General features: G+C 53.2%; 1 protein-coding gene across 2 annotated transcripts; it reads right to left on the minus strand.

Annotated features, from left to right (window-relative positions):
• Window positions 1–52,862: 52,862 nt before the first annotated feature.
• On the minus strand, window positions 52,863–115,795 carry AP2A2 (adaptor related protein complex 2 subunit alpha 2). Of its 2 annotated transcripts, none has more exons than XM_072637381.1 (22): window positions 115,512–115,795; window positions 98,050–98,118; window positions 92,813–92,955; window positions 91,341–91,534; window positions 86,965–87,094; window positions 84,094–84,195; window positions 75,699–75,807; window positions 74,780–74,927; window positions 73,713–73,881; window positions 73,465–73,602; window positions 68,538–68,720; window positions 67,944–68,041; window positions 67,551–67,782; window positions 67,241–67,414; window positions 60,125–60,288; window positions 58,375–58,457; window positions 58,168–58,257; window positions 56,243–56,366; window positions 55,263–55,379; window positions 55,105–55,174; window positions 54,511–54,645; window positions 52,863–54,386 (listed from the first exon to the last, which is right to left on the minus strand). In XM_072637381.1, the coding sequence occupies exons 1-22, from the start codon at window positions 115,576–115,578 to the stop codon at window positions 54,309–54,311; spliced, it is 2,817 nt and encodes a 938-aa protein (XP_072493482.1). In that variant the 5' UTR covers window positions 115,579–115,795; the 3' UTR covers window positions 52,863–54,308. The 2 variants fall into 2 exon arrangements, with proteins under 2 accessions (XP_072493482.1, XP_072493481.1); XM_072637380.1 differs by having other exon boundaries at window positions 74,780–74,930; window positions 115,512–115,727.
• Between the last annotated feature and the right edge of the window lie 7,966 nt (window positions 115,796–123,761).

Raw genomic sequence — 123,761 nt, forward strand, 5'->3', positions numbered from 1 at the left:
ACATTCACCTTACACACTGGGACCACCCCAACAGGGACACCCACCCAATCCTCCTACAGAACCACAACGTTACCCAGAACGGTCCCGTCTGGGTCCACGAGCACAGCATCCTCCACTGCTCCTGCTGCACCCTCAGGCACCACACCCACACAGGCAAGCACCACAGCCATTTCAGCCCTGGCCACCACTAGTGCCACTGCCCCTACTACAACCACCTCCCACACTGGCACTCTACCGGCAACGTCCACCGTGCCAACATCTCCCACTTCTCGGACAACTAGTACTGCTCCTGCCACCTTGAGCACCACTGAGACTCAGTTCCCAACTGCTACACAATCCACAACACACACACCACACAGTACGACTACACATCCATCTGCTCCACCATCCCCCACCATCCCTCACACAAGCAGGACCTCTCCAGCTGTCCCATCCAGCCTACACACCTCTTCCACCACACTCACCCAACCCACTGCCAAGAGCACCACCGAGTCTACACCAACAGGCACACCCACCCAGCCTCCCCACACTCCCACAACTTCGCCACGCACAGGTCCCTATCCCAGCACAACTCAAGTCTCATCGAAAGGTCCCACCACATCCTCAGTCACCACACCCAAACGCACAACCACTGCACCCACTTCCAGCTCGCTCATCACTACTGCCACCCCCTCTGCTACCCCCATCTCCCACACGGGGACCTTCCCTGCAACATCCACCCTCCATCCCGCTGTCACATCTCCTCTTACCTTGACCACTACTGCCATTACAACAACAGCTTCAACACAATCCACCACACACACAGAACAAATGACAGACCATCACCCCCCTTCATCAACAACCGCCACCACCCCTCAGACAACGCTGACCTTGCCAGCTGTCCCATCCAGCCTACACACCTCCTCCACCACACTCACCCAACCCACTGCCAAGAGCACCACCGAGTCTACGCCAACAGGCACACCCACCCAGCCTCCCCGTACTCCCACAACTTCGCCACACACACGTCCCTATCCCAGCACAACTCAAGTCTCTTCCAAAGGTCCCACCACATCCTCAGTCACCACACAGGAAACGAGCGTGGCCCCCACCACCACCGGCACAGCTCAGGTCACAATCCTCACTAACACAGCAACACAACACAGCACAACCAGCCATCCTTCTGTGACTGCCTCCACCAGCACACCACACACCACCTTTACTACCCCTGCTCCACTCACCAACACCCAAGGCTCTTCCACTGCACCCACCAAAACCATAGCCACAGGACCCACTGTGTCCACAGCAACAGGTACACACACTCAGCCTTCCCACACAACCACAACTGCACCAAGCACTGCCCCTACAGGCAGCCAAACTCATGCCTTCTCTACCAGTCCTTTCACATCCTCAGCCACAACAGCCACACGCGGGAGCACCACGCCCAGGTCTAGCCTGGTCACCACTGTGGCCACCACCTCCACAAAAACTGGCCCCCACTCTGTGGCCATCCTTTCAACGGCCACCGTCAAACCCACTCACACCTCTCCTCTAAGCTTGACGACTCTTGCGATTACGTCCACAGCTGAAACACAATCCACTACACGCACACAACACAGTACGGCCCCTCAGCCACCTTTATCAATAACCACCACTATCCCTCAGACGCCAGTGGTGTCATCAGCTGTCCCATCAAGCCTGCACACCACTTCCACCACATTCACCTTACACACTGGGACCACCCCAACAGGGACACCCACCCAATCCTCCTACAGAACCACAACGTTACCCAGAACGGTCCCGTCTGGGTCCACGAGCACAGCATCCTCCACTGCTCCTGCTGCACCCTCAGGCACCACACCCACACAGGCAAGCACCACAGCCATTTCAGCCCTGGCCACCACTAGTGCCACTGCCCCTACTACAACCACCTCCCACACTGGCACTCTACCGGCAACGTCCACCGTGCCAACATCTCCCACTTCTCGGACAACTAGTACTGCTCCTGCCACCTTGAGCACCACTGAGACTCAGTTCCCAACTGCTACACAATCCACAACACACACACCACACAGTACGACTACACATCCATCTGCTCCACCATCCCCCACCATCCCTCACACAAGCAGGACCTCTCCAGCTGTCCCATCCAGCCTACACACCTCTTCCACCACACTCACCCAACCCACTGCCAAGAGCACCACCGAGTCTACACCAACAGGCACACCCACCCAGCCTCCCCACACTCCCACAACTTCGCCACGCACAGGTCCCTATCCCAGCACAACTCAAGTCTCATCGAAAGGTCCCACCACATCCTCAGTCACCACACCCAAACGCACAACCACTGCACCCACTTCCAGCTCGCTCATCACTACTGCCACCCCCTCTGCTACCCCCATCTCCCACACGGGGACCTTCCCTGCAACATCCACCCTCCATCCCGCTGTCACATCTCCTCTTACCTTGACCACTACTGCCATTACAACAACAGCTTCAACACAATCCACCACACACACAGAACAAATGACAGACCATCACCCCCCTTCATCAACAACCGCCACCACCCCTCAGACAACGCTGACCTTGCCAGCTGTCCCATCCAGCCTACACACCTCCTCCACCACACTCACCCAACCCACTGCCAAGAGCACCACCGAGTCTACGCCAACAGGCACACCCACCCAGCCTCCCCGTACTCCCACAACTTCGCCACACACACGTCCCTATCCCAGCACAACTCAAGTCTCTTCCAAAGGTCCCACCACATCCTCAGTCACCACACAGGAAACGAGCGTGGCCCCCACCACCACCGGCACAGCTCAGGTCACAATCCTCACTAACACAGCAACACAACACAGCACAACCAGCCATCCTTCTGTGACTGCCTCCACCAGCACACCACACACCACCTTTACTACCCCTGCTCCACTCACCAACACCCAAGGCTCTTCCACTGCACCCACCAAAACCATAGCCACAGGACCCACTGTGTCCACAGCAACAGGTACACACACTCAGCCTTCCCACACAACCACAACTGCACCAAGCACTGCCCCTACAGGCAGCCAAACTCATGCCTTCTCTACCAGTCCTTTCACATCCTCAGCCACAACAGCCACACGCGGGAGCACCACGCCCAGGTCTAGCCTGGTCACCACTGTGGCCACCACCTCCACAAAAACTGGCCCCCACTCTGTGGCCATCCTTTCAACGGCCACCGTCAAACCCACTCACACCTCTCCTCTAAGCTTGACGACTCTTGCGATTACGTCCACAGCTGAAACACAATCCACTACACGCACACAACACAGTACGGCCCCTCAGCCACCTTTATCAATAACCACCACTATCCCTCAGACGCCAGTGGTGTCATCAGCTGTCCCATCAAGCCTGCACACCACTTCCACCACATTCACCTTACACACTGGGACCACCCCAACAGGGACACCCACCCAATCCTCCTACAGAACCACAACGTTACCCAGAACGGTCCCGTCTGGGTCCACGAGCACAGCATCCTCCACTGCTCCTGCTGCACCCTCAGGCACCACACCCACACAGGCAAGCACCACAGCCATTTCAGCCCTGGCCACCACTAGTGCCACTGCCCCTACTACAACCACCTCCCACACTGGCACTCTACCGGCAACGTCCACCGTGCCAACATCTCCCACTTCTCGGACAACTAGTACTGCTCCTGCCACCTTGAGCACCACTGAGACTCAGTTCCCAACTGCTACACAATCCACAACACACACACCACACAGTACGACTACACATCCATCTGCTCCACCATCCCCCACCATCCCTCACACAAGCAGGACCTCTCCAGCTGTCCCATCCAGCCTACACACCTCTTCCACCACACTCACCCAACCCACTGCCAAGAGCACCACCGAGTCTACACCAACAGGCACACCCACCCAGCCTCCCCACACTCCCACAACTTCGCCACGCACAGGTCCCTATCCCAGCACAACTCAAGTCTCATCGAAAGGTCCCACCACATCCTCAGTCACCACACCCAAACGCACAACCACTGCACCCACTTCCAGCTCGCTCATCACTACTGCCACCCCCTCTGCTACCCCCATCTCCCACACGGGGACCTTCCCTGCAACATCCACCCTCCATCCCGCTGTCACATCTCCTCTTACCTTGACCACTACTGCCATTACAACAACAGCTTCAACACAATCCACCACACACACAGAACAAATGACAGACCATCACCCCCCTTCATCAACAACCGCCACCACCCCTCAGACAACGCTGACCTTGCCAGCTGTCCCATCCAGCCTACACACCTCCTCCACCACACTCACCCAACCCACTGCCAAGAGCACCACCGAGTCTACGCCAACAGGCACACCCACCCAGCCTCCCCGTACTCCCACAACTTCGCCACACACACGTCCCTATCCCAGCACAACTCAAGTCTCTTCCAAAGGTCCCACCACATCCTCAGTCACCACACAGGAAACGAGCGTGGCCCCCACCACCACCGGCACAGCTCAGGTCACAATCCTCACTAACACAGCAACACAACACAGCACAACCAGCCATCCTTCTGTGACTGCCTCCACCAGCACACCACACACCACCTTTACTACCCCTGCTCCACTCACCAACACCCAAGGCTCTTCCACTGCACCCACCAAAACCATAGCCACAGGACCCACTGTGTCCACAGCAACAGGTACACACACTCAGCCTTCCCACACAACCACAACTGCACCAAGCACTGCCCCTACAGGCAGCCAAACTCATGCCTTCTCTACCAGTCCTTTCACATCCTCAGCCACAACAGCCACACGCGGGAGCACCACGCCCAGGTCTAGCCTGGTCACCACTGTGGCCACCACCTCCACAAAAACTGGCCCCCACTCTGTGGCCATCCTTTCAACGGCCACCGTCAAACCCACTCACACCTCTCCTCTAAGCTTGACGACTCTTGCGATTACGTCCACAGCTGAAACACAATCCACTACACGCACACAACACAGTACGGCCCCTCAGCCACCTTTATCAATAACCACCACTATCCCTCAGACGCCAGTGGTGTCATCAGCTGTCCCATCAAGCCTGCACACCACTTCCACCACATTCACCTTACACACTGGGACCACCCCAACAGGGACACCCACCCAATCCTCCTACAGAACCACAACGTTACCCAGAACGGTCCCGTCTGGGTCCACGAGCACAGCATCCTCCACTGCTCCTGCTGCACCCTCAGGCACCACACCCACACAGGCAAGCACCACAGCCATTTCAGCCCTGGCCACCACTAGTGCCACTGCCCCTACTACAACCACCTCCCACACTGGCACTCTACCGGCAACGTCCACCGTGCCAACATCTCCCACTTCTCGGACAACTAGTACTGCTCCTGCCACCTTGAGCACCACTGAGACTCAGTTCCCAACTGCTACACAATCCACAACACACACACCACACAGTACGACTACACATCCATCTGCTCCACCATCCCCCACCATCCCTCACACAAGCAGGACCTCTCCAGCTGTCCCATCCAGCCTACACACCTCTTCCACCACACTCACCCAACCCACTGCCAAGAGCACCACCGAGTCTACACCAACAGGCACACCCACCCAGCCTCCCCACACTCCCACAACTTCGCCACGCACAGGTCCCTATCCCAGCACAACTCAAGTCTCATCGAAAGGTCCCACCACATCCTCAGTCACCACACCCAAACGCACAACCACTGCACCCACTTCCAGCTCGCTCATCACTACTGCCACCCCCTCTGCTACCCCCATCTCCCACACGGGGACCTTCCCTGCAACATCCACCCTCCATCCCGCTGTCACATCTCCTCTTACCTTGACCACTACTGCCATTACAACAACAGCTTCAACACAATCCACCACACACACAGAACAAATGACAGACCATCACCCCCCTTCATCAACAACCGCCACCACCCCTCAGACAACGCTGACCTTGCCAGCTGTCCCATCCAGCCTACACACCTCCTCCACCACACTCACCCAACCCACTGCCAAGAGCACCACCGAGTCTACGCCAACAGGCACACCCACCCAGCCTCCCCGTACTCCCACAACTTCGCCACACACACGTCCCTATCCCAGCACAACTCAAGTCTCTTCCAAAGGTCCCACCACATCATCAGTCACCACACAGGAAACGAGCGTGGCCCCCACCACCACCGGCACAGCTCAGGTCACAATCCTCACTAACACAGCAACACAACACAGCACAACCAGCCATCCTTCTGTGACTGCCTCCACCAGCACACCACACACCACCTTTACTACCCCTGCTCCACTCACCAACACCCAAGGCTCTTCCACTGCACCCACCAAAACCATAGCCACAGGACCCACTGTGTCCACAGCAACAGGTACACACACTCAGCCTTCCCACACAACCACAACTGCACCAAGCACTGCCCCTACAGGCAGCCAAACTCATGCCTTCTCTACCAGTCCTTTCACATCCTCAGCCACAACAGCCACACGCGGGAGCACCACGCCCAGGTCTAGCCTGGTCACCACTGTGGCCACCACCTCCACAAAAACTGGCCCCCACTCTGTGGCCATCCTTTCAACGGCCACCGTCAAACCCACTCACACCTCTCCTCTAAGCTTGACGACTCTTGCGATTACGTCCACAGCTGAAACACAATCCACTACACGCACACAACACAGTACGGCCCCTCAGCCACCTTTATCAATAACCACCACTATCCCTCAGACGCCAGTGGTGTCATCAGCTGTCCCATCAAGCCTGCACACCACTTCCACCACATTCACCTTACACACTGGGACCACCCCAACAGGGACACCCACCCAATCCTCCTACAGAACCACAACGTTACCCAGAACGGTCCCGTCTGGGTCCACGAGCACAGCATCCTCCACTGCTCCTGCTGCACCCTCAGGCACCACACCCACACAGGCAAGCACCACAGCCATTTCAGCCCTGGCCACCACTAGTGCCACTGCCCCTACTACAACCACCTCCCACACTGGCACTCTACCGGCAACGTCCACCGTGCCAACATCTCCCACTTCTCGGACAACTAGTACTGCTCCTGCCACCTTGAGCACCACTGAGACTCAGTTCCCAACTGCTACACAATCCACAACACACACACCACACAGTACGACTACACATCCATCTGCTCCACCATCCCCCACCATCCCTCACACAAGCAGGACCTCTCCAGCTGTCCCATCCAGCCTACACACCTCTTCCACCACACTCACCCAACCCACTGCCAAGAGCACCACCGAGTCTACACCAACAGGCACACCCACCCAGCCTCCCCACACTCCCACAACTTCGCCACGCACAGGTCCCTATCCCAGCACAACTCAAGTCTCATCGAAAGGTCCCACCACATCCTCAGTCACCACACCCAAACGCACAACCACTGCACCCACTTCCAGCTCGCTCATCACTACTGCCACCCCCTCTGCTACCCCCATCTCCCACACGGGGACCTTCCCTGCAACATCCACCCTCCATCCCGCTGTCACATCTCCTCTTACCTTGACCACTACTGCCATTACAACAACAGCTTCAACACAATCCACCACACACACAGAACAAATGACAGACCATCACCCCCCTTCATCAACAACCGCCACCACCCCTCAGACAACGCTGACCTTGCCAGCTGTCCCATCCAGCCTACACACCTCCTCCACCACACTCACCCAACCCACTGCCAAGAGCACCACCGAGTCTACGCCAACAGGCACACCCACCCAGCCTCCCCATACTCCCACAACTTCGCCACACACACGTCCCTATCCCAGCACAACTCAAGTCTCTTCCAAAGGTCCCACCACATCCTCAGTCACCACACAGGAAACGAGCGTGGCCCCCACCACCACCGGCACAGCTCAGGTCACAATCCTCACTAACACAGCAACACAACACAGCACAACCAGCCATCCTTCTGTGACTGCCTCCACCAGCACACCACACACCACCTTTACTACCCCTGCTCCACTCACCAACACCCAAGGCTCTTCCACTGCACCCACCAAAACCATAGCCACAGGACCCACTGTGTCCACAGCAACAGGTACACACACTCAGCCTTCCCACACAACCACAACTGCACCAAGCACTGCCCCTACAGGCAGCCAAACTCATGCCTTCTCTACCAGTCCTTTCACATCCTCAGCCACAACAGCCACACGCGGGAGCACCACGCCCAGGTCTAGCCTGGTCACCACTGTGGCCACCACCTCCACAAAAACTGGCCCCCACTCTGTGGCCATCCTTTTTTCACACCACACACACGACCACCACAACCACACAACCCAACCACCTACCACACGCTCCAACCCACTCACACCTCCTCTAAGCTTGACGACTCTTGCGATTACGTCCACAGCTGAAACACAATCCACTACACGCACACAACACAGTACGGCCCCTCAGCCACCTTTATCAATAACCACCACTATCCCTCAGACGCCAGTGGTGTCATCAGCTGTCCCATCAAGCCTGCACACCACTTCCACCACATTCACCTTACACACTGGGACCACCCCAACAGGGACACCCACCCAATCCTCCTACAGAACCACAACGTTACCCAGAACGGTCCCGTCTGGGTCCACGAGCACAGCATCCTCCACTGCTCCTGCTGCACCCTCAGGCACCACACCCACACAGGCAAGCACCACAGCCATTTCAGCCCTGGCCACCACTAGTGCCACTGCCCCTACTACAACCACCTCCCACACTGGCACTCTACCGGCAACGTCCACCGTGCCAACATCTCCCACTTCTCGGACAACTAGTACTGCTCCTGCCACCTTGAGCACCACTGAGACTCAGTTCCCAACTGCTACACAATCCACAACACACACACCACACAGTACGACTACACATCCATCTGCTCCACCATCCCCCACCATCCCTCACACAAGCAGGACCTCTCCAGCTGTCCCATCCAGCCTACACACCTCTTCCACCACACTCACCCAACCCACTGCCAAGAGCACCACCGAGTCTACACCAACAGGCACACCCACCCAGCCTCCCCACACTCCCACAACTTCGCCACGCACAGGTCCCTATCCCAGCACAACTCAAGTCTCATCGAAAGGTCCCACCACATCCTCAGTCACCACACCCAAACGCACAACCACTGCACCCACTTCCAGCTCGCTCATCACTACTGCCACCCCCTCTGCTACCCCCATCTCCCACACGGGGACCTTCCCTGCAACATCCACCCTCCATCCCGCTGTCACATCTCCTCTTACCTTGACCACTACTGCCATTACAACAACAGCTTCAACACAATCCACCACACACACAGAACAAATGACAGACCATCACCCCCCTTCATCAACAACCGCCACCACCCCTCAGACAACGCTGACCTTGCCAGCTGTCCCATCCAGCCTACACACCTCCTCCACCACACTCACCCAACCCACTGCCAAGAGCACCACCGAGTCTACGCCAACAGGCACACCCACCCAGCCTCCCCGTACTCCCACAACTTCGCCACACACACGTCCCTATCCCAGCACAACTCAAGTCTCTTCCAAAGGTCCCACCACATCCTCAGTCACCACACAGGAAACGAGCGTGGCCCCCACCACCACCGGCACAGCTCAGGTCACAATCCTCACTAACACAGCAACACAACACAGCACAACCAGCCATCCTTCTGTGACTGCCTCCACCAGCACACCACACACCACCTTTACTACCCCTGCTCCACTCACCAACACCCAAGGCTCTTCCACTGCACCCACCAAAACCATAGCCACAGGACCCACTGTGTCCACAGCAACAGGTACACACACTCAGCCTTCCCACACAACCACAACTGCACCAAGCACTGCCCCTACAGGCAGCCAAACTCATGCCTTCTCTACCAGTCCTTTCACATCCTCAGCCACAACAGCCACACGCGGGAGCACCACGCCCAGGTCTAGCCTGGTCACCACTGTGGCCACCACCTCCACAAAAACTGGCCCCCACTCTGTGGCCATCCTTTCAACGGCCACCGTCAAACCCACTCACACCTCTCCTCTAAGCTTGACGACTCTTGCGATTACGTCCACAGCTGAAACACAATCCACTACACGCACACAACACAGTACGGCCCCTCAGCCACCTTTATCAATAACCACCACTATCCCTCAGACGCCAGTGGTGTCATCAGCTGTCCCATCAAGCCTGCACACCACTTCCACCACATTCACCTTACACACTGGGACCACCCCAACAGGGACACCCACCCAATCCTCCTACAGAACCACAACGTTACCCAGAACGGTCCCGTCTGGGTCCACGAGCACAGCATCCTCCACTGCTCCTGCTGCACCCTCAGGCACCACACCCACACAGGCAAGCACCACAGCCATTTCAGCCCTGGCCACCACTAGTGCCACTGCCCCTACTACAACCACCTCCCACACTGGCACTCTACCGGCAACGTCCACCGTGCCAACATCTCCCACTTCTCGGACAACTAGTACTGCTCCTGCCACCTTGAGCACCACTGAGACTCAGTTCCCAACTGCTACACAATCCACAACACACACACCACACAGTACGACTACACATCCATCTGCTCCACCATCCCCCACCATCCCTCACACAAGCAGGACCTCTCCAGCTGTCCCATCCAGCCTACACACCTCTTCCACCGCACTCACCCAACCCACTGCCAAGAGCACCACCGAGTCTACACCAACAGGCACACCCACCCAGCCTCCCCACACTCCCACAACTTCGCCACGCACAGGTCCCTATCCCAGCACAACTCAAGTCTCATCGAAAGGTCCCACCACATCCTCAGTCACCACACCCAAACGCACAACCACTGCACCCACTTCCAGCTCGCTCATCACTACTGCCACCCCCTCTGCTACCCCCATCTCCCACACGGGGACCTTCCCTGCAACATCCACCCTCCATCCCGCTGTCACATCTCCTCTTACCTTGACCACTACTGCCATTACAACAACAGCTTCAACACAATCCACCACACACACAGAACAAATGACAGACCATCACCCCCCTTCATCAACAACCGCCACCACCCCTCAGACAACGCTGACCTTGCCAGCTGTCCCATCCAGCCTACACACCTCCTCCACCACACTCACCCAACCCACTGCCAAGAGCACCACCGAGTCTACGCCAACAGGCACACCCACCCAGCCTCCCCGTACTCCCACAACTTCGCCACACACACGTCCCTATCCCAGCACAACTCAAGTCTCTTCCAAAGGTCCCACCACATCCTCAGTCACCACACAGGAAACGAGCGTGGCCCCCACCACCACCGGCACAGCTCAGGTCACAATCCTCACTAACACAGCAACACAACACAGCACAACCAGCCATCCTTCTGTGACTGCCTCCACCAGCACACCACACACCACCTTTACTACCCCTGCTCCACTCACCAACACCCAAGGCTCTTCCACTGCACCCACCAAAACCATAGCCACAGGACCCACTGTGTCCACAGCAACAGGTACACACACTCAGCCTTCCCACACAACCACAACTGCACCAAGCACTGCCCCTACAGGCAGCCAAACTCATGCCTTCTCTACCAGTCCTTTCACATCCTCAGCCACAACAGCCACACGCGGGAGCACCACGCCCAGGTCTAGCCTGGTCACCACTGTGGCCACCACCTCCACAAAAACTGGCCCCCACTCTGTGGCCATCCTTTCAACGGCCACCGTCAAACCCACTCACACCTCTCCTCTAAGCTTGACGACTCTTGCGATTACGTCCACAGCTGAAACACAATCCACTACACGCACACAACACAGTACGGCCCCTCAGCCACCTTTATCAATAACCACCACTATCCCTCAGACGCCAGTGGTGTCATCAGCTGTCCCATCAAGCCTGCACACCACTTCCACCACATTCACCTTACACACTGGGACCACCCCAACAGGGACACCCACCCAATCCTCCTACAGAACCACAACGTTACCCAGAACGGTCCCGTCTGGGTCCACGAGCACAGCATCCTCCACTGCTCCTGCTGCACCCTCAGGCACCACACCCACACAGGCAAGCACCACAGCCATTTCAGCCCTGGCCACCACTAGTGCCACTGCCCCTACTACAACCACCTCCCACACTGGCACTCTACCGGCAACGTCCACCGTGCCAACATCTCCCACTTCTCGGACAACTAGTACTGCTCCTGCCACCTTGAGCACCACTGAGACTCAGTTCCCAACTGCTACACAATCCACAACACACACACCACACAGTACGACTACACATCCATCTGCTCCACCATCCCCCACCATCCCTCACACAAGCAGGACCTCTCCAGCTGTCCCATCCAGCCTACACACCTCTTCCACCGCACTCACCCAACCCACTGCCAAGAGCACCACCGAGTCTACACCAACAGGCACACCCACCCAGCCTCCCCACACTCCCACAACTTCGCCACACACAGGTCCCTATCCCAGCACAACTCAAGTCTCATCGAAAGGTCCCACCACATCCTCAGTCACCACACCCAAACGCACAACCACTGCACCCACTTCCAGCTCGCTCATCACTACTGCCACCCCCTCTGCTACCCCCATCTCCCACACGGGGACCTTCCCTGCAACATCCACCCTCCATCCCGCTGTCACATCTCCTCTTACCTTGACCACTACTGCCATTACAACAACAGCTTCAACACAATCCACCACACACACAGAACAAATGACAGACCATCACCCCCCTTCATCAACAACCGCCACCACCCCTCAGACAACGCTGACCTTGCCAGCTGTCCCATCCAGCCTACACACCTCCTCCACCACACTCACCCAACCCACTGCCAAGAGCACCACCGAGTCTACGCCAACAGGCACACCCACCCAGCCTCCCCGTACTCCCACAACTTCGCCACACACACGTCCCTATCCCAGCACAACTCAAGTCTCTTCCAAAGGTCCCACCACATCCTCAGTCACCACACAGGAAACGAGCGTGGCCCCCACCACCACCGGCACAGCTCAGGTCACAATCCTCACTAACACAGCAACACAACACAGCACAACCAGCCATCCTTCTGTGACTGCCTCCACCAGCACACCACACACCACCTTTACTACCCCTGCTCCACTCACCAACACCCAAGGCTCTTCCACTGCACCCACCAAAACCATAGCCACAGGACCCACTGTGTCCACAGCAACAGGTACACACACTCAGCCTTCCCACACAACCACAACTGCACCAAGCACTGCCCCTACAGGCAGCCAAACTCATGCCTTCTCTACCAGTCCTTTCACATCCTCAGCCACAACAGCCACACGCGGGAGCACCACGCCCAGGTCTAGCCTGGTCACCACTGTGGCCACCACCTCCACAAAAACTGGCCCCCACTCTGTGGCCATCCTTTCAACGGCCACCGTCAAACCCACTCACACCTCTCCTCTAAGCTTGACGACTCTTGCGATTACGTCCACAGCTGAAACACAATCCACTACACGCACACAACACAGTACGGCCCCTCAGCCACCTTTATCAATAACCACCACTATCCCTCAGACGCCAGTGGTGTCATCAGCTGTCCCATCAAGCCTGCACACCACTTCCACCACATTCACCTTACACACTGGGACCACCCCAACAGGGACACCCACCCAATCCTCCTACAGAACCACAACGTTACCCAGAACGGTCCCGTCTGGGTCCACGAGCACAGCATCCTCCACTGCTCCTGCTGCACCCTCAGGCACCACACCCACACAGGCAAGCACCACAGCCATTTCAGCCCTGGCCACCACTAGTGCCACTGCCCCTACTACAACCACCTCCCACACTGGCACTCTACCGGCAACGTCCACCGTGCCAACATCTCCCACTTCTCGGACAACTAGTACTGCTCCTGCCACCTTGAGCACCACTGAGACTCAGTTCCCAACTGCTACACAATCCACAACACACACACCACACAGTACGACTACACATCCATCTGCTCCACCATCCCCCACCATCCCTCACACAAGCAGGACCTCTCCAGCTGTCCCATCCAGCCTACACACCTCTTCCACCGCACTCACCCAACCCACTGCCAAGAGCACCACCGAGTCTACACCAACAGGCACACCCACCCAGCCTCCCCACACTCCCACAACTTCGCCACACACAGGTCCCTATCCCAGCACAACTCAAGTCTCATCGAAAGGTCCCACCACATCCTCAGTCACCACACCCAAACGCACAACCACTGCACCCACTTCCAGCTCGCTCATCACTACTGCCACCCCCTCTGCTACCCCCATCTCCCACACGGGGACCTTCCCTGCAACATCCACCCTCCATCCCGCTGTCACATCTCCTCTTACCTTGACCACTACTGCCATTACAACAACAGCTTCAACACAATCCACCACACACACAGAACAAATGACAGACCATCACCCCCCTTCATCAACAACCGCCACCACCCCTCAGACAACGCTGACCTTGCCAGCTGTCCCATCCAGCCTACACACCTCCTCCACCACACTCACCCAACCCACTGCCAAGAGCACCACCGAGTCTACGCCAACAGGCACACCCACCCAGCCTCCCCGTACTCCCACAACTTCGCCACACACACGTCCCTATCCCAGCACAACTCAAGTCTCTTCCAAAGGTCCCACCACATCCTCAGTCACCACACAGGAAACGAGCGTGGCCCCCACCACCACCGGCACAGCTCAGGTCACAATCCTCACTAACACAGCAACACAACACAGCACAACCAGCCATCCTTCTGTGACTGCCTCCACCAGCACACCACACACCACCTTTACTACCCCTGCTCCACTCACCAACACCCAAGGCTCTTCCACTGCACCCACCAAAACCATAGCCACAGGACCCACTGTGTCCACAGCAACAGGTACACACACTCAGCCTTCCCACACAACCACAACTGCACCAAGCACTGCCCCTACAGGCAGCCAAACTCATGCCTTCTCTACCAGTCCTTTCACATCCTCAGCCACAACAGCCACACGCGGGAGCACCACGCCCAGGTCTAGCCTGGTCACCACTGTGGCCACCACCTCCACAAAAACTGGCCCCCACTCTGTGGCCATCCTTTCAACGGCCACCGTCAAACCCACTCACACCTCTCCTCTAAGCTTGACGACTCTTGCGATTACGTCCACAGCTGAAACACAATCCACTACACGCACACAACACAGTACGGCCCCTCAGCCACCTTTATCAATAACCACCACTATCCCTCAGACGCCAGTGGTGTCATCAGCTGTCCCATCAAGCCTGCACACCACTTCCACCACATTCACCTTACACACTGGGACCACCCCAACAGGGACACCCACCCAATCCTCCTACAGAACCACAACGTTACCCAGAACGGTCCCGTCTGGGTCCACGAGCACAGCATCCTCCACTGCTCCTGCTGCACCCTCAGGCACCACACCCACACAGGCAAGCACCACAGCCATTTCAGCCCTGGCCACCACTAGTGCCACTGCCCCTACTACAACCACCTCCCACACTGGCACTCTACCGGCAACGTCCACCGTGCCAACATCTCCCACTTCTCGGACAACTAGTACTGCTCCTGCCACCTTGAGCACCACTGAGACTCAGTTCCCAACTGCTACACAATCCACAACACACACACCACACAGTACGACTACACATCCATCTGCTCCACCATCCCCCACCATCCCTCACACAAGCAGGACCTCTCCAGCTGTCCCATCCAGCCTACACACCTCTTCCACCACACTCACCCAACCCACTGCCAAGAGCACCACCGAGTCTACACCAACAGGCACACCCACCCAGCCTCCCCACACTCCCACAACTTCGCCACGCACAGGTCCCTATCCCAGCACAACTCAAGTCTCATCGAAAGGTCCCACCACATCCTCAGTCACCACACCCAAACGCACAACCACTGCACCCACTTCCAGCTCGCTCATCACTACTGCCACCCCCTCTGCTACCCCCATCTCCCACACGGGGACCTTCCCTGCAACATCCACCCTCCATCCCGCTGTCACATCTCCTCTTACCTTGACCACTACTGCCATTACAACAACAGCTTCAACACAATCCACCACACACACAGAACAAATGACAGACCATCACCCCCCTTCATCAACAACCGCCACCACCCCTCAGACAACGCTGACCTTGCCAGCTGTCCCATCCAGCCTACACACCTCCTCCACCACACTCACCCAACCCACTGCCAAGAGCACCACCGAGTCTACGCCAACAGGCACACCCACCCAGCCTCCCCGTACTCCCACAACTTCGCCACACACACGTCCCTATCCCAGCACAACTCAAGTCTCTTCCAAAGGTCCCACCACATCCTCAGTCACCACACAGGAAACGAGCGTGGCCCCCACCACCACCGGCACAGCTCAGGTCACAATCCTCACTAACACAGCAACACAACACAGCACAACCAGCCATCCTTCTGTGACTGCCTCCACCAGCACACCACACACCACCTTTACTACCCCTGCTCCACTCACCAACACCCAAGGCTCTTCCACTGCACCCACCAAAACCATAGCCACAGGACCCACTGTGTCCACAGCAACAGGTACACACACTCAGCCTTCCCACACAACCACAACTGCACCAAGCACTGCCCCTACAGGCAGCCAAACTCATGCCTTCTCTACCAGTCCTTTCACATCCTCAGCCACAACAGCCACACGCGGGAGCACCACGCCCAGGTCTAGCCTGGTCACCACTGTGGCCACCACCTCCACAAAAACTGGCCCCCACTCTGTGGCCATCCTTTCAACGGCCACCGTCAAACCCACTCACACCTCTCCTCTAAGCTTGACGACTCTTGCGATTACGTCCACAGCTGAAACACAATCCACTACACGCACACAACACAGTACGGCCCCTCAGCCACCTTTATCAATAACCACCACTATCCCTCAGACGCCAGTGGTGTCATCAGCTGTCCCATCAAGCCTGCACACCACTTCCACCACATTCACCTTACACACTGGGACCACCCCAACAGGGACACCCACCCAATCCTCCTACAGAACCACAACGTTACCCAGAACGGTCCCGTCTGGGTCCACGAGCACAGCATCCTCCACTGCTCCTGCTGCACCCTCAGGCACCACACCCACACAGGCAAGCACCACAGCCATTTCAGCCCTGGCCACCACTAGTGCCACTGCCCCTACTACAACCACCTCCCACACTGGCACTCTACCGGCAACGTCCACCGTGCCAACATCTCCCACTTCTCGGACAACTAGTACTGCTCCTGCCACCTTGAGCACCACTGAGACTCAGTTCCCAACTGCTACACAATCCACAACACACACACCACACAGTACGACTACACATCCATCTGCTCCACCATCCCCCACCATCCCTCACACAAGCAGGACCTCTCCAGCTGTCCCATCCAGCCTACACACCTCTTCCACCACACTCACCCAACCCACTGCCAAGAGCACCACCGAGTCTACACCAACAGGCACACCCACCCAGCCTCCCCACACTCCCACAACTTCGCCACGCACAGGTCCCTATCCCAGCACAACTCAAGTCTCATCGAAAGGTCCCACCACATCCTCAGTCACCACACCCAAACGCACAACCACTGCACCCACTTCCAGCTCGCTCATCACTACTGCCACCCCCTCTGCTACCCCCATCTCCCACACGGGGACCTTCCCTGCAACATCCACCCTCCATCCCGCTGTCACATCTCCTCTTACCTTGACCACTACTGCCATTACAACAACAGCTTCAACACAATCCACCACACACACAGAACAAATGACAGACCATCACCCCCCTTCATCAACAACCGCCACCACCCCTCAGACAACGCTGACCTTGCCAGCTGTCCCATCCAGCCTACACACCTCCTCCACCACACTCACCCAACCCACTGCCAAGAGCACCACCGAGTCTACGCCAACAGGCACACCCACCCAGCCTCCCCGTACTCCCACAACTTCGCCACACACACGTCCCTATCCCAGCACAACTCAAGTCTCTTCCAAAGGTCCCACCACATCCTCAGTCACCACACAGGAAACGAGCGTGGCCCCCACCACCACCGGCACAGCTCAGGTCACAATCCTCACTAACACAGCAACACAACACAGCACAACCAGCCATCCTTCTGTGACTGCCTCCACCAACACACCACACACCACCTTTACTACCCCTGCTCCACTCACCAACACCCAAGGCTCTTCCACTGCACCCACCAAAACCATAGCCACAGGACCCACTGTGTCCACAGCAACAGGTACACACACTCAGCCTTCCCACACAACCACAACTGCACCAAGCACTGCCCCTACAGGCAGCCAAACTCATGCCTTCTCTACCAGTCCTTTCACATCCTCAGCCACAACAGCCACACGCGGGAGCACCACGCCCAGGTCTAGCCTGGTCACCACTGTGGCCACCACCTCCACAAAAACTGGCCCCCACTCTGTGGCCATCCTTTCAACGGCCACCGTCAAACCCACTCACACCTCTCCTCTAAGCTTGACGACTCTTGCGATTACGTCCACAGCTGAAACACAATCCACTACACGCACACAACACAGTACGGCCCCTCAGCCACCTTTATCAATAACCACCACTATCCCTCAGACGCCAGTGGTGTCATCAGCTGTCCCATCAAGCCTGCACACCACTTCCACCACATTCACCTTACACACTGGGACCACCCCAACAGGGACACCCACCCAATCCTCCTACAGAACCACAACGTTACCCAGAACGGTCCCGTCTGGGTCCACGAGCACAGCATCCTCCACTGCTCCTGCTGCACCCTCAGGCACCACACCCACACAGGCAAGCACCACAGCCATTTCAGCCCTGGCCACCACTAGTGCCACTGCCCCTACTACAACCACCTCCCACACTGGCACTCTACCGGCAACGTCCACCGTGCCAACATCTCCCACTTCTCGGACAACTAGTACTGCTCCTGCCACCTTGAGCACCACTGAGACTCAGTTCCCAACTGCTACACAATCCACAACACACACACCACACAGTACGACTACACATCCATCTGCTCCACCATCCCCCACCATCCCTCACACAAGCAGGACCTCTCCAGCTGTCCCATCCAGCCTACACACCTCTTCCACCACACTCACCCAACCCACTGCCAAGAGCACCACCGAGTCTACACCAACAGGCACACCCACCCAGCCTCCCCACACTCCCACAACTTCGCCACGCACAGGTCCCTATCCCAGCACAACTCAAGTCTCATCGAAAGGTCCCACCACATCCTCAGTCACCACACCCAAACGCACAACCACTGCACCCACTTCCAGCTCGCTCATCACTACTGCCACCCCCTCTGCTACCCCCATCTCCCACACGGGGACCTTCCCTGCAACATCCACCCTCCATCCCGCTGTCACATCTCCTCTTACCTTGACCACTACTGCCATTACAACAACAGCTTCAACACAATCCACCACACACACAGAACAAATGACAGACCATCACCCCCCTTCATCAACAACCGCCACCACCCCTCAGACAACGCTGACCTTGCCAGCTGTCCCATCCAGCCTACACACCTCCTCCACCACACTCACCCAACCCACTGCCAAGAGCACCACCGAGTCTACGCCAACAGGCACACCCACCCAGCCTCCCCGTACTCCCACAACTTCGCCACACACACGTCCCTATCCCAGCACAACTCAAGTCTCTTCCAAAGGTCCCACCACATCCTCAGTCACCACACAGGAAACGAGCGTGGCCCCCACCACCACCGGCACAGCTCAGGTCACAATCCTCACTAACACAGCAACACAACACAGCACAACCAGCCATCCTTCTGTGACTGCCTCCACCAGCACACCACACACCACCTTTACTACCCCTGCTCCACTCACCAACACCCAAGGCTCTTCCACTGCACCCACCAAAACCATAGCCACAGGACCCACTGTGTCCACAGCAACAGGTACACACACTCAGCCTTCCCACACAACCACAACTGCACCAAGCACTGCCCCTACAGGCAGCCAAACTCATGCCTTCTCTACCAGTCCTTTCACATCCTCAGCCACAACAGCCACACGCGGGAGCACCACGCCCAGGTCTAGCCTGGTCACCACTGTGGCCACCACCTCCACAAAAACTGGCCCCCACTCTGTGGCCATCCTTTCAACGGCCACCGTCAAACCCACTCACACCTCTCCTCTAAGCTTGACGACTCTTGCGATTACGTCCACAGCTGAAACACAATCCACTACACGCACACAACACAGTACGGCCCCTCAGCCACCTTTATCAATAACCACCACTATCCCTCAGACGCCAGTGGTGTCATCAGCTGTCCCATCAAGCCTGCACACCACTTCCACCACATTCACCTTACACACTGGGACCACCCCAACAGGGACACCCACCCAATCCTCCTACAGAACCACAACGTTACCCAGAACGGTCCCGTCTGGGTCCACGAGCACAGCATCCTCCACTGCTCCTGCTGCACCCTCAGGCACCACACCCACACAGGCAAGCACCACAGCCATTTCAGCCCTGGCCACCACTAGTGCCACTGCCCCTACTACAACCACCTCCCACACTGGCACTCTACCGGCAACGTCCACCGTGCCAACATCTCCCACTTCTCGGACAACTAGTACTGCTCCTGCCACCTTGAGCACCACTGAGACTCAGTTCCCAACTGCTACACAATCCACAACACACACACCACACAGTACGACTACACATCCATCTGCTCCACCATCCCCCACCATCCCTCACACAAGCAGGACCTCTCCAGCTGTCCCATCCAGCCTACACACCTCTTCCACCACACTCACCCAACCCACTGCCAAGAGCACCACCGAGTCTACACCAACAGGCACACCCACCCAGCCTCCCCACACTCCCACAACTTCGCCACGCACAGGTCCCTATCCCAGCACAACTCAAGTCTCATCGAAAGGTCCCACCACATCCTCAGTCACCACACCCAAACGCACAACCACTGCACCCACTTCCAGCTCGCTCATCACTACTGCCACCCCCTCTGCTACCCCCATCTCCCACACGGGGACCTTCCCTGCAACATCCACCCTCCATCCCGCTGTCACATCTCCTCTTACCTTGACCACTACTGCCATTACAACAACAGCTTCAACACAATCCACCACACACACAGAACAAATGACAGACCATCACCCCCCTTCATCAACAACCGCCACCACCCCTCAGACAACGCTGACCTTGCCAGCTGTCCCATCCAGCCTACACACCTCCTCCACCACACTCACCCAACCCACTGCCAAGAGCACCACCGAGTCTACGCCAACAGGCACACCCACCCAGCCTCCCCGTACTCCCACAACTTCGCCACACACACGTCCCTATCCCAGCACAACTCAAGTCTCTTCCAAAGGTCCCACCACATCCTCAGTCACCACACAGGAAACGAGCGTGGCCCCCACCACCACCGGCACAGCTCAGGTCACAATCCTCACTAACACAGCAACACAACACAGCACAACCAGCCATCCTTCTGTGACTGCCTCCACCAGCACACCACACACCACCTTTACTACCCCTGCTCCACTCACCAACACCCAAGGCTCTTCCACTGCACCCACCAAAACCATAGCCACAGGACCCACTGTGTCCACAGCAACAGGTACACACACTCAGCCTTCCCACACAACCACAACTGCACCAAGCACTGCCCCTACAGGCAGCCAAACTCATGCCTTCTCTACCAGTCCTTTCACATCCTCAGCCACAACAGCCACACGCGGGAGCACCACGCCCAGGTCTAGCCTGGTCACCACTGTGGCCACCACCTCCACAAAAACTGGCCCCCACTCTGTGGCCATCCTTTCAACGGCCACCGTCAAACCCACTCACACCTCTCCTCTAAGCTTGACGACTCTTGCGATTACGTCCACAGCTGAAACACAATCCACTACACGCACACAACACAGTACGGCCCCTCAGCCACCTTTATCAATAACCACCACTATCCCTCAGACGCCAGTGGTGTCATCAGCTGTCCCATCAAGCCTGCACACCACTTCCACCACATTCACCTTACACACTGGGACCACCCCAACAGGGACACCCACCCAATCCTCCTACAGAACCACAACGTTACCCAGAACGGTCCCGTCTGGGTCCACGAGCACAGCATCCTCCACTGCTCCTGCTGCACCCTCAGGCACCACACCCACACAGGCAAGCACCACAGCCATTTCAGCCCTGGCCACCACTAGTGCCACTGCCCCTACTACAACCACCTCCCACACTGGCACTCTACCGGCAACGTCCACCGTGCCAACATCTCCCACTTCTCGGACAACTAGTACTGCTCCTGCCACCTTGAGCACCACTGAGACTCAGTTCCCAACTGCTACACAATCCACAACACACACACCACACAGTACGACTACACATCCATCTGCTCCACCATCCCCCACCATCCCTCACACAAGCAGGACCTCTCCAGCTGTCCCATCCAGCCTACACACCTCTTCCACCGCACTCACCCAACCCACTGCCAAGAGCACCACCGAGTCTACACCAACAGGCACACCCACCCAGCCTCCCCACACTCCCACAACTTCGCCACGCACAGGTCCCTATCCCAGCACAACTCAAGTCTCATCGAAAGGTCCCACCACATCCTCAGTCACCACACCCAAACGCACAACCACTGCACCCACTTCCAGCTCGCTCATCACTACTGCCACCCCCTCTGCTACCCCCATCTCCCACACGGGGACCTTCCCTGCAACATCCACCCTCCATCCCGCTGTCACATCTCCTCTTACCTTGACCACTACTGCCATTACAACAACAGCTTCAACACAATCCACCACACACACAGAACAAATGACAGACCATCACCCCCCTTCATCAACAACCGCCACCACCCCTCAGACAACGCTGACCTTGCCAGCTGTCCCATCCAGCCTACACACCTCCTCCACCACACTCACCCAACCCACTGCCAAGAGCACCACCGAGTCTACGCCAACAGGCACACCCACCCAGCCTCCCCATACTCCCACAACTTCGCCACACACACGTCCCTATCCCAGCACAACTCAAGTCTCTTCCAAAGGTCCCACCACATCCTCAGTCACCACACAGGAAACGAGCGTGGCCCCCACCACCACCGGCACAGCTCAGGTCACAATCCTCACTAACACAGCAACACAACACAGCACAACCAGCCATCCTTCTGTGACTGCCTCCACCAGCACACCACACACCACCTTTACTACCCCTGCTCCACTCACCAACACCCAAGGCTCTTCCACTGCACCCACCAAAACCATAGCCACAGGACCCACTGTGTCCACAGCAACAGGTACACACACTCAGCCTTCCCACACAACCACAACTGCACCAAGCACTGCCCCTACAGGCAGCCAAACTCATGCCTTCTCTACCAGTCCTTTCACATCCTCAGCCACAACAGCCACACGCGGGAGCACCACGCCCAGGTCTAGCCTGGTCACCACTGTGGCCACCACCTCCACAAAAACTGGCCCCCACTCTGTGGCCATCCTTTCAACGGCCACCGTCAAACCCACTCACACCTCTCCTCTAAGCTTGACGACTCTTGCGATTACGTCCACAGCTGAAACACAATCCACTACACGCACACAACACAGTACGGCCCCTCAGCCACCTTTATCAATAACCACCACTATCCCTCAGACGCCAGTGGTGTCATCAGCTGTCCCATCAAGCCTGCACACCACTTCCACCACATTCACCTTACACACTGGGACCACCCCAACAGGGACACCCACCCAATCCTCCTACAGAACCACAACGTTACCCAGAACGGTCCCGTCTGGGTCCACGAGCACAGCATCCTCCACTGCTCCTGCTGCACCCTCAGGCACCACACCCACACAGGCAAGCACCACAGCCATTTCAGCCCTGGCCACCACTAGTGCCACTGCCCCTACTACAACCACCTCCCACACTGGCACTCTACCGGCAACGTCCACCGTGCCAACATCTCCCACTTCTCGGACAACTAGTACTGCTCCTGCCACCTTGAGCACCACTGAGACTCAGTTCCCAACTGCTACACAATCCACAACACACACACCACACAGTACGACTACACATCCATCTGCTCCACCATCCCCCACCATCCCTCACACAAGCAGGACCTCTCCAGCTGTCCCATCCAGCCTACACACCTCTTCCACCACACTCACCCAACCCACTGCCAAGAGCACCACCGAGTCTACACCAACAGGCACACCCACCCAGCCTCCCCACACTCCCACAACTTCGCCACGCACAGGTCCCTATCCCAGCACAACTCAAGTCTCATCGAAAGGTCCCACCACATCCTCAGTCACCACACCCAAACGCACAACCACTGCACCCACTTCCAGCTCGCTCATCACTACTGCCACCCCCTCTGCTACCCCCATCTCCCACACGGGGACCTTCCCTGCAACATCCACCCTCCATCCCTCTGTCACATCTCCTCTTACCTTGACCACTACTGCCATTACAACAACAGCTTCAACACAATCCACCACACACACAGAACAAATGACAGACCATCACCCCCCTTCATCAACAACCGCCACCACCCCTCAGACAACGCTGACCTTGCCAGCTGTCCCATCCAGCCTACACACCTCCTCCACCACACTCACCCAACCCACTGCCAAGAGCACCACCGAGTCTACGCCAACAGGCACACCCACCCAGCCTCCCCGTACTCCCACAACTTCGCCACACACACGTCCCTATCCCAGCACAACTCAAGTCTCTTCCAAAGGTCCCACCACATCCTCAGTCACCACACAGGAAACGAGCGTGGCCCCCACCACCACCGGCACAGCTCAGGTCACAATCCTCACTAACACAGCAACACAACACAGCACAACCAGCCATCCTTCTGTGACTGCCTCCACCAGCACACCACACACCACCTTTACTACCCCTGCTCCACTCACCAACACCCAAGGCTCTTCCACTGCACCCACCAAAACCATAGCCACAGGACCCACTGTGTCCACAGCAACAGGTACACACACTCAGCCTTCCCACACAACCACAACTGCACCAAGCACTGCCCCTACAGGCAGCCAAACTCATGCCTTCTCTACCAGTCCTTTCACATCCTCAGCCACAACAGCCACACGCGGGAGCACCACGCCCAGGTCTAGCCTGGTCACCACTGTGGCCACCACCTCCACAAAAACTGGCCCCCACTCTGTGGCCATCCTTTCAACGGCCACCGTCAAACCCACTCACACCTCTCCTCTAAGCTTGACGACTCTTGCGATTACGTCCACAGCTGAAACACAATCCACTACACGCACACAACACAGTACGGCCCCTCAGCCACCTTTATCAATAACCACCACTATCCCTCAGACGCCAGTGGTGTCATCAGCTGTCCCATCAAGCCTGCACACCACTTCCACCACATTCACCTTACACACTGGGACCACCCCAACAGGGACACCCACCCAATCCTCCTACAGAACCACAACGTTACCCAGAACGGTCCCGTCTGGGTCCACGAGCACAGCATCCTCCACTGCTCCTGCTGCACCCTCAGGCACCACACCCACACAGGCAAGCACCACAGCCATTTCAGCCCTGGCCACCACTAGTGCCACTGCCCCTACTACAACCACCTCCCACACTGGCACTCTACCGGCAACGTCCACCGTGCCAACATCTCCCACTTCTCGGACAACTAGTACTGCTCCTGCCACCTTGAGCACCACTGAGACTCAGTTCCCAACTGCTACACAATCCACAACACACACACCACACAGTACGACTACACATCCATCTGCTCCACCATCCCCCACCATCCCTCACACAAGCAGGACCTCTCCAGCTGTCCCATCCAGCCTACACACCTCTTCCACCACACTCACCCAACCCACTGCCAAGAGCACCACCGAGTCTACACCAACAGGCACACCCACCCAGCCTCCCCACACTCCCACAACTTCGCCACGCACAGGTCCCTATCCCAGCACAACTCAAGTCTCATCGAAAGGTCCCACCACATCCTCAGTCACCACACCCAAACGCACAACCACTGCACCCACTTCCAGCTCGCTCATCACTACTGCCACCCCCTCTGCTACCCCCATCTCCCACACGGGGACCTTCCCTGCAACATCCACCCTCCATCCCGCTGTCACATCTCCTCTTACCTTGACCACTACTGCCATTACAACAACAGCTTCAACACAATCCACCACACACACAGAACAAATGACAGACCATCACCCCCCTTCATCAACAACCGCCACCACCCCTCAGACAACGCTGACCTTGCCAGCTGTCCCATCCAGCCTACACACCTCCTCCACCACACTCACCCAACCCACTGCCAAGAGCACCACCGAGTCTACGCCAACAGGCACACCCACCCAGCCTCCCCATACTCCCACAACTTCGCCACACACACGTCCCTATCCCAGCACAACTCAAGTCTCTTCCAAAGGTCCCACCACATCCTCAGTCACCACACAGGAAACGAGCGTGGCCCCCACCACCACCGGCACAGCTCAGGTCACAATCCTCACTAACACAGCAACACAACACAGCACAACCAGCCATCCTTCTGTGACTGCCTCCACCAGCACACCACACACCACCTTTACTACCCCTGCTCCACTCACCAACACCCAAGGCTCTTCCACTGCACCCACCAAAACCATAGCCACAGGACCCACTGTGTCCACAGCAACAGGTACACACACTCAGCCTTCCCACACAACCACAACTGCACCAAGCACTGCCCCTACAGGCAGCCAAACTCATGCCTTCTCTACCAGTCCTTTCACATCCTCAGCCACAACAGCCACACGCGGGAGCACCACGCCCAGGTCTAGCCTGGTCACCACTGTGGCCACCACCTCCACAAAAACTGGCCCCCACTCTGTGGCCATCCTTTCAACGGCCACCGTCAAACCCACTCACACCTCTCCTCTAAGCTTGACGACTCTTGCGATTACGTCCACAGCTGAAACACAATCCACTACACGCACACAACACAGTACGGCCCCTCAGCCACCTTTATCAATAACCACCACTATCCCTCAGACGCCAGTGGTGTCATCAGCTGTCCCATCAAGCCTGCACACCACTTCCACCACATTCACCTTACACACTGGGACCACCCCAACAGGGACACCCACCCAATCCTCCTACAGAACCACAACGTTACCCAGAACGGTCCCGTCTGGGTCCACGAGCACAGCATCCTCCACTGCTCCTGCTGCACCCTCAGGCACCACACCCACACAGGCAAGCACCACAGCCATTTCAGCCCTGGCCACCACTAGTGCCACTGCCCCTACTACAACCACCTCCCACACTGGCACTCTACCGGCAACGTCCACCGTGCCAACATCTCCCACTTCTCGGACAACTAGTACTGCTCCTGCCACCTTGAGCACCACTGAGACTCAGTTCCCAACTGCTACACAATCCACAACACACACACCACACAGTACGACTACACATCCATCTGCTCCACCATCCCCCACCATCCCTCACACAAGCAGGACCTCTCCAGCTGTCCCATCCAGCCTACACACCTCTTCCACCACACTCACCCAACCCACTGCCAAGAGCACCACCGAGTCTACACCAACAGGCACACCCACCCAGCCTCCCCACACTCCCACAACTTCGCCACGCACAGGTCCCTATCCCAGCACAACTCAAGTCTCATCGAAAGGTCCCACCACATCCTCAGTCACCACACCCAAACGCACAACCACTGCACCCACTTCCAGCTCGCTCATCACTACTGCCACCCCCTCTGCTACCCCCATCTCCCACACGGGGACCTTCCCTGCAACATCCACCCTCCATCCCGCTGTCACATCTCCTCTTACCTTGACCACTACTGCCATTACAACAACAGCTTCAACACAATCCACCACACACACAGAACAAATGACAGACCATCACCCCCCTTCATCAACAACCGCCACCACCCCTCAGACAACGCTGACCTTGCCAGCTGTCCCATCCAGCCTACACACCTCCTCCACCACACTCACCCAACCCACTGCCAAGAGCACCACCGAGTCTACGCCAACAGGCACACCCACCCAGCCTCCCCATACTCCCACAACTTCGCCACACACACGTCCCTATCCCAGCACAACTCAAGTCTCTTCCAAAGGTCCCACCACATCCTCAGTCACCACACAGGAAACGAGCGTGGCCCCCACCACCACCGGCACAGCTCAGGTCACAATCCTCACTAACACAGCAACACAACACAGCACAACCAGCCATCCTTCTGTGACTGCCTCCACCAGCACACCACACACCACCTTTACTACCCCTGCTCCACTCACCAACACCCAAGGCTCTTCCACTGCACCCACCAAAACCATAGCCACAGGACCCACTGTGTCCACAGCAACAGGTACACACACTCAGCCTTCCCACACAACCACAACTGCACCAAGCACTGCCCCTACAGGCAGCCAAACTCATGCCTTCTCTACCAGTCCTTTCACATCCTCAGCCACAACAGCCACACGCGGGAGCACCACGCCCAGGTCTAGCCTGGTCACCACTGTGGCCACCACCTCCACAAAAACTGGCCCCCACTCTGTGGCCATCCTTTCAACGGCCACCGTCAAACCCACTCACACCTCTCCTCTAAGCTTGACGACTCTTGCGATTACGTCCACAGCTGAAACACAATCCACTACACGCACACAACACAGTACGGCCCCTCAGCCACCTTTATCAATAACCACCACTATCCCTCAGACGCCAGTGGTGTCATCAGCTGTCCCATCAAGCCTGCACACCACTTCCACCACATTCACCTTACACACTGGGACCACCCCAACAGGGACACCCACCCAATCCTCCTACAGAACCACAACGTTACCCAGAACGGTCCCGTCTGGGTCCACGAGCACAGCATCCTCCACTGCTCCTGCTGCACCCTCAGGCACCACACCCACACAGGCAAGCACCACAGCCATTTCAGCCCTGGCCACCACTAGTGCCACTGCCCCTACTACAACCACCTCCCACACTGGCACTCTACCGGCAACGTCCACCGTGCCAACATCTCCCACTTCTCGGACAACTAGTACTGCTCCTGCCACCTTGAGCACCACTGAGACTCAGTTCCCAACTGCTACACAATCCACAACACACACACCACACAGTACGACTACACATCCATCTGCTCCACCATCCCCCACCATCCCTCACACAAGCAGGACCTCTCCAGCTGTCCCATCCAGCCTACACACCTCTTCCACCACACTCACCCAACCCACTGCCAAGAGCACCACCGAGTCTACACCAACAGGCACACCCACCCAGCCTCCCCACACTCCCACAACTTCGCCACGCACAGGTCCCTATCCCAGCACAACTCAAGTCTCATCGAAAGGTCCCACCACATCCTCAGTCACCACACCCAAACGCACAACCACTGCACCCACTTCCAGCTCGCTCATCACTACTGCCACCCCCTCTGCTACCCCCATCTCCCACACGGGGACCTTCCCTGCAACATCCACCCTCCATCCCTCTGTCACATCTCCTCTTACCTTGACCACTACTGCCATTACAACAACAGCTTCAACACAATCCACCACACACACAGAACAAATGACAGACCATCACCCCCCTTCATCAACAACCGCCACCACCCCTCAGACAACGCTGACCTTGCCAGCTGTCCCATCCAGCCTACACACCTCCTCCACCACACTCACCCAACCCACTGCCAAGAGCACCACCGAGTCTACGCCAACAGGCACACCCACCCAGCCTCCCCGTACTCCCACAACTTCGCCACACACACGTCCCTATCCCAGCACAACTCAAGTCTCTTCCAAAGGTCCCACCACATCCTCAGTCACCACACAGGAAACGAGCGTGGCCCCCACCACCACCGGCACAGCTCAGGTCACAATCCTCACTAACACAGCAACACAACACAGCACAACCAGCCATCCTTCTGTGACTGCCTCCACCAGCACACCACACACCACCTTTACTACCCCTGCTCCACTCACCAACACCCAAGGCTCTTCCACTGCACCCACCAAAACCATAGCCACAGGACCCACTGTGTCCACAGCAACAGGTACACACACTCAGCCTTCCCACACAACCACAACTGCACCAAGCACTGCCCCTACAGGCAGCCAAACTCATGCCTTCTCTACCAGTCCTTTCACATCCTCAGCCACAACAGCCACACGCGGGAGCACCACGCCCAGGTCTAGCCTGGTCACCACTGTGGCCACCACCTCCACAAAAACTGGCCCCCACTCTGTGGCCATCCTTTCAACGGCCACCGTCAAACCCACTCACACCTCTCCTCTAAGCTTGACGACTCTTGCGATTACGTCCACAGCTGAAACACAATCCACTACACGCACACAACACAGTACGGCCCCTCAGCCACCTTTATCAATAACCACCACTATCCCTCAGACGCCAGTGGTGTCATCAGCTGTCCCATCAAGCCTGCACACCACTTCCACCACATTCACCTTACACACTGGGACCACCCCAACAGGGACACCCACCCAATCCTCCTACAGAACCACAACGTTACCCAGAACGGTCCCGTCTGGGTCCACGAGCACAGCATCCTCCACTGCTCCTGCTGCACCCTCAGGCACCACACCCACACAGGCAAGCACCACAGCCATTTCAGCCCTGGCCACCACTAGTGCCACTGCCCCTACTACAACCACCTCCCACACTGGCACTCTACCGGCAACGTCCACCGTGCCAACATCTCCCACTTCTCGGACAACTAGTACTGCTCCTGCCACCTTGAGCACCACTGAGACTCAGTTCCCAACTGCTACACAATCCACAACACACACACCACACAGTACGACTACACATCCATCTGCTCCACCATCCCCCACCATCCCTCACACAAGCAGGACCTCTCCAGCTGTCCCATCCAGCCTACACACCTCTTCCACCACACTCACCCAACCCACTGCCAAGAGCACCACCGAGTCTACACCAACAGGCACACCCACCCAGCCTCCCCACACTCCCACAACTTCGCCATGCACAGGTCCCTATCCCAGCACAACTCAAGTCTCATCGAAAGGTCCCACCACATCCTCAGTCACCACACCCAAACGCACAACCACTGCACCCACTTCCAGCTCGCTCATCACTACTGCCACCCCCTCTGCTACCCCCATCTCCCACACGGGGACCTTCCCTGCAACATCCACCCTCCATCCCGCTGTCACATCTCCTCTTACCTTGACCACTACTGCCATTACAACAACAGCTTCAACACAATCCACCACACACACAGAACAAATGACAGACCATCACCCCCCTTCATCAACAACCGCCACCACCCCTCAGACAACGCTGACCTTGCCAGCTGTCCCATCCAGCCTACACACCTCCTCCACCACACTCACCCAACCCACTGCCAAGAGCACCACCGAGTCTACGCCAACAGGCACACCCACCCAGCCTCCCCGTACTCCCACAACTTCGCCACACACACGTCCCTATCCCAGCACAACTCAAGTCTCTTCCAAAGGTCCCACCACATCCTCAGTCACCACACAGGAAACGAGCGTGGCCCCCACCACCACCGGCACAGCTCAGGTCACAATCCTCACTAACACAGCAACACAACACAGCACAACCAGCCATCCTTCTGTGACTGCCTCCACCAGCACACCACACACCACCTTTACTACCCCTGCTCCACTCACCAACACCCAAGGCTCTTCCACTGCACCCACCAAAACCATAGCCACAGGACCCACTGTGTCCACAGCAACAGGTACACACACTCAGCCTTCCCACACAACCACAACTGCACCAAGCACTGCCCCTACAGGCAGCCAAACTCATGCCTTCTCTACCAGTCCTTTCACATCCTCAGCCACAACAGCCACACGCGGGAGCACCACGCCCAGGTCTAGCCTGGTCACCACTGTGGCCACCACCTCCACAAAAACTGGCCCCCACTCTGTGGCCATCCTTTCAACGGCCACCGTCAAACCCACTCACACCTCTCCTCTAAGCTTGACGACTCTTGCGATTACGTCCACAGCTGAAACACAATCCACTACACGCACACAACACAGTACGGCCCCTCAGCCACCTTTATCAATAACCACCACTATCCCTCAGACGCCAGTGGTGTCATCAGCTGTCCCATCAAGCCTGCACACCACTTCCACCACATTCACCTTACACACTGGGACCACCCCAACAGGGACACCCACCCAATCCTCCTACAGAACCACAACGTTACCCAGAACGGTCCCGTCTGGGTCCACGAGCACAGCATCCTCCACTGCTCCTGCTGCACCCTCAGGCACCACACCCACACAGGCAAGCACCACAGCCATTTCAGCCCTGGCCACCACTAGTGCCACTGCCCCTACTACAACCACCTCCCACACTGGCACTCTACCGGCAACGTCCACCGTGCCAACATCTCCCACTTCTCGGACAACTAGTACTGCTCCTGCCACCTTGAGCACCACTGAGACTCAGTTCCCAACTGCTACACAATCCACAACACACACACCACACAGTACGACTACACATCCATCTGCTCCACCATCCCCCACCATCCCTCACACAAGCAGGACCTCTCCAGCTGTCCCATCCAGCCTACACACCTCTTCCACCACACTCACCCAACCCACTGCCAAGAGCACCACCGAGTCTACACCAACAGGCACACCCACCCAGCCTCCCCACACTCCCACAACTTCGCCACGCACAGGTCCCTATCCCAGCACAACTCAAGTCTCATCGAAAGGTCCCACCACATCCTCAGTCACCACACCCAAACGCACAACCACTGCACCCACTTCCAGCTCGCTCATCACTACTGCCACCCCCTCTGCTACCCCCATCTCCCACACGGGGACCTTCCCTGCAACATCCACCCTCCATCCCGCTGTCACATCTCCTCTTACCTTGACCACTACTGCCATTACAACAACAGCTTCAACACAATCCACCACACACACAGAACAAATGACAGACCATCACCCCCCTTCATCAACAACCGCCACCACCCCTCAGACAACGCTGACCTTGCCAGCTGTCCCATCCAGCCTACACACCTCCTCCACCACACTCACCCAACCCACTGCCAAGAGCACCACCGAGTCTACGCCAACAGGCACACCCACCCAGCCTCCCCGTACTCCCACAACTTCGCCACACACACGTCCCTATCCCAGCACAACTCAAGTCTCTTCCAAAGGTCCCACCACATCCTCAGTCACCACACAGGAAACGAGCGTGGCCCCCACCACCACCGGCACAGCTCAGGTCACAATCCTCACTAACACAGCAACACAACACAGCACAACCAGCCATCCTTCTGTGACTGCCTCCACCAGCACACCACACACCACCTTTACTACCCCTGCTCCACTCACCAACACCCAAGGCTCTTCCACTGCACCCACCAAAACCATAGCCACAGGACCCACTGTGTCCACAGCAACAGGTACACACACTCAGCCTTCCCACACAACCACAACTGCACCAAGCACTGCCCCTACAGGCAGCCAAACTCATGCCTTCTCTACCAGTCCTTTCACATCCTCAGCCACAACAGCCACACGCGGGAGCACCACGCCCAGGTCTAGCCTGGTCACCACTGTGGCCACCACCTCCACAAAAACTGGCCCCCACTCTGTGGCCATCCTTTCAACGGCCACCGTCAAACCCACTCACACCTCTCCTCTAAGCTTGACGACTCTTGCGATTACGTCCACAGCTGAAACACAATCCACTACACGCACACAACACAGTACGGCCCCTCAGCCACCTTTATCAATAACCACCACTATCCCTCAGACGCCAGTGGTGTCATCAGCTGTCCCATCAAGCCTGCACACCACTTCCACCACATTCACCTTACACACTGGGACCACCCCAACAGGGACACCCACCCAATCCTCCTACAGAACCACAACGTTACCCAGAACGGTCCCGTCTGGGTCCACGAGCACAGCATCCTCCACTGCTCCTGCTGCACCCTCAGGCACCACACCCACACAGGCAAGCACCACAGCCATTTCAGCCCTGGCCACCACTAGTGCCACTGCCCCTACTACAACCACCTCCCACACTGGCACTCTACCGGCAACGTCCACCGTGCCAACATCTCCCACTTCTCGGACAACTAGTACTGCTCCTGCCACCTTGAGCACCACTGAGACTCAGTTCCCAACTGCTACACAATCCACAACACACACACCACACAGTACGACTACACATCCATCTGCTCCACCATCCCCCACCATCCCTCACACAAGCAGGACCTCTCCAGCTGTCCCATCCAGCCTACACACCTCTTCCACCACACTCACCCAACCCACTGCCAAGAGCACCACCGAGTCTACACCAACAGGCACACCCACCCAGCCTCCCCACACTCCCACAACTTCGCCACGCACAGGTCCCTATCCCAGCACAACTCAAGTCTCATCGAAAGGTCCCACCACATCCTCAGTCACCACACCCAAACGCACAACCACTGCACCCACTTCCAGCTCGCTCATCACTACTGCCACCCCCTCTGCTACCCCCATCTCCCACACGGGGACCTTCCCTGCAACATCCACCCTCCATCCCGCTGTCACATCTCCTCTTACCTTGACCACTACTGCCATTACAACAACAGCTTCAACACAATCCACCACACACACAGAACAAATGACAGACCATCACCCCCCTTCATCAACAACCGCCACCACCCCTCAGACAACGCTGACCTTGCCAGCTGTCCCATCCAGCCTACACACCTCCTCCACCACACTCACCCAACCCACTGCCAAGAGCACCACCGAGTCTACGCCAACAGGCACACCCACCCAGCCTCCCCATACTCCCACAACTTCGCCACACACACGTCCCTATCCCAGCACAACTCAAGTCTCTTCCAAAGGTCCCACCACATCCTCAGTCACCACACAGGAAACGAGCGTGGCCCCCACCACCACCGGCACAGCTCAGGTCACAATCCTCACTAACACAGCAACACAACACAGCACAACCAGCCATCCTTCTGTGACTGCCTCCACCAGCACACCACACACCACCTTTACTACCCCTGCTCCACTCACCAACACCCAAGGCTCTTCCACTGCACCCACCAAAACCATAGCCACAGGACCCACTGTGTCCACAGCAACAGGTACACACACTCAGCCTTCCCACACAACCACAACTGCACCAAGCACTGCCCCTACAGGCAGCCAAACTCATGCCTTCTCTACCAGTCCTTTCACATCCTCAGCCACAACAGCCACACGCGGGAGCACCACGCCCAGGTCTAGCCTGGTCACCACTGTGGCCACCACCTCCACAAAAACTGGCCCCCACTCTGTGGCCATCCTTTCAACGGCCACCGTCAAACCCACTCACACCTCTCCTCTAAGCTTGACGACTCTTGCGATTACGTCCACAGCTGAAACACAATCCACTACACGCACACAACACAGTACGGCCCCTCAGCCACCTTTATCAATAACCACCACTATCCCTCAGACGCCAGTGGTGTCATCAGCTGTCCCATCAAGCCTGCACACCACTTCCACCACATTCACCTTACACACTGGGACCACCCCAACAGGGACACCCACCCAATCCTCCTACAGAACCACAACGTTACCCAGAACGGTCCCGTCTGGGTCCACGAGCACAGCATCCTCCACTGCTCCTGCTGCACCCTCAGGCACCACACCCACACAGGCAAGCACCACAGCCATTTCAGCCCTGGCCACCACTAGTGCCACTGCCCCTACTACAACCACCTCCCACACTGGCACTCTACCGGCAACGTCCACCGTGCCAACATCTCCCACTTCTCGGACAACTAGTACTGCTCCTGCCACCTTGAGCACCACTGAGACTCAGTTCCCAACTGCTACACAATCCACAACACACACACCACACAGTACGACTACACATCCATCTGCTCCACCATCCCCCACCATCCCTCACACAAGCAGGACCTCTCCAGCTGTCCCATCCAGCCTACACACCTCTTCCACCACACTCACCCAACCCACTGCCAAGAGCACCACCGAGTCTACACCAACAGGCACACCCACCCAGCCTCCCCACACTCCCACAACTTCGCCACGCACAGGTCCCTATCCCAGCACAACTCAAGTCTCATCGAAAGGTCCCACCACATCCTCAGTCACCACACCCAAACGCACAACCACTGCACCCACTTCCAGCTCGCTCATCACTACTGCCACCCCCTCTGCTACCCCCATCTCCCACACGGGGACCTTCCCTGCAACATCCACCCTCCATCCCGCTGTCACATCTCCTCTTACCTTGACCACTACTGCCATTACAACAACAGCTTCAACACAATCCACCACACACACAGAACAAATGACAGACCATCACCCCCCTTCATCAACAACCGCCACCACCCCTCAGACAACGCTGACCTTGCCAGCTGTCCCATCCAGCCTACACACCTCCTCCACCACACTCACCCAACCCACTGCCAAGAGCACCACCGAGTCTACGCCAACAGGCACACCCACCCAGCCTCCCCGTACTCCCACAACTTCGCCACACACACGTCCCTATCCCAGCACAACTCAAGTCTCTTCCAAAGGTCCCACCACATCCTCAGTCACCACACAGGAAACGAGCGTGGCCCCCACCACCACCGGCACAGCTCAGGTCACAATCCTCACTAACACAGCAACACAACACAGCACAACCAGCCATCCTTCTGTGACTGCCTCCACCAGCACACCACACACCACCTTTACTACCCCTGCTCCACTCACCAACACCCAAGGCTCTTCCACTGCACCCACCAAAACCATAGCCACAGGACCCACTGTGTCCACAGCAACAGGTACACACACTCAGCCTTCCCACACAACCACAACTGCACCAAGCACTGCCCCTACAGGCAGCCAAACTCATGCCTTCTCTACCAGTCCTTTCACATCCTCAGCCACAACAGCCACACGCGGGAGCACCACGCCCAGGTCTAGCCTGGTCACCACTGTGGCCACCACCTCCACAAAAACTGGCCCCCACTCTGTGGCCATCCTTTCAACGGCCACCGTCAAACCCACTCACACCTCTCCTCTAAGCTTGACGACTCTTGCGATTACGTCCACAGCTGAAACACAATCCACTACACGCACACAACACAGTACGGCCCCTCAGCCACCTTTATCAATAACCACCACTATCCCTCAGACGCCAGTGGTGTCATCAGCTGTCCCATCAAGCCTGCACACCACTTCCACCACATTCACCTTACACACTGGGACCACCCCAACAGGGACACCCACCCAATCCTCCTACAGAACCACAACGTTACCCAGAACGGTCCCGTCTGGGTCCACGAGCACAGCATCCTCCACTGCTCCTGCTGCACCCTCAGGCACCACACCCACACAGGCAAGCACCACAGCCATTTCAGCCCTGGCCACCACTAGTGCCACTGCCCCTACTACAACCACCTCCCACACTGGCACTCTACCGGCAACGTCCACCGTGCCAACATCTCCCACTTCTCGGACAACTAGTACTGCTCCTGCCACCTTGAGCACCACTGAGACTCAGTTCCCAACTGCTACACAATCCACAACACACACACCACACAGTACGACTACACATCCATCTGCTCCACCATCCCCCACCATCCCTCACACAAGCAGGACCTCTCCAGCTGTCCCATCCAGCCTACACACCTCTTCCACCGCACTCACCCAACCCACTGCCAAGAGCACCACCGAGTCTACACCAACAGGCACACCCACCCAGCCTCCCCACACTCCCACAACTTCGCCACGCACAGGTCCCTATCCCAGCACAACTCAAGTCTCATCGAAAGGTCCCACCACATCCTCAGTCACCACACCCAAACGCACAACCACTGCACCCACTTCCAGCTCGCTCATCACTACTGCCACCCCCTCTGCTACCCCCATCTCCCACACGGGGACCTTCCCTGCAACATCCACCCTCCATCCCGCTGTCACATCTCCTCTTACCTTGACCACTACTGCCATTACAACAACAGCTTCAACACAATCCACCACACACACAGAACAAATGACAGACCATCACCCCCCTTCATCAACAACCGCCACCACCCCTCAGACAACGCTGACCTTGCCAGCTGTCCCATCCAGCCTACACACCTCCTCCACCACACTCACCCAACCCACTGCCAAGAGCACCACCGAGTCTACGCCAACAGGCACACCCACCCAGCCTCCCCGTACTCCCACAACTTCGCCACACACACGTCCCTATCCCAGCACAACTCAAGTCTCTTCCAAAGGTCCCACCACATCCTCAGTCACCACACAGGAAACGAGCGTGGCCCCCACCACCACCGGCACAGCTCAGGTCACAATCCTCACTAACACAGCAACACAACACAGCACAACCAGCCATCCTTCTGTGACTGCCTCCACCAGCACACCACACACCACCTTTACTACCCCTGCTCCACTCACCAACACCCAAGGCTCTTCCACTGCACCCACCAAAACCATAGCCACAGGACCCACTGTGTCCACAGCAACAGGTACACACACTCAGCCTTCCCACACAACCACAACTGCACCAAGCACTGCCCCTACAGGCAGCCAAACTCATGCCTTCTCTACCAGTCCTTTCACATCCTCAGCCACAACAGCCACACGCGGGAGCACCACGCCCAGGTCTAGCCTGGTCACCACTGTGGCCACCACCTCCACAAAAACTGGCCCCCACTCTGTGGCCATCCTTTCAACGGCCACCGTCAAACCCACTCACACCTCTCCTCTAAGCTTGACGACTCTTGCGATTACGTCCACAGCTGAAACACAATCCACTACACGCACACAACACAGTACGGCCCCTCAGCCACCTTTATCAATAACCACCACTATCCCTCAGACGCCAGTGGTGTCATCAGCTGTCCCATCAAGCCTGCACACCACTTCCACCACATTCACCTTACACACTGGGACCACCCCAACAGGGACACCCACCCAATCCTCCTACAGAACCACAACGTTACCCAGAACGGTCCCGTCTGGGTCCACGAGCACAGCATCCTCCACTGCTCCTGCTGCACCCTCAGGCACCACACCCACACAGGCAAGCACCACAGCCATTTCAGCCCTGGCCACCACTAGTGCCACTGCCCCTACTACAACCACCTCCCACACTGGCACTCTACCGGCAACGTCCACCGTGCCAACATCTCCCACTTCTCGGACAACTAGTACTGCTCCTGCCACCTTGAGCACCACTGAGACTCAGTTCCCAACTGCTACACAATCCACAACACACACACCACACAGTACGACTACACATCCATCTGCTCCACCATCCCCCACCATCCCTCACACAAGCAGGACCTCTCCAGCTGTCCCATCCAGCCTACACACCTCTTCCACCACACTCACCCAACCCACTGCCAAGAGCACCACCGAGTCTACACCAACAGGCACACCCACCCAGCCTCCCCACACTCCCACAACTTCGCCACGCACAGGTCCCTATCCCAGCACAACTCAAGTCTCATCGAAAGGTCCCACCACATCCTCAGTCACCACACCCAAACGCACAACCACTGCACCCACTTCCAGCTCGCTCATCACTACTGCCACCCCCTCTGCTACCCCCATCTCCCACACGGGGACCTTCCCTGCAACATCCACCCTCCATCCCGCTGTCACATCTCCTCTTACCTTGACCACTACTGCCATTACAACAACAGCTTCAACACAATCCACCACACACACAGAACAAATGACAGACCATCACCCCCCTTCATCAACAACCGCCACCACCCCTCAGACAACGCTGACCTTGCCAGCTGTCCCATCCAGCCTACACACCTCCTCCACCACACTCACCCAACCCACTGCCAAGAGCACCACCGAGTCTACGCCAACAGGCACACCCACCCAGCCTCCCCGTACTCCCACAACTTCGCCACACACACGTCCCTATCCCAGCACAACTCAAGTCTCTTCCAAAGGTCCCACCACATCCTCAGTCACCACACAGGAAACGAGCGTGGCCCCCACCACCACCGGCACAGCTCAGGTCACAATCCTCACTAACACAGCAACACAACACAGCACAACCAGCCATCCTTCTGTGACTGCCTCCACCAGCACACCACACACCACCTTTACTACCCCTGCTCCACTCACCAACACCCAAGGCTCTTCCACTGCACCCACCAAAACCATAGCCACAGGACCCACTGTGTCCACAGCAACAGGTACACACACTCAGCCTTCCCACACAACCACAACTGCACCAAGCACTGCCCCTACAGGCAGCCAAACTCATGCCTTCTCTACCAGTCCTTTCACATCCTCAGCCACAACAGCCACACGCGGGAGCACCACGCCCAGGTCTAGCCTGGTCACCACTGTGGCCACCACCTCCACAAAAACTGGCCCCCACTCTGTGGCCATCCTTTCAACGGCCACCGTCAAACCCACTCACACCTCTCCTCTAAGCTTGACGACTCTTGCGATTACGTCCACAGCTGAAACACAATCCACTACACGCACACAACACAGTACGGCCCCTCAGCCACCTTTATCAATAACCACCACTATCCCTCAGACGCCAGTGGTGTCATCAGCTGTCCCATCAAGCCTGCACACCACTTCCACCACATTCACCTTACACACTGGGACCACCCCAACAGGGACACCCACCCAATCCTCCTACAGAACCACAACGTTACCCAGAACGGTCCCGTCTGGGTCCACGAGCACAGCATCCTCCACTGCTCCTGCTGCACCCTCAGGCACCACACCCACACAGGCAAGCACCACAGCCATTTCAGCCCTGGCCACCACTAGTGCCACTGCCCCTACTACAACCACCTCCCACACTGGCACTCTACCGGCAACGTCCACCGTGCCAACATCTCCCACTTCTCGGACAACTAGTACTGCTCCTGCCACCTTGAGCACCACTGAGACTCAGTTCCCAACTGCTACACAATCCACAACACACACACCACACAGTACGACTACACATCCATCTGCTCCACCATCCCCCACCATCCCTCACACAAGCAGGACCTCTCCAGCTGTCCCATCCAGCCTACACACCTCTTCCACCACACTCACCCAACCCACTGCCAAGAGCACCACCGAGTCTACACCAACAGGCACACCCACCCAGCCTCCCCACACTCCCACAACTTCGCCACGCACAGGTCCCTATCCCAGCACAACTCAAGTCTCATCGAAAGGTCCCACCACATCCTCAGTCACCACACCCAAACGCACAACCACTGCACCCACTTCCAGCTCGCTCATCACTACTGCCACCCCCTCTGCTACCCCCATCTCCCACACGGGGACCTTCCCTGCAACATCCACCCTCCATCCCGCTGTCACATCTCCTCTTACCTTGACCACTACTGCCATTACAACAACAGCTTCAACACAATCCACCACACACACAGAACAAATGACAGACCATCACCCCCCTTCATCAACAACCGCCACCACCCCTCAGACAACGCTGACCTTGCCAGCTGTCCCATCCAGCCTACACACCTCCTCCACCACACTCACCCAACCCACTGCCAAGAGCACCACCGAGTCTACGCCAACAGGCACACCCACCCAGCCTCCCCGTACTCCCACAACTTCGCCACACACACGTCCCTATCCCAGCACAACTCAAGTCTCTTCCAAAGGTCCCACCACATCCTCAGTCACCACACAGGAAACGAGCGTGGCCCCCACCACCACCGGCACAGCTCAGGTCACAATCCTCACTAACACAGCAACACAACACAGCACAACCAGCCATCCTTCTGTGACTGCCTCCACCAGCACACCACACACCACCTTTACTACCCCTGCTCCACTCACCAACACCCAAGGCTCTTCCACTGCACCCACCAAAACCATAGCCACAGGACCCACTGTGTCCACAGCAACAGGTACACACACTCAGCCTTCCCACACAACCACAACTGCACCAAGCACTGCCCCTACAGGCAGCCAAACTCATGCCTTCTCTACCAGTCCTTTCACATCCTCAGCCACAACAGCCACACGCGGGAGCACCACGCCCAGGTCTAGCCTGGTCACCACTGTGGCCACCACCTCCACAAAAACTGGCCCCCACTCTGTGGCCATCCTTTCAACGGCCACCGTCAAACCCACTCACACCTCTCCTCTAAGCTTGACGACTCTTGCGATTACGTCCACAGCTGAAACACAATCCACTACACGCACACAACACAGTACGGCCCCTCAGCCACCTTTATCAATAACCACCACTATCCCTCAGACGCCAGTGGTGTCATCAGCTGTCCCATCAAGCCTGCACACCACTTCCACCACATTCACCTTACACACTGGGACCACCCCAACAGGGACACCCACCCAATCCTCCTACAGAACCACAACGTTACCCAGAACGGTCCCGTCTGGGTCCACGAGCACAGCATCCTCCACTGCTCCTGCTGCACCCTCAGGCACCACACCCACACAGGCAAGCACCACAGCCATTTCAGCCCTGGCCACCACTAGTGCCACTGCCCCTACTACAACCACCTCCCACACTGGCACTCTACCGGCAACGTCCACCGTGCCAACATCTCCCACTTCTCGGACAACTAGTACTGCTCCTGCCACCTTGAGCACCACTGAGACTCAGTTCCCAACTGCTACACAATCCACAACACACACACCACACAGTACGACTACACATCCATCTGCTCCACCATCCCCCACCATCCCTCACACAAGCAGGACCTCTCCAGCTGTCCCATCCAGCCTACACACCTCTTCCACCACACTCACCCAACCCACTGCCAAGAGCACCACCGAGTCTACACCAACAGGCACACCCACCCAGCCTCCCCACACTCCCACAACTTCGCCACGCACAGGTCCCTATCCCAGCACAACTCAAGTCTCATCGAAAGGTCCCACCACATCCTCAGTCACCACACCCAAACGCACAACCACTGCACCCACTTCCAGCTCGCTCATCACTACTGCCACCCCCTCTGCTACCCCCATCTCCCACACGGGGACCTTCCCTGCAACATCCACCCTCCATCCCGCTGTCACATCTCCTCTTACCTTGACCACTACTGCCATTACAACAACAGCTTCAACACAATCCACCACACACACAGAACAAATGACAGACCATCACCCCCCTTCATCAACAACCGCCACCACCCCTCAGACAACGCTGACCTTGCCAGCTGTCCCATCCAGCCTACACACCTCCTCCACCACACTCACCCAACCCACTGCCAAGAGCACCACCGAGTCTACGCCAACAGGCACACCCACCCAGCCTCCCCGTACTCCCACAACTTCGCCACACACACGTCCCTATCCCAGCACAACTCAAGTCTCTTCCAAAGGTCCCACCACATCCTCAGTCACCACACAGGAAACGAGCGTGGCCCCCACCACCACCGGCACAGCTCAGGTCACAATCCTCACTAACACAGCAACACAACACAGCACAACCAGCCATCCTTCTGTGACTGCCTCCACCAGCACACCACACACCACCTTTACTACCCCTGCTCCACTCACCAACACCCAAGGCTCTTCCACTGCACCCACCAAAACCATAGCCACAGGACCCACTGTGTCCACAGCAACAGGTACACACACTCAGCCTTCCCACACAACCACAACTGCACCAAGCACTGCCCCTACAGGCAGCCAAACTCATGCCTTCTCTACCAGTCCTTTCACATCCTCAGCCACAACAGCCACACGCGGGAGCACCACGCCCAGGTCTAGCCTGGTCACCACTGTGGCCACCACCTCCACAAAAACTGGCCCCCACTCTGTGGCCATCCTTTCAACGGCCACCGTCAAACCCACTCACACCTCTCCTCTAAGCTTGACGACTCTTGCGATTACGTCCACAGCTGAAACACAATCCACTACACGCACACAACACAGTACGGCCCCTCAGCCACCTTTATCAATAACCACCACTATCCCTCAGACGCCAGTGGTGTCATCAGCTGTCCCATCAAGCCTGCACACCACTTCCACCACATTCACCTTACACACTGGGACCACCCCAACAGGGACACCCACCCAATCCTCCTACAGAACCACAACGTTACCCAGAACGGTCCCGTCTGGGTCCACGAGCACAGCATCCTCCACTGCTCCTGCTGCACCCTCAGGCACCACACCCACACAGGCAAGCACCACAGCCATTTCAGCCCTGGCCACCACTAGTGCCACTGCCCCTACTACAACCACCTCCCACACTGGCACTCTACCGGCAACGTCCACCGTGCCAACATCTCCCACTTCTCGGACAACTAGTACTGCTCCTGCCACCTTGAGCACCACTGAGACTCAGTTCCCAACTGCTACACAATCCACAACACACACACCACACAGTACGACTACACATCCATCTGCTCCACCATCCCCCACCATCCCTCACACAAGCAGGACCTCTCCAGCTGTCCCATCCAGCCTACACACCTCTTCCACCACACTCACCCAACCCACTGCCAAGAGCACCACCGAGTCTACACCAACAGGCACACCCACCCAGCCTCCCCACACTCCCACAACTTCGCCACGCACAGGTCCCTATCCCAGCACAACTCAAGTCTCATCGAAAGGTCCCACCACATCCTCAGTCACCACACCCAAACGCACAACCACTGCACCCACTTCCAGCTCGCTCATCACTACTGCCACCCCCTCTGCTACCCCCATCTCCCACACGGGGACCTTCCCTGCAACATCCACCCTCCATCCCGCTGTCACATCTCCTCTTACCTTGACCACTACTGCCATTACAACAACAGCTTCAACACAATCCACCACACACACAGAACAAATGACAGACCATCACCCCCCTTCATCAACAACCGCCACCACCCCTCAGACAACGCTGACCTTGCCAGCTGTCCCATCCAGCCTACACACCTCTTCCACCACTCTATCAACACTCAGTGCCTCAGGTCCCACCTCTTCCACCCTTGTGGGATTCTCATCCTCAGTACCTTCTTCCCACACCCCTTCAGTGTTCCCTGGGACCCATTCCTTTTCCTCCCCTCTTAATTCCATCACTTCTCCCTTATCATCCCCTCATGGAAGCACCTCATATCTCACCTCTTCCAGTGTGGTCATCCAATCTTCCACCTCTGGGCTGTCCATTTCTCCTGATGTTTCTCCATCCTCTGCCTTCTCACCATCTTCCCCTGTCTCCAGCGGTCCAACAAGCTCACAGCCCAGCCTCCCTCCTACTGCCTCCACTTTTGAACCCCCATCCAGGACTACTCTGACTCCTCATGTGCCTTCACCCAGTCTTCATCCCCCATCCAACACTGTTTCTGAAACCACTTCCACCATAGTTCCCAATGTCTTCAAGACTACTGGGTTTTCTTCAATCTCTCCCCCTGCCATGGGCTCCTTGAGTTCCACCCTATCCTCTTCCTCCTCTCATAGGTCCACTTCTGCCTCAGGTTCTCCGTCTTATAGTGTTCCCGGCCCCCTCACTCTGCTTTCCACCATGCTCACTACACCCATGTCCTCCTTCCCACAGTCCACCCTCACTCCCTCAGGGATCGTTTCCTCACCTCCCTCTCATCCAGCCACCACCTCTCTCTTCACCAGGACCATACCCTACCCATCTACACCCTCTATCTCCAGCACTGTTTCCTCTCCTCCTGCTTCCATGACTCCTGTGGCTGTATCTACCCTGCGAACTTCCTTCAGCACACCTGCTCTACCCACTGTTGCCACCCAGTTTACCACCTCCCAGTCAACTATGCACACCACTCGAGTCTCCGCAGCAATCATGGCATCCAGCACCCTTGGATTGATCCCCTCTTCTTCCCCCACCACAAACCTGACCTCAGCCTCTCCAGCCCCATCCACAATTTTGACCACCATGCACCCAACTAGCTCCACCGAGGGACCATCCAGCTCTATCTCCTCCCCAGCCAGTACCTCGCTCTCAAGTTCAACTGGTAAGTTATTGCTCCCTCATAACAACCTCAGGTTCTTCATCCCTATCAGATCTCAGCTGCCTTGGGGTGGTGGATGGGAGTGTAGGATGGGTGGGAGAGAAGCCCTCTTCTCAGTGAATCCCCCGGCCATCTATCTAGTGTTTTCCCCTCTTCGTGTTAACTTTGGACTTTCAGGCTGCATTGGAATTCTGGCAGGAAACACATTGCCCTCCTATCTGGAGTCACCCACTGCCAGGACAGCCTGGTTTTCCTCAGACTTAACTTACTCCCTTGTAATTTCACTGGCTGACTACCCACCTTGTGGCCATTTCATTCCATAATCCAAGCATGGGGGCAGGAAAGGGTGGTCTCTGACTACTTCCTGGTTCTCACTATAAACTTCTGAACTACCTTTCCTCAACAAGGTGTGTTCTGTTCAGATGCTCATACCATCAGTGACCTTTTATTTATCTTTTTTTTTTTTTTTTGCAAAATTCAGTTCCACAAGCTTTTGAGTTTTAAATTTTCTCCCCCTTCCTCCCCTCTCCCCTCCCTAAGATGGGTGTGCAATCTGATATAGGCTCTATCAATACATTCATATTAAACCTAGTTTCACATAAGTTACGTTGTAAAGAAGAATTAGAACCAATGGAATGAACTAAGAGAAAGAAGAAACAAAAGAGAGAGAGCAAATGGTCTGCTTCGATCTGCATTCAGACTCCCTCATTTTTTCTCTGGTTGTTGATGGCGTTCTCCACCATGAGTCTTTTGGAGTTGTCTTAGATCCTTGATTTCTGAGAAGGGCTAAGTCTATCAAAGTCAGTCATCGCACAATGCGGCTGTTCCTGTGTACAGTGTTCTCCTGGTTGTGCTTATTTCATTCAGCATCAGTTCACCTAAGTCTTTCCAGATTTCTCTGAAATCTACCTGCTCATCATTTCTCATAGCAGCACAACTTGTTCAGCCATTCCCCAATGGACGGGCATCCCCTCAGTTTTCAGTTCTTGGCCACCACAAAAAAAAGCTGCTATATTTTTGTACATGTGGGTCCTTTTCCTGTTTTTATGATCTCTTTGGGACACAGATAGTGGTATTGTTGGATCAAAGGGTGTGCCCATTTTTATAGCCCTTTGGGTATAGTTCCAAATTGCTCTCTAAAGTGGCAGGATCAGTTCACAACTCTACCAACAATGCAGTAGTGTTCCAATTTTCCCATATCTTCTCCAGCATTTGTAACTTTCCTGTTTTGTCATGTTAGCCAATCTGACAGGTGTGCCCATCAGTGATCTTGGCAAGGCTGCAGAGAACAAGAGAGCTCCCACAGGGCCAGAGAAGGACAAATGGGCCAGGTCTCAAAAAAAAGAGAAGGTGGTCAGCAAACACTAGGTCAGGAGCTTAGACTGTGGTTCTCGAAATTCTGGAAGTATTAGAGGGATGAGTCATGAATGGCTAGAAAAGGAAGTAGTGACCACCGAGAGCCACCCGGCTTCATCCAGAACCAGTTGCTTATGACACCTGCTGATCTGGCAGGTTACTCAATGAGGGGAGTGTTGGAGACACAGAGGCATAAGCCTAGACATAGCCTGAGAGACTGCCTCACGCCAAGATGGAGTTCAGAGGCCAAAGGACAGGTCATTGAAGGGACTTTGGAACTGGCTACGTAGTTGGACTCAAAGAGTCTTAATGAGTGGCTAGTTGGAGGTCTCCAAAGGCAGGCCCCAAGCATTTGAGCTCAGCCCTGCACATGCAGAGACCTGCCTCACGGACCCGAATAAGCTCAGAGATGGTAGCCTGAGTAAAATTTTCAGGTGAAAAAAAAGAAATATAGAAGAAATAACAGCTAAGGCCCCAGATGTCCAATAGATCTGGACAAGCAAGTTGGACTGAATCTAATTCAACGATATTTAAGAGGAATAAAACTCTATAGTATGTCATACATAGATTTAAACAATTCTCCCCAGTACAGGATGGGGATGATGTGGCACAACAGCAGTCTGTCCGAAAACCATCTGAGGGTCTCAGTGGACTTCAAGCTTAAGATGAGCTCAGAGGCTTCTTTGATCTTAGGCCATATTAAGGAGGGGGCTGATTAAGGTGGATCGAGGCTGCCTGTGGACTGGTCATCAGTCCTGGCGACCACAGGCTAAGAATGACACTGACCAGCTAGAGAGTGTCCAGAGCAGCATGGTGAAGAACCTTCAGTTCATGCCAAATGGTAATCAGCTAAAGAACTGGGATATTCAGACCCAGGGACCCTGCCCCTGTGCTTAGGTCTGCAGGACTGTCATGTAAGCAGAGCCATCAGGGTATCCAGTGAAAAAGGGACATCCCTTGGATCCGACCTTTGTCCTCACCTTTCATGGAGAGAGGGGGAGCCTGTGTCATGAGCTCCACATTGTGGGGGGAACTTCACTGCATTGCACACTGTGCCTAGTCTGTGCTGGGGATGTGTCTGGGTGTGTTTGGGGTTGGGGGATAGTAGAGGAAGAGAAGGGGCTCAGTGGGCTTCGGTTTGGATGCTGCTTCTAACACTTCCTATCTATGACCTTGGGCAAGTTCGAGGCCTGTTTCTCAATCTACGAAATGGGGACAAATCTACTTTGACCAAACTTCACAGTGTGGTTGAGAGAGACTTAAAGAGGCATAGAGATGAGGTGACAGAACCAGGAAGAAGCCCACCTGCCCCCTCGTGCTCAGGGGACTGGTCCCAGCTGTTGTAGCAGGATCGCCAAGGAGGGTGGAGGGCAGAGGGTGGTGGGCAGAGGTCAGGGTTCCCTGGACTCAGGGATGGGAGGATGAGAGATGAGCCGGCCCCAGTCAGGCCCCAGTGACCCCAGATTCCTTCTGAGCTGCTTCCAGCTTAGAGTTGATGGGTATGGGAAAGAACATGGTGCAGGGACAGCTCGGAAACCAGAGGCTCTGTGTTGGGAAGAGATGAGCCACCATCAGTGCTGAAGAAAGAGAGTGAGGGCAGCTCCCCAGCCAGGAGTCTGAGGTCCCTGGGCAGGTCCTGGCCCATCCTGGGTGCATGCTATTTGTCCTGCCAAGGCTGCCTGTGTGTGAATGCAGGTACACTCACACACACACACAAGTCCACACATATATGCATGCACACATGAGTAAACATGCATGTGCATGCACGCTGGCTATCAGGCAGGTCTCACAGGGTTTCCTGGCCACATTGTTCTCCAGCTACTTCTGGGCTCTCTTGAATCCCCTCTTCCCTTCAGCAGGTGCATGCAGTGTGAAGGAGTACATTGCAGAGATCACCTTCCAAGGGTGCACAGTCAACACCACCCTGACCCGCTGTGAAGGATACTGCCCCTCCTCTGTTGGGTGAGTTGCAGAGCACCTCCACTCCTACCCAGGGCTCCCAAATCTACTTCCCTTCTCTTTGTGGGGGCAGGGGTGGAGAGTGTTGGTCACTCTTGCTAAGGTCAAGAACTCACAGGTGCCATGCATTCCCTCCCAGTGTGGATGGGTGGGCAGCCATCCCACAGTGGGCAGAACCTCACTACCCCAATCCCAGCAGAACATGGGGAGTTTCCTTCATGTGGCCTCAACCTGCTCCTAATATTAACCTGGGTAGATTTGGGGGTAGGGGTCATTGGATAAGGGAAAAATAAGTGTTTCCCTTAACCTCTAACTGAAAACTAGCCTTTCTTCGATGATTTAAAAACCTTCCTCTGAAAGGGGACCCATAGACTTGGCCAGACTATCAAAGGGTCCATGACACACCAAGGGTTAAGAATTCCTGCTATGGAGTGAAAATGGGGAGGGGACAGGCAGGAACCTCCAGGCCCCTTGTGTGAAGCTTCTGGGAGGACTCCCTTGGAAGCTACTCCCATTCCAGGAATGCCAAGGGGCAAACACCCTCTCCACTGTCCTGAGTCCAGGACAGGCCCTGTCAACCTTCCGCCAGGGAGCAGCTCTGGCCTGACCTCTGCTCATTACTCTGTCCAGGATCAACCCAGACACCTTGAAGATGGAGACTCGCTGTAGCTGCTGCTACCCACTCACCACCTCTAACAAGGATCTCCTGCTGCCTTGCCCAGACCCAAGGCAGCCAGGAAAGAGGCTCGTGCTCCAAGTGCAAGTGTTCGGAAGTTGTACGTGTGCCCACCAGTCCTGTGAATCATAAGGGCAAGGTCTGCAAGCTGCCTTGGATGCCCAGGGTTTGAGACCAGGAGCTGTGGTCTCTTGTATCCTTAGTTCTCCTGGTACCAAGGCCTGGCCTCACCCAGTCAGGGGGGCCAGAGTGGATGCAGCTGCCCAGAGACAGAAGCATTTGGTGGGCCAACCACATATGAGATTTGACAGCTCACTCTGCCCACCTGCTGTGAACTGGTTAAAGGGTGACCTCAACATTTCTTGTAAATTGTTCTTACAATCTCCTAACCCTCAGTATGTAGCCACACCCTGGCAGGCTCTGGGGCAGGGAGAGGGGAAGACACTGGCACCAAGACCAAAGGGCCAAGACGGTGCAGGGGGCAGCCCCCAGGCCTGGACCTCCACTTTCTGTCTTCTAAGCGTTAGGTGTAAATTTTTTCAATAAAAAAAATCTTTGCTAGACTAATAACTAAGTGGAATCTATCAAGTCCGGGCAGGGGCTGTTGTCTTAGCCCCACTGGACTAAGCCTGTTTCACTATGACTGGCCTCCCAGAAACCCAAGGTTGCTGCTGCTGCAGAAACACCTCTAGGGGACCCAATGCTTTGGGCGAAAAATAGTGATTATTAATCCAGATAGCAGTAACACCCACATGCCATGCACTGCACTAACCATGGGCTCATGGGAGCCTCACAAGCACTGCGGGAGGGATGGGCGATCACTATCTCCAGTCATCGTGGTCAATGGCAGTTCAGTCACTTGCCAGGGGCACACAACTAGTGAGTGTCTGAGGGAGGATTTGAATTCAGGTCTTCCTGACCCCCACCCAGTGAAGTCCACACATCGGGCTGCCCAGTTGGCCAATCTTCCAAGACATTTGTGGTTAAGCTACCACAGAGCCAGCCACTCGGTGTCCAGACAGAGCAGCCAGATTTGGGCAAGATCTTAGAGGCCTTCGAGCCGGCTCAGGGCGCAGCCATGAGAGTACCAGGCCTCGTACATTTATTTACTGGCTTACTCACTTTACCTCTGCCTCAGTTTCCTTGTGTGTAAAATGGGGATCACAGCTGCGCCTCCCTCCCAGAGTTATGAGGACCCCATGAGATGCTCACTGAACCCTAATGCACACCCTGCATAGCCTGTCATTCACTTGTTTCAGCCATGTCTGACTCGTAACCCCTTTGGGGTTTTCTTGGCAGAGATACCAGAAGGTTTGCCATTTCCTTCTCCAGCTCATTTTGCAGATAAGGGAACTGAGGCAAACAGGGTGAAGCGACTTACTCAGGGCCACCCAGCTAGGAAGTGTCAGAGTGGATTTGAACTCAGGAAGACGAGTCCTCCTGACTCCAAGTCCAAAACTGTATGCGCTCTGGTGTCCCCTCGCTGCCACCTAGCACACAGTAGGCACTAAAATGCTTATTTGGTTTCTGCATAAGTGAATGCCTCTAACTTTACAGGGGAGGGGCAGAGAAGTGAATTGACTAGCACCAAGTAAGACTCAGAACCAGAATTTGATCCCAGGCCCTGGTGCCTACACCTGGATTAGCCAGCATGTATGAGGCTGGGCCTCTGGGCCTCCCTAGGTTCTGAGCTGACCTCTCCTTTTAATGGTCCCAGAAGACTCACTCATACCCCACCTCCCACAGCCTCGCCCCTTCCCCCTGACACTCCTAGCCTTGACCAATGGACCCAAGAGGGTCTGGAACCTTCAAAACACTGACCCCAGCATCTCAAAGAATGGCACTCCCTCACTAACATTCCACCTTCCCTGCTTCTCCCACACACACTGCTCCCTCCTGCCCAGGGAGCCTCCAGCACTCCCCTATGGCTGCCACTTCAGGAAGGAGCTGCATCCACTCCCTGCCCAACCATCCCTCAGTCTAACCCTTACCCACAACTCCAGCGTCATGCTCCCTCCCAGTCGCTGATGCACCCTCAGCCTTCTCGCCCTCTCTGCAGCCTTTGACCCCAATGACCCCCGTCTCCAGCTCACTGCCACCATCCGTGCGTGGGCGCCTACCAGGACTCTGTCCTGGGCCTGCTCCTCTCCTCTCCCCCAATATCTCAACAACCAATCCCACGCAGCCGACTCCTCTCCCAACAGGATGGCCTGTAGGCACAGCCCATACCCCCATCCTGGGTTTTGTGGAGAAGTGCACCATCCCGGCACTGAGGTGGGCTGCCCACCTCAGCATCCCCTTCCACCAGTGGCCACACCCTTCCTCCATCCCCTCCAGCCCATACACAGTCAGCCCATGTCTGACCAGGCCACTTTCCCTCTTAGCAAGCCCCCGAGGCTCCTTCAGGCCTCTAGAATCCCATCCCAAGGAGGCCTCTCACTGTGTGATTCCAGACACCCTCCCCAACATGGCTCAGGTTGGCCTAAGCCTAAACTCCCTCTGCCTCCTCCAGTCCAGATGCCTGAGCCCTCATCCTCCTGGATTGTTTCTAGCCAGACTTCTTTTCCCTCCTGTACATGGTCGGACTCAAGCCCCCAGTTTTGTCTTGGCATTCCCTGGGGCCAGCCCAGCATAACACCAGGAGGGCAAGCTGGGGCTTTCTGGAGTCCAACCCGCCATCCCTAGCCAAGAGGCCCTGAAGTTCCACCTCCACCTCTGCTGCCCCCGTGGCCCTTCGTGCCCTTCCCCCAGAGACAGAGGGTCTTCAGAGAATACTCTACAAGGAATCCCCTCAGCAAGGACAGCAAACACAAAGGGGCCGATTCTAGTCATTTATTTCTCTTTGAAAAGATAACACACTTTTCTGACAAATTCACGGGTTTTCAAAATGTCATGAGAGAGGCCTGAGGGTAAAGGAGGCACTGGGGGAAGGGTGGGGGCAGACACGTAAGCTGAGCTGGTCACCACCCATGCCAGGTGGGTCCACAGCAGGTGAGTCCACAGGGCAGGAGCCACCTGGGCAGCCAGGACAAGGCGGGTCCTGGGGGGTGTTCAGTGCCTTTCACACGGTGATGCTGGAATACTGCACTCTGAACAATAATACTGTTTCCACAAGCTCAAGGACAAGCTGAGGCATCACACCACAACACAAACATGGTGCTACGGGTTCAGAGCCTGCGGCCAAGGTGAGGGGCAGGGGGGCCACAGGAAGGAAGTGGGATCAGGCTTTGCAACACTCAGCTCCATCTTCCCTTTGACACCTAGGCCCTACCATATGAACCAAAGCAAGGCGAGCCTGAGAAGATGCCCAGGGTGTGTGCCAGGGCTCAGCCGATGCTCAAGCTGCAAAGTGGGTGCATGAGTGGGGAAGGGCCCGCTGGTCCCAACCAGCCCCAGGACTTGGCCCTCTGTCCATGGCTTACAGTAACCCCCAAGTCTGGGTGCTATGTCCCCATCCCAGCACCCCAAAGCACAGCCAGGGCCACACTGGCTAAATGCTTCAATTTCCCTTGACAGCTCCCAAAAGTGGCATGTTTTGAAGTTAAGAGGGAGCATCTGTTCATCCGCCAGGTGCCCCATACACTGGGACTCCTCTGGCCTCGAACCATGGCTTCTCTCCTCCAAGGAAGTCAGAGAACCCATGAGCTAATGACCAGACAAGAAAACCTGTGGGATCCTGAAGGCTGACCCCCGTTCAGCTCATGCCCACACGTGTGACCTGAGGGGGTCACTGCAGATGCCCCAGGACTTCCCCCTGGGCTTCCTGGGGCCCTGGCAGCAGGCAGAAAGACAAGACAAAGAATGTGGTCAGAGGAGTTGCCCCATCAAGTGACGTGTGACAAGGATGGTGACTGCTCCCCTCCCCCATGCTCAGACCCTGACCCTACGCCCTGGTTGCCCTGCGGCTGACAGATGGTGCCATGAGGCCACCCACAGTAGAAGCACTACCCTGAAAATGCTGAATGTTCTCAATCCCAGCCAAGATTCTCCTCCTCCTCCTGCTTGGCCTCCTCTCCCAACAGATGCAAGTGAAGAATCGTTTTAATTCCTGCAAAAGTGGGTGCCATTTGTCCCAACAACGCAGGGGCCAGGGTCCCTTCTGAGGCTGCCCATGCTAGACACAGCACAGGTGGGGGAGAGTCCTCAGGCACACGGCAACATTCAGACACTGGGGTACAAGGTGTGTTTATTTGCAGGGGGTAGTAATGGAGACAATGAGAAGGAACACACGCACAAATTGCACTGATTCTGCATTCCTGTTCATTAAAACTGCTCCGAGAGCAGGTCACACAATCTCTGGGACACCGTCTCTTTGCTTGTCCGAAGAGTGAGCCGATACATCTGCAGACAGAGTGGAAGCTGCTGGTTCAGGGAAGAAGCAGAGCCCTTCCATGACCTCCCCGCGCCCTCCTGTGCCTTCTCGTACCCTCCCGGTACCCTCTTGCACCCTGCCACATCTCCTCACCTGGGCCTGCAGGTTGGGCTCCAGGCGCAGCAAGCACCCAATCTGGGCTGTCCTAGTATGGATGATGCCAGCCCCCACAAAGTTGGCTGGGTTAGGGTCCACCTCCTCCAGGAGAGCAGAGCCGAAGCCAATAATCTGTCCAAGAGAAATGGGGTTGATGAAGCGGTATGTGGCAGAACATTGGGGCCTCCCATGGAGAGGCCAGTAGGAGCCCTTTAACACCCTCCTCACAGGAGAGAAGGCCCAGCACACAGTCTGTGAGCCACACACTCCATCCCCATCCCAGAGCTCTCCCTCTGTTCCCAATGCAGAATTCAGAGATGGAACTGAGGAAACCTCAGAGGTGCCTGCCTGCTACAGGATTGGCTTCCCCATTTCACAGAAGAGGGAACTGAGGTTCAGAGAAGGCACAAAGGCAAGATTGGAGCCTGGGCCTCTCCAGGCCAGACACACTGGGTCCAGCCCACAGGCGCTTACTGTCTCTAGCCTGGTTCAGTGGGGAATTCGGAAAACAACACTGGCTCTGGAGTCCAAGGTCCCCCGTTGGCCCTGCACATTGAAGGGGCCCACCCCAGGCCTCAGGGCCCACATCACCTTGGCCTTAGTGATCTCTGGGTCCATCGGGTGCTTGGCCTTGAAGATGTTCTGCACCTCCTGCTGGGGACTGTGGGGGGCCACAAGTCAGAAAGAGGCATGAAGCTGCCTGGTACTGCCATCCCCACCCCCACTCTGGCTCTACCCAAAGTCCTCACTTGCTCAGCTGCTTCCAGCGCTGGAAGAAATCCTGGGACGCCATTTCTGTGGGCTGGAAAAACTTGTTGAGGGTGATGGGCAGTTTGACTGACACATTCTGAAAGGTTCCCCCATACCTACAGACACAGGAGAGAAGGTGGGTCAGGCCTGCACCGGCCGCAGAGCTGCGGGTGCAATCTCCATTGGGGCCATTTCAAGCTCAGAAAGCATCCCAGGAACCTCTCGGCCTGATGACCCAGTTTGGAAGGGGCAGTGCCCCCAAACACAATAGACATGAGAGAGAGCATGGCCATGGGGCTCTACACTCCCACTTCTGAGAAGACAAGAGGGAGTTGCTTTCGGAGGTGTCCAGGAAGCGAAGCATCTCCACAGACCCCATTCTAGTGCCATTCTTTCTCATCTAAAGATGAGAAAGAGCCAGGCTCATCTCCAGGCCCACCAGGCCCCAGGCCAGCAGCCGCGAGCTGCTGCCATCTCCCCTTCCCCCTCTTCACAGCCTTTTAGTCATCTTGGTAACTCTTCAAACCTGGTCTGGGAATGTCCAAGACAGAACAGAGCAGGGGGTTATTTATCATTGGGAACGCTGGCACTGTCATCTCCGAAGGCCTCAAAGGGTTCTGTTATTTTAACATCTGAGGACCAACATCAAGAAGGCGAACAAAGCAAGGCGAGAGAAAGCGAGGCATGGTGTAATGAGGCATGGTGTGATGTGGCAAGATGTGGCAAGGCAAAGCATGGCGTGGTGTAGCACAGCAAGGCAAGGAGAGAAAAAATAAGGTGTGGTGTGGCGTGGTGTGGCAAAGCATGGCCTGGCATAGCACGGCAAGGCACAAGACAAAGCAAGAAAAAGCATGGCGTGGTGTAGCATGGCACAGCATGGCAGGGCAGGGCATGGCAAGGCAAAGGGAGAATGCCCTGGCTCTCCAGACGCGACTTCGCTGCCCCTGCCCAAGCCCCAGAGCCAGGCACCAACACTCACCTAAATTGAATGTTGAGGACAGGGGCCTCGGTGAAGTCAGAGATGCACTCGATGTTCACCACCTGCTGCACCTGGGCACCCCCATCCACAGTCGGGTCCACCGGCTTAGTCTGCAGGTTCAGATGTGCGAGCAGGTTAAGGAGCCCAGCTCATGTGCAAAGGCAGGAGTTGGACCACCACCCAATGTACCATGTCACAAAAGGTGACTCACCAACCGGTTACACTGGTGACCGACTGCAGCCTGCACCCTCACCCACGACGTCCGCCAGGAGGGTGGAGTCCTAGCCCTTGGGGAGCCCACCAACAGACAACCCCAGTGCTCACACCAGGAGGGAGGGCTCAAGATCTGGGCCTCTGGCCACCTAGGGCCAGCCAAGCTTGTTGTCAAGACCATAGAGGGCAAGTTAAGTCAAAGGGAAGACTGCCCTTTAGAGACTCCCAAGAAAGAGGGCAAAGGGGACATCGGACCTCAAGAGATGAATGCGGGCAAACAAGTTCAGCAAGATTTCTGAAGAACAAGATGAGAAAGTGGAAGCATGAACATTGGTGGAGTCCCATGGACCAGCCCCTTGGACCTAAGCTCCTTCTGGCAGTCCTTGTAACCTTGTAAGCATTATATAACAATTTAAGAAGCATTAGTAATAATTGGTTGAATTGAACTGAGCCTAAGCCAAGGTTCAGCATGAAAAGTGCATCCATGGCTTAGACTGCATGAGGTCTATCCCAGAAGCACTCAAGGAAGGCCACTGCCTGTGGGGTGGGCAGGACAGCGATGGCAGAGGCTCCAGCTTTGCTTCTGTTGTCTCCTCTGTGAGACTGTGAGTTTCTGGGGGACAGGAACTGCCTTCTTTTGTATCCCTGCACAGAGTAGGCACTTACTAAATGCTGACTGATTGGTCTGAGACCACCAAAGACAGACCACCAGGGGAAGATGAAGCGGTGAGCTGCCCTGGGTGGGCCAGGCACAGATGCCCTCCCCTCCAGGTCATGGGCTTCTCCCAACTTTCAGATTGTAGCCTGTCAGCTGCACATGGCATGGACCCTGGGAGAAACAGACACAGGCACAGTCTGCCACAAAGTGCTTCAGTCTCCACATTACTACATAAGAGATGAGGACAGGAGAGGATCTCCTAGAGCTGGCACCACACGGTGGCCTAAAACGCCAGGTGGAGAGCCATGGGGCCCCGAGCCTCCTGTCCACCTCCTCCATTCTCAATGCCGTCCATCCTCCTGTGTCTCCTACTCCTTAGCTCTCCCCCAAGGGATCCGATTCCTTAGCAAGGGGAGCTCAGGACATTCTCCTTAATGTGACAAGGAAGGTCTCTCCTAGAAGTGACAGAGCATACCTGGGGGTCTTGGGGATGCCCCTGACCCAAACAGGACTAACTCCCGCAAGGAAAACACAAACTAATGAGGTAAGTGACAATCAAAGGAAGAGACCCAAAGGAACTCAATGAAAATGGCTGAGGGCCACAGAGCAGGACAGGTGGAAGGAGAGAAGGACCACCAGCAGGCAAGGGTGCGCATCGCAAGCCCGTGTGCTGCCAGACACGCCGGCACTATCACAAAAGAGTAGGGCCTGAAGGTGACCCAAAGGACCCTGAGCAGACCTTGATGAGCCAGGACAAGAGCAGAGCAAGCTTCTGTGGAGCTGCACCAGCTCCAGAGGAAAGACTTCAGCCTCACAGGAAGGCACAGAGCAGACCACAGTCCTCCGGGTGGCAGCTCATGGTCAGGGCTTCCTTCCCACGCCCTGGCCAGACACAAGGTGCCCCCATCTTCACCACACCTCTTCTCATCCCCACCTTACAGAGTGGTCATCAGAGGTCAGTGGGGGCATCGGCCTTGGGCCTTCCCTTAGCCACAAACCTCCCGGGAGCCCAACACTAGGCAATGGTGACTGGTGAGGCAGGAGGCAAGGATATTGGACTGAAGTTCATCAGAACAGATTAGTGTTGGGGTAAAGGTTAAGAATTGCGTGGAAGTCTTGTTACCGTAAAAGATAAACATGCGACCTAGGAGAGAAGACAAGAGACATGTTTTTATTCCTCTGTGCTCCAGAGCCTCTGAGGGCCCCCCCAGGGAGATGACCCCCTGAGCCCAGGATATCAGAAGTGGGGCCAGAAACTCACCCAGGTTCTGACGGAATTCAGACTTCAGGCCAATCTGCAGCAGCTGGTTCTCAAACAGCACCCCATTATTCTTACAGACGAACCTGGGGAGAAAGGGATACCCACAGGCTGGGGGGCCACTCCCAGCAGAGGCCAAGTAGGAACAGGCCTCCCCAGCACCACCCAGAGTGAGTGGGGACTGGGTCTCCAACCTCACAAGGAAGGCCCACGGCCTATGCATTGGATGCCCTCTCTGACCCTAAGGGTCATTGAGGCTAGGGATGCCCCCGCACTACAGAGGCTGGGCCTTAACCAAACTGGGCCTTCTCTGAGACAAGGCCGGGGGCCTCCTAAAGTCAAGGTCAAAACCTGGGGAGAAAAGCCCACTAAGGATGGTGCCTGGAGCCACTGGGTATGTCTGATTCCTCCAGTGACAAGCTGGCCTCTCAGAGGCTGAGAAGCAGGATCCTGGGGAGGAGGAGGAGAGGATGGAGAAGAGAGAGAGGGGGAGGAGGAAAAGGAGGAGCACCTACCGCTGGAGGACCCTGCTGTGTCCCTCAGGCTCCCCGCACAGCACCAGGGCACCGCTGGGGGAGCCAGGCCAGGCCAAGGGAGCCCTGCCCTGAGAGGGGGGAGGTGCGCTTACTTGTGCGTCAGCTCATCGGCACCACGTGCTGTCTCAGCGGGTTCCTCAGAAACTAGCTCAGATGAAGCCAGGTCAGGACTAAGTGAAGCAGCATGAAAAGGAGACAGAGAAGGAAGCGGGCACAGAGACGTGAGAGTCAAGGTTAGTACAGACAGAGATAAGCAAGGAAGTGCAGGGCCAGTGGGGGGAGTGGCCCAAGGTAGGACAAAGCCACAGGGCCTTGGGGGGGGGGGGGGACCAAGCCAAGGAGAGGGCAGTGCCCCAGGCCGGAGAACAGCTGCCAGGAACACTGTGACATATGTGTGGGCACCAAGAAAGCAGTCCTCCCCCACCCCAGCTCAGCTTCGGCACCTCCAATGGTCCCATCTGCCAAGGACAAATAAGGTCACATGTGGAAGGGGTCAAAGGCCAGCATGACCTGGAAGTCTGGGCTGTCCTCCCAGAAGTCCCTGAGACAGAGACAAATGCAGAAAAGGTCTGAGTGAACTCTACCCTGAGTCTTCCAGCAGAGTCCACTTAAAGGTTCAGGGTAACCCATAGCTCAGCATGCTGGTCGGGGGAGGAGGAGGTGCCCTCATGCTGCCATAGAAAAGAGGAAAAGCGAGGCAGATGCAGGAGGTAGTATGGGGGGGAGCAAGGAGGCCCAGGAAGGAAGGTAGGACACAGGCGAGATCAGAAGCAAGAGGCAAGGAAGCAGTGCTCAAACCAAGGGTTAAAAACGGAGATGGGTGGTCTGCACCTCCTGCCAGGCTGCAGAGGTGGAGAGGCGAATGGCATCTCCCTGATGCCAGGCCCCACCCCAAAGGAGCAGGAGGGTCATCCATGAGGACCGCTGCTCAGGCAAGGGCCAAACCTGGGAGTAGGGAATGTTGCCAAGAGAGGAAGGCCATGGCCACAGACTCACTCCTATGGCATCAGCATCAGAAGCCTGGGCTGGCATTTATACACGGCACAATGCAGGGGAGATCCTAGGCAAGAGATTGCCCAAGGAGGGGGAATGCATACTACATTAAGTCCCCAGGTGAGGGAGGTTGGGGTACATGGCTGGACAGCACCCAAGTCAGCCCAGGAGGTGGGCAGCCATCTCTGGGGTTCTGTTCCAGATGCCACAAACATTTCAACTACCTTGCAAAGTTCTCTTGTGAGCCAGGCGCGAGCTGAGCCACTGCCGAGGCAGGCTCTGAAAACACGTCCACCAGCAAACTGCCACTGGAGGTCGGAGCGGGTGCTGTGCTGGTCGGGGGGCCAGTGCCCAGACCCAGGAGGTCTGCGGATGGAGAAGGAGTAGACTACAAGAGAAACACTGGGGTCAGAGAAGGGAGCCATCTCCCCCATCCCTCCACCCAGCCTGACATGGGCTCTCCCAAAGCAGTCAGATGCTCCACCCATGGCAAACTGTGTTAATGTTATCGCTCTTCCAGGCACATCCTGCTCAGCCAGGCATCTCATCTACGGCACGGAGCATGTCAACAGCACCCGCGCTTTTTATCAGACAGCATTCTCTCCCCTCACCCGAGGCAGTAACGGGACAGGCGGTCAGAGAGAACCAGGCAAGGGACAGGGCAAGGAACTGCCCTCTGGGCAGAGAGCAGCCCCCCCCCACACACACACAACACCCAGTAGGTATCTGTTCTTGAAAAATGAAGGGCCTTTGTTAAGCAAATACAAGGAAAATTCCCTAAAAAATACCCAACACTGTTGGCGGATAACTGATTCCTAGAACACTCGGCTTTGCTTTGTCTGTTTTCATCCAGCATTTACTTATTTTTGGCATTCTTTCCTTTTTAAATTTTGAGTTCCAGACTCCTATCTCCCAGCTGCCATGAAGATAACCAAAATGATGCTAATCACACACGTGAGTGTGCACAGAGCATGTTCATATAAAAAAGAAAAACAAAGAGAGAAAACTCTATTTCAATGCACACTCGCTGGAGGTGGCGGGTACTTCTGTTACAGTCACTGCACCAACCAGGGCAGCTCAGTCTGCTCCTCTGGACAACGCTGCTGCTACCACGCCCAACGACCTCCCGGTTCTTCTCACTTCACTTTGCATCCATCTATGCAGGTCTTCTGAAACTTGCCCCCTCATCATTTCTGATAGCACAGTAGAATTCCATCACAACCACATTTCCCTAATGGGTGGGCATCTTCTTTGCCACCACAAACACAGCTATCAATGTTTTTGTACATATGGATCCTTTTCCTTTTTCTTTGATCCCTCTGGGATACAGATCTAGTAATGGCATTGCCGGTCAGAGCGCACGCACAGTTTTACAATCCTTTGGGCCTAGTTCCAAATTGTTCTCCCAAGTGGTTGGATCAGTTCACAACTCCACCAACAATTACTGTACCTATTTTTCTCTTTGTCCCCTCCAGCACCTGTCATTTCTGATAGGTGTGAGGTGGTACCTGACCTGCTTTAACTTGCATTTCTCTAATCAATAGTGATTTGGAGCAATCTTGATTATTTAGATAGCTTTGATTTCTTCATCTGAAAATTGCCTGTAGTGCACTGTCCCTGATTATCCATTTTTAATTAGATCTGTTTCTGTTCTTGCTTTGCCTGAGATCATGACTGCTGCCCCTGCCTTTTTGACTTCAGCTGATGCACATTAGGTTCTTCTCCAGTCCTTTACTTTAACTCTGTATCTGGTTCAAAAGTCTCTTGCATACAAGACTGTTGGATTCTGGCTGTAAATTCATTCTGGTCTCCGCTCCTCTCCTCCCATTCGCAGTTATGATCCCTCCATCCTATTTTCTCATGTCTATCCTTTTCTCCCTCTTATATTTATCCTGTCCCTCCTCAAAAGTCTACTTTGCTTCTAACCACTGCCCCCCCCTTAATCTACACCCTCTTTTTTTTTCTCCACCTCTCCTGCTGTTTCCTATTGGGTAAATATACACTTGCTTAAAAGACTATTTTTCAGAGAACACACTGCCTTGCAGGCACTCATGATGGTCAGAAAAGGTGTTCAAGGACACTCTCGGAGTCTCTCTTAAGAACTCTGGCACTGACTGTGTGACAAGGGAGAGACTGGCACAGGACCACTCAGCACGGCATGCCCTCATCAGAGAAGGTGCAAGATGCACAGATGTAAAGGATCCACCCCAAATGTTCATACAGACTATTTGTGCCTGACCTATGGTAGAACATTTCGAGCTCATCCTGGTCTGATCAGCCAGCCAGACTCACTGGACCTTGGCTCTAACATGATGATGTCATTTTGGTCCTTCAGAACAAAGGACAGCCACCACCACTACCACACACAACTGTATATGTATATACAACCTTCCCTCTTTGAACCAGCTCCAATGAGTGAAGCCCAAACACTGCCAGCCACCAACACCTCCTCTCCTCCCCTCCACTGTAAAACCTCTTCCTTCTCTTTTATGTGAGAAAATTTTCCCCCTTCTACCAGAACACGCCTCTTTTATAGCCCTTCATTTCGGCTGGGGTTGGGGGTGGGTAGGGAGATCATGCCCAACATAATCGACCCATACCCATGCCTGCTGTCTAACTTAGACCCTAATAATGAGAAAGTCCTGAGGACCAAGTATCACCTTCCCCCGCAGGAATGGAAACCGCTCGACTTCACTGAATCCCTTAGGATTTCTCCTTCATATTTACCTTTTCATGCTTCTCTTGAATCTTGTATCTGAAAGTCAAATTTTCTTTTCAGTTCCATGTGTACTCATCCTTTGCTGCTGATGAAGACCATGCCATCAGAGAAATAACGACATGACTCACACTTGACTTTGTTTTGAGTGAGGGAGGGCTGTGCAGGTCACCAGCCTCACTTCTCCTCCAGAGCCATCTGAATCCAGTGACCAGATATTCATCAGGATGACTGAGGCAGTTGGGGTTAAGTGACTTGCTCAAGGTCACATAGCTAGTGAGTGTCAAGTGTCTGAGGTGAGATTTGAACTCAGGTCCTCCTGACTCCTGCACTGGTGCTCTATCCACTGCACCACCTAGCTGCCCCTTTTCAGCTCCAGTCTTTTCATCAAGGATGCTTGAAAGTTCTCTACTTCACTGAACGTCCATGTTTCCCCCTGAAAGATTGCATTCAATTTTGCTGGGCAGGTGATTCTTGGTTTTAATGCTAGCTCCTTTGTCCTCTGGAAAATCATATTCTAAGCCCTCCACTCTTTTAATGTGGAAACTGCTAAATCCTGTGGCTCCACGATATTTGAAATATTTTTTTCTGGCTGCTTTGTAACATTTTTTCCTTGACGTGGAAGCTCTGGAATTTGGCAGTTTGCATTTTGTGACCTTTTTCAGGAGGTCTCAATGTCAATTTTATCCTCTGGATCTCCTGCATCAGGGTAACTTTCCAGTATAATTTCTTGAAATATGATGTCTGGGCTCTTTTTTTGATCATGGCTTTCAGTCAGTCCAAAAATTCTTAAAATATCTCTCCTCAATCCATTTTCTAGGTCAGTTGCTTTTCCAGTTTCATATTTTCTTTTATTTTCTTCATTCTTCTGACGATGTTTTATTGCTTCTTAACGTCTCATGGAGTCATTAGCTTCCACTTTCCCAATTCTAATTTTAAGAACCTATTTTCTTCAGTGAGATTTCGCGCCTCCTTTTCCATCTGGCCAGTTCTACTCTTTTCAATAATTCTTTTCAGCAAATTTTTAGCCTTTTTTTTAAACCATTTGGCCAGTTCTGGCTTTTAAGGCGTGATTTTCTTCAGGATTTTTTGGTGCCTCTTTTACCAAGCTATTAATTTTCTTTTCATAATTTTCTCGTATCACTCTCATTTCTTTTTCCAGTTTTTCCTCTCACTCCTATTTCTTTAACTCTGTCCAATTCTTGTTGGATTTGGGACCAATGAGCACTTTTCTTTGAGGCTTTTTGGTAGCTCTTTTCACATTGCTATCTTCTGAATTTATGTCTCAGCCTTCCCTGCCATGACAGCAGCATTTTAGGGTCAGACTGTGGCTGTTAACTGCTCATCTTTCCTGCCTATTTCTCAATTTTAAGCTTTATGTTAAAGTCAGCCTGTGTTCACTGGGGGTGAAGAGGCCTGTCCCAAGCTTCAGGCTTTTTCAGCAGACCAACCAGCCTCTCAGGGCTCAGAATCTCAGCTCTCACATGCATCTTTCCCAGGAAGAGGCAGCCAACCAGGAGGAAAAAGATTGACCCAAACAGCTTCAGAAGGAACCATGGAAAAGAAGAGATTTAAAAGAAAAAGGCTCCGGGAATTGAAGTGACCAAATTCTGCATCTGAGAACTTTTTAGAACACACAGTATCAAAGAAATGATGTCTCCTACATAGTGGTGCTCACCCAGGGCCTCCATGGGCAATGAGTGTGCTTCCTCTCCAGATATATCACCTCATGTCACATGTCTGCTGACCACTAGGGGTGAGGTAGCACAAGGGAGGTTGGGGGCAGTTCACCTAGTTTCAGAATCCTCTTCTAAGTTAACTGAAACCCTCAAACCACAAGGTTTGTGTCCAAGAAAAACCAGGATATTGGGCAACCCAATTCTAAAGTGCCAAAGTAGTTTTCATTTCCTTCTCGGGCACATTTTTCTTTCTACCCAAAAAGGCAAGGGAGTGAGAGGCTGGTAAGGCAGTGGCAGAGTCCTCTGCTGCCCAATTCCATGACTCAGCAATGGACCATTTATCAAGCCCTCCTGCACCAGGCTGAGGGATGGTGCACACCTTGACCAAGCTCAAGTCAAACACTATGTGGCTGGAGCTCTTCTCCCCATCCCTACTACACGGCTTCAGCTGTCTTTTCAAAGTGGGTTATTTGGGACATTTTTTAAAAGCTCATGGAACATGCTCAAGGGCACTGGAGCGCGTTTGCTTTCTCCAATGGCTACACTTCGCTCAAGTTTCATCTTCTATAGTAAAACCTCTTCTTACCAATTCTAAGAGACACATTTTAAAAATGTCAGCTTTGCATAACCAGCTACCTAGGGCCCACCATGACCACAGGCACCAGACAGGCACCAGGCTCCTCTCACCTAAGGCCGCAGGGGATCAACCCTCATCTCTCAATCCAAGTTTGTGACAGAAGTCAAGACTCTTCCCCTCCCCCTGTGTCCCTCCCCCCAGCACTTCCAATCAGCTCTTCCAGCCCTGGGTTTGGGGCTCACATGCCCCTGCCTAGAACCCCACAACCCTTGGGAGGGATGCAAGGGGCCTGCCCTTTCTGGCTCACTATGAAGCCAGCTGATGGCAAGAGGGTCAACCCCACCCCGCACAATGCCCATTGGGTAGAGAAGTTCCTTCTGGCAGCACCAGCCCCTATCTCTGGCTCCCACTGGACACCCTGGACCCCAGGACTCCTCCTACACTGGCAGCTGGTCTAGCGGAAGAAATGTGCGAGGTGCAGCCACCTCCTTGGAGAATCAGAGAGAAAGAAAGAAAAGCTGGGGCTCTACAGACAGGAACAACGCTAACCTCCAGTCACCCATCTGGGAAAGGGTGACCAGAATGCTCCGTCCAGTGTCAGATGGCAGCCCTCACCATGCACCACAAACTATACACAAACTTGTTAGTTATTGCCAGAAGCTGCCACAGGCATGCCCCAGCCACACTCCAACCCCCTGAGCCAAGACCCAAGGAAACCTCCAGGGCTTGTCCGGGGGGCAGCAAAGATATTCCTGGCTGTGAGCAGAGGACGCCCACGTGGGAAGAAGGAAGAGAGAGCAGATGAGCAGAGGGGCGAGGTCTGGACACCGGAGCCAGGTGGGTCCACATGTCCTGAGCCTGAGTGACAGGAGACTCCTTCAAAGGGTGCACAGACACAGAACAGAGTCAAGGTGATCCATCATCCAGCTCACAGAGAGAATGACCAACACAATTCTGCCCCACTGCCTCCTTCCAGGCTACTGCCTGGGCAGATGGGCGCACACGTCCACAATAGCCCAGTAGCTCCCGAAGTAGGACGTGAAGCTGGCCACACTCATCAGGAGGACAAACCGTGCTGACAGTGTCCAAGAGAAGGCATCAGTGACCCAGGCTCTGCCCACCCCACCAGGGATGACTCTGGACAGCTCGGAGCTCACTGGCTTCAGATAGAGAAGCAACCCTCAAGAGTACCCCTCCCCCACTCCAAGAACTTCAGCACAGGCCCTCTGACCCGCTCTGCACAGACAAGGATGCCCCAGTGTCTCTGTCTCTTATTGAGGTCATCGCTACAAACCCAAGGGCCTGGGCTTGGACTCATGTTCTCTAGAGGTTGGAATTCTGGGGCCCTGCTGGGTGGGTGTTGAGATAGAAGGCTGCCAGGGCCATGTGTGGAAGAAGCCCAAAGCTCAGGTCTTGGGCTCAGCCTCCAAAGTCTAGTCTACCCCAAAACAAGGGTAATACTATTCGCGCTTACCTCAACCATTCTTCAAGATTTGCCTCAACTAGTGAACACAGGACTGGATTCAGATGCAAATGCAGCCTCAGATATTCACTTAACTGTTTAATCAAGTGACCAAAGTCACCCCATCTGTAAAATGCGGATAATGCCGCAACACTTGCCTGCTAGGACAGAGCTCTGTCAACTGCACTCCCGGGCGCAGAGTTGCCCTCACAGGCTCCATGCGAGGAGCAGGGCTAATTTTTCCAGCTCATTCCTTCCCCCAACCCCAACAAAAGCACAAGGAGGCACATCTAAATCAGGTCCTGGGGACAAGGTGAGAAAACACACTCCCCTCCCTTCTTGCAGAAGTGGGGGGCTATGGGAGCAGAACCTCAAATACACTGTTTACGTTCCCCTAAAGATCAAACCTGTGAGTTTTACTGGAGTCTCTGTTTTCCTCATTTTTTTCTTTGTTACATAGGATGGCTCATTGAAATATATTTGAAATTAAAAGAAAAAAAACCAACATAACTACAAAATTGATAAAATACCTGGGAGTTAATCTGCCAAAGCACATGAAAAAATCCTCTTAAATGAAGAATGACAGCACTTTAAAACCACACTTTTAGAGAAACCAGAGGCATGAACCAGAATCCTACACCTGCCCTAGAAGTGCAGAGCTACTGCACTGGGTCACACTGGGGGCGGGTGAGCACCTTGTCCATCACACAACTCCCAAGGAAGCTACCCACGCACGATTCACACCTAAGCCTTCCCGTTTCCAGTGGGCATCTCAATCCAAGCATCATTGAGATGTCAGGCCCAGGCATAAAGCAGGAGAGCCTGCCCTTGGGCTCAAGAATGGACTCCCTGGGGAAGGGGGAGGGCATTCCTTCTTGTCCCAAATCTGCCCTGAGGCACACATACCACAGTGCTGGCATTGACGGGCGCTGGCTCGGTGCCCCCATTCATGTCCGTGCTCCTCTCTTTCTTGGTTTCTTCCAGGTCTGTGACCGTGCTGGGACCTTTCTTCTTCTTCAGCTTGGCGAGGATGGATGACTCCCGCTCCGGGAACGGAGGCATCTCCTCTAGCACCGTGGCCTTGCCGGGAAACAAGCCGCGAGACCCTTCAGCTTCCTCCATGCTCCCCACTAGCCTCCCCAACCCCACCAGCCCCCCAGCCCTTGCCTTCTGGGTCTCTCCTCCCCTACCGGGCGCCCCCATGGCAGAGCCTCACCAGGATGTCCGTGCTGGCAATGGTGCTCAGCCTCAGGTACTCCACAGCCCTCTGCTGCAGCTCCACATCAGCATTCTTGAGCTGGCTGTCACTGCGCAGAACATCCTGAATTGTCGTCTTGATCTCAGGAAAGAGGTTCACAAACTTGATGTAGGTAGACAGAAGCAGGGCCCGAGTGGGCACGCTGCACAGATGGAACTTGGAGTGCAGCAGGTTGAACTGGATGAGGGGACTGGGCAGGAAGAAGGGAGAAGCGTGGGAGAGAGTGAGGGTCGGAGAGAGGTCCCTGGGACTGTCAGCAGCAGCAGAAGGAGGCCCAGCCCCTCCTCTTCACTCTTCCTCCCCAAGAGACCAGGCCCAGGCAGGGCAGAGTGCAGGGGCAGGGGCTCTCACCTGGATCTTGGGTCACCAGCAATCAAGTTTCCAAACTCCCCCAAGATGTAACCACCAACTTTGACCAAATTCTCATGGCAAGCTGGTGCCTGAAGAGCCTAGGGGAATGTGTCCAAAGCCAAGTCAACAAGTGGATTGATAGGCATCCCACGCCCTATTTGACCTCTCAGAAGGTGTTCCTGCTGGCTCACTACAGCCTTCCTGTCTTTTCTACCCAAACCCCACGTAAGAGAAGGCTCTGGACCCTGAAGACAGACAGACAGACAGAGAGCCACAAGCAGTACGTGCCACATTTCAGTGACACCAACATCAGGGCTGCTCTCACTCCCCATGGCCACCTCCCACTCTCCTTCACTCCTGAACAACTTTGTCTACTTAGAGATACAGGGAGGAGGCTTAGAAAAATCATGTCATTTCCCACATGGAAAACTATCACTGGCACCCCAGAGGGACTTTCTTCTCCCCATTCTTGACACGGATGAGGTCAAGAGCAAAGGGTACCAAGGGTACCATCTGAAACCTTCCATCCCTCAGAGGAAAAAAGGAAAAAGCAGTACGAAATTTGAAGGTCACTGACACAGCTCACACACTCACCTCAAAAACAGTCTTGGCTGCATAGCCCTGAACATCATCCCGGTTGATCACAATCTGAATGACACGGTACCACACCTCCTCACTGACATAGTCCCCGGCAATCCGAATCAGGTTCAAGATGGTGTCCACATACCAGGTGTAGTCCACTGCGTACTTCTCAGCCAATATGGCCACCTTTAGGACCTTCGCAAGGGAAGAGCCAGGTTCAATCTGATCCAATGGTCCTTGGTTTAAGGGCCCACTTCTAATCCCATACAAAGCATTCAAACAGAGGAGGAGGCCAACCAGAACTTGAGGACAGGTCAGGGTCTGACTACTCACGAAGACAAAAGAAGCTTTGAGGCATGAAAAATCAGACTGAAATCCCCAATGAAAAACAAGAACAGAAGGAACTAATTAGCACGTGTTCATGAAGCATCTACTCCATGCCTACCAGGTTCTGTGCTTGGGGCTCAGGATGCAAGCACAAAGAACGAAGCAGGGAGATGACACCACAGTGTTGTGGGCAGGTCTGTGTCCACGTAGATGGAGAAAACAAAGGGAATCAATACCAAGTCATCGGCATCGGCAGTAAGGTGCCCAGCTAGACTGGTCATAGAGTAAAAGACAGAGTTATGGCCAGTGAGGCTGGAAAGAGAAGCTGGGGTTGCATTGTGAAGGGCTCCTACAGGCAGCAGGGAACCCCTGGAACCACTGAGTAAGGAATGCCATGATCAGACCTGAACTTAAGGAACATCATTTTGGCGGCACCAGTCTGTAGGATGTAGGAGAAGGGTAGGAGATGTAGCCAGGCAGGGAAACCAGTAAGAACCTGGCTGTTTCCATAATGTAAGAAAGATGTGATGAAAACCTGAACAAGGTTGGTAGCTATGGGAAGAAGGGCTGGAATTCCAGGATTGATCAATCAATCAAACCACAAACACTAATTAAGCAATTACTGTGTGCAAAAGGAGACAAGACAGTCCCTGCCCTTGAGCAGCTCACAGTCAAAGAGGGGGGACAAGCAAACAAATATATACGAAGTAAGTTACGCACAGATAAATACACAGTGATTAATAGAGGAAAAGCACTGGAAACAAGAAGGTTTGGGGAAAGCTTCCAGTAGAAGATGGAATTTTAGCTGAACCTTAAAAGGAAGCCAGGGAGGTTATTAGTTGGAGCAGAGGAGGAAAAGCATTCCAGGCCTGGGGGACAGAGAAAATGCCCACAACCAAGAGACAGGGAATGATCTTGTTCAAAGAAAAGACAAAAAGTCAGTGTCATGGTCATAATTTTAGGAAAATCATTTTAATTGCAGAATGGACGCAAGACATGAGGCAGCAATGGTCCAGCTGTGAGGTAATGAGGGGCTGCACTGTGGTGGGAGCAACGTCAAAAAAGCAGGGGGTGTATTTGAGAGATGCGGGCAGAGGTGAAATTGACCAGACATGCAACAGAGGTGAAATCAACCAGAGATGAGGCAGAGGTGAAATTGACCAGACATGCAACAGAGGTGAAATCAACCAGAGATGAGGCAGAGGTGAAATTGACCAGACATGCAACAGAGGTGAAATCAACCAGAGATGAGGCAGAGGTGAAATTCACAAGAGATATTACAGAAGTGAAACTGACCAGAAATTTTATAGAGATAAAGTCAACCAGATGTTATAGAGGTGAAAGTGATCAGAGAAGTTGCAGAGGTGAAAATGACAGGCTGTATGCAATGATGGGGAAAGGCTAAGAGTGAAGAGGAGTCCAGGATGACCCCCAGGTTGGGAGCCTAAGGAGACTGGCTTCCCTCTACAGTAACTCGGTTGGGCAGAGGACTGCACAACGGTTTAGAGGGAAAGATAAGTTTCATTTTGGACATGATGAGTTTAAGATGTCTACTGACCATCCAAATTGAGATGTACAACATTGGAAATTCCAACCTAGGAGACAACAGACAGGTGCAGGATAGGTAGATACAAGAATCATCAGATGGTAATTAAATCTACAGGAGCTGATGAGCTCACCAGGTTAGCAAAGAGAGGAGAGAGCACAGGACAGAACATGAGGGACACGCATGGTTACAGGATGTGATATGGAAGAAGATCCAGCAAAGGAGATAGAGGAGTGGGCAGAGAGGGAAAAGAAGCAGGGGGAGGGAGGTTGTCCAAAAATCTAGAGAAGAAAGTGATCAACACAGTGTCAAAGGCTACAGAGGGGTCAAGGACAATGAGGATTGAGAAAAGGTCATTGGACTTGGAAATAAGAGGTCATCAGTCACTTTGGAAGGAGCATTTTCTTACACAGGACTGAGAGGAGAGGAAGTGGAGGCACTCAATATATGAAGACTTTTCCAGCTATTTAGCTACAAAGGGCAGGAGACATAGAATGGTGGTTAGCAAGGATGGAAGGAACAAGTGAGGGTTTTTCCAAGATGGGGGAGATATGGGCATGTTTGCAGGCAGAAGGGAGGCAACCAGTAGACAAGGAGAGATTGAAAATGAGTGAGAGAGGAAAGACAACAAAATGGGGCAATCTGTTAGAGAAGACAGGACGGAACAGGATCCACTTATCAAGTGAAACAGGTTTAGGAAGAGATTGTGACCAAAGGCACCTGAGTGATGGGATTTGAGGAAGAGGGAGCTCAGGTGAATGGCCTCAATTTTTTCAGTAAAATATGAGGCAAAGTTCTTAGCTAAGAGAGCAGGGAGGAGGGATGAAGTTGGGAAGAAATGCTGAGAAGAAAGAGTGGGAGAAGGAACCGAGGAGGGTGTCTAGCAGGATTGCCTGGCAGCAGTGAGGACCTGGGGAATGTCATGGGCCCTCTCTGGAGTGATTTTCTCCGTCTCCATTCAGCAGCAGGTGTGTACAGGAGAGTTGACAAAAGATTGGAGGGATTCCAGACTGGGGGGAGATGGTCTGGGTACTTGGCTCTACGGGAAGGAAGGAGTCAAGTGTCACACTAAGAGCCCCAGGGGACCATCAGATCACCTGACACGAGCAGCCCCGAGTCCAAGCAGAAGGTGAAATCAGGCTGGCTCCTGCAGCATTTGCTGCATTTCCAAAGCCCAGCTTTGTAACCTGGACATTTTCCAAGCCAGAGCTCATAAGAAGAGTCACCGGAAGGATACCAGGGGTGGCCCCAATGAACCATCAAGTGGGACACCACCAAGGTAAGGCAAGTCAGCGGGGCCTGTGCAATGGAGCAGACACAAAGGGGCACCCCCAACATGCCCCAGCAGAGACAACACATCTAGACTACACACAGAATGACAGTAAGACTCAGGAAAGGGTCACTGAGAGGGAGCAGAGTGTGTCTAAGACCCATATTCAGGTTTCTTTCAAGGGTGTAGAAGATGGCAATGAGCATTATGGGTGAGGAAGCTATATTCAGCTTTGATGGCATCTTCAGTCTCACCCCCAATGGAATAGAATGAAGATTAATCCAGGGCCAGAGTCAGATGGGAAAGCAGGGAGACAAGAATCACTCAAGCGTCCACCAATGCTTGTATGGGGCAATAGACTTCACTGAAAACATGCAAAAAGGCAGAAGAGCTTTGTCTCAGCCACTTCCCCTTCTGTGCAGGACCGTAGCAGGGCAGGGCTCTCTTGCACATTCTCTCTGCTGCCCTTCTATGAGTGTGAATGTAACCCAAAATGACCACTAACACAGGCACTGATGCCCTGCTGGCAGAGCTATGAACAGACCCGGCCACCGCAGAGCAATTTGGAACTGTGCCCTACACCAAGACAAGTACCATCTCGGACCCCGTGAGACTGACCCACGGGCCCTGGAGTATAGACAGCAGATGCCTGTCACTTAGGGGAATGACTGAACAAGTCATGGCACATGGGGGGAACAAGGCTGGGCTGTACTCTGAGGAAGGATGCGAACAAGCGGGGAAGGCTCATAGGAGCTGGTGTCAAATGAGGAGAGCAGAGCCCAGGGACACTCCATGCAGTGACCACAAACATCTGTGGAGAGCTCTGGACAGCCCTGGGGCTGTCACCCTGGGGCACTGAGGCCTGGGTTTTCTCATGCCCAGGAGATGGAGGGGGATGGGAGAGAATGCATTTTGCCCAGTCCTGCCCCTCCTGATTCCTATCCCTCATGGCCTCACTCACTCCTCAGCCAGCCAGGACATGAACACAGCCACAGGTGCAGGTGTCATATCTGCCACTTCCTGCCAGACAACTGTCTGTGTCTTCTAGCACGGCTTGAACCCCTTGTGAATGGGTGCAAAGTGAACTGAGCAGAGTTAGCCATGGACATGGGGCAGGAGGCCCAGGATGACCACAAAACTCAGCCACATAAAGTGACCAGTCCATGCTCTTTCTGCGTGCTGTAGTTCTTTGGACACTCAAACACTCTTGCTTATTGATAACTAAAATTCACAAGAGTGGCTCTTAAAGAGAGAAAGAGAATTCTGAGTCTAGAGTCTGAGGCCCTGGGTTCAAATCCCAGCTCTATCACTCAGTTGCTATGTAGCAATGGGCAAGTGGCTAAGGCCTAAAATGAGTCTGGAAGGGACACTGACCCTGTGATCCCACCTCTCCCTCCCAGACACACAAGTCCAAACCCTCCACACACAGTACAATAAAAAGACAGCTGGGCCTGAAGTCAGGACCCACACTCGGGTCCCAGATCTGACACTCAGCTGATCCTCACTCCCAGGGCAGGCAGGGCGCTATCTTGGGAGCCTGGTAGGGCCTAGACTGGGGCTGTACGAAGGAGAGACTGCTGCTGGCCATCACAGGAGAGGGGTCCTGCAGCCCGGGCTGGGGTTCAGAGAAGAGAGAAGGTCCTGGGCACAATCTTCCATGACAATGTTGGGAGTAAGATCATAAGTGCCTGAAGGGCCGGGGAGCATCCACAGCACAGGGGCCAATATTGGAACCTCTGGCTGAAGCTGGTGACCCCCACACAGATACACCCATCACTGCTGCGCAGAGAACTCACAATTTCTTCCCTGATGGAGTAGTCGGCCGTCTCCAGGTAATTCAGCATCTCGGCAACAATCTGCTGCGCGTTGCTGCGGTCACACATGGCATAGAGGAGGTCCACTGCTCTCTGCCGCACACTCACGTCCCTCTCCGTCTAGGGCAGAGGAGGGGCCACATGGTGAGGCCTAGGAGCACAAGCTTTCTCCCAGTGGCACCAACCCACATGCACACATGCTGCCAGGAAGACGGGCCTGGGGACCTCACCTTCAACGCATTGATGACCGTCTCTATGTGGGTTTTCACAGCCTCATGGGAGAACTCTGAGCTGGCCAGGGTGCACATGCTCTCTAGGGCCAGGTACCGGAGATTAGTCTCTCTGTGCTGTAAGAACTGACCCAGCTGGTTACAGGCACGGACAAGCAAATTAGGCTCACTGTGGTGACAAGAGAAGAGAGAAGCCAAAATGGGAGGGGGGGGGTCAAAGTGAGCTCAGGGCACAATGGTCTGGGCAGCCAAAGCAACACCCCCATCCCTCCCCAAAGCCCAGGGAGGAGGGAGGCAACTGTGTGGGCTCCAGGAAGCCAGGGCCTCCCAGCTCTACAGACCAACTCAGGTTAGCACCTATGGGCTCCTGGACAAGCTCGGGGGGGGGGGGGGGGGGGGCAGGCTCAGTGTGTCCCTTCCAGATCTCAGCCCTTCAGTGGCAGCCTCTCAAAGACACCAAACCAAACTGTGCCAGGCCAAGATCAGGATCAGGCAGCAGCCCCAGCAAAGGAAAGGGAGAAGGCATTTACCAGGCACCTGCTCTGACCCAAACACTTTACAAAGATGAACTCCTCTGAACAACAAGAATCCCAGAGTCCAACAGCCATTTTTGGGTGGGCCCAATTAGGACCTCAAAAAGTATCAAATCTATTGAGGGAAAGAACACTTCCCCAGAAAGTAAATCCTACAAAAGACCTAAACAGCCACCGATAATTTATGGAACACTAGTGACTGAGAGGCCACCAGGGGGCGTAGAACAGCGGGCTGGGAGTCAGGTTCTCACACTCAGTAGCCAAGACCCTGGCAACGATGTTTAGTCATCTATCTGTCTCACTTCCCTCATCTGTAAAATGGGAATGAGAGCAGCACCTGCCTCCCAGTGTTGCTGTGGGGATGTAAACTTAAGCAGAGGAGTCATTATTACTATGATTAACAATTGGGGGGGATCAGAAGGGACTTCTGGAAGGGGAGGGGGTTGGGAGAGAACCACTCTGGCAAAGGGAGGCAAGGACAAGAGGCCTCTGGGGCTGATGGTGTTACTGCCTGCCACCAGCCTGGGCACGAACCTGTCATGGTGGATGATGAGGCTGATGGCCTCAAAGAGCACGGCATTCTTGGCATTGGAATGTTGCACCTTCTTGGACTTAGGCGGCTCCTGGGCTTTGTTCAGGATCGTCTCGAGACATTCAGTGAGGCGGCCCCGCACCGCAGGGTCTTCTAGGCAACACCAAACACCATTAGAGGAGGTTCAACCTAGCTCCCCTGCACTGGGTGCTGCCCATACCACCCCCCACCCATTTCAGCCCCCAGGGTGGACCCCATTGCCACAACACCACTGAAGGCTCCCCCTAAGGACAGCATTCAGCCCCACAGATGTTGCAAAAGAACAACTGAGTTCCCTTGATCCAGCATCTACAGACCACATGGGCCTGTCTGAATGACCAGCATGTGTGGTAAGCTCAGTCCATTTCTGTTGGCCATCCCACGACCATCTCACCCTAAGTGACCCCGGCTCCAGCACCCTAGGAAGGCCCTGAGTCACAGGGGTCCAGTCTCCTCTTGGAAGCATCTACAGCTCCCCGAGCTCATCCCTGATCCTCCTCCCCAGCTCCTACTTCTGTGGCTGCCAGAATCACCTCCCAGTCCCCCAGACTCAAGGGAGGCCTGGGCCACCTTTGGTTCTCAACTCCACCTTAGGAGCTCCATTAAATGCACTCTGCATACTAGTCTCCTCCCTGAGGGAAGGACACACACCAATAAGCAAATGGAGAAGGGGAGAAGTCTAGGAAGCTTTCTCTAAGGAATCAGATAGAGAGAGGAAGCCAAGTGCTGCCCCTGGAGTTACCATCATGGCACCAGGGAAGTGCCTCCCCACTCTGGGAGGGCCTGAATGTTAGTCACCCATCTCATCAGAACACTTGCTAAGACTGCCACAAGCCGAGCCTCACAACCCATAAGGGGCAGGCTGGCACTTGGTTACATTACCTGGGGGTGGGTAGCACTGTAACAGCCGCAGAAGCTTCACTGACAGCCATGGCGCCGGCACAAAATAATAAGTGTAGTCCTGGAGATCTGTCGATGCAGACGTCACAATCTGGAGAAGCAGACGGGCATCAGGGAGTGACTGCCAGCCCGGCCAAGCCAGATCCAAGCCCTACCTTCATCAGCTCCCACAGGGACCCTGAGCAGAGGGCGCCCCGAGAAGACCAACAACTGAGGAAGAGAATGTGATCAACAAGCAAAGGCTTCCAGGAGGGCAGTCCTGCACTGAGCCCCAGAGGGACCTAGGAGGTGCACTCAGGTGAGGAGAGAAAGCCTTCCACGAACAGTGGACAGACAACCTCGGTCAAGGAACAGAGGCGGGACAGCCAGGCCACACACAACACTTCACTGGAAAAATGGGCTGGATTTCATTGTAGAGGGTTTTAAGTGATCCCTGCCCACTCTGCAGTCTAGACCAACTGGCCTTCCCTCTGCTCCTCACACGGGACACCCTATCTCCCCTCACTGGGCCTTTGCATTGGCCATCCCCCACGCTCAGCATCCCTTCTGACCTTCACCCTGGAGTCCCTCTTTTCCTTGGAAGATTCTGATAAAACAGCAGCTCCCCACAACATACATGCTTTTCTCTCACCTACCTGCTTGAATTACCTATCATACAATGGCATTTCTCCACCTCCTGTTTCTGCTGTATGTATCTGTAAACATTCTTGGTATCTTCCCCATGAGAACAGACACTCCAAATGAAGAACTGTCTCACTCTTTGCCCTTGTCACCCCAGTGCCTGGGGCAAGCATCAGTGGTGTGTGTCTGTGCTCTTTGAGGACCCACTGAAGCCCCTGGACAGCACAGGGCAGCAGGACGTGGGACAGGGTGACGTGCTCACTTCTGGGCTCAAAGAGCTTCCATGTGACTCACAGGTGATACCTCCTCCCCCCTCAACCCATCCATCACTCAAGGACCTGGTACCTATGAGGGCGAGGCCTCCTCGGGGCCTCTTTGGGGGGGCTGTCCAGCAGCAATTCCCTTTCTTTTTCTTAAAGCCATTTTACTTCCAGTTCCAGATTCTCCTCTCCCCCTCCTTCCACATCCATTGAGAAGGCAAGGAAAACAACACATACCCCATTGCAAATGTGCACAGTCATGCAAAACCAATGAGGGAGAAACAGAGAGAGAAGACAGACACCAAGAAGAGACATAGACACAGTAAGGGAGGGAGGGAGGGAGACAGAGACAGAGAGACAGCGAGACGATAAAGACAGACACTAGAGCGAGACAGCAAGACGATAAAGACAGACACTAGAGCAAGACAGCGAGATGATAAAGACAGACACTAGAGCGAGACAGCGAGATGATAAAGACAGACACTAGAGAAACAGAGAAAAGAGAGAAACAGAAACAAGAAAGACAGAGGGGGAGAGAGAGAGAAACATGGGGGGGGGCACAGAGAGAAAAAACACACTTCAGTTTGGGCTCCTAATCCACCACTTCTCTCTCTGGAGGTGAGCAGCATTTTTCATCACGGGTCCTTGGGAATTGTCTTGGATCACTGCATGACTGAGAAGAGCTAAGTCTTCCACAGCTGATCATTGTTACAATGTTGCTGTTACTATATACAATGTTCTCCTGATTCTGCTCATTTCACTCTGCATCAGCTCATATAAATCTTCCAGGCTTTTCTGAAACCATCCCCCCGTGTAATTTCTTATGGCACAATTGTATTTTATCACAATCACATACCACAACTTGTTCAACCATTCCCCAACTGATGGGCATCCCTTCAATTTCCAATTCTTTGTCACCACAAAAAAGCTATCAATATTTATGTACATATGGGTCCTTTCTCTTTGATTTCTCTAGGGTACAGACTTAGTAGAGGAACTGCTGGGCCAAAGGTTGGACATGATTTTGGGGGACACAATTCCAAACTGCTCCTAGTCTTATTTCAATTTTTAACTTTCAATTGTGTTCATTCCTCCTTTAATTTTCAGGATTTGTATTTTAGTGTTTAATTAAGGATTTTAATTTGCTGAATTTCTAGGGTTTGTTTTGCACAACAGCTGAACTAGTTAACAGCCCCTTCAACAGTGTATTAAATAGTATCCCTTTTCCCATAATCCGATCAGTATTTATCATTTTCCTTACCAACTTTACCATTCTGATGGGTGTGACAGGGTACCTTAGAGTTGTTTTAATTTGTCTTTCTCTAACTATTAGTGATTTAGAGCATTTTTTTTTTTTACAAATGGCAATTGATACTTGGTTTTATTCCTCCCTGAAAAACTACTTATTCATATCCACTTTCTGTGCATCAATTGGGATGTGGCTTCTTTTCTTGTAAATTTGACTCAGTTCCCTGTAACTTTGAGAAATAAGACCTCAATTACTGGATGCAAAGATTCCTCCCCCCTCCCCCCACTTTTCTGCTCTTCTTCTAATTTTGGCTGCATTGGTTTTGTCAGTGTAAAAACTTAAATTTTATGTAATGCAAATTATCCACTTTACTTTCCATCAACAATTTCCACCCTCATTTGGTCACCAACTCTTTCCCCTATCCATAGTTCTTCCCTGGATCACTTGCTGTTTATGACATCACTGCAGCTAAACCGTGTATCCATAGATGTCTGATATTGGTCTACGCTATTTTTCTTCCAGACTGATTTCCAGTTTTCCCAAAAGTCTTTATCAAATAGTGAATTCTTGCCCCAAGAGCTGGGATCTTTGGGTTCATCAAACACTAGATTACTGTGTTCATTTACTTCCGTGTATTGTGTACCTAACCTGTTCCACTGATGAACTCTGCTTCTTATTCAGTACTAAAGTGTTTAGATCGTTACAACTTTGCAGGACAGTTTGACAGATACTGTTGCTACTCACACACCCTTCCCTTCTCATTGTTTTCACCAATTATCTTGATATTCTTGAATTTTGTTCCTCCAAATGAATTGTTACCTTACTTTTTTCTCGTTCTATATAGTAATTCTTTGGTGTTTTGATACAGAACTAAAAAAGCAAACTAATTAGGAGGTTTTGTCAGTTTTAGTGTATTGGCTCAAACTATTCAGGAGCAAATAATGTTTCTCCAATTATTTAGATCTTTAACTGCATGAAAGTGCTTTGTAATTGTGTTTACATAGATCCTGCGTACGCCTTGACAAATAAACTCTCTAGTTACTTTATACTGTCCATAATTATTTTAAATGGAATTTATCTCTTCCTGCTGGGTTCTGTTGGTAGTATATAGAATTTCTGATGATTTGTTTTATTTTACATCCCACTCCTCTGCTGAAGCTATAAATTGTTTTAATTAGATTTTCGGTTGATTCCCCTGGGTTCTCTAAGTAAACTATTGCATCATGATTGTTTTGTTTCCTAACTGCCTATGCTTATTCCTTCAATTTCTTTCTTGACTAATACTAGTACAATACTGAATAACAAAGGTGATCATGGACCTTAGGACTTCACCCTTGATCTTACTGAGAAAGCTTCTAACTTGTGCCCATTACGGACAATACTTGTTCTTGGTTTTAGATACTATTTAACATTTTAAGGAAAGCTCCATTTATTCCTGTGCTTTCTAGTGTTGTTTTTCACAAGAATGTATACTGCATTTTGTTAAAGGCTCTTTCTGCTTCTGTGGAAATAACTGTGTGATTTTTACTGTTTTCATCACTGATGTGGTCAATTATACTTATAGCTTTGGAAATATTGAATCAGTTCTGCACTTCCGGCATAAATGTATGATCTTTGTGATACAGTGCAATAATCTCTGCTAGTATTTTATTTATTTCATATCCATTTTTGCATCAATACTCATAAAAAAAATCGGGCTATACTTATCTGTCTCTATTTTGACCCTCCCTGGTTTAGGTATCAAAACTATATTGATACCATAGATATCTATTTTGTTTTTCAAGCAGCTTATATATTATTGGAATTAATTGTCCTTTAAATATCTGGTAAAAGTCACTTGTAAACCCATCTGATCCTGGATTTCTTTTCTTAGAGAGGTCATTTATGGGCTTGCTTAATTTCGTTTTTCTAAGATAGTTATTTCTATTTCTTGTTCTGTTAAATGGGCAACTTATATTTTTGTAAATAGTCATCCATTTCATTCAGATTGTCAGCTTTATTGGAATGCATTATATAGCTCTTAATAAATGTTTTTTCTTTCCTCTTCCTTGGTTGTAATTTCACCTTTTTCATTTGTGATACTGGTAATTTGGTTTTCTTCTTTCTCTTTTTACATCAAATTAGCCAATGGTTTATCTATTTTATAGTTTTTATTTTCTTTTTAAAAAAGTCAGCTGCTAGTCTTATTTCAATTTTCAAAAACTTTCAATTTTGTTCACCTCTCATTTAATTTTCAGAATTTCTATCTTGGTGTTTAATTAAGGATTTTAATTTTTTGGATTTCTAGGTGTTTGGGGTTTTTTTTAACATGCATACCTAATTTGTTGATCTGCTCTTTGTCTTTAACGTAAACATTTAGGTATTGCTTTGGCTGTACCCTACACATTTTTGGCATGTTGTTTCAACGTTGTCATTATATTTGATGAAATTACTGACCGTTTCCCATGACCTGTTCTTTGTCCCATTTAATCTTTAGAATTATGTTAGTGTCCAATTAATTTTTAATCTATCCTTCAATGGCCCTTTATTGAATATAATTTTATTGAATTATGGTAAGAAAAAAGATGCATTTAATATTTTTGCATTTCTGCAATTGCTTGTAAGCTTTTTACACCCTAATATAGTCAGTTTTTTGAAGGTGCCACGAACAGCTGAGAACCATTCGATGTTCTCCAAAGGTCTATTATATTTAACTTTTCTAAAATTCTATTAACTTCCTTAACTTCATTCTTATTTTATGACTATCTAGGTCTGAGAAAAATAGAGGTTTCCCAATTCTATAGTTTTACTGTTTATTTCCTTCTGCAACTTTTAACTTTTCCTTTAAGAATGCTAGGACATTTGGTACATATATGTTCAGGATATTAATTCACTGTCTATGGTATCTTTCAGCAAACAGTAGTTTCCTTGATTATCTCCCTTAATTAGGTCTATTTTTGCTTTTGCTTTTTCTGAGATCACGGTTGCCACCACCAGTTCTAATTCAGCTGAAGCATAATGGATTTTGCTTCAGCCCCTTATTTTAACAGTGTATGTGTCTTTCTGCTTTGAATGTGTTTCTTGTAAATAACAATGCTGGATTCTGATTTCTAATCCATTTCATTTTATGGTTGAGTTTATCCCATTCACAGTTATTCTCTTCTATATATCTATTTTTTTAATCCTGTTACCTCCTTTAAGAGTCTCTTTTGCTTATGACCATTGCCTCCCTTAATCTACCCTCCATCATATTCTATACATACACACATACTCACTCATTCACTCACTCACCTTTCTCTTTAACCCTTCATCCTACTCCTTTGTTGGGTAAGATGAATTTTTGTGCCCAACTGTGAACCAGTTCGGATGACAGCATGGTTGCAATGTTGCCTGCTCCCCCTTCTCCTCACTCTATCATATAAACTCTTCCTTGTACATGCATCATTTATAGGAGGTAAATTTCTCCATTCTTCCTCTCCCCTCAACATTCCCCAGAGCATTCCTCTTCCCCAACTTTCTGTCCTTTTGGAATTATCCAAACATAAGAGAATCACACTCAGGTTCCCTTGTCTAGTTAGATTCCCTGGGACCCCTAGTAAAGATAAAGTTCTGAGGTATTACATGGACCAACTTCTCATTTAAGAATGTAATCAATTTAATTTTATTGAGTCCCTTACGGTTTCTCAGTCATGTTTGTCTTTTTAAGGTTTGAGTCCTGTGTTTCAATGTCAAATTTCCATTCCATCTTTTCGTCAGGAATGCCCTGAAGTCCTCTATCTAATTAAAGGTCTGTTTTTGCCTCATAGGATTATACTCATTTTTTTTCAGGAGGTTATTCGTGGTTGTAAGTTTAGATCCTTTGCCTCCTGTAATATATATTACAAGTCCTCTATTCCTACAAAATGCTAGCTGCTAGATCTTGTGTGATCTGACCACGGCTACACAATACTTGAATTTCTTCCTTCCAGCTATCTGTAAATATCTTCTCCTTCACCCAGAAGCTCTGGATTTTGGCTATGATGTTCCTGGAAGTTTTTATCCTGGGGTTTCTATCAAGAGGTAAATTCTTCCAATTTCTACTCTGCCCTCTGCTTCTAAGATAGCTGGGCAATTTTCTTTTATTATTTCTTGAAACAGGATGTCCTAATTTGTTTTTGGTTCATGGCTTTAAAGTAATCCAATGACTCTGAAATTTTCTTTCCTTCATCTTTCCTGCTCAGTTGTTTTACCTATATTTCACATTTTCTTCTATTTCAATTTTTTGACTTTTATTATTTCTTGATATCTCATGAAGCTATTAGTTTCTATTTGGCCAATCCTAATTTTCAAGGAGTTATTTTCTTCAGTAGTTTTGTACCTCTTTTACCAAGCTGATAATTCTCTTAATAACTTCTCTTATAATAGCTCTCACTTCTGTTCCCATTTTTCCCCCTCTATCACTCTTAATTCAGTTTTAATCTCTTTCTTTAGATGTTTTGGGATTTCTTGTTCAGTTTATGCACTTTTGTTTGAGGATTTCCTTGACAAAGTTTTCAAGACATTATCTTCTTCTGAGTCTTGAGCTTCCCCATCACTGCAGTATCTTTATGGTCAAGCTCTCTCTTTGTCTGCTCATTCTTCCAGCCTCCTTCCTGATGTTGGACTTGCTATTACTGTTGGGCTCTGCTCACCTTGGGGAGGATGTCTAGCCTGAGCTTCTGTTCTTTGTGTTTTTCTGCTGCTTTCACAGCACTGTCTTGGATCTCTTCCTGCCTTAGTGTTCAGACTCAGTTGCCTTAGAGCTAGAATGCTCCTTGCTGCTGCCCCTGCCCCCCATGGTCAGCCTCAGGCCCAGCATCTACAGACCTCTCCTCCTAAGCTGCTCTGGGATGGAAAAATGACTCACCATAACTAATTTTTTTTTTTTTGGCTTCCCCAATCAGGATTTAGTCTGGTGCATTTTCTAGGTTGCTGTGAGGGTAGCGTACCAGGCAAACTAGACAAACATGCTTCTTCAGTGAAGCCCTACCCCCCTTCCCTACCCCCATCAGCAATTTCTTTTTAATCAAAGCTTGTCATCTCCAAATACTTTACTGGCATCATGTGAGTATCCTCTTTCATCCTGCCATGCTCTACCACAAAACTCATGAGAGAAGCAGCCTACAGTCCTATGGGGCCTGCCTCCAGATTCCCTGAGCTGCAGCAGGCCATTCCACTCACAGCCCTAGCTCTTGTCCCCAGGAGACATTCCCCCCCACTGCCCCACCCTCCATGATCAGGACTCCCTCAGAAGAAACAGGGTAGTCAACTGAGGGGTCCAAAGGCACCTCCACATGAAGAACCCCTCCCACTCCTAGAACCCAAAGTTCTAGGAAGTGAAACAAAGTCAATCTCAGGGACAGGCCTATCGATCCTTTCTTTGGCATTAGAGGGTGGGGGCAGAGAAAGGAGAGAGAGAGAGATAAAGGGACCAGGACCAACAGACACAATTCCTGCAGAAAAATGAAAGCTGATTCTCTTCCAAGTGCACATGGCTAAGAAAACAGATGGTCTGGGGAACTGAGATTCCATCAACATGGGGTATGCCTGGGTAGGGAAACTCCCTTTACTAATGCAGACTACATGTCTTCCAGTCATCAAGTGGTCTGTAGAAGTGGGAGGGGAGATGACCTTAAACTGCCCTGGGTCACCCAAGCAGACCCCAAAGCTGGTCTTTTCTTTTTTTTGGTCTATTGCACCAGGCAGCTTCTCATGAATAAAAAGAGAAACAGCCATATTCCAGCTCGAGGCTGTACAGGACTCTGGAAGACTCTGCAAGCCTCTTCAGCCAGGGTCAGTGCCCTAAGGGACTGAGGACCCTGATCCCTGGAAGCAAATTCATAACGGACTTACATACACTGGGCTAAAGAATCACAGGTATGATAATGAACTTCAAAGGTCACACCTCCAGCACAACACACATCATCCATCCCTAGACCTCCAGTGCCCATGCTGGTGACCCCATCTCCTGCTCCTGGGGATTTCTGCATCCAAATAAACCTGACCTTTCCAAAAAAGGTCACTGGTCAGTCAACCACTCTCTGACTCCTCACGATCCTCTGACAAAAACGGCCACAACCTCCATCTGTTGCCTTTCCTTACTCTTATACATCCCTCATGGTCAGGGATGGCTCCACTGCAGCACGTGTATCCTCAGGATTTAGCCCATGACACGTTTAATAAATGCTTCTTCATTCATGGGGGTTTGGGCAGGGGTAAGAGCAGAGAGAAAAAAAAAAGAGAGCCTTACTCTGCTTAATCTGGAAACTGCTAAGGAAACAGAGGTCTTGAACTCCTCTGGATTCTTCTGTGCTAGTGTGGTGATCAGGCTGGTAGCAGCAGTTACTACACCCTGGAAAAAGAGAGTGAGACAGGTACTAAGTTTTCAGTGATTATAACCAAACATTTTAAACCACCAACTGGCTTTAAATTCCACTTTCCAAATGAAATTTTCACCTCAGTGCTGAAACTGACAATCCTCATTTTGGTCTTTTGAGCACAAGGGTTTGGCACAGTGCTTGCAAACAGCAGGTGCTCAATAAGAGCCTAGAGAATTAAATGAAATATTGCTTTTATGTTCTCATCTGAATGTTCTTGACCCCCAGTAAGCACGAACCCAGGGTATGAACTGGAACAGTCATGAGCAAGGGACCATTCTCTCTCACTGATGGCAAAGCGGGTTCCTTCAGGTTCCTGCCACCATTCCCACGTCCCCATGGTGCCACTGAGCTATTCAGTCCCTTCCCCCACCAGCCTAGAGCTCTTGGTGACACAGAGGACAGGCACCTGAAGTAACACTCATTGTCACTGGGGAGAGGGACCCCTATGGAGCTAAAAGGTGAGGTGGCCCTATACCAAATCCAGGAAGCACAAAGCTGCCCACCACGAGGCCAGGGCTTAAGGGAGAAGACCCATCCCATAGTCGTTCCCACAAGACAAGAGGGCATTAATTCTGCTTTTCCAAAGGAGCAACGAGTCTTCCCTCTCAGATAGCAAGGTGGAGCCACAGTGGATGGAGCATCCAGCCTGGAATCAAGAGGACTCATCCTGAGTTCAATTCCAGCCTCAGATACTTACTAGTTGTATGACCCTGGGCAAGTCACTTCACCCTGTTTGCCTCAGTTTCCCTATCTGTAAAATGAGTGAAGGAAATGGCAAACCCCTCCAGCATCTCTGCCAAGAAAACCCCAAATGGAATCACAAAAAGTTGGATGTGACTGAAAGATGACTGAACTACAACGCAAAACCTATTAACTCTCCAATTTCAGAAAGGAGAGCGGCAGCATCCCTTATCAAGACAAGTCCTGAGAAAGCTTCCAAGGAACTCAACCAGTGCCAGCCAAAAGGCAAGAGGAAGGTAAAGGCGGGGGCCCCACCAGAGTCAGACAGACAGAGAATACCAGAGGGGCCCAGGCAGCTGGTGTGCCAGGGAAGCCTTGGGAAGCCCAGGGTCACAATGAGGGCTCCAAGGCATCAAAGACAACTCTAAATCTCAATTGGGGGGAGGAAAAATAAAGACCCGTTGAAACACAACCTTGCCTTTCGCATCCAGGGCCTCTAAAACTCCAAGTGCAGCTGCTTCATTTTAAAGATGGAGAAGTCAAGGGATTCACTGGAGGTTAGCAGGGTAGGGGCCAACCCTGCAGGACTGCACCTAAGTCACCATCAGATACACATGACAGAGGAAAAGGGGCTGAGTGTCCTTCCCTCCACAGAATATTCACTGTAATTGTAACTGTACTCCAGATAAGCTTTATCTACTGGGTCAAGTGTCCTGAGCTGCACAGTTCACCGGATGATTATGGTCTTCAAAGTGAATGAAGACACTGAAATTTTTCCTTTTTTTTTTTGGCTTTGAAAAAAATTCAATTTAATTTTATTTTCAGTTCTGAATTATCTTATTGTCCTCCCACCCATGAAGAAGGCAAGAGAAACAAAGCCCATGTGCAAAATAAATTCCAGAATCAGTATGTCCAAAAAAAAGGAAAAGAAAAAATACTCTTCCATCTGCCACCTTAGTCCATCAGGACTCTCTCAGGAGATGGAGATGGGCAGCATGTTTCCTCACAAGTCCTCTGGAATCAGGGCTAGCCATTGCATTGTTCAGCATTATTAAGTCTATCAAGGTTAATTATCTCTACAATACTGTGCCCTTCTTCTACTCACTGCACTTTGTATCAGTCCATACAAGTCATCCCAGGTTTTTCCAAAACTATCCTCCCCAGCATCTCTTAGGGCACAACAGTATTCCATCACAATCAAGGACCATAACTCAGTCAGCCATTCCTCAATTGTTGAGTATCCCCTTATTTTCCAATTCTTTGTCACTACAAAAAGAGCTGCTACAATAGTTAGGTACAAAGAAGGTCCTTTCCTTCTTTGATTTCTTTGGGATATAGACCTAGTAGATCTTTGGGCATAGTTCCAAACTGCTTTTCACAACAGTTGAACTAGCGCACAACTCCACCAACATCACATTAGTGTAGCTAGTAACATTTAAAAAGTTCAAGAGACATAATTTCTGGGTAGTCATTTTATTAATAATGCCAGCATTTGGGGGGCAGAGGCAAGATGGCAGAGTAGAGGCAGAGACTTGCTAGAGCTCTTCCCCCATGCCCAGCCAAATACCTGTAAAAAATTACTCTAAATAAATTCTGGAGCTGCAGAACCTACAGAACGACGGAGTGTCCTCCAGGAACTGAACTTTTGAAATAAGGACTTTAGAAAAAAGGGGAACTCTGCATGTCCCAAAATCATTGATTATTCATTCCCCCATTTGATTCTACTGAAAGACTCCTCAAGAATTCCCTAAAATGGCATTGCAAACACTTCATCGAGGCTTTCTAACTACAGGAGGGGAAAAACATGGTTCCTTTCAATGCAACGAACACTGATCCATTATTGCTCCATCCCTGACCCCCTCCTTAGATGTGGGGCTCCTGGAAGACACTATTCTGACTTTTGTTTATCACTTTTTATGCCTGGGTTACTGTCCCACATCCTCTCACAGGACCAAACAAGGAGCACAAATCGGAACACCGCAATAGTTCTGATAAAGCCTGCAAGCACTCATCTGTCAAAGAGACTTGGCTTCAATCTACAGCCAGCCCAAGATGCTCACCAAGTGCTGGTCATTGAGGAGATGCACCACGCGAGAGGTCCAATCGCCCATTGGCACCAGGTCCGGGGATGTCCTATACAAGCGCAGCAGACACAAGGCTGCACTCTGCTTGACGCTGTCCATGGTATCTCTGAAAGAGATAGGCCTATCCATTAGGAAAAAGAACTCACCCAGTAACTACCAAGGGACCAGGGCCCCAGGCAGGAGCATGCCCAGACTTGGCCAGGGCCCCCTCTAGCTTGAATGAGAAGAAAGGACTTTAAGCACAACTGCTTTGAAGGAGGAAGGCATGAGCCAGGAAAAGGAAGTTATCATCTTCAAAGGTGCCCACAACAGAAGGAGGAAGACTAAAGTCCTGTGCTTGGAGGGAGGAGCAGGGGTGCCCTGAGCCCCTTGACAAGAAACACTAACAACCTCAATCTGATCTGCCAGCACCATTTGATGTTCTCCATCACTGGGAATGCACAACCTGGGCACCAGAACCCAGCAGCTCCCTCTGTTTAAATTCAGAAGTGTTTATAAGCTAGGAAGTGTTTATAAGTTAGGAAGCTCCCCAGTGCCTACTTCCAGAACCTGAGGACAAGACTGCTGAGGCATGGTGAGGTGGGGCTTATGTCCCTTTCTAGGCTCAGAAGTTCAGAGCCCTCCCTCTCCCTGGAGGAGGAGTATGGAGGCTGTCCCTTGGTGTCCTTCCCCAGATGTCCCCCCACCAGTGCTGTTCAGGGCTAGCGCACCCCACCCCTCACTGCCTGCACTCCACCTAGATCCTGAAACTACAGTGCCAGGCACATAGCAGGAGCCTGTCAGATTGAAGTGAGGCAATTGCCATAAATACTCTCATGAAAGTATTACCCTGTAGGCCTGAAGCTGAGACCAAGGAGATCGTAAGTCTTTGCCAGTGCTCTCATGCTCTTCCCGTCTACTCTGTTGGAATTATCCCACCATTTACTATTGTATGCAGGACATCACCCTTCACAAACACCAGGTGCTTAACCAACATTCAAGAACATCTGTCAGAACCAGACCATGGAGAACAGCTATGATTACTCCACAGCTTGTCACTAAATAAAATCTGTCCAAAAGATAGATGATGGCGCTGAGAGTCAAGGTCGTGCAGCACTACAGAAAGTTGGCAAGACCCAGGAGAACGTGAAGGATGGTGCCAGGAAGGCCTCCTCCCTTCAGTCCAAGACCGTGGCCTCTCCAGGGACAGCATGAGCTTCCCTAACTCCTTCCCTCTGTGGATGTCTTTCAACGAGCAAAGCTTCACCTTCCCTCCCTCCTGCCACACCTTAGGAATGAAACAAAACTCTTGCTACAAACATGTGTAGCCAAGTAAAACAGATGTTCCCGTTAAACTGTGAGTGCTAGAGCACATCTCTCTATCAGAAGGTGGATGGCAGGCTCTGTCACTGGCCCTCTGGGGTTATAGTCACTACACAGATCAGTTGTTATCTTTACCCTACTGCTGTCAATGCATAGATTGTTTTCCTTCTTCTGTTTGCTTTCCTCTGCATCAGGTCATACAAAGTCTTCCTGGGCTTCTCTAAAACCCTCTTCCATATTTCCTACAGCACAAAAACAGGATTCCATCACCCTCTTACACCAAAACTGGTTCAGCCAATCCCCATTTGACAGACATCCCTCAGATTTCCATTTTTCTACTTGCTCAAAAAGAGTCTTGGTTTTTTCCTTAGAACCAATTCCCTCCCGCAAACTAATTCTTCCTTCTTTCCTTTCCTTCCTGTTTCTCCACTGAGTGAAATGGAGTTACACATTTAATCTGCGTGCAGTGCACATGTGCACAGTCTTCTCTACTTCCACCAGTTCAGGTGAGAGGTTCAAGGGTTGGTCCTTCCCACTGCCTCTCCCTCTTTCTCTGTGCAGACTTTTTACTTGAGCAATCTGACAACATGAGATGATTTTCCCTGATCTTCCTTTCCCTTCCCTTTCAGGGTATTCCCTTTCTCACCCCTTTCCATTCTTCTCCTAAGATCAAGACACCACAGAAAAACTCTCAGGCCTTCAGGCTAATTAGATTCCCTTTATGACCATAAATAATGACAGAATGCAGAGCAGGTGTACATTTCCCCTCCCAAAATTAGAGTGAAAGGGGTTTATCTTTGTTTAGTCTTTTATCACTACTCATTCATGATTCTATTTTCATGTTTCTTGTATCTCCTGTGTTTGAACTTCAAAGTTTCTCCAAAGCTCTAGTCTTTTCATCAGGATTGCTTGGAAGTCCTCTACTTCATTAAAAATCCACTTTTTCCCCTGTAAGATTATACTGTTTTGCTGGGTAAGTTATTCTTGGCTATAAGCTCATGTTCTTGGGAATATGTATTCCAAGCTTTCCATTCCTTGGAAGAAGTAGCTGCTGAATCATATGTGACTCTGACTAAGGCTCCTTGGTATTCATGCCCTGTGTTTTTTCTTTAACATGAAAGCTCTGGGTTTTGGTGAGTGTGCTGGCAGGTTTCATTCTGGGGGTTTCATTCAGGAGGTGACCAGGGGATGCTTCCCACTTCATCCCCTTGGTTCTAAGAGATCTGAGGAGTTTCTTTAAAGAGTTCTTGAAATCTGATGTCCAAGTTCTTTTTTACTTTTGATCATGGCTTTCAAGCAGTGCAACAATTTGTAAATTTTTTTCTCCTCAATTTGTTTTTAAGGTTAGTAGTTTGAGGTTTGTTTGTTTGGTTTTTTTTTATGAGACACCTTGGATTTTCTTCTTTTTTCAGTCTTTTGACTTTGTTTTAATTTATTTTTTGTCTCATGGAGTCACTGACTTCTCTTTGGTCTTTTTTTTATTTTCAGGGAGTTTGTTGCTTGGGCAAAACTTTATTCCCCTGGTGCCAACCTGTTAATTTGCTTTCCAGTTCTTTCTTCCTTGGCTCCCATTTCTTTTCCCATTTTTTCCTCTCCTGCTCTCATTCCATTTAGAAACAGTTTTCACTTTTTTTTTAAGTCTTGCTTCTTTTCCTGGAATTCTAGTTGAGTTTGTGCCCAGGCTGTGTTGTCTTTCAGGCTTTGCTTGTGGACATTTTGGAGCCGTGAGCATCCCTGTCACCATGCTAGCTAGGTCAGGCATCTTGGTTCTCTCCTCTTCCAGCCTTCTTTCTGATGCAGGACAACTTTATGTGAGGGCTGAGCTCGGCACACTTCGGAAGGGAAGGTCAGGGCTGTTTCTGCTGTTACTTTCTTGGAGTGGTGAGCACTGTGTTATTCCAGGGTCTCAGAGACAGCCCATACTGGGGACCTGTGGTGCTCCCAGAGTGGTCTGATCTGAGACAGAAGTCAATCCCTGCCCCCTGGTCTGAGCTCAGCAGGTTCGTGAGCATCAGCAGATGTTGCTGAACTGGAAGGTGCTGCTGGTTCTGAGGGGGAGAACTGCAGACTCCCCTTTGATCTGGGGCTCTTGCCCTGGTTCTTGCCCTATTCTTGGGTCTGAGGCCCCCAGATGCTGCTGCTTCTGAACATGCTCCTCTTTCTGGACACCATCTAAAGATTGTGACTGCTCCTTAACCTACAAGAGAATGCTGCCCATGGGCACAGTCTCCTCCTCAGTCTGCTCTGGGGACCAGAGGTGCCAGTTGGCACTTGCTCCTATATCCTACCCTAGAATCAAGACCCCTCCTTACCCTGGCACCTCTCCCAAGTACAGGACTGTTATTTGGCCCCCAAGTATCCAGTCATACTCCTTCGCCAGTACCTAGAGACTTCTCTGTGTCCCTAACAGAACCTGGGCTGAAAAAGTGACTCATGGCTTTTTCTTGGATTTCCTGATCTGATTCAGTCTGGACCATTTTCTAGATCTGCCCAAAGGAATTTTGGGAGGGAGCTCACTAGACCTGCTGATGCTGCATCATCATCTTGAATCTGTGCCCTGTCCTGGGTCAGCCAAACTGGGAAGGGAGAAGGTGGGTACATTCTAAGGAATCAGGCTACAAAGTAACCATGACATTCTTCCACAGAGAAAGGTGACCCCTTAAGACTCCACTACCTCTGCTGGATGAGGAGGCAGGCAGGCAGCCAGCTCTCTGGCACACCCTGGGGCCCTGCCTTCTCCCTCAGGACAGGGCAGGAGCCTTCCCCCTCACAGCAGGCCCTGGCAGAGCTGGGGGAGTCTAGGTTCCCCATACACTCTGACCTCTGGGACATGTGATGGCTCTCACTGTCCAGTAGAGATGGGGAAACTCTCGTTAGAGAGAAAACCTTCTCAGGTTTTTCTCCTTCTCCCAACTACCAACCCCCACTTAGGTGATCCATTCAATAAAGTAATACAGTGGGGGACCCAGGTGAAGGCCCCTAGCTTCCTACATGCATTAAGTGAAGGGTTCACTTCTTCTTTGGCCACCTGCTCCAGGACGGATACCTACCCAGCCACCAAGATCTTGGGGATTTCTCCAGCAAAGGCTTCAGCCATCTCCCGGCTGCCCACATTGGCGATGCAGTGCAGAGCCAGCCCCATGAAGGTAGGGTTCCGGCTTGCCAGATCATTCTTGATGGCATTATTGATCAAGCGGATCAGCTCACTGTTGGAGTTCACCAGGACAGAGATGAACAGGTAGCCCTGTGTCCCAAGGAAAAGAGAGTGAGACAGCAGCAGCAGACGGCCAGAGATCCCTGCAAAAGGACCACGTGCGCAGACCTACGCCCACAACAGGACATTCTCAGAGGACACACCCACTGCCCTGAACAGGCCAGGGCACAAGCACAGCCAACACCATCCCACCCCTGCCGCAGAGCAGCCAAGATGCTCAGAGTGCGAGAGCTGCCACCCCTCAGGACAGAAGCTTCACACGCGATCCCCAGACCACAGGGGAGCACAGCAGGGACCCTGTGTGACCCTGGGTCCTCTGTCTGCCTCAGCTTCTTCACCTGTAAAACAGGGATAAATACAGTACCTCCTTCCCAGAGTGGTCGTGACAATCGAATGAGACAATATTTGTAAAGTGCTTAGTGCAGTGCCTCACAAACAGGAGGGGTTTAATAAATGATCCTCACTAGGATCACATTCTCCTCTATCCCAGGTCTGAGGCCTCCCCTCCCCCTTGGCACTCTGGGTCCCAGATACGTGCCTTTCTCACTAAGGATCTGCAGATCACTCTATCAACAAGTCTCCTCTGCTCATCACAATGACCTAGGGAGGGGGGGAAACCGAGGCAGAGGGCACATGCCTTGCGTCAGTGTCTGAGGATGGATTTGAAGCCAGGTCTCCCTGACTCCAGGCCCCATGGCACCCCCAGGTGTCTCTAATCTCAAACTTGATGTTCTTGACATGTCCCAGAGAATGTACAGTGCCTTCCTCCCACCCTCACCCATCCCTCTTGTACACTTCCCTACTTCCATCCAAGGCATGTACCTCCCTTCCATCTTGTGGTCTGGAGCCTCGCTTTCCCTATTTCCATCTGTCCCCAGCAGCTTCCAGGTCATCCTCCAGAGAAACTCTTCTGTCTGGCTCCTAAAGCCCTCACCAACCTGGCCCTAGCCCCTCTCCAGACTCAGTGAACACCTTTCCTCCAGCCACAATAGCACCTCTCCTCTCCTGCCTCCATGCCTTTGCTTTAAGTCATCTCCCACACATGAGACGCCTTTTCTCCTCCACTTCATTCCAGACTCAGCCTGAGTCTTCCCTTTTGCAAGAAGCCTTCCCTGACCTCCCAAACAGCATTCCATGCAGGGACCACTTCCTGTGCAACTCCCTAGATGGAGGCTCAGCCGTCACGTTCCTCACTCCTATCCCTTTCCCCAGGTAACCCTTCTGAGCAGCAGGCAGACATGGTGGTGGCACAAAGAACCCCACAGCACACCAGCACCTTCTCTTGGGGCCAAGGCCAGAAACACTCACAATCTGCTTTTCTGTGTAGCGGTTGGAGCTCAGCAGGTTCACGGCCTCCATGTGGCCAAAGTCGATGTCGTGGCCCAGGAGGAAGATGAAGAGCAGTTTGCACACGTACTTCTTCTTGCTGTAGCCGTCGAGGGCCTTGTCACCTGTGGGGGGAGACCAGCGAGGAGCTGCACGGCCCAGCCCCTGCCCCAGGCACCACATGCCCCCCGTGATGCAGACGCGTGCAGGCAGGGGCAGCGGGGTGCTGGACTGTGTGTGCATGTGCACGTATGCATACATGTGCGAGGGGCTGCATGGGTGTAAGCGTACATGGCACACATCATCTGTGTGTAAGTGGGAGCACCATGTCTCTGAACCATCTGCAGATCACACACTGTCTGGACCACACACCAGACAGAGAGCAAACACCTGGCCACCATGCCCAGGAGGGAAGCCCAGGACCAAACCCTCACTAAGCTCCAGCCCCTGCCTATCAGTCAGCCAAGGGTTGACCTTCAGTCAAGGTGGAAAACAGGAGGGATGAGAGGTGGGGTGGGGCCCCTCAGGATGCATGTGTTTTCTCCCTCCCTCCCTTTCCTTCCCTCTTTTTCTCCCCTCTCCTTTTTTCTCTGTCTCCTTCCATCTTTCTCCTCCCCTCTCCCCCTTCAGCTTCCCCCTCTATCACTCTTCCTCTCCCTCTCTCTCTCCTTCTCTTCTCTCTCTCCCTCCCTCCCTTTCTCCTCTCCTCCCCTCCTCCTTCCCTCTCCTTTCTTTCTCCGTCTTCCCTCCCTCACTCTCAAGAGGCCATTCCATAAGAAGTCCCAAGACTCAGCCATGAAAAAAGCAGCTGCCACCCTCCAGGTCAGGGGAGCAACAAGAAACAGGTGGGGGACAGCTAAGTGGCATGGTGGATAGAACACCAGCCCTGAAGTCAGCAGGACCTGAGTTCAAATGCAACCTTGGACACTTCACTAGCTGTGCGACCTAGAGCAAGCCACACAGGGGTCTGGTAAGGAGCCTAATGTGCTAGAGCCAGAGGTCCCTGGGATGCACAGCATGAATTAAATAGAATTAAGTACTGTGAAGTTTCCTCTTCTCACTGGGCCTCAAAGCAGAGAAGGGAAAACAAAGTGCTGTGAAGATGGGGCCCTTCAGGCCATCTTTCTATGCTAAGCAATGGGGTTGGGGCTGGGGCCAGACACAGAGCCCAGGCCAGGGTCAGGGCCAGAGCTGGACGCCTGGGTTCTCTCCTGCCCCAGCTCTCATCAAGGTCGGTGTTGTGTCCAATTCTCCATGACCCTATTTGGCCTTTTCTTGCCAAAGGCCCTGGAGAGTTTCTTGCCATTACCTTCTCCAGTTCATTTTCCAGATGAAGATACTGAGGCAAACAAGTCAGGCCAGACTGGAGATGAGTCAGGCCTATGCCTGACTATGCTCCATGGCACCCCCTAGCTGCCCTAGGTTTATTTGGGGCCACTGAAAAGCTCAGTCTTGGAGTCTCTGAAGGTCCTTGTTTGGGCCCTTAACTGCACCATGGGGCTTTTCTGTCCAGACCTGGGGTTGTCAGTGGGTAGGGAAACTCCTTCCCCACAACCTCGATCTCAATCACCAGGGGCCCTGAGAGGTTAAAGGACTTGCCCAGATTCCTACCGCTGATGTGTGCCTAAGGCAAGGCTGACACCAGGTCTTCCTGACTGAGAAAGTCACTCTCAGCACATCCTGCCATGGCATTTCTCAGGGAGGGTGACCACAGACCAAGCTCAGCTCCTCCTCCAAGTCAAATCCACAAGGGTTGGGTGATGACAAACAGCCCCTCCAATGGGTCTTGAGAATCTTCCTCATGGAGATGATGAGGGCTCAACCAGAGAGGACAATGGTAGCCTTCCCTTCTGTGTGAGGGCATCCTATATGCCACTTTTCTTCTTCAGTGTGAGGCCATGACTTCTGGGTGCCCACCCTCCCACCCTCTACCTCTTGGCAATCTCAGGATCCTGAGAACTCTGACTGGAGGGAGGAAGCTGTGTGTACCTGCCTCCGGGCTTCCCCGAGGACAAGCCACTTGTGAGGGGACAAGCAGAAAGGTGCTAAAAGCAGCCCAGCTGCCAGCACCTGGCGAAGACACCCCAGGACCAGGCTCTGCTCTCTCTCTCTTCAGGGCATAGAAGTCAGGACACCCCTCAGTGAAAGGAGGTGGACTAAACATGTGTGACTTCAAACAAATGGAAATGCTCATGTGCATCAAAACGAAGGTGAGGGAGGAATGGGGCGCCATCTGCTCATAACGAGTTCCATGAACTCGTGCTCTTCTAGGTGAAGTATCTGCCAGAGGCCTGCAGTGGCCTGCATGCCAGTTCAGGAAGAACCAGACCAACCTCAAAGCCGCTGGGAAGCTCCTCAGGATGTGGCTGAGGCCTTAGCAAGAATGCCAAGTTCCCCAGGTTTTACAAAGTTTCCAAAGGGTTTGGCATAACAAGTACTTTAACAACCATCAAACATCCCACTTTACAGAGAAACAAACGAAAACTGAGAGACGGGGGGTGCAGGGGCGGGGGGAAGGGGAGGCGCACCACTGGGACACCTTCCAAGGAAGACACCAGCTGCCCAGACCTCACCTCTGCAGCAGGCACATGGGAGACAGGCCAGAAAGGAGAAAGCCATATCTCTCCAAAATTACCCAGAGAGGGAACAAAGGGCACCTCAAAATCTTGCCATCACTGACTGGAAAAATCACAATGCAGTTTTTCCTGGTGAATAAAACATCTATTGACGATGTCGAATCCAAATAGTGTGGCTGGTACCCTCAGGAGGTGTTAATGAGAGTGCCCGAGTACAAGGAGTGCAGCACCTGGAGCGCAGAGGACACGTAATGTGGATGGACACCCTGATGATCTGCAGCTCTGGCCCATAATCACCCCAATCTCCCATGCTGGTTGTGAGGAAATGAGCTACAGGAAGCTCTGGGCATTCACGCCATCCAGCCAGCCATCCACGACCTACAGCAGTCAGGCACCTCTCAAGTGGGGAGCACTCATTCCGTCCATTGGCCCTCATGAGCCATCATCCTCTGTTCACGTGACTTTCTCCAGTTGAATCCTAAACCCCAAGCCTTCCCTTGAGATGAACCTCCCCACTTCTAACTGTCTGCCAGAGAGATCCACCTGGATGTTCCATGCGTGCCCAAACAACGCATCAGTTCAACGAACACGGAACCAGTCCCTGCAGCTTCACAGACAGAAAAAACTACAGCAGCCTGTGACCTTGGGGAGTTTACTGCTCATTTGAGGGAACACATGGTGACTGAAAACCAAGGGGAGAGAAGACTGACAGTGAGAGGAACCAGGAGAGAGGCCACCTGGAGGAGGAGCAGCGCCTATCACTACACACAGATGGGCAGAGACTGGTCCTAGCGGCTGGCACACACAGCAGATGCTGGAATTTTGTTGACTGACTGATCTCACTGATGCCACTTCCTCCAAGCCATACTCTGCCAGTAATACGCTCGGCCTGTTTGTACCCGCCACCTCTCCAACACCCTTTGAGGAGCATTCTGAAAGCCCCACAGGGTTTACTACCAAAGAACATAACTTTCCACAAGATACATGACTGATGGTCAGTTGGGTTTCTGTTACAGAGAAGCTTAGAGCTGTTGAAGCAGCTGCTCCGTTTCCCCAGCATGATCTGGCTGGCCTCCTTCTTCCTAGCCAAAAGGGAGCCCAGTGGATCAAGTGCCACTCATGGTCTGGACAAGAAATGCTCCTCATCCCCTTGGCTTTTCTTGTGTGGATTCTGGGGCCCAATTCTGGAGAGATGCTCCTCAGTCAGGAGACTCCACTGAGGTTTAATGCAGCCAACATAATGTCAGACAAACAGGTGCCATCTTCCATGGCAGTGACAGCATCTTTAGGGAGTGCACGTCTTCCAACTTCTTGCTCGATAACAATCAGTCAGAGCAAGCTTCCTCCAAGAAAACCCCAGCCAACACGCCTCCCATAACTCTTTACTCTTGGGCAGTCAGTCAACACTGACTAAGCACCTACTATGTGCCAAACACTGAGGATAACCTTGAGGAGCTCATCATGTTCACATAAACAAACAGGACAGAGAGATGATTAAGGAGGGCACCGCCATTCAGAAGGGTTGGAAAGGCTTCCTACAGAAGGTGCAGTTTTAGTCAGGATGCAAGGAAGACAGTATTCAGAATGGAGGAGGGAGGGAGAGACAGAAGATCTTGGTGGGACAGCCAAGAGGCCAGTGCCACTGGACTGTGAGAAGACTGGAAGGAGACAAGGGGTTTGGGTTTTGAAGGGTTTAGAAGACTGGAGCATTTGATCCTTGGCCCTAGAGGCAGTAGAGGGCCACTGGAGTTTCTTGAGGAGGGGATGACAGTTGAATCTACACTTTAGGAAAATCCCTTTGTTAGCTGAAGAGGATGGAGTGGAGAGAAACCTGAGGAAGGCAGTCCCTCCAGAAGCCACTGCAATATTCCAGGTGAGGTGGTAAGGGCCTGGGCCCTAAGGATGGGAGCCAAGGAGCCAGAGTCAGAGGAGAAGGGGGCAAATTTCAGAGATACTGCCAAGAAGAATTTGACAGGCCTTGGTGCCATGTTGGATCTAGAGAGTGTGTGGGGAGTGAGACAGTGAGGAGTCCAGGATGATTGAGAGGATGGAGGTGCAAACAGAGACATCTCCTCCTCACCAACAGTCTTGCCCTTTCTTCCCTGTCCCCAGTTCTGGAATAATGGTCTCTCACACACACCCTGCCACTGTCCCTGGATGGGACACCATCTCTTGGAACCCCTCCCCATCCAAGTGCTCGTCTCCCCCTCAGCCACCACTCTCCTAGGTGTTGTTTCCCCCATCAGAATGTAAACTCCCCCTGGAGGGCAGGGGGCTGGCATCCCAAGAGTTGAACATGATGCCTGAAACACAGTAAGTGCTTAATCAAGGCATCTTCAGTCATTTCTTTGCCCACTGAATCCTGCTGGGAAAGCCTGTGAACAGAGTGCCTTTCAGGGCCCAGCCACTACTGAGGTCAGCAGGATCTGGTACCACAGACAGCTGCCAGCCCACCTCCTGTGACAGGGGAGAGCCCCATCTACCACAGCCTGCCTTGCTTCTCCTAACAAGCCCCCCTCAAGGATGGGCCCTGGGCTCCCCTCTTGTTTTGGGGAGATCAGCACAAGAGAGAAACAGCAAAAGAAGGTCGCCGGACAAACAGCTTGAGTCCGAGACACCTCGGGAAGTGCACCACTCACTCACCTTTGAACTTGGAGCGGATGTTGGCCAGTTCTTTGTTTATGCGTTTGATCTCTGCCTCCTTACTCTTGCCTGCAAAAGGACAGAAGCAAGGACTGCCTTTAGCCAACTTGCAAACAGTCCCAGTGAGTGAGGGAGTGCCAGCCTCAGGCAAGAGGGAGACCCCGCTCTGGTCGTGAGGACACCAGGGGAAGGTCAGACCCATCACCATGGACCAGCGGCTCCCCAACACCATGCCCAGCACCCTTGCCCCTGCGCCCCCGTGAGCTCCCTGGACCCAAGAAGTCAAGGGTTTGTTTTGCCAGGGTAGAAGAGATGGTGCGCAGCATCACAAAGGCAAGCCATGCTCTCTGTCTGCTAGGCCACAAGAGAAGGGCCAGTCAACGTTCCTTTAACAGGACACTAAATCCGGAGTCAGAAGGTATGCTGAAACCCTGGCTTAGTTTTTTGTCCCTCACCCTTGTTGTGACCTTGGACAAAGACCCCAAGCTCTCCTGAAGGAAGGTGTCAGACACCAGGACCCCCAGGGCCTCTGTGGTGGTCAGATCCCCAGCCAACTCTAACTCCTATCCCAAGGAGCATCCCAAAAGAAGGGCACAGAGCTGTGGCATGAAGGGTTCTGGGGGATGGGAGCAGGGGCATTGGCCTGAGCAGACAGAGTAGTGCTTGGCTCCCAATGAAGAGCTGTCTCCCAGAAAGGTCCCACCATGGACTGGCCTTCCCCATTCCCTTAGCCTGAAACAGCAGCAGAGATGCCCAAAGGGCCCCAATGAAAAAGGTTCTTTATTTCCACTGTAGCCCTCAGAAGAGAAAAGGGAGCAGGCAAATGAAAGCTGACAATAAGTTGGCATGTGGAGGGGGGGCAGAAGATGGTGAGGGGGGTGATGGGGGTGAAGAAGACTTCAGGGAGCCTCAAACTCCATGGGAGTTAAGAGCTCCTTGGAGCTGCTTGAGACAACCAATTCCATCTTGGGTACCATGTGTAACCCTAATACTCACTAGAGCGTGAGTTTCTAGGGCATTATGGTGGGCAAGAATTATCTCAGCTGATCCTCACAATAAATTTTATCACCCCCATTTTACAGGTGGGGGAAGGGGAAGTAGTGAAGTGAGCTACCCAGGGTCTTACAGTTACTTAAGCATCTGAGGTAGGATTTGAAACCAGAGCTTTCTGACCACAGGTCCAGGCCTAACTGGATGATGACACTAAGCTGACCAGCATCTCTCTTCCTAAGCCAGGACTGAGAAAGGAGGAGACTGAGGGCTGCTGGGCTGCCTGCCCACCGATGCCTACCCGCCCACCGATGCCTACCCGCCCACCTGCAACACCCTCCTCAGTTTCCACAAAGCCTCTGCCCAAGTCTGTTCTATGCCCTGGAAGAGCAGAGCAGGCAGAAGGCCTGGACCAGGATGCCTTCCCCCATGTCTCGAAGGTCTTGACCTTGGTGACACACCTCAGGCAGAAACCTGAGTTGGAGAAGATCTCAGGCCTTAGAGTCTGAGTAAACACAGAGGACCATGCACCTGTGAGATGCCAGGCATTGTCCTGGGACACAACAAAGATACAAAACTCAAACAGTCCCTGTCCTCAAGGAGTGCTGCGCATTCACTGACTTCAAAGTCAAAGAGGTTTGAATGACTCAACTAAGTAAGAGTCAAAGGTAGACACAGGCCTCAGACTCCTTCCTCTGCCTCCACAGGCTCATCCACCCTGCCTCCAGCGAGAGCTCCCTTACCCAATATGCCCAGGGCAGGCACACGTTCTGAGGCTCTTTTCCCTTGGGATTTGTTGTGACCAGGCTGTGGGAGTTGACATTTGCTCCTACCAGATTTCATCTTCTTTGGTTTGGCCAATCAGGCTGGCTTGCCAAGACCCACAGGGAAGACATTCCAATGGGCTCTGGGGGAGGCTCACTCCTCTTGACACTACCCACCCCCTCTTCTTTTTAGGCTCCCTGCCCTCAGAACCCTTCCTTCTGTCCAGCAGAACACCCCCACTAACTGGAGCTGGCCTTCTTTCCTTCCCCCTGGGTCCTACTGTCCCCAGTGATCTCATTGGCTCCCACAGATTTAATTACCATCTCTAGGATGATGATTCTCAGATCTATTTATACAGCCTTACCCTCTCTCCTGACTGATCTCTGGACTCAAATCTCCTTCTGCCCACTGGTCGTCTCACCACCTCCAAGACTGACCTCATGATCTTTCTCCCCAACCCTTCCCCCTGCCAACTCCCCCCAGCTCACAAACTGGGCATCATCCTCAGCTCCTCATTGAATCAGTCATCAAATCCTGATAATTCTGCCTTCCCCAAAGCTCTCACTTCCAGCCTTCCTCCCCTGCCACAGGTCATCTCACACCTAGCCTCTTGTACAGATGCTGGTGGGACTGCCTGGTTCCAGTCTCCTCCAGGAAAGGTGAAGGGCTGCTCTCCCAGCTGAGGCTGGAGAACCCCTCGTCAGCTCCTACAAAGTATGAATTCAGGCACAGGGTACACAAGGTGGTCCCTGAGGCCCCTTCCCTGCCACCCTGAAATTCTGGGCCCTGGTCAGAGTGCCCACACCCAGAAGACCACAGCCCGGTCACCGCACTGAGATCCAAGCCTGGGACCGTTCAGAAGGAAACAAATCTTGGATCAGTTCACTGTTCGGTGACTGATGGCAACGTTCAACCCATGTTGGATATCAAGACTGAGGGACAATACAGGTTTCTGAGAAACCAATGCTTGCTGAATGAACAAACAAGGAAGCACAATGGCACATGTGCTAAGCAGAGCAGCGCAATCCTCGCCGCCCCACCAAGAGCGAAGCCCCACTGGCTTCCTCCTCTGTGACACTCACATGTTCTGGTTCACGTCATCTGGTGGTGATTTTGTCTATCAACACACCAATAAAAGAGCATTTCAACCCAACTGGGGAAGCGGGAAAGAGTCTGAGCAATGGGGGAACATAGATGAACCCAGCTCTGTGATGGATACCTCAGTCTGCTGACCAAGCATTGGGCACAGGACCCAGAAGGAGGGAAGCAGGTCTGTCAAATGCATACGTCTGAGGTGAGACGGTGAGCAGCAGAGATGGTGATGCCCACTCACAGAGGCTGCCAAGTGGAAGCAAAGGAAGGATGGCTCAGTGGTCAGGCCACCTGTCACGGGGTGGCTGGGCTCCAGGAAGGAAGGCCCATGTAAGGGCAGGCCAGGAAAGTGTATCCTCACTGACCCAAGGAGCTGGCGATCAAAGTCTAAGCCACCTGTGTGCAGGCTGAAGCCCTGCCATGCCACATGCCAGAGTCCATGCACTCACCCTCCAGGCCCCACCCAAACAGGCACAGAGTACATCTGGCTGGCTAGGATGGCTCAACCTGGGATTCCTCCTTCTCCTTTCCCTGACCTGTCCATTCCAGGACATTTACACAGACCAGTTTTCCAAGGACCTGATTTTAATCAGTGTGGGCCTTCCTTCTTCAGGAATCACTGTGGCTAAAAAACTCTCTCTCCTGAGCATTTCCCCACTCAAGCCCACATCACCATCACCACCCTGCCCCAGGGCCTAGCAGGTGATGTTCACAAGGACAATGAGAATCAATCTAACCCAGGAAGGTTTGCAGGGTACAGGACATGTCGCCCCAATTTAGCCAGAGGAGCTCTTCCTCAGGTAACAAGCCTGGAGGCCCCTTTGAGTCAGCTGAGCCTTTAGGTCACCAGGCACAGCACCCCTTCCTGCCACAGCTCCCCAATGGGGCTCTCTCCATAGCCCATCACCAAAGGAAAGACCGAATGGGAGCAAGACCTACGTGTGGGCAAGTTTGAACCCAGCTGGCAAAAATCCTGGCAGAACATCGGGGGCCTACAGGGGAAAGTCCCAACTGCACACAGGACCTACACAAGCAGCTTGAGGTTCTCAGCTCATGGCTTGGCACCAACTCTGCTCAGCCTCCTTGGGTGGAAAAGGAAGCAAGAAGCCCACTTGGGAAACACTGCCATCCACATGATGCCTCATACACAAAGAGCTTTTTCCTCAACTATGCATTCATAAACATTGACCTCCTGCCCAGAAAAAAGAGGCAAAGGCTCCTTGCTCCAAGAAGAGTCTGCATCCCCATGAATAACGCCCCCCAAGAAACAGTGACAACTCCTGATCCCAAGTCCCACTGCAGGGTCTACCTGGCTCCTGGCATTTCCCCATAAGTCCCGCCACTGCTTGCCCATCCAATTCACACCCAGTATGAGACAATTTGGTCAGCCTGCTCCACAGATTAGCTTAGAACAAGGTCCCTGCCCTGCTTGGTGGCCCCAGATAAGGAGACCACTGCTCACTCTCTCCCTCTGAAAAACCCCTTAGACAGGGAGGAGGTCTTTATCTTCTATGGATGGACAGACAGAGGGAGGGACAGACAGATCCTTTCTCATAATAAAGCTCACTGCCCACATTCCCAGTTAAGAGAAATTTCAGGCTGAAGTCAATAAAAATAAAAAGGTCATTTTTTTCCTCATTCAAGTTCACTAGCACCCTGAAATCCAGTCCAGTCCATGAACCCTTAGAACCTCCATATAATAAAACCTTGCTCCCTATCAGGAAAAATGCCATTTCAAACCAAGGTAAAGTGAACTAATAAAATTATTTATAAATAAAAAAAAACTGTGGGTATAAAACTGGGCCTGAAAGTCAGGAGGACTTGGATTCAAATTCAGCCTTAGACACAAATCAGCTGTGTGACTCTGCGCAAGTCACTTAACCTCTGTCTGCCTCAGTTTCCTCATCTGTAAAACGGCTAAAAGCAGCACCTATCTCCCAGGACTGTCATGAGGATCAAATGAGATATGTGTAAAGTGCCTAGTATAGTGCTGGTACACAGTGGGCACCTACTAGACACTTCTCCCTTTTCATTCCCCCTTTTCACTGGGTAGACAGATGCATTTATCAAAACTGAAGATTTTCCCCTCAGCCACCCAATGGGAAAGAGGGAAAAGTCCAGAAAGACTCTGTGTTTGCTGCCCAGCATCCCACTGAAATCACCACCCTGTTGGTTGGCAGTGACATCCCTATGGTCCCTGTGGGTCCCCATCTCTGGAGAGAAGATACCAGCACCCACTAACCCTAAACCACAATCAGTGCACAAGGGCCCCCTGCCTGCTCATCCACATGCCTTAGCTCTGACCTCTCATAAGCTGAAAGCTTTTCACACACACAAAGTGGAAAGACTTTGCAATTCAGCTTAGAAAGAAGGGGCCCTTACGACTTATGACTGTCGCCTTGAAAGCCAGCAGTCACAGGATAGAAGCCGCTAACTCTGATGTCAGCATAAACACGTCACAGGCCCCAGGCTACGGCCAACGAAACGATGCTCCCAAGTCTCCCCTGGAAACGTGCACGGGAGGATGCAAATAAAATGAGGGAAACTGGCCAACTCAATTTCTTAAATTATTCACAGTTATTTTTAGAAACAGTTATGTCTTGTTTCCCTCCCCCCAAAACTGGACGTGTCTTTTTTAAAACATGGATTTATTTTTCGTTTTCAGTATTCACTTCTGTAGGCTCTTTGACTTCTACATTTTCCTCCCTCCAAAGATCTTTGTTTTCTTAAAGAAGCTCCTTCTATGACCCCAGGGTACCCAGGGCCACAGCTGGCAGCGCTGGGCCAGAGAGCTCTAGACAGGGACACAGCATTTTTGTCCACTGAACCTGGCATATTGGTTAGAACTGGTTTTCTTTCTTTTTCAGTGGAGGTGGGGGGAGAGGGAGGGAGATAAAGTAGGTATTGGTTTATTGAAAAAATACAATTTAATTTCAAATAATAACAACAGTTAGCGGAGGCCAGCCAACAAACTCCCACAAGAACCAGGTGCCAAACTCGGTGCCCCCTCAGGCAGGAGACAAAGGAGCTGGCCACTGCAGCACTGCCACTCTGGTCCAGCGTCTGCATCTGGCAGGGCGCCCACCTTTCCCGTCCACAGGCATTGGAGAGAGGGCAAAGCCTTCTCAACCTGTGCCCATGGCCCAGCCCTGAACAGCAGCCACTCGGCCTGTCACTGCTCGAGACTCTGCCCCCTCCTGCCACCCTCTCTGGCTGCCCCGGGCCCCTCCCCCCTCCCCCACCCCGGTCATCTAGGCCCCCCAGGAAGAAGGAAGGTGTCTGCCTGGCTCAGTCTTGCTCCCCCAGTCCAAAGTCCTCCCTCCTCACACACTTCTGAGCAAAGTATGAGCTTTTCCTTTTCCCATCCTTGTGAGTCAGGGAGGGAGGAGGAGCAGCCCAATCCACGAGCAAGGCCCTGACAGTCTTCGGTGCCGATCTAAGACAGGCCCCCTTGACTCCAGATCAAGGGCTGGCCAAGGCTCCCCAGCTCCTCACCAGCAGAGCAGCAAGGTGAGCTCCCCATCTTTAGCACTTGAAATTTTCCAGAGCCTTCTCCACGGCTCACCTCAGCGAGCCTTTCTGAGGAGGCAAAGAGATGGACTGAGGGGACGTCCACCATTTGGGAATGGCTGAGTAAGTTCTGGTTCATAAATGTGAAGGAATAAGCAATAATGAAGGAGACAGTTTCAGAGAAGTCTGGAAAGACAAACATGAACTGACACAAAGTGAACAAAACCAGAACAGTTTCTGTCAGGACAACAATGAGGTGAAAGTCTAGAGAGCTGAGCAGTGTAATGACTGACCACGACACCAGACCCTGATAAAACATGCTGCCTGAGTCAGGGGGAAAGGCGGGCCTCGGGGAGCAGGAGACTTTGGGGGAAGTGACCTATACAGAAATCTGTGTTTGTCACAGTGTTTGTCCTTCTTGCTTACTGAGCAGGGAGGAGCAGAAGGCAGAGGAAGGGGAAGGCAGATTTTTGCAGATTGGGAAAAGGCATATAATTAAAAAAAAAAAAAAAAAAAGGAAAGTACTCCCAGCAGTACACGAAGGTGCCAAGGGTCTTAGTCTCTGGCAGTTCCTTGCTTGGTCCAACCATTTTTACTGCCGCTGCCACTGAGCCACCTTGGCACCGATGCCAAGAGTAGCAAGGGGCACATTCACCACTTCATTTGAAGGATGCTGTCAGCCCCTTCATGGATTTGGCTCCTTCTCTATCCTCTACAACAGACATCACCTCAACACTAAGATCTTTGGGGTGATGTGTCTGCTCAGAGTCCTGCAAAATGAAAGGATCGAAAGGCCAAAGCAGGAGTGTCAGCCTCCACTCTCCTCTGGCCTCTCTCTCTCCCTTCTGATTGCTATGAAGGATGTCCATCTAGACGAGCTTTTCTTCCAATACTGTGTCACACCTGGTCACTCAACAAAAATCATGTCTCTGGGAAAAGAGCCCACAGCGGAGGCAGGTTCTCAGCCCCTCCCAACTCCCTCTTGTACCCCTCTGGGGAAGTGATCCTGGACAAGAGCTGTCTGAGGTCAACCTTCAAGCAGCAGGCCTCTCTCTAACTAGGTGGATGGGTCTAAGAGCAACGCCTGGAAGAACCCAGAGACCCTAAACCTCTCAATGCAGCATCAGCATCAAGTCTAAGACTTTCCATTTTAGACCTAACTGGGGACTACAGAATTTCTTTTAGGCGTCTGCTCACAAATCACATTTCCTATTCCAGAAGCTACAGCCCATGACCAACAGTAAAGCGAAGAGCAGGTCTTTATAGGATCAGAGACACCTGAGCATGTCTGGAAGTAGATGAGGAAGAGACAAGATAAATGAGCTGGGATCAAGGACCTAAGTGGAGGAATGAGCCTCAGCACCAAGAAAGTAAGGATGAAGATGTAGAGAGGTGTGAGGATGGAGAGCTGAGGGAGCGAGGTCATAGCTAAGAAAGATGGGGTGGGGTAAGGTGTCTTAGGCCTCTGTGTGTACATGTGTTACTGTGTGCATGTGTGTGACCACATGGGTGTGCACTGGTGTGTGACTGCATGTGTGTGTGCATGTGTGTGAGTGTGTGCATGTGTGTGAGTGTGCATGTGTGCACATGTGTGTTACTATGTGCATGTTTCATTGTGTGACTGCATTGTGTGCATGGGGGTGTGGTGGCATGTGTGTGCGTGTGGGCATGTGTGCACATGTGTCAGTGTGTGCATGTATGCATTGTGTGACTGCATTGTGTGCATGTGGGGGGGGGCATGTGTGACTGTGTGTACATATGCCCACATGTGAGTGTGTGCATACATGCATGAGTGTGAGTGCATGTGTGTGAGTGCATGCGTGTGCACGCATGAGTGAGCATGCATGTGCGTGTACATGCATAGCAGCTGCCATTTGGCTTTTCGGAAAGGTCTGCCTCTTTGTAACCCCTGCAGACCACAGCACATGAGACCCTTCTCTCCACCATCTCCCCCAGCACATGAGACCCTTCTCTCCACCATCTCCCTGTTTGTCTAAGCTCATGCTCATTGTTTCCACAACACCCTCCATCCAGCCCCTCCTCTGCCATCCCTTTTTACTTCTGCCTTCAAACTTTCCCAACATCAGAGGCTTTCCCAATGAGTCCTGGCTTGTCATGAAGTGGACAAAGTGTTTCAGTTTCAGTAGCTGACCTCCCAGAGAACAGTCTGAGTTCATTTCTTTAAGTATAGACTGAGTTGATCTATAGACATATGTACATACACACACGCACACAGGTATATATCTGTAGATGCTCCCTAGCAAGCTATCCAATCCAGCAGGAAAGGGATCATCACTTGTCTCTGGTCACAAACCCCCAGGGCTCAGCCCAGAGCCTGGCACTCAGCAGACTCTTAGCAAAGGCAAGTGGATGAGCGCACCAGGGACACCACTGGTTAAAAAACCAGACAATTAAGATTTTTTAAATAAAACTCTGCTGGCCTTATTCTGCTGCTGTTAACAGACAGAAAGGGAAGGGGGGAGGAGAAAGACATAAAGAGCCAGAGAGACGGGCATATTCTCTGCCCGCTTCTCTAGACCTCTGACAACCAGACACCCAGAGTTCCACCCGCCATCCCCCACAGCGCCATCACAGCCAGTCAGGTGCCTTTGAAAAATCGCTTCTCTTCAATTACGTAAGCGCCTTTACTACTTCGTGCCTTTGGGCACAAAACCCCAGTAAAGGAAGACAAACAGCCGTAATTAGTAGATTTTCAGATTAACTCTAATAATGTTCAGACAAGGGCCTCAGGTAATGCTTTAAAGGTTTTGTTTCAGGCAACCTGAGTTAGGAAATGAAATTCTGAGGTTGCCTGCCAGCCTTCTGGCCTGGGGGTGGGCAAGGGCCTCTCTGCAGAGGACTGGAGCTGGGGGACTTCAGGGGCTCCAGACGCTGACAGCCTCACTGGCAGGACCCTCTGTCCATGAGGTGCAGGTGCGGCCAATTTGGCATACTGTTTTGATAGAACTGTGTGAGTACTCATACAGGCTGGAAGATTTGCTAAGAACTTCACAAAAACAAACTCCTTAGAGCTCACTACAGCCCTGGAAGGGAAGGGAGGTGCTGTTACTATTCCCACTTTACAGCTGGGGAAACTGAGGAAGAGAGGCCATGACTGGCCCAGGGTCACCTAGCTAGGACATGTCTGAAGCTGGATTAGAACTCAGAACTTCCCAACTCCTGGTCCAGAGCTCACACCCTGTGGCTGCCTCCTGGGAAGAGAAGTGGAGATGGTCTAATAAAAGATCGAAGTCTCCCTCCAGAGTCACAGGAGGGCTCAGGCCTGGGCTAAAGGCTGGGAGCACAAACAGCGCCCACTCTCAAGGGACTCCCCTTCTGATAGAGGTGTCCCAAGTGCCCCTCAGTGTAGCTAACGCCCACACCCACTGCCCTCTGGCTTCCTCCAGACACAAAAGGACCTTGTGAGGTCAAGACTCTAAGGTACAAGGCCCTCCCACAGGAGGTTGTCTTCACACCCAACCTGTCTGCTGGTAGAGAAGTACAGGGAAAAGGTACCTGGCTCTCTCTGTGACCCAGCAGGCCTGTGGGCTCAGCCAGAAAGGAGTTTGGCCTGTAAACTAATCAGACTGCAAAGCACAAGGCATTTAAAGCGAATTTTTCCCAACCAGAAAATTCATTATTTTGATGATTCAATTGGGGAGGAGACATTTTTAAACCTGGACTTTTAACATTTGTTTTTTAAAAACTCTTTAGCATGATCTGGAGTGACAATTAAGACACATTTTTATTTAAATTCTATTAAAGACAGAACTAAACTTTGTGGATTTGGGATCTCCTCTATGACCTCGCTCAGGGAACCTCCATGGCTGGGGAGGACTGCCTGAGATGGCGGTGTATTCCCATGTAAAGGCAGGGCCCTTGACCAACAGGGAAAGTAACACTCTTAATGGAAAAGACATTTGGAATTCAACACAGTGGATTTCTTTGAACATTTCCCATTGAAAATTGGGGGTCTTGTCACTCAAGATCATCTCTGTTCGGCAGCCTAGGCCAGGGCTCTTATCACCAGGACCAGTGCTCCCTTCCAATAACAAGCGCCCACAGCCCCACCCACAGCAGGCAGGGAGTCAGGGACCCATTCTCAGAAGGAACGGCTGCCATGTTCTGAAATCAGGAAGTGGCACAGCAGCCCTGAATGTGACAGCCACTACTGGGCTTTGATAAACGGACAAAGAGTCAGGGAAAGACTTGTGTGAAGTGATACTGAGGAGAGGGAGGAGCTCACGAAGATGAAGAATTCTGAAGACTTTTACAAAATGAAGAATGAGGATGAGCAGAGGCTGAATAAATAATTTATAGTCCCAACAACGCCGTGAAGCGCCATCCAGTGGAGAGCCCTGGATGAGACACGCAGGGCAGGGGCGGGGCAGAGGGCAAAGGTCAACAAGGCCAAAGAGGGAAGGCCTTGGCTGGAGTGCTGATCTGTTACAAGGATTTGAGTCTGTTTTTCACATGGGGTGGGAGGATGTAGATTTCTATTCATTAAAAAGAGAGAAAACTTAAAATTCTGAATTGAAGGAAATGCTGGTCAGTTTGGGAAAATGAAAATGTGAATTCTGTCCAGTTCAAGTTCACATACCATCCAAGTTAAGAAACCCTGTTCAAGGAACAAGAAAGTGGGAGTGGGCAGCTGATGGGTCACTTCTGGAGGACAAACCTCTCCCTCCCTCATACCCATTTCCTCCACTCTGGGAGGTGATGGCCCTTTCTTTGCCGACCTGTAACTAGAAGAACAGAGAGAGGAGAGGGTCGCTCACCTGCTAAAAAGCCAACTGCAGCTTCTCCGTTTACCTGGAGGAAGGGTTTGATTTTCTTCATCTAAAGGTTAGATGAAATTTGGCAAACCGAGCAATCAATCAACACATATTAAGTGCCTACTGTGTGCCCAGCCCTGAGCTAAGGCTGGAGATACAAAAAGGGGCCAAAGGGAGTCCCAGTCTTCTTGTTCAAAGAAATGTCCCAAAGCTACCAGATGAAGTGACTGAAGGGCCCTGAGGGGATCCAGTCTGGCTGCCCTCCTGGTCTTGTCCTCCAGGGGCAGCCAAAGAAGTCTGACCCTGCCCCTCCCACCTCTTCCCACACCTGAGTGATCCAAAATTAATCTGGTGATTTGGAACTGACTTCAGAGCTCTAATCACTCATCCCTATGGCCACCTCCACTCTTGGCCACTTGCCTGGATCAAACATGGACTGAGTCCCTACTATGTACCAGGTGCTTTTGTACAGGTATAAAGAAGAAAAACACCCCAACAATTCTGCCCTCAAGGGGTCCACAGAGGGACAGGGCAGCAAAGGAACGGAGACTATGACGCGTAGAAGTGATTGGGGAGGGTGTGAAGGAGACAGGGATCAACAAAGGCTTCATGGGAGATGTGACGTCTGAGGGAGGTCAGGACTTCAGGAATGCTGGGAGTGCGAAGATGACAGCAGGCCCTGATGAAGCCTCCACTCTACAGACCCAACACACACCAACAAAGTAACCCTCAGAGGGGAGACCCCAGCTGCAACGCATCCCCCCCAACCCCGCCATGATGGAGGAGGGGGACCTGCCACAGTGAAAAGCCTGTAGGCAGGAAACAGAGGTACTTGGAGGAACTAGAAAAGGTAGGCTTGGGAAGCCTTTGAAAAGGCCAACAGAAGAGGCCACACATGTCCACTGGGATGAGCCTCAAGACCATGGAACGAGGCTGTGCTTTACCTACACGCTAGCAGCTGCCTGGCTGCTGGACAATGGATCAGGGTGCCAAGTCAGCAACAAGATATGCAACTCAAGTGGGAACTGTTCACAGTTCCAGCACAGAAGGGCATAAGGAGTTTTCTGTGGGCAGCAGTTTGAAGGGAGGCCAGCTGTGAAGTAGGGTACCTGGCCAGGGAGCCTCAAGAGGAGAGACTGGCTGGAAGACACAGTGGAAAAGAGACCCAATCTGGAGCCTCAGAGCTGACCCCTGGACACACTCAGGCACTGCCCAATGGGCTCCACTCAGGAGGCTACTTTCAGAACTATAAAGACCATTCTGAGCTCACAGGACAAGACCCTTCCCCCCTCCCCCCCAACCATCCAGCCAAGGGACCCTCTCTCTGGGCCTCAGGTCAGGCCCGAAGCACAGGACTGAATTTTTCTCCAGAGTAACTCCATGTCTCCAAGCTATGCTTTCGGAAAGCAGCTTGTGGAACCCTGAGGCCTCAAGTACTTATTTTAAGAAGGATAAATGCTGGGGACTGACAGGACCTGATCAATAAATGCTTGTTTCTATTTCATCCAACTGCCACAGAATTAATCTGAGCAGAAATAAATAATTCTGCCCGATATTAGCAAGGAGTGTCTCAAAAACCAGACACACCTCACATTTTTCTGAGTTACAAAACTTCATATTAAAGAATCCGTTTCTGGTCAACTAATCACTTCTGTCTTCTGGACTAGACCTAATCTTGATTTAAATAGATTTAAATCCAATCTGCTCCAGTCCATGAGGCTGCAGCATCAAATGCTCCTAAGACTGCGAATGGGAGCCACACCATTGCAGCAGGCCCCCCAGCCTGGCTGGCACCCGGGCCCGTGCCCAGAAGGGCATTTTGGAATCCTGTCGAACTCCAGAAATACAACAGGGACCCAAAGTCAAAGAGATGAAAACGGCCGTTAAACCTGCATCCCAGTCAAAGCCAACAGAGGACACTATCAGAGAAGCTTCTTTCCTAAAGGGAAAAAAATCTGTTCAATAAAGCGAGCCACAAAGAAGCAACGTCCTACCGGGAAGCCAACTGGGAAGTGAAGATGGGCCCTCTGAAGTCACCTGAAGAATTCAGCAGAGCCAGACTCACAGAAGCCTTGGGATCACCCTGGTAGCCCAAGGACCTGGCCAGCATGGCTGGGAGAGCAGCACCAAGCACCCAGACCCCACCAAGCACTCATTCTGAGACCAACAGTGCCAGGGACCCTATAGAGCCCCTCCCCTCCAGGAGGCCCTCCTGCAGGGGATGATTATGTGATGGAGCCCATGGGGATGGGGCATGTCCCAAGGCTCTGGCCGTGGCACCCTTCTCTCTCAGCACCTCTGACCTGCCCTTCCAAACGACCACCGCCCCCCTCTCTCCTGAGCTCCAAACTCCAACCTCCAAATGGACAGACCATAATCATCTCAAACTCAATGTGCCCCCAACAATCTAATCATTTAGTCCACAAGCATTTAGTAAGCACCTGTCATGTGCTGCGCATGCTACAAAGCGCTGAAGGCACAAAAAAAGGCTAAGACCATGCTTGCCCTCAAGGAGTTCCCAGTCGGATCAGGTCATCTGAGAAGGGAAGGCACCCACAGCTCCAGAGCCTCAAAGAAGCCAGGGCAGTTCCAAGGCAGGGAAGGCTAGGAAGCGCAGAAGCTGGAAAGGCAGGCAGGGGCAACTGAGGACTGACCCAGGAGGAAAAAGTCATGGGGGAAAGGGTGGCAAAAGGCTGCTGCTAATGACAGCCCAGGCCAGAGGGGTAGCTACACGAGCAGAGAAGGGACACCTAGGAGAGGTATGGAGCAAATAGAAAAGGACTTACTAAGTGTTTACCACGATAGCTAGGGGGCTTAGGAAAGTCATTGATGCCTGCCTCAGTTTCTTCAACTGTAAAATGAGCCCTTAACAGAAGTTCTATGAGGATCAGCACAGTGCCTAGCCCCCTCCCCTCCAGGGCTGATGACACAAATATTCAAAGCAAGAATTGAAGCCAGCAGTTCAGCTGCAGGGCCAAGGCAAGGCCCAAGGGTCCTTCCATGGAGGGTGAGAGTGAGGGGCACCTCAGGTGACTGTCAGCAGAATGGGTGACAAGCTGTTTGAGAAGTACGGAATGTGGACAGGACGTGCAGCAGGCAATCAGGGTAGAATTGGGAGAAACAAAAGGTCTGGGAGTTTAGCCCTGAAAATCATGTGCACAGAGACTGAGAACTGACCCCGAGGGAGATGATGAGGTCATCAAGGGAGACAGTGGTGGGGCCCCAGGCTGTGCAGGTGTGACCTGGAGCAAGGCGGATTCTAAGAACTTCCAGACCATCGTGTGTGTGTGTGTGTGTGTGTGTGTGTGTGTGTGTGTGTCTCTGTGTGTGTGTCTCTGTGTCTCTGTGTGTCTGTGTGTGTCTGTGTCTGTGTGTGTCTGTGTGTGTGTCTGTGGAGTGGTGGCAGGGAGGAATGTGTGTGTGTGTGTGTGTGTGTGTGTGTCTCTGTGTCTGTGTCTCTGTGTCTCTGTGTGTCTGTGTGTGTCTGTGTCTGTGTGTGTCTGTGTGTGTGTCTGTGGAGTGGTGGCAGGGAGGAATGGGTATGACCAAAAAGATGGGGAGCCTGCCATCCCTGAAGCCTGAGATCAAAGGGGAACCTCATCTGGACCCCAACCTAATAATGGCTGCCCTTGGCAGGCTTCACGTGAGGCTGAAAGGTAAGAAAGGTAAGAAAACACCATCTTTCCTTGAAAAGCTCCTCCCCTCCCTGCCAGCCTGCCACTCTCTGCCAGAGGAACTCTCAAGTGCGGCCATTCACTCATTTCCCAAAGAGACATTAAGCACCCCAGAGTGACCAGTGGCCAAGCTTCCGTAAACTCGCAAAATAATCCAAGTGATCCTCCTTTTTAAAAAGCTGAGTCTCTAGCTTCACCCCAAACACCCAGAGTTCCAAGACCAATATGGGAAAATGAGTCAGGGTATTCCTGCCCCAGACACAAGGGGCAACAGGACCCTGCCAGCTTCAGAGCCGCTGCTCACCAGTCCAGGCGCCCTATTGCTTTGAAGGCATCAGCTCTGACAAAGCTTCCAAACTCTGAGAATCTGGCAAAAGAGGTCCGACAAAGCACTCTGAATGTTACTGGGCCATCTCAAGACTCACTGCCCACATCAGGCCCAAAATGTTTTCACCTGGACCTATTTGGGGAGCCTGGTGATCCTGGCTACTCTGATTAAGGGGCCTTTAGACTCCCAAAAACTTTGATTTCTAAGCCCATGTCTACACATGCCTGCCACAGAATGCTGACACAACCTCCTTATTGAGGGGTTCAACAGGAGAGGCTGCTTTGGTTTTCTTGTTGGAAAGGACCCTAAAGACAGCCCTCTGCACCCTAAAGAACGTGAGGACCCTCTCTCCAGCTCAGAGTGGAAATTGTCCAGTGCATGATGTTTCTTCCATTAGAAAGAACAAAACACACTGCACACACACTAAGCATTCAAATGCTTTTTCGTTCATTCATTCATTCATTCAAAAAAAAAAACCAACTGGTCTCTTTTTGGGGGGAAGAGAAGGTAGGTCCAATATCTGGTCATCTCCTAACTAAATGGATAGCTTGGACTGCAGAAATGTAAGGGAAGACAAAGAGGAAAGGGAAGGTCACAGGGCACTCAGCCCCACAAGGGGCACACAGACCCTCAGAGGGCACACAGGCGCACAGAGCTTGGGGGGGAGGCACTCAGACCCTCAGGTGCCACACAAGCCACACAGGGCATACAGAGCTTGGGGTGGGGAGGCACTCAGACCCTCAGGGGATACACAGGGCATACAGAGCTTGGGGGGGGCACTCAGACCCTCAGGGGATACACAGGGCACACAGACCATCTAGGCTAGACCTCAGGAAGAACAATGACAGGAATTCCTCATGTGGCAGGAATGGGGAGGGGGGGCACAGAGACTCCAAACTAGGGAACCTCCAGCCAAATGAGGCCAGAGCTTCCCTGAAGGAGGGCCACGGTACATGATCATTGACAAGGAACCAATCACCAGGCAGACCCAGTGAATACAGTCCTCCCTCTGTGTGCTGATGTGAGAAGGCCAGCTGGGTGCACTCAGCAGCCCCCAGGTGAGGGGGCACAGGGGATATGCCCCAGGCGCCCGCGGAAGCTCAGCCCTGGGGAGCTTACAACGCACAGGTGTAATTAGGGCTGCGGGAGGGAAGCTGGCCGGGCTTTGGAGGGGGCTGAGCCACAGAGACCCCCCAGCCTGGCATCTGGAGGGTGTGTCTCGGTTTTCAAGAATAAGGAAATGAGGTCTGCCCCTGATCCCCGAATCCTCCAAAGGCAGCGACGGCCCAGGGGGCGTGCCCGGGCCCTGGGCATCGCAGGAAGGCTCCGGGGTGCTGGACAATGGCCAGGACCTCCCTGGCCCGGGATCGGCGGCGGCCGGCTGCCTTGGGCCGGCCCGGGGACAGCTCCGCGGGTCAAGGCCAGCCCGGAGCTCGGCACCCCCCCATTGGGGAGCGGCTCCCCGTTCTTGGCCAAGGGCGGCCGGATGTCCAGGCAGGGACCCCCAACACAATCCCAGCCCGCAGGGGGGCTGGGTCCGAGGCTTCGGGGAGGTGGGAAACTGAGGCCTCCCTCCTAAGCAATTGAAATGAATGAGCCACACAGACCTGTCACTGCCCCCTCTCCGCGTCCGGAGGGCCCGGGGCCCCAGGAACCCCGGGCGGGGGGAGGGGGGCTGGCGGGAGGGGCGGGAGGCCGCGGCCGGCCCTGGATGCCCCCCCACTCCCCCCGGGGGGACGCCCGGGCCTGGCCCCGCCCGAGCTGGAGCACCGCGGGGAGGTGGGGAGCACCGCGGGGGGGAGGGCAGCACAGCGGGGGGGAGGGGAGCACAGCGGGGGGAGGGGAGCACCGCGGGGGGGGGGGGAGGGGAGCACAGCGGGGGGGAGGGGAGCACAGCGGGGGGGGGAGGGGAGCACCGCGGGGGGGAAGGGAGCACCGCGGGGGGAGGGCAGCACCGCGGGGGGGAGGGGAGCACAGCGGGGGGGGAGGGCAGCACCGCGGGGGGGAGGGGAGCACCGCGGGGGGAGGGCAGCACAGCGGGGGGGGGAGGGCAGCACAGCGGGGGGGGGGGGAGGGCAGCACAGCGGGGGGAGGGGAGCACAGCGGGGGGGGGAGGGCAGCACAGCGGGGGGGGAGGGGAGCACCGCGGGGGGGAGGGGAGCACCGCGGGGGGGAGGGGAGCACCGCGGGGGGGAGGGGAGCACCGCGGGGGGAGGGGAGCAGCGCCGGGCCGTCCCCAGGCCTTCCCAGTGGCCGCAGCTCGGGCGGGGGCCCGGGGGGGGGGGGGAACACGCAGTCCGGCTCCCTCCCCTTCCCCCCCGCACTCACAGTTGCGGATGTCCGAGATGAACACGGCCAGGCCCCGCATCCCGTCGCCCTTGGACACGGCCGGCATGATGGCGGCGGGGGCTCCGGCCCGGCTCCGGCTCCGGCCTGGGGTTCCCTCCGGGTCTCCGCCGCCTCTGCTTCAGTCTGTCTCTCCCCCGCAGGAGCTGGAGCAGCAGCAGCACGCGCGCCCCCGGTCACGCTCGCCCCGCCCAGACGTGCGCGTGTCCGCACGCACGCACACGGGCGCCAGCACGCCGTGCCCGCGCCCTTGGGAGCTCGCGAGCGCCCCCTCCAGGTCGGAGGAAGCAGCGTGGGGGCCCGACGGGCGGGGGAGCGGCGAGTCAGGGCGCATGCGCCGGCCTGCGCTGGTCTCAGGAGGCAGCCAGCCCTTAGAGCAGGGTGCGAGCTTGTCTTTGCAGGGAAGCGCGTGGGACTCGCTAAGCTTATTGTCAGCATCCTAGCCAGATGCAGGCTGCACTCAGCGGCCCCCAGGCTTCGGTGAATCTTCGGACAGACTCCCCTCCTTGGACTTCAAAGGCCTCTGGCCCGGTCCACCCTGGGCCACCCTTGGCCACCTTGGGCCACCTTGGGCCATTTTGGGCCACCCTTGGCCACCCTTGGCCACCTTGGGCCACCCTTGGGCCAGTGGGCAGGAGCTCAGGCCAAGGCACAGACCATGAAGGAAGGCTTCCTGTGTGTCAGGCACTGGGGACATAGCCAAGCCAGGCCCAGGTTCAGGCTCTGGCCCAGAGTCAGGTCTGGGGAGCACAGGTCCAACGCCCCGTAAGGGGCAGCAGCCCCTGGGGCAGAGAAGGGAGGGGGGCCTGCATTAATGGGACAGGCTCATTGCCTTCCACAATGGTGACCCAGCCAGAAACTCCTGCCCTCCAGCTAAGATGACTGGGGCACTGACAGCACAAGGGGTATAAATCCAAGGTGAGAGACACATAGCAGCTCCCCTCAAGGAGGTTCCTTTTTTTTTTTTTTTTAAGGCAGTCAGATTTGACTTGCCCAGGGTCACACAGTTAGGAGGCATCAAGGGTTTGAAGGCAGATTTGAACTCAGATCCTCCTGACTCTAGGGCCTATGCTCTAGCCACTGCACCAGCTAGCTGCCCCAAGGAGCTTGTCTTCCAAGGGGAGGAGGAGGGAGCCGGATGAAGGTGCCCAAGCTACAGAGAGGACTGGAGGAAGGAGGCTGCTGGGCAGGACCTTCCTCAAAATGGAGACTTGGGAAAATGTGGTCCATGGGGAGAGGGGCCAAGGCCTCCCAGGCTCTATGAGTCCTCTCTCAGCTCTCTTAGAGAAGTTTCAGTGGGCCTCTAACCTCTTACATCTCCAACTGAATGAGGGCATCATAGACCACTGGTACAGCCTTCAGGTCTTCTCTGTGGCCTACCACAGAGAACGGAAATCCCTGGCCCTGGCATTCTCCTCCCTCCATGATTTAGCTCCACCCATGCTTCCCAGCTTTAATCATGAAGACTTTAAGGTTGGCAAAGCATTTGCAAATATCTCAGTGGATCCTTCAAGAGAAGTGCTATAGATGCTCATGTTACAGATGAAGAAACTGAGGCAGGGAGGCAGAAGATAAGTGACCTACCCAGGGCCAGGTCCAGCATTCTATGCCCTGTGGTGCCCCTAGCCTGGAATGAGCTAACTTTGCTCTCTTTGACTTCAGTCAGGAAGCTGGGGTTCAGACCATCTGTCAGCCAATAAACATTTCTTAAACGCCTACTCCATAGCTAAACAGCAATGTCTCCCCCCAAGAGAGATTTCACACAGAGGTCCTGCCAACCCAATATGCATGTGTTCACTGCCCCCTCTGAGCCAAGCCCTGTGCCACAGGCTAGGAGAACCAAGACAGAATGAAAGTCCCAACTTGCAGGAACCTGACATTCTCCTAAAGGAAGAGGCTGGTGCCCATGATTGTAAATTGGCAGCAACTAGTAGGATGAGTCTAGTCAGGTCAACAAGCATTTAAGTGCCTACTATGTGCCAGGAGCTGTATATATAGACCACAAGGGATGCCAAGAAAGGCAGAATGGCCTCTGCTGTCAAGGGACTGTGAGCTAATCATGGAGAGACCACATGCAGAGTGAGGTACAAACCAGCTCTAAACTGGATGGATCTGAGACACTCAAGCAACGAGGAAAGCACCAACAGGCCAGTTCCAGCTGAAACTTGATGAGAGGAGCCAGGAGGCAAAGACCCAGGCAGGTGGCACAGGCAAGGCAAATACCTGTAGTCCGGAAATGGAGGGTCTTGTTTAAGAAACAGTGAGGAGGCCAGTGTCGCTGGCTAGCTTTGTGTGCTGAGCATGCTGCATGGCACATAGTAGGCACTTAATCAATGTTGATTGCCTATTTAATAACTGATAAGTACATGGATAAGGTTGTCAGAAGACTGGAAGCGGGGAAGGCGAGTTAGGGGAGGAAATACTTTCAAAGCCAAGTGGAGGGTTTTATTTTTACTCCTAGAGGTGATAGGGAGCCCCTGAAGCTTCCTCCACAGGATGGGTGACAAGAATCAGACAGTCAAGGATGGACCAGGAAGGGCCTCCTATGGACTGGAGCCATGAGCAAGGGAAGAGACGAGGGGACAGCCCTGCAAAGGCACAATGTCCTGCTGTTGTTCCAACTTCCTTTGGATAAGGACCAGTGACCTCACGGGGTGATGTCTTCCCTGCTCCTGAATTGGATGTAAGTGAGACAGGATGGTACAAAGTCCTGACAAGGCTCCAAGCACTCCATGGCGCCCCCCTCAGTCGCCTTCATGGCTGCGGAACCAATTGTTTTCATCTACCCATTCTGCTGGGAGAAGACTTCACCTGCTTGGAGGAGACACCCCCTAACTCACGGATGGGTTTGAGACCCCTCAGTTCCCTCAACCTGGTTTAGCCCATGTGCCCAGATGATTTTACCAGGTGTGACCACTACACACGCTCCAGCTTCTGGGAGCCACTGGTGGACACCAAAGGTAGATGAGCAGCCCTCACCCCAGAGGGGCTTGTCCTGCCTAAACACCCCATACGTACTGTGTACACACACACACACACACACACACACACACACACACACACACACACACACACACACACACACACACCTGGAAGCCACAGGTGACATTTGGGTGTCAGGGGGACACCAAAGGTGGATGAGCAGCCCTGAGAAGTGCCCAGTAGCCCTCATGCCACGGAGGCTGGTCCCCTCTGAACACCCCATACACCCCACAATGTCCTGTATGTTCAGTGATGACTGTGCCAATTTGGCTGAATGTCAGGTATGGGGAGGACTTGAGTGAAAAAAGCCTGGAAGGCCAGATTGGAATCAGACTGGCAAGGGCTTCCAAAGTCAAACAGGGGAGTTTGCATTTTTCTCTGAAGGCCATAGGGAGCCACAGATGATTCCTGAATCCAGGCTTTCAGGCACAGTGCTGAGTAGGGACTGGAGCTGGGAAAGGCTAGAGGCATGGGTGTCAGCTACCTGGCAAGGACACAAGTCCTTGAGTTCCTCTGCTGCTTTACCCAGCCTTCTCCTTGGGAAGGGCAGAGGCCTCCTCCTCTCAGGCTTCATCCCCTTCCTTTCCCTGGGCAGCTCCTCTGCAGGAGAAGTAAACTCTCTGAGGCCAGGGACCTGGTCAAACTGTTCCCTGACTATCCCAGGGCTTTTCCCAAGGTCACAGCATTGGAAAGTGTCTAAGGTCACATTTCAACTCAGGCCTTCCTGATTGTAGGACCATCTCCCTACCCACTGTACCACCCAGCTGCCTCAGGAATCTGAGGAATTGTCTTCAGGTTCCTCTGGCTGCTGCCCATCTGCCTTTCTTCCCTAGGCCTCAATTTCTACTCTGTAAATGAGGGTGTGGACAGAAGGCTGGACATGGAACTCGGCTCAGCTTCTGGAGTGCACAAAGTCTCTTCCTCTGTGCTGGGCCTGGTTCCTTCTCTGTAAGAGGAGGCTCAGTTTGAGTTCCCAGGGGTCCTTTCCACTCACTGAGTCAGCGCCTGGCCAGAAGCTGGTGGGCTGCCTGGGGGAGGGGGAGCTGGGGCCAGGGCCTGGAGCTCACCCTGCTGAGCTGCCGAGCTTGCAGAAGGAAGAAATCTTCAAAGAACTGGGTCAGCACCTTCCTGAGGAGGGGCGCCTCAGGCTGGTCTGGGGCTAGGGGGGGCAGGGGAGAATCTGCTGAGTGGTTGGAAAACAGGAGCCACAGGAAGCTTCGCTGGGGGTTTCTGGGGAACAGGGAGGGGGACCTTGGTTCATCTGGAGGCACTTTGCCCAGAAAAGAGGCATGACACATGCTTTGTCCAGAAATGTTGAGAAAGCCTCCCTATCTTCCCCCTTCCTGCCCGGCTCTTCCTGACAAAGACCCCAGCCAGCCCTGGCCTAGGGGGGAAATGAAGCCTGGGGGAGGCGGATTGACCGGCCAGAGGAGAGCCAGGGCCTCACAGTCAGCAAGGACCTCTGGGAGAGACCGCCCTCTGGCCAGGATGTGAGGCACAAAGCTCCTTCTGGGCAGGGCTGGGGCAGATGTTGGACAGCTGTGGCCAAACCGAGGTCTCCACCCAGTTCAGAAAAGGGAAGTCAGGTTCTCCCAGTGGCCACTGCAGGGCCTGGGGGTTTCCTGGAAAAAACAGCTACCAAAAAACCCCCCAAACCGGATTCAATGCTTGCAGGAGAATAATGAAGTAGCCTTCCCTTGCCTAAGCAAATACCCAAAAGGAGCCCTTTTCTCTCCTCCTGCAGGGGGCCTCCAGGCCAATGGGGGAGTGGGTGGGGGGTACAGAGACCTCAGGCCATGGGGCCTGGGCTGGGAGGAGGAGAGTGCTCATGGAAGCAGATAGAGGCTGGCCTTGGGGAGCGCGCCTTCTGGGGAGGCCCCTTAGGGCACAGAAGTCAACTCCCAAGATGCCTGAGGCTCTCTGTACCACAGGCTCTACCAGCCCTTTCCAGAAGAACTCTTTTTAATCCTGGTGACTTAACTATGCCAAGATCTTGGCCCCACCCAAAGGGCAAGGGGATCCTTCTTCCTTCTTACGAGTGCTGAAAGTGCCTTGGCAAGGGCCAGGGGAGCTGTGTGAGCTGAGGAGGGTGGGTGGAGGCCATTTGTAAAGGCATTTTGACATCTACCACGCCCCAGGCACTGTGCACTTTTACTGGGGTTAAAAACAGAAAAGTGAGATAGACAGACCTTACATTCCATCTAGATACGCAAACAAGTACATTCAAACATGAACAAAGTTTCATGGGGGGTCCAGGCAGGAGACTGGGATGTGTGGCCTGGGCAGCTATGGGGAATTAGGGAAAGCCTCCTGCAGGAAGAGGCAGCCAGAGAAGCTCTAGGTGACAAGAGGTAGAAATGAGCAGGGAGACCACCATAACTGAGTGGGGCAGGCCAAGGCACTGACCACTCTGCCTGCCCTCCAGGTTTGCCCAGGTTCCTGGGCAGGGGGCAGAGAGGGAGGGCTATTTGCTCAGGAGGAGAGTCTGCCTCCATGGTTTCAATCCCACCCTCACCCTGGCCTCATAAGGAATAACTAATTCTATGTTGGCCACACCAAGGTGTCCACAGCCCACCTGGGCATCAAGACCAGGGCTAAGGCTCAGCAATTGTAATCATGCCAGAGCCTGGTGCCCAATCCTCTGGGGACACAGGCCACAGGCCACAGGCCTAGGGGGCAGAGTCTCCCTCTCTCCTCCAGACAGCCCAATCAGCACCAGGTCAGCAATGCTCTCCTTTGGGGATGACTCCTTCTCTCTTAGCCAGTCAGCGTCTACTGTTACAGCTGCTACAACTGCCTTGTCAGGGGGGAAGATGCCAGCTGCCTTAGAGATCTTGCAAGCCCCCATTTAAAAGGAAAGGAGCCAGAAATGAGGGGCAGTCCCATCCCAGATACAGGCTCGCCGTGTGCTCCCAGCCTGCTCCTCCAGAGTTCAGAGTCATCCTTATATCTTGAGGCCAGCAGAAAGGAGAGTCCTAAAGTGCACAGGTCCCCCCTTTAGTATATACCAAGATTTTTGGCTCATAGATGATTCTTAAAGTCCTCGTAGCCAACCACCGTCAAGTGTCTGCCCCAAAGGGGAGGGTGAGAAGGGTCCTTCCATTAGGAAACACCCCACCAAGGTGCTACACTGGCATGGGGGCCAGCCAGCCAGGGAAGTGACTGAAAGAGGTGATGACGGAGAGGTAAATAACCAGGAGTAGGAAGGTGCATCTGGCCTGCCCAGAGAAGGCCCTGCGTCTGACAAGGCCAGAAGGCTGAGCTGGCCCTTCTCTGGGCCAGTACTGGATACCTGCTGCAGCAAGCAGCCACAGCTTCTCCACTGTAGCGCTCACTCACTAGCCATAAGGAGAAGGTCGTGAAAGAAGCTCATCTCTGTTACATGTTCCCAGGAATCATTTAAGCACTGGTGTCCACAAGACACCTGGACTGCAAGACGCCGGAGGCTGCAAGTCAGACGCTTCAGAAAGAAGCAGCAGATGTTGGGAGCAAGAAGAGGATGACGTCTCTCCTAGCCCTTTCTATAAACTGAGTGATCGTAGAGATGTGGTCACTGTGGACTAAGATTTGTGAAACCTTACTCTTCTAGTAACTCTCCTCATCCTGTCTGACATATGGGAAAATGTCTCTTGGGTCTCACCGACATGGATGGTCCCTCCACGGATGCAGATCGCAGCCCATCCCCAGCAACTCTTGTGCACGGCCTCCCATGAGTTACTCACGAAAGAGTCACCCAGTGTCAGCAGATTATTTTCAGACACCTTCTCTAGAGAAGGCACAAGGCCCAGATTTCCCGAACATTTGAGAAGTAAGAAATGACAAACTCTGGGCTGTCTGATGAAATCTCTAGCAACAATGTAACTTCAGACTAAGAAAGGCTTCCAGCCCTTAGTAGGGAAATGCACAATCACTTCAAGTTTCTTTGTAACTATTTCCACTTGAATTACCACAAGCCTCTTCTCTGCTTTGCAGGGACTCCCTCTGAGTCCCCAGAAGAGGAGAGAGATCTGTCTGTCTACTCCAGGATTCCTCTCCCCTCCCTTCACAAACTGGTGTCACCTCCTTCTTCATGAAGGTCTTTCTGGATTTCTGGGCCGCTCAATGCCATTTGTTCAAGTATTTCCTCCCTGGTGAGAACCACTCCAAGTGGACATTGTAGTTGTGTGTAGCATGATCCACCCAGAGAACGCTGCTGGTGTCCTTGCAAAGCCCTGAGACTCTACCAGAGTCTATCCTCTGGTTCTGTGGACTTAGGTTTGCAAAACCAGGAGACGGGGTCCTGCCTCCCTCATGCTGACTCCTCCTGCTCCATGGTGGCTACAGGTATCCCCACTTCTGGGCCCCTTCATGGTTGTCTCCCCCACATTAGAACATCAAGACAAATCCATGAAACCCTACCCCCAAACATGTTAAGAATCTAATACTACTATTACATGCTAGGCTCGGTGCTGAGCGTTGAGAACACAAAAAGAAGTAAAGGACAGTTCCTGCTTCCAACGAGAGATACAACCTGCAAACAAGGTGTATTCAGGATGATCTGGAAGTAATTAATAGAAGGGAAAGTAGGAAAGGCTTCCTAGAGAAGGTGGCATTTAAGCTGGGACCTGAAAGAAGCCAGGATGCGGAGAAGAGGGGGAAGAGCTTTCCAGGCAGAGAAAATGTCCAGAGACAGGAAATGGAGAGTCTTGTGCCAGGAACAGCAAGGAGGATCACAGAGTTGGGGAGTAAGGTGTAAGAAGACTGGAAAGGGCGGGGGAAGGCTATAAAGGGCTTTGAAGGCCAAACAGAGCATTTAATATTTGATCCTGGGGGATCCCTATCTAGGGAGCCACTGGGGGGGGGGGGGGCAATGACATTGTTATAAACATGCTGGACACTAATAAGTATCAAGGAAAATTTACAGCAGAGTTCAGAGGAACTGAACTCTTTGGCCAAAGAGGAACCCCACCCTCTTTTCAGGAGGAGAGAACCTGAATACAGAAGTGAGATTAGCTTTATAATGTTAGTTCAGGAGAGATCCTCCCACCAGGAGATGGCCCATTCTCCATTAGGTTCCCTTCTTGTCCACATGCCCATTATGCAACCACCCCGGTGGGATTCCCCCTCTCAAACATGCTTTAACATAGGACCCACGATCAGAAAATGGAGGGATAATTTTATGCGGGTACGTCTGCTTATGTACATGAGGTTCATTAAGCAAGCGCACAGAAGAAAAACTTTCTCCAGGTTATTCAAGGTCATTTTCCCTGG

The sequence above is a fragment of the Notamacropus eugenii genome, chromosome 2 (genome assembly GCF_028372415.1).
Source record: "Notamacropus eugenii isolate mMacEug1 chromosome 2, mMacEug1.pri_v2, whole genome shotgun sequence".
Lineage (NCBI taxonomy): Eukaryota > Metazoa > Chordata > Mammalia > Diprotodontia > Macropodidae > Notamacropus > Notamacropus eugenii.

Excerpts from the sequence above, each read along its gene's own strand:
- AP2A2 (XM_072637380.1), bottom strand. The coding sequence starts at position 115,578 with ATGCCGGCCGTGTCCAAGGGCGACGGGATGCGGGGCCTGGCCGTGTTC. Across the intron at positions 73,882-74,779 it reads CTCATCATCCACCATGACAG|TGAGCCTAATTTGCTTGTCC; the intron begins GTTCGTGCCCAG and ends TTGTCACCACAG. Across the intron at positions 68,042-68,537 it reads CAGCCAAGACTGTTTTTGAG|GCTCTTCAGGCACCAGCTTG; the intron begins GTGAGTGTGTGA and ends ACATTCCCCTAG.